Raw genomic sequence first — 129,109 nt, 5'->3', positions numbered from 1 at the left:
CTGCTGCTTAAAGTTTGTGTAACTCATAAATGATAAATGGTCCAAGTACAAGGCTTTGCAGATGGCAGTGTAGTATAAAATTGAAGTTCGCAGGCTGTTTCTAGGTTTGTGGAGCTCGTGCCTCAAGCTAAATAAAGTTGTCAACTTGAGCTAGGATTTGTGTAATTATATTAAAAGTCCTTTATTTAATCGACCTAGTCTGCATTGCTGGTATTTTTTTCTCTTTGTAGAACACAAAATTAAAACATTTTCTAAACCACAAGGACATTATGGTGAAAGGTTTTTCCTTTATTTTCCACATCAAACTTACATCAGGCTGCATTCATTGAAAGGGTTTTTATAAATCTTTCAAATTCATCTAAAAATGATTGAAACATCACTGCCATTTTTATCAGGACACATTTTCCTATCATCAACTTTGGAGACATTAAAAACAGTGCTTTCGCACCCATGTACGAGGCTTCCAGACGGCTCTCATTTTGAGAAAATCCAAAATTTTGTAATCAAATTACAGAAATCTTTAGCAGACAAAAGTCCATCTTTGAACATAACATCCCATGGAGTTATGCCATTTTAATAATCAAAAGGACAAGTCACTCATTCATTACAACTAACTCAAGAGGAGCTCATAATTGGACAAAGGAGCTTGCAAACTTAAAAAATAAAAGAGACACAAAACACTCTAAACCCATTAAAACAAAACATCAAAATCCAACAACTAAAATCCTTTTTAGAGAGGTTTATAGCCCATAAAACCCCAAATACAACACTCACACAACAACCAAGTACTTGAAATTTAAACAGGTGACCTGCGTGTATGTAAGTCCTTTGACGTGATTTGTATTAAAACAACTGACCAAACAGATTAATTAAAAAAAGAAAAGGAAAATAAAACCTGTTGAAACAGATACTATATACATATTGCCATACGAACATCAGATTAAAGGTATTACTCTGTAAAATACCTCAACAAAAGGTAGAAACTAACCTGTTTCCACAGCAAGACAAAGGTAGAAAGGTACTCTAGGGTACTGTTTAATCCAACAAAGCTGTTAAACCTGAACATGAGAAATTTCCAGCAATGGCATTTCTCTTAAGAACAAACAAATCTCGATTTTATCGTCTAAGATGTCAAAAATAGGTGACTTCTGCATAAAACGTGAGAAAGGGCAAACTGCTCACATAATTGAACTCTTTATTAAAAAACTACTTGGAGATTAAAATTCAATTTGCCAACCTACAGCTCGACTCCCGATCTTTGCTCAATTTACCTCACATTACATACATCACACTTTAAAATTCACGAGATCACATACCATCTGGTCTGCCTACATGAGCCTGATCTACCAGAAAAGCTTAATCAAGTGGAGACCATCCCATATAAAGAGTGTGACACAAGATCCTTGGCAGCGATTGGTTGATCCAAGAACAAAAGGGTTCACGGTTGGAGATGATTGGCTTGCTGCTCTGTGGTGGGCTGAGAATGAGACCTGGAGAGGTAGATGAGGAGCAGGAAACACTCTGCCTCCTCACAGAGGTCTTGGGGAGCTGGAGTTTGTGGATTTGCCATCTCCTCTCAGTGGTGAAAGCCTAGCGCTGTCTCGAACGGGCCGTCCAACAGCTTATTTACAATCGGGAAAACTCAAACCCGCGCCCACCCCAATTTACATGTTGGGAATTAACTTGGAATGGCTATAAATGAATTGTCAATAAACCCCTTTTTATATAGTGTAATATATAATGTATTTATAAAAGAAAACACTTAGCCTCTACAGTGATTTATCTATGGTTTACAAAGAGAAAAACAATCTGCAAGATCACGGTCTTTTTCAGGGTTGATCTACAGCTTGGATATTGTTTCTAAGAAGTCAAACAAAGGGTTAGTCGTCGTCTTCGTCGTCATCTTCGCCCTCATCCTCTGCGTCCCTCTTTCGTTTCTCTCCTCGAACGCCGGCCTCCTCTTCTGCACAGAACAAATTTCAGTCATTAGAGAACAGTTCGACACAAAAGCGGTAATTTCAAGATGTTTGGTAGCATAATTAATGCTTACCCTCTCCTTCCTCCTCTTCCTCTTCTACGTAGTCGTCATCATCTTCCTCGTCCTGTTACAGAAGGAATCAGTTGTTATTAAGAGGTAAAGTTTTCGGAAACTCATTGTGAATGTTAAAAACACGCGAAAGCTACATCACCTGGATGTCCTCTTTCATTAGATAGGACAGCCCAACTTCTCCACCCTCTGAGCCTTCCTCATCCTCCTCCTCTTCCTCATACTCCCCGAGCTGCCCTGCTCCTTCCTCGCCATCCTCATCATCATCTGTGTAATAGTTCAAGAAATAATGACTTGATTTAGCATACTTTTATGCATGGTTGAGCATAGTTATCTGTGTGATCAAACCCATGGTTCTTACCATCATCATCAGCCTCCGAGTCTGGAGCTTCATTGTCTTCTGCGTCAAAGCCATCCAGGTATGTGACCTGAGGCAGAAGCTCAAAGATGCTTTCCCTGTAGTCCTCCAACGTGGTGATCTCACAGTTGAACAGGTCCAAACTCTTCAGGTTCTTTAGGTTTTGCTGAGGGTTGAAGAGCAAATCATACATCAAATACTTAACTGAAGAGCTGATGAAAGCATCTCCAAAATATATTTATGATATTAATTTGGAAATATAGTGTTAATGCATCAGTGTTTTTACCAGGGCCTCCAGTGTGCTGAGTTCTTTAATCTTGTTGCCACTCAAATTTAAGTAAGTCAGGTTGGCGCATTTCTCTGCGAGTGTCTCCAGTGCCCCTGTGATGTTATTATCACTCAGCTCCAACTGTAAAAGAGAGAATTGCCCTTAAAATTAACTGGAAAGTTAAGAAATAAACATCTTGGCAAATTTTTTTTAATATAAAATACAATTAAAGCACAATGTAATGAGAAGCCACTGTTTGTTACAGTGTAATTACACAAGTATCGAGTAATAATAATCAACATATACTTAAAGTATAGACCCAATTATGTGCTTATAAGACCGTTTTACTATTCTAATCATGCAACATGTTTAACATTAATATTTTGCCACATTACACTACTAAAGTTTCCATTAGGCATTCTCCATCCATTTTTTTGCACACTTTAATAATACAACGTGTCTACATTAATATGTAAACTGTGTTACCGTATCGGTTTTCTGCATGGTTAGAACTTGAAACACAACAGATCTTCTTGTTAAAAGAACTTTGCGTGGTGTTTTCTGAAATTAATGCTTGATCTCTTGACTGACCTTCCTCAGTTTTGGCAGTGAGGGTAGTTTGGCCAGGGAGGTGAGTCCCACGTTGACCATGCTGAGAAACTCCAGCTCCTTAAACTCATCTGTCAGGCCTTCAATCTCACCGTCACTCGAGCGGCAGTTATCCACCACCAGCTCTGCTACCTGCAGGAGAGATGAACATGAACAGACCCTTGGTGAGCAAAGACATTGTTTCTTTCATACTACTGCAACATTTAATAACTGCTAATATTACAACTAAGCATTATTTAATGCTTAAATATGTAATAGTGTATTATAAGACTTTTATAAGGTTTGTTTAAAGGATTAGTTCAATTTCAAATTAAAATTTCTTGATTATTTACTCACCCCAATCTCATCCAAGATGTTTGTCTTTCTTTCTTCAGTTGAAAAGAAATTAAGGTTTTTGATGAAAACATTCCAGGATTTTTCTCAATATTGGACTTCAATGGAGCCCAAACAATTGAAGGTCAAAATTACAGTCTACAGCGATCCCAGACAAGAAATAAGGGTCTTATTTAGAGAAACCATCGGTCATTTTCTTAAAAAAAATAAATACAAATTTTATATGTTTTAACCATAAATTCTCATCTTGAACTAGCTCTCTTCTTCTCTATTTGAATTCCAGCAGTGTAGACACTGCTAAGTTTATTACTGCCCTCCACAGGTCAAAGTTTGAACTAAATTGTCATATACAATATGCTAGTGCAAGTATATAACAATTAGTTCAAACTTTAACCTGTGGAGGGCAGTAATACACTTAGCAGTGTCTACACTGCTGGAATTCTAATAGAGAAGAAGAAGAGAGCTAGTTCAAGATGAGCATTTATTGTTAAAATGTATAAAATTAAAAATAATTTTTAGAAAATGAGTGATGGTTTCTCTAGATAAGCCTCTTTTTTCTCGTCTAGGATCACGTACAGCGCTTTGAAGCTGCACTGAAACTGTAATTTGGACCTTCAACCGTTTGGAGTCCATTAAAGTCCACTATATGGAGAACAATCCTGGAATGTTTTCATCAAAAACCAAATTTCTTTTCGACTGAAGAAAGACATGAACATCTTGGTTGACATGGGGGTGAGTAAATTATCAGGAAATTTTAATTTGAAAGTGAACTAATCCTTTAACTCTCTAAACATTAAGACTAAACTGAAGTATGCACCACTAGTGTCACCAAATGGAACTGCAAAAACAATAAGTGTTTTCTAACAGGTTTCTCAAACACTCCCCCATTGCTACTGGTCGAACACACAAAGTCCCGGCCCCAATCTCACACCATTGGTTGGGCCAGTGTTGCTAGATCGGATTGCAGAAACAAATACCCCAACAGCTCCACTGTATTTACACTTTTTGAGGAAAATAAAATAAATGTCTTTTCATTTCATGACTAAAGTATTTTAACATGGGTGGGGAAAAATATTTTTTTAAGGGTATTGTGAGCATTAATGGATGTTTATCAAAAGTGAAACTTAAAATGGGTACCAACTGAATAGTTGTATATAAGTTTAACTTTATGAATATTTAAAATAAATAAAACTCTGATTATGGGCTTTATTTTGAGGAACATGCTCAACACATTCAAACGTGTACACACGCGCACGCGCACTGTCGTGCACTGCAGCCCTTATATATTTAAATATTCAATAACTTGTTGCCCTTATGGATTCTTCAGCACGTGATGTAACGTTAGTCTTGATAATGTTTACCCCCTTCATCATCACTCAGGATTTGGGTTGAATTTACTGCCAAGAAGATTTCAGAGCGCTCGCGATTATGCGCGCGGCGGTAATATTTTGCTAGTGACGCAAGATACACCCGAGTTAAAAGCCACGTATCATTTATACACGAGCATTAACTCAAGCTCGTGTAAAAGATCCCATCCCATTCAAAAGAAGCGTGCTCCTCTACTTCGGTTCAGGCAAGCCTACAATAATCTACTAAAATCGGAGGGGAGGAAGGGGGGCTCGCCCCTTCGCCATCTGCCACATTCCTTCAATTAATAAAACGGTGACGGATATCCCAAACGGCTTCAGAAAGCCGAATAAATACTGTTTAACTTCGGTAATAAATAATGTTACCGCAGGTTACATAATTACGCCATTAACGTAACCATGGAAGAAAATGGCAACGTGTTTTTTTTAAACTCTTCGTAACCGTCGAGCGACTATTTCAGGCTCTACGCGCCAATTATTCCGTTCCACACACCACGTAGGCATTGCGAATCAAAAATCGATTACTCTGATTAATAAAAACAGATTCAAAGCCACAAAACACCGGCATTTGCGTCTCAACTATTGATGCAACAAAATGACTTCCACTCCCCGCCCGTCAACACGGAGACTCGAGCAGCATTTCACACACACCATCCTCACCACACACACAGCGAGGCGCTGCAGAAGCCATGAACGCTTAATTATGCAGTTTGACCTGACATTCGCTCGATATGTGCTTGTGCTCTCAAACTCTGAACATAATGGCTTAGGAGGAAGACCGAAGGCAAGTGCCCCTGAATGTCTAATGTCGAAGAGATGGAGAGTAAGATGTCCGCCTTTGGAAGTCGAAACTGCTCGTTTTACGGTACGCGTCCGTGAAGCTAGCTTACAATAAACTTTTTATGTGAGCAGATAAGCCGTTCACTCGCGTGATGTTTTGCTCGATATTTTGCATAAATAGGCTATGAATGCTTATAACAACAATGACGTTTTGTTTTTTTAATTACTACTGTTTCCCGCTTGAAGCGATAACACTATCGTATCGAGGGCTATAATAACATCGTAACCGTCACTTGTTGAGTAATAAACATTTTTTTTCTGAACCATCGAATAAAAAAAGATCTCAATATTATTTTGAGGTACTAGTTGGGACGCCCACATCGATAAGTCTAATGTAATGGCGAAGGAGACCGAGTTCACAAGAGTTTTACGCGCTCAAATAACGATTTTATTTTAAATCAAATTGTATAGATCTAAATATGCATTGTGTGAAGCGTTCATCCATGACTATGAGTGTAATTCGCATCCTTGTGAGCGCCCATGTGGTCGCTGCCATTCAGCGGAGACTACTGAGTATTCCGTAAGTGCAGGATAGACAGGTTGCGAACTAACATCATTTCTTGTTTCCGTGGAAAAATAAATAATAAAAGCGCTCACCTCCGCTGGAGTTCTGTTCCTCAGCTCTAAACTGATCCTCTTCTTCATCTCCATTTTGTTGGTGTTTGCTGCACTGGGTTAGACCGCTTAAAGAAAAAAAATTGTCAGAAACTCCGGAGCGCGGACCAACGGCTCGGCTATCTTCAATGGCTGCCGTTCTCTAACTGATCCTCCATGATACCTCGCACCCAACCCCCTTTCTGAGATCCCGCCCTCACTGCGCTCTGATTGGATCGTTGTTATTTTTGAACCTGTGAGTGGCGGAGCAGCCTGTCACTCAAACGGATCACGCTTATCAACATAATCGGTCTTTGTAGACGTACGTGATTGGTTGGAAATACGCGCGCAGTAGATTTTAGACGGGACGGTCAGAACGTCAGTATGAAGCTTTCAAACTGTTAATCCGCCCATTCTTTGTTCTCATTGGCGCCTGGAAGCGATGTCCGTGTCCTTTAAAATAAATACTTCCAGTAATTATTCGAAATCAATTTGGAGACCAGGTTAAAATTGTGTCTTTTAAATAGCCTAAAGTGAACACTAACACATAAGTAATTTATTTTCCTCACATACAAATAAAAAAGTGTTTAAGCACAGATTAAACTCGTAATACTTTGAGTGTCTTCCATACAATAATTCTACAAAATGGCTGACCATAAACCCAGACAGTCATGGTGGCTTGAAGGCTGCACGCGCGCCACGCCATCTGTCCCATGTAACGTGCGGCTGATCGCTTCACCAGAGGACTCACAAAGGCCCATTGGTCGCAGTCATAGGTCGCAGTAGAGTACAAGCAAGCATATTGTAATAAGTTACTAAAAAAATCAATAAATTTTCCTTCAAAAATATCTTTATTTTAAAATAAGCTTAAAAACACCTATAAGACGGAAATAAGCTCTGATGTAAAATGAATGCTTTCAGCAATGTTCATTAGTGCAATACCCCAAGGTGACCACTAGGGCTGCATGGCACACTGACCCTGAAATGGAATGGACACCACAACTGATCTCCTAAGCTGATTTATCTAGGCTGCCAGAGAAGAAGTGAATAATCTTTTGTATAAAACAGTCATTAGGATAGACTACCTATTTGTTTGTTTGTCTGTCTCAAGAGATACGAGCATGTCTCAAATAGTATGAGAAATGTGCTTTTTATGCATTAATTTATAAGATAATTACATTTTAAGGTGCACTTTTTAGCTTAATGATTGCATCTTTGTCTAACTAATATATTTTTGCTCTTACATTTTTTAATACCTCAGGCATTTTTATTATTTTTGCAGTATTTTTTCCCGGAATTCTTTTTTTATTTTATTTTATTATTATTTTTTTTAACACAGCAGATGGTAAATCTAATGTATCAGGTTAATAGATAAGATGTATATCAACTGATATCATATATATAATATATTTTCTCTCAAAGTATTTGTTTTTTTAAAATACAAATCAGATTCAACAATCCCCCGACCCCCACCAACAAATCCTTGGGGATTACATCCATGCTCTAATGTCTTTTAATTAAAATATCCCCTTTTTTCGTTTGCGAACATATACTCATGGGAAACCCAGAATTTGAAATGTTGGGACACATTTAAAAACAACAGGCAGGAAACAGGAAATGCCTTAGCAAAGTGGAGAGGTGTGTAAAATGCAACAAAAAGTCTGCTCAGAATGACCCAAATCGTATTTGTGGATTAAAAGTATATTTTAGTTTGTAGGTTTTAATACATTATTTTGGACAACTTGAAACGTTTTATCATGCATTGCATGAGGCAAACTGGATAAACCCTGAACAACAATGTCATAAAAATCCACTAGATGGCAGACAGTGAAAGGACACGGTTGAAACCAGTTCGGACTGGTTAAGACTGCTTGTGTACCTTGTGGCTTTATAGGAAGCTGCCGCTAGATGGAGCACTAGAGCTTTACACAGACATTGCACTCATACACAAACGATTAGGCTAACATATATATATTTTTGAATGTACATAACATTTAAAACCATTTTTCCCATTATAACATGTAAACGGACCGTTTTTACACATGCACCTCAATTTTTGTAAGAAATTGGACAGGTGTAAGAATGATGTGTCGGACCAAGTTAACTAGCCTAATGACTGGTAATATTCATCATGCTTGAACTCTGGAACTTCTCTTGCTTGACCTTGATTGAGGGCCATTGTCACGTCTCAATGTTTCCTGCAGTCTTTTGTCCTCCGGCTGCATGGTGGCCCGCTGAGGGGGTCGACAGATGGGGGAGAGGGTTTCACGTTCAGGCAAGAATAATGGGAGACACACACTAGTGTATTCTCATGCAAAAAACACAATGGGCCAACGGCAATCAGACTGCCTTGGGAATCCCTAACAAGTGTTTAATACAGGAGTGATTGAGAGGAATACACCGGCAAGCACAAAAGACAGACCCAAGAGGCTCAAGACAGACGTTTTAGACTCTAAGTGTGAGGACTATTTAGAACAATTAGTCAGTCATTAAAATGGAGAACATTACTTTCTGCTCCAAATGTTGTCGTGTTATGAATTTAAATATGCAGATTAGAGATTGTAAATAGTGTAGAATTAGTCTGGATTACTTGAACTCAATCCAGACACATGAACAGCGTTGTCCTAGTAAAGCAAAACACAATAGAATGAAGTCCTGGACTTGGTTAGGAATAACAAGGAATGTGAGAGACATTTAATTGGATCCAGGTGTAGCTGCCAGCCCACATGAACAAGGTCAAGTGTGCGTGGGTTTGTGGGATTGTGGGATTGAGGCTGTAGCGGTTTGGGATATGGATACCAAATACTGGGAAAATGCTGTCTTCTTTAGGACAGTGCTGTGTAAATCACAAGCAGAAATGAGAAAAGTGACAAAAAGGGCACGTATAATGCAAACAGAAACTGTTTCAAAACTGCTTTTAGCATGACCAAAAAGGTGCTTAGAATAACTGTAAAAATGCACTTTGAGTAAATAAAAGCAATAAAAGCTTGAGTAATGTATCAGGCAATGGGTTGCATTAGTAAACAAGATGACATTATTAAGTTATTTTCAGACATAAAAGCAAGCCAGCTATATTTTTGTGAGTTGTTGGATCCGACACTGTTCATTCATCATTTGCTACAGCCAAAGAGGAAGACTTATTTCATGTGGCTGTGCAAGTCTTTGATGCTTTCTGAATGAACATATTGATCACACACAGGCAACGTCTGCACTGGAGCCTGTTTCTAAAGCACTGTGTTAACAAAGGGTTTATTTGTGCATATGTCTCAGTACATCACACCCTAACATGTAAAGGCTCGTGAGGGTGTGTTTGTGAGCGTGTCAGGGAGTGTGTTTAATCCTTCAAGGGAGGTTGAATATGCCAAAAAGGGTGTATAGCACAATGCCTGACACAGTCTGTATTTTGTTTTTGAAAGCTAACCCAAATAGCAAATTGGTATGCCGCAGAATTTAGGCTGGGAGTTTGGCCCAAATACCACATGGAATTACGGCCCGAGATTGGCCCAAAAGCTTGCCGAAAGTAAACCAGATCTATACTAGAAGCAGACCAAAACTCACCCACAACTTTTTGTTGTGTTTGGGTCATTTTGACCTAGCCTGGTAATACCAGACTCTGCTACTTCACTTTGCTTCGTAGACAGAGTCTGGAATGGCATAATAGAGAAGTGTTTTCTCTCTCGCTAGGGGACGCTTGTCTGAAGTTTAAAATCATTGGTTACCCGTAAGCCAATCAGATACGTTTAGTTATGACGTATGTTATCCGCCTGTACAGCCGCATCGAAGCACAGACATCATGCATCGAACTCAAATCTATGATTGAACTTCCACTGTAAACCTGTTGTAAACACATGATGATGTGAGCGAAATACCGGAGTGAACATGGCTGTAAACGACTTTTGCAGATTATGCGAAGTTAATGCATCCCGAAGTTTGCATCCCGTGTCTCGTTTCCCATTTCCGCGGTCGTTTCGGTTTTCGATTTCTCTAACCTACAATGTAAAACTCGGCGCTTAGCATCTACGTCACGGCTCTCAGCCCGCCCTCTGTTCGTTGATTGGCCCGGCTGTTTCCAGACCGGTGGCAAACACAAAGCTATGACGCTGTATCAGACTGAGTACAGAAGCGAAATGAAATTGAGCGGAAGTAGGAAGTCTGACGTAGTCAGGCTAATTTTGACCAGGAGAGGATTTTCTTTTTCCTGAAAGTGCTAAAGGGATAGTTTACTCAAAAATGAAAATTCTGTCATCATTTACTCACCCTCAAGTTGTTTCAAACCTGTATCAATTTCTTTGTTCTGCTGTACACAAAGATATTTGGAAGAATGTTTGTAACCAAGCAGATCCCGCCCCGCCCCGCGGTATATTTTTTTCCTACTATAGTCAATTGGGTAAACTCTTCCCTTAAATGTTATTGCATTGGACTAAACTTACTGACTTTGTTTACACAATACTTCCCAACATTTTTTGGACTTTTTTTGGGGAGTTTTTTCCCACCTGGTTACACTTGTGGTGTTCCTGGTCAAAAATGACTGATAGATTATAAATCTCTTGTTATGCTATTTTATCACCAAATACTGGATTCTTTTTGTCAACTTGTTTTCTTTTAATTAGGACAGGTTTTGTATTTATTTTTGAAACTTACTGATTATAGGCCTCATTGATCTGACCTGATATTGGTCAAAAATAACCAATGAAAATGAATGGCAGAGATCGGAAATAAGAGAAACATTTAGTGTTCAGGAGCGTGTTCATCATGTTCATGTTCACATATGTACATGTGCTTGGAAAGACAAAGGCCTCAGACCTGTGCATGTGTGGATACACACACACACACACACACACACACACACACACACACACACACACACATTGAGTCCAATATTTGGTGATAATATAGCATAACAAGCGATTTACATGAAATTTTTAAAAGGCCAGTTGGGTTTTCAACTTTGAAGAAAATCAATTTCTATTGGTCACTCAAGAATCACTATGAAAAAAATTTATTTCTTTTCACAAAAATAATAATGTGATTTGTTGTTGTTGTTGTTTGTAAACTGAATGTTTACTATTACTATTTTTGCCATTTGGAAATATAGAACATGTTTGGGACAAACTAACAAAACTTCATATTGCAGTTGTTCAAATTCTTTCACAACAGTAAAGCTTTACTCATAGTGTTGGAAAGGCAGATTCATTCTAGTGAATCAGTTCATTCAGACATTTCTTGTAATTGAACATTAACAATAAGATAAACCAATTCAAATCTCTGCATGGCATTTTTGTTATTTGTTAAAGGTGCCCTAGAACGTTCTTTCACAAGATGTAATATAAGTCTAAAGCCGGGGACACACCTAACGATTAGCTGAAACATTCTAAGACTGAACTGAACATACATACCGATTGATTCCTTCGACTGGAGCCGATTTATATACTCACACATGGAATTTGAACACCGACTGTAATCGCAGACTGAACGCAACTGGCTCTGACTGGACACGTTTGAGCGCGATCAGTCATAAGTATCAATTTACATTCATAATCGGCCTTACAATCGTTAAGTGTGTGCGCGGCTTAAGGTGTCCCCTGAATGTTTCTGTGAAGTTTCAGCTCAAAATACCCCATAGATTTTTTTTTATTAATTTTTTTTAACTGCCTATTTTGGGGCATCATTAACTATGCACCGATTCAGGCTGCTGCCCCTTTAAATCTCGCACTCCCCGCCCCCGAGCTCTCGACTATAATACAGTGCATAAACAAAGTTCACACAGCTAATATAACCCTCAAATGGATCTTTAAAAAATGTTCGTCATGCATACTTCATGCATGCTTCGGATCATGTGAGTATAGTATTTATTTGGATGTTTACATTTGATTCTGAATGAGTTTAATAGTGCTCCGTGGCTAAAGCTAACATTACACACTGTTGGAGAGATTTATAAAGAATGAAGTTGTGTTTATGAATTATACAGACTGCAAGTGTTTAAAAATGAAAATAGCGACAGCTCTTGTCTCCATGAATACAGTAAGAAACGATGATAACTTTAACCACATTTAACAGTACATTAGCAACATGCTAACGAAACATTTAGAAAGACAATTCACAAATATCACTAAAAATATCATGTTATCATGGATCATGTCAGTTATTATCGCTCCATCTGCCATTTTTCGCTGTTGTTCTTGCTTGCTTACCTAGTCTGATGATTCAGCTGTGCACATCCAGACATTAATACTGGCTGCCCTTGTGTAATACATTGAACATGAGCTGGCATATGCAAATATCGGGGTCGTACATATTAATGATCCCAACTGTTACGTAACAGTCGGTGTTATGTTGAGATTCGCCTGTTTTTCAGAGGTCTTTTAAACAAATGAGATTTACATAAGAAGGAGGAAACATAGGAGTTTGAGACTCACTGTATGTCATTTCTATGTACTGAACTCTTGTTATTCAACTATGCCAAGGTAAATTCAATTTTTGATTCTAGGGCACCTTTAAGGGAAATATTTAGTCCATCACTATGACTATGACACAGTTATATAAATGAAGAAGTATTTGAGTTGTTTTGTTGTATTCGTTTTATTTAGTGACAAATTATCAGATCAGTTTAATTGGGATTATTCGTTCATTCATTCATTCATTCATTCATTCAAAAAATAAATAAATAAAAAATAACTCACAATGATTTATACAAGGGTTCTGAGTAAATTGTTAATTATATAATTTGATAGTTTTTTTTTTTTTTTAAATCATAAAAGTAGCTTCAATGTAGTTTGATACTTTTGCCCTTGTATAGTGTGGTGAACCATATAAAGAGTAGCTTGACTGTTATTAAAATTAGGATTAGCTTGTAGCTTAAAAAGTTTCAAAGCGGCTTCACTCACACTGATCTTTATGAAAAACATGCCCACACTTGCATCATTGTCTTATTCAAAGGCATTTGAATGCCCTGTGGTCATATTAATGAGTCGAATCTGATGATGTAATCATCTTCCAGAAAATCCCCAATCTTGTTTAATAAGGCGTCTTTCAGTTACTATAATTGCCTTGAAGCCCTCAGCACAGAAAACACGAGACAGAGCAGCAGTGAACAGATACAGGCTGTTATCAATGACCGTCAGTTCAAACGGAAGAACTCAAGAGATGAACTGAGATATGCGTGAAGGAGATAAATTGACTAAGCCCAATTTACACGGATTAATGCTCCCCTTCCCCCTTTCCTGTTGCTTTTCAAAAATTCACTACTCTCCAAGTCCACAAACACCTTTTAGAAACTTTCCTACTACGAGCAAAAGGATTTGGAAAAAATGAAGACATCGTCAGTGGATGCACACTTGACCTAATTTAGACTAACTGGAGCTCCTTTTCTCTGGGAGCGTAAGGTGGAGGTCACTCACAAATCAGTCCCAGAGAAACCCAGCCTCTGTTTACTTAGGCTTCTCAGGATAGCCATTCTGAGCATAATCCATGACTGATTTACAAAGGAAAAAGGACATGGACCTGAACACTGTATAGGTCAAGGACAGAGGTCAATAACTCCTCCTGTGGGGACAAGAAGAATGCTGACTTGGGACTAAGCTTTTAACCATTCCTGAAATACATGAGAACTTATTCATTGTAAATCAGTGCATTTTTAATCCTTAGTAAGAGTAAAGCAAACCTTAGGTTAGGAAAACAGTTTGAGAAGACATTTGTAGCACAGTAACATTATTTCATATAATATCTATCTATCTATCTATCTATCTATCTATCTATCTATCTATCTATCTATCTATCTATCTGTCTATCGATCTATCGGTCTGTCTGTCTGAAAACATTCAGCTATTTCTCATTCCACATTTTTGTTTTCAAATCATGGCCACTTAACTGCACTGTTGGGGAATCATTATTTCTGCAAGTTTAACGAAACATGTGGATGTCGTGTAGCGTTGTGTTTATCACAGCTAACTGTCAATCATTTCTGCCTATGCTGTAGCCACAGACCGTTTTTCTTAGTGAGCTCATTTCCTGCATGTGCTTCCAGGAAGGGGAACGATGGGAACCAGAGATTTAGCAGGTATCCCAAACTTTGGCCTCTATCCCAAATGCTTTTTTCCTTATACCTCTCCTAAGACTCTGCTCTGTGGGTGGGTTTAAAAAAAAAATCCATAAACTCTAATTACTCAAAACATATCTATTTGAACCAGATTTATTCCTGGTAAAACGTATAAATCTGGTTCATATCTCTGGTTCCATTAAAGGGCGCCGTTGAGACTCAAAATAATCAAATCATGGCAATAAAAATTAAGTTTCTTGGTAACACTTCAGTATGGGGAACACATATTCACTATTAACTACAACCTTTGCCTGAATAAACTCTGGATATATTGCCTTTTAAAAGTTAGTAAGGTAGTTTTAGTAGCATTTAAGTTTAGATTAAGGGATGTAGAATAAGGTCATGCAGAAACAGGCAAGAGTATGTGCTTTGTAAGTACTAATAAACAGCCAATATTAGTATTATGCATGCTAATAGTAATATGCAAGCATAGAACCATTCCATTCCACAAAAGGTTCTTTATAGTAGAAAAGGGTTCTTTGGATTATTAAAATGTTCTTTACATATAAGAACAAAAAGAGTTCTTTAAAGAACTGGTTAGGAACCTTAAATGGATCTTGCTGTAAAAAAATCCTTTTGGAAACATTATTTTTAAGAGTGTAACATCCAGAAAGTTTAAGCTATTCCACTCTGGGCATCTTTCCTTTAAATACAATGTTGAAGGAAATTTAGAGTCATGCAGACATGCTGTGATTCATCAAAGTATTATATAACTGCTTTATGGTGCACAAGACATATACTTCATGGCACAGGGTTCAGTTCCTCCCAGCTGTGTCAACTGCATCTACTCATTTAAACATTTGTTGTCTTGTGGTTGTCCAGGGCTCATGCTGTGTAACAAAAAGACTATTCTTATCACTTGAGAACATCTCTCAGTGCCAGCATTAAATGAGCGATCTGCAGATGGGGGGATAAGTGTAAACAGCCTGTTGATTTCAGACTTTATTCTTGGCTTTCAGCAAGTGGTGCATTGAAAATAATAGGCCATGTTGTTTTACTCCATTATATCTGATTTCATATGTTAGAGCTTTAACATCATGGAAAGTTTTTTTTTTTTTTGAGTGTTTCAATGAATGCCAGAATTTTTCTTCTGTTGTACGGTTGGCTATTTTAATCTACGACCATGGACTGTGTGTTGCTGCATGTCATAACCATCTAGAAATGTAAATACAGCAAACCTGTCATGACTTACTGTATTGTTTCTGAGTTCAATACAAGTTAAACTCATTAAACAGCATTTTTGATGAAATGTTAATTGCAAAACACAGTCATTTTGACTTGTGCCTCTTTTTCTTTTCATCCTTTTTAAAAAAAAAAATCAATGAGGTACTTACATAAGGAAATGAATTCAGGACAATTTTCAAAGGATTCAAAAGCTGAAGTGTGAATCTTATAATTTTAAAAACGCAACATTTCACTCTTTCCCCGCCATTGTCGGAATTTTCCGGCTTTCCATGTTTTCACTATTATGCATCTTCTGAAAGAGTATAAAGTCATAATTGCATGCTGTATAACATGCAATTGCGAGTTATAAAGTCCGAATTGTGAGATATAAACTCGCAATTCTGAGAAAAAATGTCAGTCCCTCACAACTGCATTTATGTCTCGCAATTCTGACTTTATATCACGTAATTCTAACTTTATAATTCACAATTTTTACTTTATATCTCGCAATTCTGACTTTATATTGTGCAATTTTGACTTTATATTGTGCAATTCTGACTTTATAACTCACAATTGTGTTTATATCTTGCAATTTGGAGGGAAAAAAAGTCAGAATTGTGAGATAAGTCGCAATTCCATTTTTTTATTTTTTTTTATTTTAATGGCAGAAACAAGCTTCTATAATAAGGATCAGAAACAAGACACTCTAAAAAATGCTGGGTTAAAAACAATCCAAGTTGGGTTGAAAATGGACAAACCCAGCGATTGGGTTGTTTTAACCCAGCGGTTGGGTTAAATGTTTGCCCAACCTGCTGGGTAGTTTTATTTAAACCAACTATTGTTTAAAAATTGCTATATGGCTAGCTTAAAATGAACCCAAAATAGTTGGGAAATTAAAAACCAGATGCAATTAGAGGCAACAATAATAGACAAAAGGTGAATGTTTATTAATAAGCTTTAATATTTTATTAATATAAATTTAATAGTTTAATAGTTTATTAATATATATTTATTAATAAGCAATTTAATAAATGTTTATTGTTTAATAATTATTAATTGAACATTAATAAATGTTCATTTCCAACATACTTTGGGTTAATTTTAATTAAGCAATACAGTAATTTTTAAACAATAGTTGAGTTAAATAAAACTACCCAGCAGGTTGGGCAAACATTTAACCCTACCGCTGGGTTAAAACAACCCAATTGCTGGGTTTGTCCATTTTCAACCCAACTTGGGTTGTTTTTAACCCAGCATTGCTTATGCACGTTGTAATGCGATTTTCTCAGCTTTTTGTTCAAAATCTTGCTTTTTTTTTATAAAACTTACATTCAAGTTAATAAAAAATGCATGAAGCTAGAATAAAACTTTTGTTTATTTGTTTAAAAGAAGAGGCTCTGTTCTTTCTTTTGATATATTGCATGTTCAGACATTCATACAACAAAATATTCTGGGGGCCATGAAAATTTTACACAGAAAACTTTTCACAGAAAACAATTTTTTCCACACTTAAATCAAGTTAACAAGCAAATTGTTTACATCTTGTGGCTATTCTATTGATTTTTTTTTTTTTTAAGAAAATTCCAAATTTTTGTGGCAAACAAATGGTCAAACTTGTACTGAACCCAGAATATTCCTTTAATCTCCAATCATCAAAAGAAATGAATGCAGAAATAGAGTGAGTTTTGTGTGTAAGCAGTCCATGATGGAGAATTCCTCACAGGTCTGTTCTTACAGTGTGCATGGAAAACAGCTTCTGGACAAGAGCCCAGATTCCATGCAAATGCTCTTTGCTAAACACTCACAAATGTTTTCTCCCACCGTCTTGTCCATTGTGGGACCTCACAGCCGGAGCGGCAGATCCATCCCTGCTCCCCCTGGGGTCTCCGGCGACCCCCGAGACTCATCTTCTCTCTGTTCTCACGTACACACATCCCATTTGATACGCTGGTCAGTTGTGCCCACGCGGAGATATCAGTGGGAGTGTGGCTGACATCCTGCTCACATGTAAATCAGGAAAGAAGCCCAGTAATTCAACCCCATTTCTAAACACTCCTATTACGGCTCAAACCCTAAAAGCTCAATTCAGGATCCAAAAGTGATATTTTATGTTTCCCCCAAAACACTTAATCATGACTGCAATACAATTCATAAAATGTTTACAAAAGAAAGCAATGCATTAGATGAAGTCTGGTCTTTCATAGGGGTAGGGAGTGAAGATATCAATCTCTAATCCTTCTTGGTCCCCACTTAAGACAAGAGATTTGCACAAGAGAAATACTATCCTGTTTTTCCAGTCTCACCATGGTGGCTTAGATTCATTTCAAAAGAGCAATTTCTTATATAATTTACTAAGAAACTATTTTTATTGTTACATAAAATGTTTCAGAGAAAAACTCAAGTATGCTTTGGTTGCTATAGCAAGTGACTATTTTGCTGAATTTAATTACCGTTAACTGAAAACTATTAAAAAGAATTCTGTTAATTGAAATAAAGCTGAAAATAAAATAAAAATATAAGTTGAATAACTTAAGAAACAAAAGTTAGGAATGTTGCCATGGCAATAAACTGAAATAAGTTTAAGCACTAAAATGATTAACTCTTTCCCTGCCAGTTTTTTTTTTTTTTTTTTTTTTTTTTTTAAAGTCAGTCAGCCAGCCACCGTCACAAAAATTTCATGGCCTCCAGAATATTTTTTTGTATGAACACACAATATATCAAAAGAAAGAACAGAGCTCCTGCTTTTAAACAACAACAACAAAAAAATGTTTTATTCTAGCTTCCTGCATTCTTTTTAAACACTTGATTGTGGTTTAAAAAAGTAACATTTTGAACAAAAAGCTGAGAAAATCGCATTTTTGTCAAAGACCACAACATGCATAAGCAATGCTTTTATCGCTTGTTTCTGCTCCTTTCCCTGTGTTTTGATCTGGAGATTCTGTACAATTTCAGAAGATGTGTAATAGCGCCCCCTACCATATAACATTGAAAAAATGGAAAGCCGGGAAAATTCCGTCAATGGTGGGGAAAGAGTTAACTGGAAATAAACAAAAACTAAACGTGAAATTAAACTATATTAAAACTAAATAGCAATTAAAAAAACTAATAAAATGACAAAAGAACATAACTATGGAGCCCCTAAAGGGTCATGGTTATGGAAAAAATATGAGATGGGAGGAAAAATATATTTCAATGCTTTTGCATTTGTTTGCAAAGAATGCAGAAGTTTTGCGAGCGAACGTAAAGTTTCTTGGGAGTGAACGCAAAAGCATTAATATAATTTTTCCTCCCCTCTAATAAAGTATTTAATGCAAAAAAGCTATGTTGGAGGCACAATGAAAAAAACGAATTATTGTTTTCCATATATTTTCATTTTTCCACAAAAATATGTTGAGATCAAGTAATAATCAGTGAACCACCTGCAGTACTGCTCTAGTCCCCGGATTTTCCTGTTGAAAACCCCTGTCATAGAGGAAAAACTTCACATGAGGACATCAAAACAAGCAAAATATAATATATATAAAAAAATACACACAAAATGCATCCTATATTTTTTAAATGTCCTCTGTGCAGAGTCAGACAGCATCTTTACCCATGTCAGACCCAGCCTGAAAAATTACTCAAGTAAAAGAGCATGAATACAAAATGAATATACTAGACACCCAATACAGCATAAATCTTCTCCCCCAAACTCCACTGAAGAGCGATAATACACAGGGGTTGTTTGAGTTGGCACCTTACACAGTGTACTATATATCAACATGGCCATTTATGACCCATGTGGGCACTGACAGTCTCCTTGCAGTCAATCTGAGGTTTTGCTCTCTTTTTAATAGAAGGCATCTCAGATTTCAGCATAAGCTAAGGGTGTGTCCGCAGCCCACGGGCTCAGACTAGGATTGAAACAAGAGGACTAGGCTTTTTAAGGCAGGAAAATAGATCTTAACTGGTCGTAAGTGGGGCTTGTCTTGTCTCACATATGCGCAGCTCACCCACACAGTCCCACGGTCCAATTCACACAGCTGGGGGTTGTGAAGAGGGTTTGAAGAGAGCCAAGTCTGGCTGACTCAGAGCGAGGACTGGGGAACAGGCCACATCAGTGCTGTAAGACAGGAAAGAAAGGCTGAAAGACCCAGAATATTCATTCATTTACGTACAAACACCCCCTGCGCTCTGCTCTTTCCTCCTAACTGAAGTCCATCTCTATGTACCTTGAGCCTCTCCTCAAGCCCCTGCTGAGTAGAAAGGATGGGCAGGTCGAAACCCCCTGCCTCCGCACCGCAGAACTTAAAAACATCTGGCACTTGGCATAGCAGAGGGTTTCTACTACTGTGGGACCCGCATGCAAAGATATTCAGGCTTTTTTTTAAAAGATATTTGACACTTGAACATCTTTAAGTAGAACCAAAACAACTGTGTGTGAGTTTAAACTGCTCTGCGTCCTTGAGTTTCTGTAAGAGTTAAAGCCCTCATAATGATGTAGTGACAATGTTACTTGGATTTATAACTTGTTGCTGAATGATATTTATTGCATATACCATAGTATTTTAACTGTATTTCAAGCTGTTGTTCAAGGGGAAAATTTTGAGAGAAAAATATATAAAAAGTAGGCCTATTTTAACAGTAAGAAATAAAAAGCAAACATGAACATGGTCGACAATAACAACTAAATGTTATTTATTTAAAAATAATATTATAAATGTAAAAAAGAAATCTTTAAATGTTAAACAAATACATTGCTTTAAATAAAACTTTAAACTATTATATATAAATGTTAAAATTTTACAACATTAATCTTAATTTTAAAAAAAATATTATAAATAAAAAAAATCTTTAAATGTTAAAAAAATAAATAAGAAATGTGATTAACGATTAAATATTTAAATCATTAAACTATTATATAAAATAAATATTTAAATATTTGACAAATATTGTAATAAGGATTATTATAATTTTAAAAAATAATATTATAAATAAAAAATTCTTTAAATGTTTAAAAATTCAGAAAAAAAATTATTAATGATTAAATTATTTAAAACATTAAACTATTATATATAAAATAAATGTTTACATTTTTTACAAACATTTTAATGTTTATCATAATTTTAAATGTTTTTATTATAAATAAAAAATCTGTTAAAAAAAATGTTAAAAAAATAAATATAAAAATGTGATTAATGAATTAAATATTTAAACCATTAAACTATTATATAAAATAAATGTTTAAATATTTGAAGCATTATAAGGATTATTATAATTTTAAAAAATAATATTATAAATAAACATTCTTCAAATGTTAAAAAATTTAGATTTGTTTTATTAATGATTAAATTATTTAAAACAAACTATTATATATAAAATAAATGTTTAAATATTTTACAACATTTTAATGTTTATCATAATTTTAAAAAAATATATTATAAATAAAAAAAATCTTTAAATGTTAAAAAAATAAATAAAAAATGTGATTAATGATTAAATATTTAAACCATTAAACTATTATATAAAATAAATGTTTAAATTTTTTTTAAATATTACAATAAGGATTATAAAAATATCATCTGTAAATGTTAAAAATAAATTAAAAGTGTGATTAATGACTAAATATTTAAAATATTAAAATATTATATATAAAACAAATGTTTAAATATTTTACAAATATAATACGGATTATTATAATTTAAAAAATAATAGTATACATTTAAAAAAAATCTTTAAATGTTAAAAAAATTTAATTAATAATGTGATTAATGATTAAATATTTAAAACATTAACTTATTATATATAAAATAAATGTTTAAATATTTTACAAATATTATAATAAGGATTATTATCATATTTTAAATTTTAAAAAATCTTTAAATGTTAAAAAAATTAATAATGTGATTAAAGATTAAAGATTTAAAACATTATTATATATACAATAAATGTTTAAATATTTTGCTAATGTTATATTAAAGATTATTGACATCTCTTTTTACAGATTTTCTTTTTTCTTTAACTGGCTCACTAAATCTGGTTTGGAGCAATATTCAGGATGGTGGATCATCTAGGGGTCCTTGGCATTAAAAAACTTGGAAAACCTCTGCTGTAAGGTACTTAAAAGACTATTATTGTACAAAAAAAATCATGGTATTATCATGAAATCATGTGTGCATTGTAATGTAAGCATTTTCTGAAGTTTCTTGCTGGGCCACATATTAAATGCCTTTGTTAACTTATCATGAAACATCCTTTCCGAACCATTAACTGCTCAGCAGGCATCCAAGTTTATCACTAATCAAGATCAGTTGACAAACAGCAGATGCAACACCAGAGTCACACAGCTGCCTGGATAACATATAGATCTGCTGACCTATACGAACAACTTCACTGAGCTTTCTGTGCGCTCTGTGACCCACATCCCAACCCCGGGTCAGTCTTTTCATCTCTCGTCTATCTTAAAAAGCCATATTACTAAAAATAACCTGTTTAAATGAATGAGAGTCATATCTATAATCTCGAGCCATAATCTTAACCCATTTTCATTTGAGACAGTCACTAGTATTGTATGAAAGAGGTGCTAGTTAACAGATGAATGAGGGATCTAAAACTTTGGAGTTCCCACCCCCTCTAACTCCTTCCTCCCACCCCTTCTCCCAGCGGTTTCCTCTCCTCACACTCACTCACACGCTGCAGTCATTCAGAGGCACAGCGTGGAGGCTGCACACATACACACACCAACACGTTTAGAGCGACATGGCAAGACTACCTCACCGCTGTGTGATGATATCAGTGTGTTTGGCAGGAACTCTCCTTCTGCTGCCGCTCTGCTGGGGTGAGTGTGTGTGAGACTGATTACGACTTCAATGAGGGAACTTACTATGTGTGAATGTTTGACACAGATCTAGAGTGAGTGCATTTGAAAAGATGTTTGCATGTGTTGTTGTATTTGAGGCTAAGAATCCTGTTAAAAACCGGTAACTTGCAATTGTTTCCTTAAGGGGATAGTGCACCCCAAAAATTAATTTACCCTCATGTTGTTCCAAACACTTTCGTCCATATGAGAAACATGCACAAAAAATATTCTGAAGAATTTTTAAACTGATTTTGTCCATGCAAAACAACATTGGACAAACAACCCATTTTCAGAATATATCCTTTCTATTCAACCGAACAAAGAAAGCCATTATTTTTTGTTATTTGTTGGTGCAACTTAATGCATTTAAGTTGATTCAGGTTATATGTCACGGGTTCTTCAGGGTTTTTTCCTATTGTCAAATCAACTTAGATAATAAATGTGGTTCAGATAACATAATATCTTGAGTTTCTGTTGATTAAACCAATCGCCTTCATTGTATTAACTCAAATGTTTTAATTTTAATGAACTCAAAATTTTAAGGCAACCAGATAACTTACTTTTTAAAGTTAAACCAACCATGCTTTTTTACAGTGCAAACTTTTAATTGATCTCAAGACCCACCAAAATATTTGAGATGGTGGTCCAGAAAATGTAAGATTTCTATTTAATGCTGGTATATCATGCAGCCCTAAACTGTGCATGTGTGTGTGTGTGTGTGTGTGTGTGTCATTCACCCAAACATGCAGCTAAGTGACTTTGTGCGACCCACAGTTTGAAAGTTTGGGTTAATTTTTCTCACTGTATTGACATGTTTATGAGCATGCAGAAATCCACTGACAGGAAAAGTGTGTGTTGTGGGAATCTGGTTTTGATTTGTGTCGTTGGAGTGCACAAGACGACTTCTATATTTTCAGAAAGTTACCAAGCTTGGTTATATATCTGCAGCAGACACTGAAAATGTGTCAACGTGGTAGATGAATTTATTGACTTATTAAGCCAAAAATATTATTCCACCATAGTACATTAGGTTATTCCAAAAAATAATGAAAAAAGTCTCCCCAAATAAAAAGTAAATATTTTAAATAATAATGATTAAAAGACACTGAAGAAAACAAAAGAGGATGTATCGCCGAAAACATGTTTTGCATTTTGTCTGAGCAACGCATTGCGCAAAATTTTTAGGAAAAAAAGAAGAAAGAGCATTAGTCAGCATGGCACTTGTTAAATCAGACAGCGCAATTTGTAAACTTAGCTCTTAAAGTAACACTCGAGATACACTTGGTTTGGAAATTCCCAGGGAAAAGGACACAAAAGTGCATCCTTTTGGAGTTGTATGACAGTGCAATCCAGCGCAAACTCTTCGGCATGACAGACGGCCCCAGGGGGGTCATAACAATCACGAGGGCAAAGTAATCCCACCGCGTTCCCCGCACAGCTGTTTTCTGTCGACGCACACTCACAGCTCTGACTTCCTTCTCTTGTTCTGTTCATTGACTACCAGCAGAAACAAGCAGGAATTTGTTCTTTTGTCTTGAGGAAGTGAGAACATCCATGACATCATTGTGGTGCAGAGCTACAATGTGATAATATAAGGAAAAGTTAAGTGAATGATATCCTTAGCAAGGAATAAAACCTTCACAGCAAAGATTTACCCATTCAAACGTTGTGATTTGTTGTTCGCTTTTAGTGCATGAGAATTTACGCTGGAGAACTTGGCAGCTTACGCTGGGGAATGTACCCAACGGTATGTGCCAAGAGCCTGCTGATTTTATGAATTAATTACTGGAAAACAGAAGATAATCTGGGAATTAATAAAGCAGATGGCATGAGATGAGTACCATTCATGCTTGTGTTATACTGTTGGACTGAACCCACCCACCTCCTGAGGTTTGGGTAGAGCGATAAGAAGAAACGCTGGCCAAAAATCATTATGGGAGTGCAGTCTTACCTTAAGGATATTTGCGTAACTTTAAGTTCATGCTTGTTTTGACATTTCTTTAGGATAACATCTTGAAATCACAAGTTTTGGGGGCTTTTGAATGACTGATGGTGGTTGGTGGGAGTTGAAGGGTCAAGTTCCGCCTGACTAAATTTCCCAATGCCTCACAAGAAACTCAGTGACTGCTACGAAATGTCAATCTAAGCTTAAAACGCGATATTCTTAGTTTAAATGGTGTTTAAATGGTAGCTTTCATTCCTTTTTTTGGCTTTCGTGTTCTAACTCGTTTGCTGTGTGACCAGGTTGGTTTTATAGTCTGAGAGCATGAAGTTGGACAAAAGCCAGATAGTATGTTGAACCGCTAAACTCTGGAAGTTTACTCATATATCAGCTGCATTGAGTGAGAGGAATAAAAGCGGGGTAAAACATGCGTGTTTGAGCCGTAGGTTCGCAGCTCAGCTTCATTAACTTTCCTCGTCGAAGGAGAACTTGAAAGGAAAACTCATTCAGCGGGGCATGTGAATACCTTCACCCTAAAATCCACCATGTTAACTTGCAGACAAAACACACTGTTATTTTTGTTTCTTTATTTGGCAAAGCTGTCTGATTAAGGGGAGACGATAATGTTTGGATAAGAAACCGTAGCGTGAGTTGTGGACTGTAGCGTGGGACTCAATTCACAGTATTCAGATGGCACTTAATAGACAGTGACTGCTGTACCCTAGGGATGATGACTTTAAAATAAACAACACATCGCATGCTCACCACAGACCTGGCCAGACGTCCCGCGCGCTGATAGCGAAGAGCGTTTAGCCTCATGCTGTTTATGGTACCACTTGTTTATTGGTGTCGATCCAGGTATAAACTCGGCCCTGTTTCCCACGGATCTCAAGAGAAAGTGAAAAGATTATGGTTATTAGTCAGTAGACGACAGTCTCCAAAGAAGTATGACTGTATATAAGTTTGATTATGACTGATCTGAAAAGGTCGCTAAGAACATTGAGTACAAACCTGTCATGGATGATGAAGAAAAATGACGTCTTGTTCCTTCAGGGTTGATTGTAATGATAAAGCAAGGGAAGTCTGGGAAAAGGTTTGGAGATATATATGGTTCTGGCAAACAGCCATGAAGCAAACGCCGGTGTCATTTCTTGGTCGTGTGTGGCAAAACATTGGGAACGTTTTGGGTTCCATGATGCTGTCAATCAAACACTCATCTTGAGTATTGTTTGTTTGAATTGAAATTGTTTGTATTTGAGAAACTTTGTTTTATTTGACCCATTCGCCCTTTCAATTTTGTTTGCCTGGTTGTATATATTGTAAATACTGCTTATTTGGAAAAGTAGGGAGGCTGACGCCATTTTTGTTTATTGTAAGCTGTTTGATCTTTGTTTTTTGGTTAGGGAGTTAGGTTTGTATATTGTATTTTTATTTTATTTTATTTTGGCTTAGGGCTTAGGAAAGTTTAAAAACAAGGAGGTTTTGTTTGTTATTTTGGCCCAGTTTGCTCCTGATTCACAAGTCCAAAATTTAAAGTCAATAAATGTATCATTGTTCAGTTTCACTACATTTCTCAGAGTCTTTCATGTTGCACCCTTTCCCTTAGACGGGTCGTAACACCAAACAACAATGTAACAAAATAAGGTGTAAAGAGACTGACAATAATAGACGCCGGCAATTCAGCAACTCTCAATGCCTCAAGTCCATTACAATGTACAAACCTGGTGACAAGACAAACAATATTACAGTAATATTAATACTGAAGTGGATGTTTACTGCAATCGATTATTATGGAAGCCCATTTCCATATAAGAAAAAAAACATGCTTTGGTAAATCATAATTATAAATAAATAGTTGAAATTATGAGATAAAAAGTCATAATTATGACATAAAAAGTCATGAAATAAGTCATAATGTCAAAAGCAAAAAATCACTTTTTATCTCATAATTTCAACTATTATGTTATAATTATAATTTACCAAAGCATGCTTTTTTTCTTATGTGGCAGAAAAGTCATAATCGTGATTAAAAGAGATTAAAAAGCATAATTATGACACAAATTTTGACTTAAGTCATTACTTTTGACCACTTTTTAATCTCTTTTAATCCTATAATTTCAACTTTTTATGTCATAATTATGACTATTGTGATTTGCCAAAGCATGATTTATGGTAACACCTTAATTTAAGGTCCAATTCTCATAATTAACTTGTTTATTAGCATGCATATTACTAGGATATTGGCTATTTATTAGTAAAAATATGGATGCCTTATTCTGCATGACCATATTCTACATCCCATAACCCTACACAATACCTAAACTACCTATTAATAAGCAGTAATTAGGAGTTTATTGAGGCAAAAGTCATAGTTAAAAGTTAGTTAATAGTGAAAATTGGACCATAATCTGAAGTGTAACCTGATTTTTTTCTTCTGTGGTGGAAATGGGCTTGCATAGATTACTAATATCTTTGTGAGTGAATCATTGGTGTGATACGAGGAACATAAAAAGTAGCACCAACTTCATCAGTGTTGCCATGATGACAGAGAATATTGGGAAATATCTGAGCACTGGATATTGAAATTAACCAATAAGAATTGAGTATTCCAGAGAACAATATAATAAATTCATGAATACTTCAAAACCTCATTTCAAAACAAAATGAAAGGGTTAGATCAGCTCCTTAAGAAAACACTTGCAAGTTACCCATTTTTACAATGTGTCAGGGTGTAAATGACAATGGAAAAGAGCTTTTAACAAACCTTTTTCTGCTCTGACATCTGATATTTACCTTTCTCCCTAAAAAGTTCAAAGTAAATGGAGTCAGACAAATCCAGATAAGCCTAAGGCATATGAGGTGGGATTCTTGGGCTCAGCTCCCAGGTGTAGTCTGGATATCATTCACATTCCCTGAAGAGAAAACACTGACACTGATCACCTTGGTCTCACTAAACAGCTGTAGTAGTAAGATGTAAAAGGAAAAGCCAGACAGATTATTTTTTCAGCCAAAGGAAGAAGATTTTGGGGTCAGTTCCCATCCTCTGTACATTAAAACTGAGCTCTGAGGAGGATCAGCACTTAAGGGACTTCCAGGGGCCTTAAGTACCATAAATACAGCGACCCAAAGGTTTAGAAGATTTCCATATGATTCAGAGGAATTATCAAGAGACTTATGTTTTACAGTGCCAGCCAAGATCCTGAAACTCTGGGTTTACAAGGTGATGCTCCATGTTGTCTGATTACACATCCCATGATGCTTTGTCCCTTTGGGATTGAATTAGGAAACAACAGTTATGTTTTTAAAGCACTACACTAGAATAAAACACATTTTGAATCTTAATAATTTCCCTTTAAACTGTTATATGAATCCACAATACAGTTCAAAAGTTTGGGGTCTGTAAGATTTTGTTTTGTTTTTTAAAGAAATAATACTTTTATTCCACAAGGACATATTAAATTGATCAAAAGTGACATGTATAATGTTATAAAAGATTTCTATTTCAAATAGAAATGTTTTAACTTTCTATTCATCAAATAACCCTGAAAAAAAGTATCAGTTTCTTTCCACAAAAATATTAAGCAGCACAACTATTTTCAACATTGATAATAATAATAAATGATTCTCAAGCAGTAATGAGCATATCAGAATAATTTCTGAAGGATCATGTGACACTGAAGACTGGAGTAATGATGCTGAAAATTCAGCTTTGCATTGCAGGAATGCATTACATTTTTTACTATATTTAAAAAGCTATTTTATTACTGTTTTTACTCTATTTTTGCAGCCCAAATGCATGAGGCTTCTTTCAAAAACATTTTTAAAAATTTGTACCAACCCTAAACTTTTGAACTGTTATCAGATCTGAATAAATCACATGTAAATGTTGCAGAGAAAAAATAGCTGCTATGTCAAATGTCAATCTCTGGAGCCTGACAGAACTGGCTTCACAGATGTTACTGCAGACTCTTCATTCATTAACATCTCAGTCCCCAGTAATCCCACACATATATCAGGCAAAGACAGGATGCTTGGGAAGAAAGAATGTCATGGTGAATGGTCTCACATAACTGACAAATGGCAATAGTATGCGAGAAGCAATACAAAGATCTCCAATTACTGACACTGCTTCTTTTCAATGGGAAACAATGTCCTCTATGGTTCAGTGAGGTGTGCTGGCCAGTAAAGATGGCCAGATAATGTTCAAAGCATTAATTGTGTTTGTGAAATGAAGACAAGTCATAATTGATGGCTGACATGCTATGACGGTCACTGTCTGACTGGTGTCAATGTAAGTTTAACAAAAGGACAGGCCTGTTGAATGATCTGCCCAGATGTTTTTCCATGTAAAATCTAAAGTTTTTCACAAATAACAGCTAAATCAAGTCTCTTTTGACTTCGCAGGAGGAGAGTACCATTATGACTATGATTCCACTCAAACCCCGGATTACGACGACTACAATTCAACGTTCGGATTCTACAGTAGGTTTTCAATGGTTTCACATTCTTAGAAGAAAAGGTTCTATTTAGAGCTTTGAAAGGTTCTTTCAGGTGCTTCATATACAGTAGTGACTAAAAGTGATGTCCGGCCTAGGAAAACTGATCTCTTCAACTTTTGTGCTTGAAGTCAGTAGTTTTATTTGTAAAAAATGCAATGAAACATGCTAAATTGTGTGACATACATTTTGGTCAGGCTATCATACAAAGAAGCAAAATATTAATAACTGATTATGCTGTAGTCAGTGTATGCTTTTTCCTGTGAGCTTTTTGTTTTCTATGCATTATTTTTTGCATAAACCTGTAGCTGTAGTTTGCTTTTTTTGCCAAAAATTTGCGTCAGATAAATACCTAGGTCAACTTTAGTGTTTTGTTCTTCCCTCATATTTAAAATATTTATAAAATTAAATATTTTCCTCATATTTTAATGGTTTAATCGAACTTGTAGGGTCTTTAAAAACAAATATCCCTTTCCGGATATCACTTTTGGCCACTACCTCACCTTTTAAGTGTTCCCGTCATGGGATCATTTTATGAATATTACTTTTTTTCATTTGTTTTTAATTTTAATAAATTTTATTCAATCAAACAGCTCATGAATATACTTTATCCCTTGAAAAAATAACCTGTTAAACATGAAAGTATTATGCAATTATTTAAGACAAATCGGTAAAACTTTACTTTTCACTGAAACTACAGCTACATGTAAACTAGCGGTCAGAGTATCAGTAGACACACTTTATTCTGATGCTCCCAACAGATATTCTACTGACTATAAATAACTTTGCAACTACATGTCAACTTATTCTACTAACCCTAACCTAACAGTCTACAAATACTCTAATGACTGCTAGTTGACATGTAGTTGCAAAGTTAGTTAGTGGACCATCGAAGTAAATCCGAAAATCTCCTTATATAGAACCTTTTTGGCATAAAGAAGAACCCATAAGATTCCGTTTACCCCATTGAACCTTTATTTCTAAGAGCGCATGTTTTTATTATTTCATGTTTTATTACCAAACACACTTATAGTTTTTCACATTTATGTAGATTTTCCTCTATGCACCTGACTTAAGTTAAACCGGGTGTCCCAGACACCCACAATATTATCCAATATTATATATGCCACTCTGCCCACAAAGGTTGAAGCCTAAGTGTAACTACTCTGACCACATATGCTGCCTAAGAATTATAGTTACCTGACCGCAATCAGAACCCCGCCTATGTCTCGTCCCCTTTTGAACACTATCACTTGGGAATAAGGTCTTTACTGTTCCCTAACTTGCTGTGAAGCAAAAACCCAGACTATGCCTTAGAATATGCTTTAATCATGGACCTCAAATCAATCACAGAGAATCCCACCAGCAAAAAGAATACAACTGTTTATATAGGATAGGAGCATGACAAAGCATTCTACAATATGATTGGTTCTTCATATGTCAAACCCTTTTGTTACTAGGTAAAACAAGATCTGCCCAAATCATGTGTTTATTAGTTTGTTGGTTACTCAATATCATGGGCTATTATATTTAGATAGTTGCCTGGATGTCTTTAAGTTTCATTTCCCCTTTTTGTAAGATATGATTCAGACCCACACTGACTTTGGCCCAAGGTTTGGGGACATTTAGGTTTCAAAAGCATATAAATGTTAATCCTGCAAGGAAAAGAAATGTTAGTTATGATTAATTAAAAAATCAGACTAGTCAGTGTATGCAGTTTGAATACAGTGGGGCAGGAGGGGCAGAGTTCTAGTCACAGCCCCCCGTTTATCTCTAGAATCAGATCGAACCCAACCGCAGCCCAGAGTGTCATTCATTATTACAGCAAGAGGTCGACCTCCATGACACTGAACTGAGATTAATCTTAAAAAAATCTTAGTCATACACTAATTGTGCAATCATCTCTATGTGGAAAAGGATGAGAAAATTCCAAAAGATTTGTTACATTACATACATAAATAACCAATGATTTCATAAAATAAGCCATAAAAGTGTATACAGACTGACTGTAACTACAGTATAAAGGCCATATCAATATACTGTATATTGATCATCATGATATAAATGTCTTTTGTAGATAAATGTCATACTTTTATCAAGTTTTATAAATCAGCAACATGACACCTTGAAAACCATTGTCCAATGTACTGTTCAAATGTTTGGGGTCAGTAAGATTTTTATTATTTTTTTAAAGAAAAAAATTAATACTTTTATTCATGCATTATATTGATCACATAAAATCTGTACTTTTTATTCATCAAATGATACTGAAAAAAATTACAAAGATATTTGGCTGCACAACTGTTTTCAACATTGATGATAAGCATTTCTGAAGGATCACGTGACCAGTGTTGGGGGTAACGCATTACAAGTAACATTACAAGTGTTACGTAATCAGATTACTTTTTCATGTAACTAGTAAAGTAACGCATTACCTTTAAATTTACAACAAAATAAGTGTTACTTTTTCAAATAAGTAACGCAAGTTACTTTGACTTCCCATGTATTGACTGACAGCTTGTAACGCAAAAAGTAATGCAAAAGTAATGTAACACTACTTTCCATAAAAAGTAACTATGTAACACAATTAGTTACTTTTACATTGTAATATTGTAACATTACTTTTAAAAGTAACTTTGCCCAACACTATGTGACACTGAATACTGATAATTCAGCTTTGCATCACGGGAATTAATTACATTTGAAAATATATTCAAATATAAAACAGCTATTTTAAATTGTAATAATATTTCACAATATTACTGTATTTACTGTATTTTTTTAATCGGTTGCATTTTATTTTGATAGTGCCCTTTAGACATTCTTTTGATTATAACTTTGCACCTACATGTCAACTAACTCTCATTAGAGTATTAGCAGATTAGGGTTTGTAGAATAAGTTGACACGTACCTGCAAAGTTACTTATAGTATCAAAATGAAGTGCTCCCAAAAGATCTTACCAACCCAAACTTTTGAATGATACTGTATGTGTTTATGTACTTGCATGAAGCATAACCACTGCTCATTTAAGACCCACTGTATCTGTCTCATCAGGCAATGTCAGCCATGAAGTAATAGAGAAGATTTTAATGGACGGAGGGATTGACTCTGGAGGAGAAACAGAAACAGAAACAGATGGAAGTGTACATGAACAAAAGCCCACTGAGCCCACAATCAGGAATCAGGTATTTCTTGAACCACTTTTGTTATAAATCCAAATGCATTGTAATATGCTGAACACACAAAACACTCACATGTGCCAATTCATTATGAAAGTCCCGAGTAATGTGGTTTATCTCTCCTGACACACAAAGGCCTTGTGTCTTTGTGATGGGATTATGAAAGGGGGATTGCTTATTTTACCATTTTTGCGGGCGGACAGAACTCCTCCGCACAGAACTTTGAATCGCAGAGGTCAGACGTTCAGCATCTTAAACCCTGCCTTCGCAAAATGAAAAACAAATGATATATCTGCTCAATAACAGAGAAGTGTTATCTTCTGTGAAAAATGAGGAAATATATCACTCTTACATCCCAGGAAAAGAAACAAATGTTGTGAAATCCAGAGATGATTTCTGGATGATTTCAACACCACATTATCTCCATAAAACACGCTTATGCTACGTGTATGGCGATTAGAATTATTGCAGAAAATTAAAAACCAATATTTAATGCCAGCATTGTTTGCTGTGAAAATATCAGTGGATGAGGTAATATTCATGTTTAATGAGTGCAGTAAAACTCAGTTAGGTGAAATGTCATTTTTTATTAGATTAGCCGTGGTGTTTGACGAAGCATACGGACCTGCTGACGAAGCAAACTGGGAGTGAACATGAATGTAAACAGGTGTCCCTGTTATTTTAAGAACATGGATTCTTTTGAAAGCTCCATCTGCTTCTTATCCTCATGTGTTGGAAAGTTAAACAATGGATCTGCTCTGCATTAAAGGAAGGCATCTGTAAACAGAGGAAATGCGGAAGGAGAGGCAATGCCACGATCAACCTATTTAAGCATGCACATTTAATTAAACAAGCTACTAATTATAAAAAGCCATTTGAATTCCTGTGAGAAAGCAAATTTGCAACATCTGCTTTAAACACACACAATGGAAAAATCCCAGACAATAAAACACTTTGTCACACTGCTCCACATTGTGGAGAGAACTGTAAAACACACTAAATAGTTGGAAGAACTTAAGAGAAGCAAAAATCTAAATGGTGATAAAAGATAAAACTATATGTATAGGTAAGTTAAAAAAGTCATAAATAGGTAAGATGGGCACTACTGAATGGAAAGCATTAGGCTACAGAAGTGTGATCCAACTCACAAAAATTCTGTTTTCAGACTTGACTCAAGCTTTAAAAAAAAAAAAGATCCCATGATGGGAGCCCAAAAGGTTCTATATGAAGTGCCTGACGGAACCCTTTAAGGTTCCATATGCAGTAGCGTGTCTATGGCAACAATAGAATTTTATAACGGCAAAACCTGGGTCACTGTCGTGAAAGTAAGAGTGTTGTGAGAGTAAAGTGCAGAAGTGTTGTGTGTGTGAACATGATGGTTGTTGTAGTTCTCGACTAAATGTGAACATGCACGAAAACATTCAGTATTCCTCAAAATGAATAAAAACAGTAAAATGCAATCTCAGAATTTGCAAACCTGTAATAATTAACTATATTACATTACACATAAATATACTTTATGCACTCTAAAAAATGCTGGGTTAAAAACAACCTAAGTTGGGTTAAATATGGACAAACCCAGCAGGTTGGGTTAAAGGTCACCTATTATGCCCTCTTTCACAAGATGTAATATAAGTCTCTGGTCTGGTCAAGTTTCAGCTTAAAATACCCCACAAATTTGCCCCTATGTGGGGGTGAGCAAAAACATGCCTTTTACTATATTACTATATTGCTGGCTAAAAATAATCAATCCAAAATTGGTTGAAAAAGGTGGCTGGGTGAAAACAACCCAATCACAGGGTTTGTCCATATTTAACCCAGCATTTTTTAGAGTGTGTATTTAATCTCACTTTATTAACCAATGTCTTTGCGGCTGACCTTCAATTATTTAATTCAATCATACTAATAAGCAGAAAATACTTCCGATTAGATTTAGAAATAAGAGTGTTGAATTTCCTTCTCCTGTATCCTATTCTTATTTAATCAGCACAGCTGAAAGGTTTGTTTGAGCTGCGCCCTCTAATGTACAGGCGTAAATATGCATTTTCTTCAGCCTGAGCCTTATTCATTTCACTTTTGGTGTCAAAGGGCCTTAACATTTGCCAAAAATAAAACTTTTTTGTTATTTAAAAAACAAATAAGAAAGCCCAGCCCAGGTGAGAAAAAGTAATGCAAAAGTAATGTAATGCATTACTTTTCATAAAAAGTAACTAATGCAATTAGTTACTTTTTAGGGAGTAATGCAATATTGCAATGCATAACAACTTTTAAAAGTAACTTTCCCCAACACTGATTACAGGACAGTTTTGAGTGTCACGGAGTCATTATTTTGCTTTGCTTCAGCAATAATGTTCATGCATTTTGGGGGCGGAGCAGTGAAGCAAGGGGGCGTGTTTGTTTGGGCTGATTTCAAATATCAACAGTATTTCTCAGAAATCACTTACTGCACCTTTAATATATTCCCTTAGGTAAGGAGAAATCACACTTTAAATCTCATACTTAAGTTGATTTATGCAACTAGGCACAGATCTATAAATAATGAACATTAATACAATACATGAAACAGAATCTTGTTTTAATCCCTCACAAACTTCAACCATGAGCATCTACCAAATCCCAAGCCTGTTTGGCAGCAGTGTACTAACACAACTTTTTTTTTTATTATTTTAGGCATCTCGGTCATCGCCTGTATGTTTCCTTCTTACTTCGGTTCTGCTGGTTCATCAGCTGCTCAGACTACTATAGCAGCACATGACAGGACCCTGTTACACACTCTGAACAGGTGAGTATAAAATACCTGTATCTAACATAAAAGGTGCCATGCAGCGTTTGATTTCCATGTGGGAAATTCAGAGAATTTATTTATGGAATAAATGAATTAGGGATGCACTGATACTGAAATTCTGGCCCAGATAAATGACTGATATTATATAGCTACACTAAAAATGGATAGGCTAGTTAAAACACATTACAAGCTAAAATGTACAATCTGTTACTTGATACTAAAAGAGCTTTTAGTATATAAATGCAATTATTTTAATGGGCTTCTAATACTTTTGAACAGATTTCAGGTTGAAGAAACTTATCGTGTGATACTCTTTACAGCCTGCAGAGGGCACTGAAACATTGTTGGTGTTCATTATGTTTTGTGGGGCGTGTTGGTGTAACAGGATACATGAACCAACATAGAGCGCATCAGCAATTTACTGTGATTTGAAATGATTGTCTGGAAGCCTCTGAATCAGTTCTCAAACTTCTTGACACTCGTTATGTTGTGGTACACTGCTTTATCCTGCTCTCCACCGAATACAACTGCACTCATCATGAGATATACATCTAGCCAATAAACAAGTGATAACATCTTTTAATATTTTAGACTCAGTGGCTTTCTGTTTCTCCAATTATTCTAGAAGTCCAGGAGGAGGAAGAGCAGATGGACAGATAACCTGAACGGAAGACATTTGGACATCCAGTGCTCACACACACACACACACACACACACACACACACACACACACACACACACACACACACACACACTCAAAAAGATCAAACAAAAACTGCAGTGGATCCATGACAAACCATGACAACACGCTTGCAAGCTGTAAATGAAAAAACACATTGTTCATTATTCTTTGCCACCGCAAAACAAGTGCACAGAGGTCAGAGGTCTCATGGGCTGGATCAATGGATTGGAAAATGAATGTAAAATGGGGCTAAACTAAATGACAGGCTCTTTTGTGGATATTCTTTCAGAATGTGACTCAGAGGAGGTCATTTGAGGTGCCTGAATAACAAAGAATATGAGAAAAACAAGATCATTCCCTTCCCACTATCCACTGTTTTTTGTTGAAAATCAAAGGAATTTTAACACACTTGTCTCTTTTATTAGACTGTCTGTTTAAAAGCATAATTTTATCTATATTGTGCACATCCTTTGATTGCCATGGTGAGAATAAATGAGTCAGTCATGTAAGTTGAGAAACAAGCAAATCGGTGGTACAAAATGTAACACAATTTCATTTATAAGCAAAGCTTTATACAAACTGACCAGGAATCAGGTTATGTTTGGGGAAACTGTAGAAACACACTGAATTTCAATAATTAAATCAAGCTTTTCTACTCATTTAAAGGTCATAACCTCTAGCAGATATTACATGTAGGCACTTTTCTTCACAACTGCACTTCTAAGCCTCACTATTTCCTCAGTAATCCTAGATACAAGCACATTTTTTATTTTGTAATGGATTTATTATTATGAATTTTTTTCTTGGTTGCACTTTATTTTACAGTATGTGCACTTTCAATGTACTTACCCATGAAAATACTGAGTAAGGTTGGGTTTACAGGTAGGTTCAGGGTTAATACCTAGTTAGTGTCATTGTTACTACTATAAGTACATAGTATGTGCATGGAAACAGGACTGTAAAATAAAGTGCTACCAATTTTTATCTGCAAATATGAATGGTGATTTACACCATAATGCACATGAATATGTGAGCCAGTTGAGCATTTTTTATGTGTTGTTACAAATTTTTAATAAATATTTTTTCAAGTAATACCCTGCTGGCTTATCATCTGTGTGATCTCAATCATCGAATAAGCTGTCGCAATCACAAAAAACTAGTTATTATTTATTATTCAGGATATTATATCAGTTAAACTAATAAAAAGCACTTAGGTTGTTCTGTATTCAAAGCCATACGTTTCACGTCTTCATCAACAAGGAGACTGACACAATTGCGGGTCACGTCCTTAGAAATAGCCAGTGGTTAGTCAGCATTAGCCAATTAAAAGCCCTTGAAAACATGCAGAGATTGTGTCAGGAATAGCCTTTCCGTATCAACGGCCTCTGCACTTATTCATTTAACTGCTGTCAGTGGGTGCCAATCAGATAACTAACACAGGAGGAAAAATATGCTGCAACAATCAGTGAAATATTCATGATTTTTGGCTTTACTCTGCCATAAGAGACTTAGTCAATAGGTCAGTGGGGAAAACACAGACTGAGGCGTCTGAGAGTGTTCATAAACAAACAGAGTAAGGTCAGAAACATTATAACGCGGCTCAGCGCTCATGACGACAGGCGATATCTAAAATGGATCCTTATCAGAGCTCTTCAGACAGTTTATGTTCTGTAGTGCTCATTTTAAATGAGATGTGCTTCCGATAAAGGGAGCCTGTTCTGCTCCGGAAAATCTCACTGGTGGAATCTGACGTTTTAGTCAGACTGGCTCTTTAAGGATAAGGAATGAGGAATTGAACAGTCTGACTTTCAGACAGGCTTCCAGACTACAATTGTTCTTTTCCCTGCTGACTTGCTCACCAAACATAACTTTTTCAGGACATGTGCTCACAATTACCACTACAAAAAGTTGTAATAATATGATTAAAATTATATAAACTCGCATGAGATGAAAACCAGTCCAGACTCTGTCAGTCTTCAAGAAACAGGTTTTGTCGTCTGCTACTTTAAATGCTCACGCTCTAAAAGCAGGATGGATTCTGATTGGCTCTCAATGTTTTTTATTGTTCATCAACTGGAAAAAAAAAAATCTGTCTGAAGTGATTTTTCTCTGTTGTTGGCCAATAGTTGTTGTGTGGACTCTGCTCTTCTATATTCAGAACAATTTTAGAACTACATGTGCTGGTCATATAATTAGAATATCGTGAAAATGTTCATTTTTTTATTGTAAATTATTTTAAAAAATGAAACTTTCAATTATACTAGATTCTCTACATGTAAAGTAAAACATTTCAAAAGTTTTTTTTTTTTTTTTTTTTTTTTTTTTTTTTTTTAAATTTGTTGATTAGAGCATACAGCTAATGAAAGTCCAAAATCCAGTATCTCAAAATATTAGAATATTTACATTTGAGTTTCATTAAATGACCATCCCTACAGTATAAATTACGGGTATCTCTTGTTCTTTGAAACCACACTAATGGGGAAGACTGCTGACTTAGCAATGGTCCAGGAGACAATCATTGACACCCTCCACAAAGAGAGCAAGTCACAGATGGTCATTACTGAATGGGGTGGCTGTTTACAGAGTGATGTATCAAAGCATATTAAATGCAAAGTTGACTAGAAGGAAGAAATTGGGTAGGCAAAGGTGCACAAGCAACAGGGATGACCACAAGCTTGAGAATACTGTCAAGTAAAGCCGATTCAAACACTTGGGAGAGCTTCACAATGAGTCGAATGAAGCCGGAGTCAGCGCATCAAGAGCCACCACACTCAGACATCTTCAGGAAAAGGACTACCAAGCCACTTCTGAAACAGAAACAATGGCAGAAGCTTCTTACCTTGGCTAAGGAGAAAAAGAACTGGACAGTGAACAGTGGTCGAAAGTCCTCTTTTCAGATAAAAGTAAATTTTGCATTTCATGTTGAAATCATGGTCCCAGAGTCTGAAGGAAGACTGGAGAGGCACAGAATCCAAGCTGCTTGAAGTCTAGTGTGAAGTTTCTGGAGTCAGTAATGATTCGGGGGCCGTGACATCTGCTGGTGTTGGTCCATTGTGTTTTATCAAGTGCAAAGTCAATGCAGCCATCTTCCAGGAGATTTTGGAGCACTTTATGCTTCCATCTGCTGACAAGCTTTATGGAGATGCTGATTTCCTTTCCCAGCAGGACTTTAGCACCTGCCCACAGTACAAAAACCACTTCCAAGTGGTTTGCTGACCATGATATTACTGTGTTTTATTGGCCAGCCAACATGCCTGACCCCTGAATCTATGGGATATTTTCTAAAGAAAGATGAGAAACAGTCGATCCAAAAATATACAGATGATCTGAAGGCTCAATAGTGCCTCAGCAGTGCCACAGGCTGATCACTTCCATGCCACACTTCACTGATGCTGTAATTTGTGCTAGGAGAAAGTCATTTGCTGTAATATGTGCTGCCGACGAAGTATTGAGTGCACAAATGAACATACTTTAAAGAACTTGAACTTTTCTGTTTTGAAAATCCATTTTTTGATTGATCTTAGGAAATATTCTAATATTTTGAGATACTGGATTTTGGACTTTCATGAGCTGTACGCTCTAATCATCAAAATTTAAAAAAAAAAAAAAAATTTTTTTGAAATGTTTTACTTTACATGTAGGGAATCTAGAATATATGAAAGTTTCATTTTTAAAAATAATTTACAATAAAAAAACTTTTTCACGATATTCTAATTATATGACCAGCACCTGTATATCTTTAACGTCTTTGGTGTGAATGGTTCTTAACTCTTAAAAATAATAGCAACAAGAAAAACTTCATATAGTTTTTAAACTCAGTGATTTAAGTGCTTTACATAGCATAAACATAAAGTGCATCTAAACGAAGAAGAAAAAAAAATCAAACCAAATGACTTAGCTTTGATTTGAAGCAGTAGCCGTGTTTCTATTACAGATTTGCGCAAAACTTTTGCAATATTTTCTAAATCTTAAAAAAAAAAAAAAATTATTGCGAAATAACAGTGTTTCCAATTTCCATTGATGTTATGAGACTAAAACTTAATTTTTTCCTCTCGTGATAAGTCATTCCAAAAATCATGGCATTGGATGTTAATATGATGATTTGATGCTCAAGAAACATTTATGATTATTATCAATGTTGAAAACAGTTATTTACATTTTTATTTCATGATGCTATGATGAATAGAAAGTTCAAAAGAACAGCATTTGTCTGAAATCTAAATCTTTTGTAACATCAAATCATCATATTAGATTGATTTCTGAAGGATCATGTGACACTGAAGACTGGAGTAATGATGCTGAAAATTCAGCTTTGATCACAGGAATAAATTACACTTTACTGTATATTGACATAGAAAACAGCTGTTTTAAATTGGAATAATATTTCACAATATTACTGTTTTTGTTTGTATTTTTAATCAAATAAATGCAGGCTTGGTGAGCAGAAGATACTTCTTTTAAAACATTAAAAAATCTTACTGACCCCAAACTTTTGAACGGTAGTGTATATCGCCAGTGTTGCCAAGTCTGCAGTTTTCCTGCGGAATTAAGCTACTTAACACTGTTGCCGTGGGTTGTTTTTCATGTCCATGGGTTGAAGCGACCCCAAATAACATGATATTTAGCCCCTGGAATGTGAATTTTACCAGGAAAAACACCGCCAAATTTTTTTTTACATATTTTACCCCCCAGAAAGCGATTTCCTCCCCCCAATCTCGATAAAGATTGATAAAGCATTTCTTTGTTGTTTAGAATCCAGTATTCCCATAATTCTTTTGTCTTTTAGGTTTTTAATAAAGAACTCTGTCTCGTTGTCTGTCCAATCATCTTTAAAGAATGATCAACTTTTACATATGCCCGGTGACCTGTAAATGCAAAAAACGGAAAAAAAAAAAAAAAAAAAACAACTACAAAATATTCCTTTTTCGAATTCCCTGACAAACCACCGTATGCGAGCATAAAAACTTTTTTGCGATATATGGGAGTTTTGATGTTTGACGAAATTGACATTGGGAAATGCGTATTTTCAATTCGCCATTTTAATTTGTGCAATTTGAAGGGTAAGAAAAACGCAGCTGGTGTCAGTAGTAAATCAATTTCATGCATCCAGACCACTTGGTGTCAGTAAAGAGTTAAAAACAGAAAAAAGATCAAAAGAGTGCTGTCAGGATGAATAAGAACCAGATAAACAAATGCTAGGCCTACTTTTTGAGCTATTTTTGCCTGACTTGACTTTTGTTGGTGAAACCTAATGCTGCATTTAGTGGCGCGAGGGCGGGACAGCCTGTCACTCACATGAGATCGACCAATAGCAAACCACAATCAATTCGCCTTGGACAAAATCAAGTCCCGCCCTACATTTTTCTTTTTTGAGAAGCCTTCTCTTGCATAGACATCACAATAGGGAAAAAAAGACTATCACAACTTCTGTTTCATGCCAACTTTGAAAATGAAGTTACCTAAAAAGATTCAATAAAGTCTTGTTTTTTTTCTCTGTCGTGTCACTTTTTTAAATTTAATTTGTGAATCAGTGGGTTTATACAGCCAGTCTGGTGTTTCATCCAGCATATAACTGATCTTCCGCACTCATGGTCATGCTCCAGTAATGATTCATTTCAGTCATGTTCTCTGTTTTCCTGCCCCATTGTGTTTCCATATCAACACTTTCATATCAGTTTTGAGAATCATTGTAAGGAACAGCTGAGGATTGAGCGGAAAAGGAGAAATGTACGTTTTTTCTTCACCTCTCACAGCGCACAGTCAGACCACTTTCAGTTTTGTTCTAAACAGACAGAAGCCAACAGAATCAGAAACATGCTTAGCCATTGAAATTGATCAGTGCGAGGAAACAGCTGGAAGGTCTGGCCACGGTGATGATGTTACTATGCATTCTTCACATCCTGCCATTAAAAACTAGAATTTGTTCTGACTGTTTGAATTCATTTATTGGGTTCAGTGGTGTTTGCATTGTGATCGTATCATTTGATGCCAAATTCATTATACTGTGGTTTCTTTATTAGTGTCAGTTGCTCCACAATGTTCCAGTTTCTGAGAATGTGTTTAATAATTCTCTTTTGCAAATCTGTACAATCTTAGCAGTTTTAGAAATTATTAATTTCACTCAAAACTGCCATTCATTGAGTGTTAGTTAAATGTGTAGTCTTGATAGTTTTAGTCAAAGCTAATTTGAAGCTCTGTTCTGAAGGTTCTTTTTCGGATCCCATTAACTAAAAAAATTCAATGGAAGTCAATGAGAACTGGTTTAAGTTCCACAGAAGAAAGAAAGTCAATACAGTCAATCATTCAAGTCAATCATTTTTGGTTGGACTGTTGCGTTAAAGGCACATCTTTGTACCTTATTTACCCCTAAAAGGTACCTAAAGGGTGTATTACTACTCTAAACTACTAATATGCAGCTTTTAGGGGTTTATAAGAAACAAAGTTGTTCATCAGTGACAAAGCTGTTGAATCTCTAAAAGTAAGATTTTTGCCAATCTATTTTCTGACAAGGCAGTAAATTCATACCATATTTAACTTACTGACCTTGGAAAATATCTATATTGTTTCGTTAAAGAAATTTAAGAAATTTCATGTTTAGTTTGATTACCACAATTAAACAGCTTTGATAGAGGAGGTAGATTCAGTGATTTTGTATACAAGAAAATAGCTCTTGATGACCGAAGATCCACACACAAACTCAAGGATGAACATTTAAAGATCCTTCACATTATCTATGATTGTATCTGAATGGCAAATACAGCTTACACACACATGCACATGTCTGTGCGCAAGAGCGGCATTCACATTCACGGACTTTTGTGACGTTGGAGCACATGCGTCTTCTTAAGGTCTCCTATTTGATTCCAGATGCATCAGGTCATACATTTTGTATAAACCTGGCTCCTCCGTGTGCTGCACAAGGTTACTGTGCTAACCAGGTGAAGGGTTGAATAATGGTCTGACATTCCAGAGATGTGGATCTGCGGCAGATCCGGCGCTGCTGAATAATGCAAGGAGCAAACAATCAGCGCACACACATGTAACTCTCTCAGGTGAAGGACCACCCTACATTCTTAGAAGAAAAGGTTCTATAGAGAACTTTAAAGGGTTCCTTCAGGCACTTCATATGTGGAACCTTTAGGCGTTCCCATCATGGGATCATTTTTATGAATTTAGTTTTAATTAAAGGATTAGTTCACTTCAGAATTAAAGTTTCCTGATAATTTATTCACTCCCATGTCATCCAAGATGTTTATGTTTTTCTTTCTTCAGTCGAAAAGAAATTAAGGTTTTTGAGGAAAACATTCCAGGATTTTTCTCCATATAGTGGACTTCACTGGGGTTCAACGGATTGAAGGTCCAAACTGCAGTTTCAGTGCAGCTTCAAAGAGCTCTACATGATCCCAGATGAGGAATAAGGGTCTTATCTAGCAAAACGATCTGTCAGTTTTCTAAAAAAAATAATAAAAAAAAATTATATACTTTTTAACCACAAATACTTATCCTGCACTGCTCTGCGATGTGCCACGCATTACGTAATCATGTTGGAAAGGTCAAAGGTACCAATCCAGTGTTTACAAACTGAATGTGCAAAGACTAAGTCAAATGCCCTTTACAAAAAAAGGAAAAACAACGATGTCGGATGATTTTGAAGTTGGAGGAGAAAATGAGATGGAGTTTTTCGCCCTACCCCATACTTCCGCCTCCGTCACGCGTGAGTTTTCCAACGTGATTACGTAATGCAAGCTATTGCAAGATGAGCATTTGTGGTTAAAAAGCATATACATTTTTATTTTTTTAGAAAATGACCAATTGATTCCCTAGATAAGACCCTTATTCCTCATCTGGGATGGTGTAGAGCCCTTTGAAGCTGCACTGAAACTGACATTTGGACCTTCAACCCATTGAACCCCAGTGAGGTCCAATATATGGAGAAAAAACCTGGAATGTTTTCCTCTAAAACCTTAATTTCTTTTAAACTGAAGAAAGAAAGACAAACATCTTGGATGACATGGGGGTGAATAAATTATCAGGAAATTTTAATTCTGAAGTGAACTAATATTAAATTAATATTAATTAACTTTTGGCCCTTTAGCAGTTAAAAAACGAAACTGCATGCATTCTTGTGGAAGAACATTGTTTTTGTTGTGCTTCAGCTCTGCAGAATATGGTTATCCTACTGCTCACTACTAGGCTTAAAGAGATATAACCAGTTTAGTTGGAAAGGATCTCAAGCTGACTATAGCTGAAGACATTACTGTACCTTTACCCATTAATAGACAAGGTACTTACTTGAAAATAAATTCCAGTATAGAGCTACAACGACCACAATGAAATGACCCTTCACAATAGATAATGCTTTACTTTACAGTGAACTCTGTTAGAGAGCTATATGGCAATTTATCTGTTCAATAAAATACCTTACTCACCTGCTGAGTAATAAAAACGTTTTTACAACATACCAAATCCCTCAGTTCTCGTCATCTCCGAAAAGCCAAGCTTTGTTGATTCTCGTTTTTTTTTTTATCAAGCTCTGTTGAACTTCTTTTCTTGCCAAGAAGACTCTCCTTCGTTCATCATTAGTTTAAAATGGGTGATTCCCCGGAGGTCGAAGATCTAGTCAACATTTCTTTGACCAAGCCAAATTTTCTCGCTCGTTGTGACAACAAACCTATGCCTCTCCCACACCATACACGCGTCAAAGTAGTCGTAGGCCTATTTACGGATATGACAAGACACGCACGCATGGGCGAGTGACGTATGTAGGCAATATCCCGCGAAAACCACCCCGACCGGTCTAAAACATAAACATGTAGGCTATAATAGGCTTACCATAGTGAATCAGGTTAAGACAAAAACAGGTTTTGGAAGAACGATTGATAATGTATCGAGTGTACCTTTGATTTTGTTTTAATGCATTTTTATTTTAATTAAATGTATTAAGCAATCATTTAAGACATTTCTCCTTAAAAATGTGTTATTGAAATAAAGTTAATGTTTTAAAATATCAACTGTAATTTCCATTATTTAAAGGTGCCATAGAATGCTTTTTCACAATATGTAATATAAGTCTAAGGTGTCCTCTGAATGTGTCTGTGAAGTTTCAGCTCAAAATACCTCATAGATTTTTTTTTTTTATTCAGTTTTTTAACTGCCTATTTTGGGGCATCATTAAATATGCGCCGATTCAGCGCATGATTCCCCTTTAAATACTGGCGCTCCCCGCCCCAAGATCGCAGCTCTATAACTACATTACATAAACAAAGTTCACACAGCTAATATAACCCTCAAAATGGATCTTTACAAAGTGTTCGTCATGCAGCCTATCAGATTATGTAAATATGGTATTTATTTGGATGTTTACATTTGATTCTGAATGAGTTTGATAGTATGTTGTGGCTAACGGGGATAAAGCTAACATTACACACTGTTGGAGAGATTTATAAAAATGAAGTTGTGTTTATGAAATTATACAGACTGCAAGTGTTTAAAAATGAAAATAGCGACAGTCTTGTCTCTGTGAATATAGTAATAAACGATGGTAACTTTAACCACATTTAACACTACATTAGCAACATGCTAATGAAACATTTAGAAAGACAATTTGCAAACATCACTAAAAATATCATGATATATCATGGATCATGTCAGTTATTATTGCTCCATCTGCCATTTTTCGCTATTGTCCTTGCTTGCTTACCTGCATAAAGTCTGATGATTCAGCTGTGCAGATCCAGACGTTAATACTGGCTGCCCTTGTCTAATGCCTTGAACATGAGCTGGCATATGCAAAAGTCGGGGTCATACATATTAATGATCCCGACTGTTGCGTCACAGTCGGTGTTATGTTGAGATTCGCCTGTTCTTCAGAGGTCTTTTAAACAAATGAGATTTACATAAGAAGGAGGAAACAATGGTGTTTGAGACTCACTGTATGTCATTTCCATGTACTGAACTCTTGTTATTCAACTATGCCAAGGTAAATTCAATTTTCAATTCTATGGCAACCTTTAAAGTAAATATCAGATTTAACATGATGTAACGTTTTATTTTCAGTAAGACACTATTTTTAAGATAATATGATTAAATGTGGATTAGTTTTGTAACTTTAATAACCAGCTAGCAAGCGAATAGATTTCAGTGTATTACAAAGCCTTTTATATGCATACAAATGCCCTCATTTCTGTATAGGAAGTTAAACATGAAGCATAAAAGCAGTCTCAGCTCTGTTAATAAATGATAGTCAGAACTCGTGACTGAGTGAAGATGAATTCCCTATATGGACAAGTGGTAGATGTCTTGATCTGGTATGGATGATATGAGCCACTTATATGTTCTCAGATGAATACATTCATACCTTCACTGCTCGTTCTTCCGTTTTCACGAGTGTGTGAGCTTTGGCATTAGAAGAGCGGAGCTTTAATTACGAGCTGTTGGGAAGATGAGTGTCTCCCCCGGAGGAGAGAAATGAGACACGGTGAGGTGGTGAAATGTCAGAGATCTGACCGCACCTGATCAGAATGTAAGACATTGTCGAGAAGCTGTCTTCATCCTGTCATGGTCTGCTCAAGACATTATGGGAAAAACCTCCAGAGTCAAATAATGAGTATGAATTAGGAGAATTTGTAATTATTACAAATGAACTGTGTGATTAAAAATGACCTATAATTTCTGCGCCATATTTCTGTTTCTATGTAATTATTGGCTATGCTTGATTCTTTAGTTCATCTGTGTCAGGTATTTTACAAGATATACTTTCAATAAATGAATTACACGGTCAATTTAAGAGATAAAAGAATTAAATAAATGAATAAATATAAGATATATTCTGTAAATTGTGTTTCTTTTGACATCACATACTGTATATATATATTTAAGCTTGTGATTCTGTCATTCTTTTCAGCTCTAATCTGTAGTTTTCCATTGACGTTTTTCTGTCTGTTCATTTAAGATGCCAGTATACTCACATACTGCATCCCTGTTGTCTAACACAGAACATTTCACACACGTTTCAAGTAAAACTTGGCATACAAAGGTCAGAACAAGGCAGTGTTGGATGAAAATTGATCCATTTTTATCCTAAAGAGCACTGACAGAATGGATAGAGGTCATAGACATACAGCAGATATTCCATGACGAACAACATATGTGACCCTGGAGCACAAAACCAGTCATAAGGGTCAATTTTTGAAACTGAGATACATACATCATCTGAAAGCTGAATAAATAATCTTTCGATTGATGTACGGTTTGTTAGGACAATATTTGGCCGAGATAACAACTATTTGAAAATCTGGAATCTGAGGGTGCAAAAAAAAAAAAAAAAAAAAAAAATCTAAATATTGAGAAAATTACCTTTAAAGTTATCCAAATGAAATCCTTAGCAATGCATATCCACTCACAAAAATAAATTTTTTGATATATTTATGGTAGGAAATTTACAAAATATCTTCATGGAACATGATATTTACTTAATATCCTAATGATTTTTGGCATAAAAGAAAAATTGATAATTTTGACCCACACAGTGTATTTTTGGCTATTGCTACAAATATAAAGTTAAGAAATATTAATTTAATCTTCAGAATTTAGTTAATGTGTGTTAATATAAATATGAGTAATGTTTATGTTTATAACTGATACCAGTTACTCTGAAACAAGCTGATGAAATGAAGAGAATACATTTTTTATTTGCATTTCTTTCAATTTTTAAAAATTAAAAATATGATGATTAATTATTAATTATAATGAAATTGTCATTAATTTAAAAGAAGGTATAAAAGGCAAAATCCCCAAACTATCAGTATCGGCAGATATCACTCTGAATAATCGGCTATCGGTATCGGTGGAGAAATTTAGTATCGGTACATCTCTAATTTTTACATTTTTACTGGTTAACATAAGACATTTGGCATTATCTGGACCCACAAATATTGCATTACTATACCGTACATTATATCCATCATATAGTATTTTAATGTAGTACTGACACAAAAACTCTGTAAACTTGAATTTTTTTCTCACAGTAATTTTCATTTCGGGTGAACTATACACAACACATATTGTTACTATATTGTGACGATATATTGTTACACCCCCCAGTGACTTGATATATTTATCTTTATAGACAATTAAATAGTGAACATATTGGTTAACAGCAGTTGCCAATTAGTGGTGTGTAACCTTCCAGACGTCAGTGGAATTGACTGCCCACTCACAGTCACAGAGGTGATTCATAAAACCTTCCATTATAAGACCTGTCATTAATGCTCTTGTTTTTGACAATTTTACTGCATGCATTACTGTTGTAGACTCTTGAACTATTGCAATCACGACTTTTGATCAACAATGAACAGATGAAATGCTGAGACTGACTCTTACATGTGTATGAAATAATTGTTTATGGAGTAATTTTTGAGAGAGGAATGATTATAAAAACATACTGTACTTTCTAATGGTAATATTAATGTCACAAAGTTTCCCAGTTGATCAACATTCACTCTACACTCTTAAAAATAAAGTGTTTTCTCTGGTTCCATAGAATATTTCACATCCACTGAAACTTTCCAATGCACAAAAAGTTTCTTTATAGTGGAAAAAGGTTCTTTAGATAACTAAAGAAAGTTATTTTAAGAACTGTTCACTGAAACGTTAATTCATTCATTTAAAATGACATTATGCAACATTACGCCCACCGTTTTAGTCAATTTCAAACAATTGCATTTCAATAAACTAATTATACAAATTCTCTGCGGATGCACGGATCTATATTGAACGGATGTCAATGCGATGTCGTCTTTCATTCAGACTGACTCCCAGCTGGTTCTAGCCAACTGAACACGGATGTGGTGACGTTGCATGAATACATCAGGTAGCAGGAACACCGTATAAAAAGAGAAAGTTTCCAAGAAACCCAGTGAAGCAATAGCAAGCGGCAGCAAGAGCACAAGAGCCAGCGAAAACTTTCAACGCTGCTTTCGCTGATACAGAAAGTATTAAAGAAGATTTTTATATTTTAAATCCTCCTTTTTAACTTACTGACCAACGCATTCAGTACCATGGACAGCATCCGAGCGGCAGTTTACCTGAGCCTTTTCCTCTCGCTGCTTTGCGTCTGCAGGGGTCAGATGTCACTGGACAACCGGCTGACCACGCAAGAGGAGCAGTTCATCAAACGAGACCTGGTAAGAGGATAACTCGGCAAATACATTTTTAACCTGTTGATGTAAAAAAAAAAAAAAAGTTTTAGCATAATCCGAAAACCATTGCTTTTCACATTGATTTTCCCATTATACTAAAATTTTTACTATTTTACTACCTCAGAAATGCATCTTCACATTCTTCCCATTCTGCCAAAAACTTAATTCTGTCTTTGATGTTTTTCTGAGACAGCAATAACTTTTTAAAGTAGTGCATTTCCTTAAATTTTGCAAATTTCCTGACCAATAATTTGTGGTTAAGACAATTAAAAGCTTGTTGTTTTGCAATTTTGGGCTAAACAAGGTGTAAAAATGAAGTATAGTTTCTAGTTTCTAATCTATCTGTCTAATGCTTTCTCCCCGTTTGCGTTTAGGCTGAGGCGCTCGATGAACTTTTGGATGGAGATCAGGACAATCGGATATCTGTGGAGAAAAAAGCTAGCGTCATTCCAAGGGTAAACACATTACTCCACTTTTTTTCTTTTTCAGATTATCTTAGAAATAGCGTTTATGACCAAGTACGAGATGTTTAAAGTATCAAATGTGATGCACTTTTCCCTAGTGTGACGTGGGCGAGCGCTGCGCCATGAAACACGGACCGCGCATCGGGCGACTATGCGACTGTCTGCGAGGAACCGCCTGCAATACTTTCTTCTTGCGCTGCTACTGATGGAGCTCGAGCAACTCTCTTCTCTCTCAGGCTCTGTGCTTAGAAGCTCGTGACCGCAACCTCGTCTATTTAAGTTTTATTTTACGCGTGACATGACATGGGTGATGATGTACTGATACTGTTGTATTGTTCGTATTGACTATGTTTAAATGTCTTTATTTTCTGTTAATAAAATGTCTTTAAGGCTCATTCATTCTGAATATTGTCTAAATGAAAGGTGCGTCTATACATTCTCTGTGAATTTATTATTTAAATATATTTAATAAAACCGTAAAACACTGTTAGAACAAGGTCTGAGGAATATTATTACAGGGTTGCGTTATTCAATGATCAACAAGTGCCGTGATCAACAACTGAAATCCTGGTCATTAATTTGAATCATCATTAATCATTGGATAGCAGAGGTAATCCTTTAAAAGGCTTTCGGAGGTTCATCTCTTTGTTATGACGGTAATTTTCTGTTCGAGTTCTTCACGCGCAACCAAAAGTAGCCTATCTATGACGTGTTTATCACAGTTTGCCAACTTTCTTCTTAAAATTGAAAAGCGATAGCAAATCCACAGGCAAATGCGACTTTAGTTCGTAAGTGTCTTATGTGGTTACTGAAACGTTTGAAAATGCTGTTGAAACATAGGCTACATGATTGTAAAACGATTTTTTTTAAAATATTAAAACTACATTTTTGGAAGATCTGCGGTTGAAGAGCTTAGTCTTATATTCAGAAAAAGAACAACACGCTCTGTCTCATTAAATCCTCTTTGAAACAAAGAGGATTACTGCGAGATTTGTCCACGGGTTGGTCGTCATTATGAATTCAAGGAAATGTCGCAAACACGACGGGTCAGTTGCAAGTGAAATCTATCAACATTTAGCTAGCTTACTTGCCGCGATAAATCCTATAAAATCTCTTCAAACCGCTCTGTTCTATCAGTCGATCACAAGGTATGATCAGCCATAGATATGAATAGATAGATCATGCCACATTCGACGGCTCCAGACACGTCGGTACGTCCGCCATCTTGGAACGGTCAGGGTGTCGTCGTTGCTTGCTGCCCATGAGGCAATGACTTTGCACACAAAGGTTGTTACCTCACAAAACGGATTTCAGACAGACTTATATGAGGCAGCGTGATGGTTTGCTACAAATATATATATTTGCTACAAAAATATGATCTACAGCAAAAAAGAGAGAGCTTTGGTGAAAACTAAGCAACTATACTAAAATAATTTCTCACTAGAAATGAATATAAAACAATGGTCAAAAACTTTACAGACAAACTGACCACCAACTGCAACTTTCAGATGCCGTCTTTCTTTTTTAGCTTAACTGTCATGGAATGGAATGCACAATGATTGTGGGATATCAAAGGCAGTGACGGATAGGCCTACATCTATACTGCCTTTGAAAATCGATCAGATGATGGGATCTCAGGAGACAGGAAGCAAAGCTAATGTTGAATTTGCACATGCCCTGATGCATACCTTGCAATGCATTCTCTGAAGGTGGCATTTTTAAGATGCAGCCTAACACTGTGTCTAAACGATGCAACTGTTCATGCACACCAACAGCTAGAAGCTGTCAACACTGGACGTGACAAAGCGACCGTTGCAAATCCATTTTTGTCCTTCTTATGAGAAGTATCACACATGCTTGGAGTATGTCATAAATAGAACAAGGCATCAGTTTACTGTCAGGGATTTGTTGTGTCGCATCGCATCCAGTGTAGACAACATCACTGATTGATTATAATGGGTTCTATTATCTTTTGTCGTGTTGTAGACACGGTGTAAGAATCAATCATGCCACAACATTGCGCAGCTTCTGGTTGTGAATCTGCCGAGATTTAAATTTACAAAGAAATAGGATAACCTTTCACAGGTGAAAATGTGTTGGCTTGTGTTTTTAAATGTAGCCTACAGGTTTTTAAACTACTGTAACTTTTGTTACTGTTAGCTAACGCCTTCATCTTATTGTATTGTGTTGTTTTAGCAAATTATCTGCTGAAGTTTATTGCAAATCATGCGTCTCTAACTACGGTTTCAGAGGCAGAGTCATCCGGTTTTGACCGTTCCAATATGGCGGATGGCTTTCGTATCGCGGCCAATAGAAGCAGCCACTAATAAGGCATCTATGTATAAATAAATCTATGTGATTAACCACCTTATGCGACGTAGGAGCAGGTCAGAACCTTTAAGTCCAACGAGCCTCTGCGTGAAAACTCGAGCCGGACCCCTGGCGACAAGAGCAAACACTCCTACGTGACTCTAACAAAAAAAAAAAAATACAATGACAAATTTATCTGTACTTCTCGTAGCACTTCAGTGTGTTATATACATTTATTCTAAAATCAGTGGCGTGGATTCAAGACCGCCAGACTACGAACCGACTGGACCGTTCATTGACGACGCGACTGATGCAGTGAGTTGAAGTAAATTGCGCGCGTGTGTTTTTGGCTTCGAATTGTTAGATAATCGGAAAACGTGCTATCTATTTCAGACAAGAGATGTCAAAGAACATAAAGAATATCTTCAAAGAGAGTCGTGCCCATTTTGAAGAAAAAGTTCAACCGTCTTCCAGGCGTATGCAGACGTCTGAAAAGGAGGAGGATAACAATTCTGGTATTTATCTCGTTTATTATTATAAGTGACAAATACGATTGTCGTGTATATTCTGCAGGAAAGTCACATTACGCATGCACAATTTAGTATTTAAGATAGACATTCCCAAACTTTTTTTTTTTTTTTCCCAACACAAAGCTTTGACAGATATTTATTTTTTACTTTACTTAATTCATGAGATTTACAGTAATATTTTCGGTTGTCATTTTTTATTCTTGTTTTATTTTAATCAAATTCCATCCCAAGTTGGGAAACACTTGCTTCAAATCAATGTGCAGACAAAAATTTTGGTGCAGTTGAGAAGAATGTACCTCTTATTATTTGTCCATTTCTTCCTCTCCACAGTGTAACACAGAAAAGTTCTGTTCTGCATTGACACACTCTCAGCATGGACAAATCTGCTCCTGCCCAAAAGGATCGAAGTGCACTCATTTCTTTTTATGGAGTTTGTGATCTGTTTTTACTATCATTACAAAACACATTATATTCCATCATGGCAGAATCACTTGACAAACAAACTTAGGCACACAATTGCTTATTCCCATTTATTCCTCAGTTCCGTATCAAGGACAGGAAGTGTCACACATCTTTCATGAAAATACCCTTTACATTTTAGGTAGATCATTAAAATTGTCTACGGCACAAAGCCTGACAAAATTCACATGGTTTCCTTCTTAAATTGTGGAGTTTAAAAAAAACACCAATCAGCCTTAACAAAAAGGCATTACTCTGTCAAACCAATCAGAATTATAAATAAATTAATGGGGAAAAGTGCTATACCCAAAACCATGATGGCACAAAATCTCTTAAGTTCACTGCAATATCACCTTCAGTGACAAGTCATTGACACTATGTTGATAATTTTCTGTGAAGAGCTTTTAAAAGAAAGAGTAAGGTTCAACTGAATAAATCTTATTTTCATCCCAAGTCAGGTAGCTTCAAAATACACTATAACGCAGTCTTGCATCGAGTACAGAGCTGGTATTTTTGAAACCTGGCATTATGAACCAAGACATTTGTTCACATAACTGTATATAAAATATCTGTTTTCACTCAAGAGGGCAAAGACTGGAAGTAAAACACAATGACCGAAAAAAAAATTAAAACTTTAATACAGAGCACCTAGAAGTCTCTATAAAGGAATATACTGAAAACAAGGATTTAACAAATGACAACTGCACATATAAGATTAATTAAACTACTTTAGGTTTCTAGAAGAAACATGTCAATGTTAATGAATGGATGAGTGTCAGTTTGGAGGAAGTCAGGAAGTGTAGCACGTTCCAAAATTAACACAAAACAAAACTTTGATATCTACAGAAACTCACCCTGTCTAACATTAAACCCATAGCCATGAAACACAAAATGATGCCTTCTTTCAGGACTTTCACTATACAGTTCATTCTCAGTAACAAAATACTTGATGTGCTTTAGGAGTATTTAAAACATGCAACACACACCGCCATATTCTGTCTACACACACCACCTTCACAGCATTTGAAAGAACAGGTATATGCAGAGCTGTACATCTTCTGTTACAAAATCGGGACTCCTGTCTTGCATACTGTTTGTTGATTTGAATGGATGTTCTTGAGATTCACATCTAGTCCACTTAAGTTAAATCCTGCGCAGAAGCAGCATCCACCGGTAATGTCAGTTGTCCGTTCAGAGCTTTGTCTTTGTGCGTCCAGTAAGAATAAACCAGCGATAAAGTCTGGAAGCCTCCATGAACTTTTAGGTTCTTTGCTGAGAGTTTATAACACCCTTAACTTTAAGCACAGTCCGGTCAACTAAATAGATTCTATCTGTCTCCGAACCTTGTCAGAGGCTTTGCGGTCAAGTGAGCGTTGCCTCGCCACCACCACTATTGCAAACACAACAGTGAGAGCCAGCATTGTGCCCTCAAATTTCCAAAAGAGAAGATCCTCCATTTTGGTTGAGCGACAGCTGAATGGAAAACAATGAGAAAAGGGGAATTAAATTAGTACGATTTTTTCTGGAATACTGAAGGATGAAATATTTTGTCACTGTCAGGCGGAAACCTTGTATCTCCATTTTTCACCATTTTCATTATCTATTTTTTAATTTTTTTCATAAATCATTACGATTGGGCTATCTGTGGGTTTAGCAAATATTTAGCCAATGAAAAGTTTTGAAAAGAGCTCGTGACTAAAACTCCTAACTCCATTGGATCCTCAAACTGTCAGTCAAACCTCATGACTCCACCCACCTTTATTAAGAATGAACTTGTTTGCAATGCAAGGGTGAATAAAGAACTATTTGTTTGAATAAGTACAGTTCTTTACTCAAGAAACACTAAATATATAAAGACTGATGTTTTAAGTATCTGCGGAGCAGAGAAGAGTGGCTTAGTCTAGCAGTTGTCATCGAGTCACAGCCAATATTATCTTAAATAGCCTCTGTGTAGCACTTCATATTTTATGCATGAGATTTTGGCCAAATAACAGAAAAAAAACTGAGTGTCCACAAAGCTACAAAAGTAAGCAAATAATGCAAGTGTCTGACCATATATAAAGCCACAATATCAACTTTGATGACAACAGTGTTTAATTATTATTATTTATTTTTTTAAAGTGTTTTTTTCCCCTCATTTCCTAACAAAGTTGCGGTTTTGGAATACAAAGTTTCTGCCCAGCAGTGACGATGTCCTATGTTGCCATCCGAATTGCAAACTTAAACTTGCATGAAAAAAAAGGAATGTCGCAAAAATGATTGACAAATAAAGCAGTTACAAAAACATCACTTTCATGTAATTTAGCGCATTTAAGTTGTAGCTTTTGGTGAAGCCACTGTGATTTGAGATTTAGAATGCACAGACAAAACAAAGATACAATATCCCCAAAAATAACCAGGTATTGACCATATGCACGGTTACTTCCTGATTTTCATTAAGCCAGCTTGGGCATTTCCGGTGAACTGTCATTCTGTACTCGCTGTATATCAACACAAAACCATCACTTGCCAATAAACCAATTTTACTGACAACAATAACGATGAAGCTGATAGAACGTTTGATTAAGAAACGCAGTGTCTGTAATTAGACACGCAAACGCAACATTTTTCCAGAACTTCAAATGTTATTTTTAATCTGAGGACCAAAAACATTATTTGTTCATCCTTCTTAAGATTGTACCCATTTGTAAAACCGAACGTTTCAAGATGAAGGAAATCCAACATTTGATAAAAAAAAAAAACACTTTTATTAAAAAATAAAAAAGAATAACCAGCAGAGCATTTATTTGCACATATATTAGCCATTTTGCTGTAATAGTTTTTCACTCAGTTTTGCTTTTGAATAAATCTTAAATACTATAAAATCACTAGGTTTAAAAATACATTTTGTCAATGTGAAGTACTCACAAAATCTCATGAAAAACAATAACTTTTCTTGTGAATGAATGACACGCGCCGCACTTTCCCTTTGTAATCACAGCAGCTGTCAGTCAGAGCAGCGCAAGATCATGATTTCAGCACACTTGTGAAAACTCATTTTATTCAATGACTCTAACTAAAGTGCACAATAAATATTTTATTTACAGTGTTGATGCTATTTTTTTTTTTTTTTTTTCACACAAAAGTGTGAAAACTGATGGTCAAATTGAATTTTGCCGAGGAGGAACACTGAGGTATGTCTTCATTTTATTTTGTTTTATGACATCTTGGGTTTGAATAACTAAATTAATGCTATGCATAAATATTTAAGTGACTATATTCTGATTATAAACTACGTATTACACTATTTATGCTCAACACACCAGGAAGTGACACACCAGATGTTTTCCAGCTGGCTTATATTACTGCATTAGTTCTACAGAACGCTCCGTGCATATAGTCCATTGTTAACCGAGCTAGGGTGCATTTCCAAAAATCATCGTTAGCCAACTATAGTCGCAAGTTCCAGTGAATTGTGTTGGTAATGACAGAACTTGCTGCGACCATAGCTGGCTTTGGGAAATGGACCCCAGAATATGATATATATCATGTGCGGAGAGCCACTCACCTCTTGTATTCTTCTCTGTTAGACTTAGTGCAGTTGATCGTTTCTACAAATCCTGTTTGGCTGCAGGCTGGTATTGATTTCTGTAAAGAGCATTTGCAATGCAAGCAAAGGAAACTTTTCAATTCTCAAAACAAAAAATGCTATGCTCTTCTGCTGGAATGATCACAATTCACCATCTTTCAACACATACATACATGCATGCATAAACAGAATACTTTTATCCAACAAGGATGCATTAAATTTTATATTTTAATATTTCAAAGTGTTTTTGCTGTATTTTTGATCAATAAGTTCAGCCTTAGTGAGCTGTCAAAAGCATTAAATAAATCTTACTGACCCTAAACTTCTTAATTTGTGCATGAGTGTACATATCCCAGAAACTCACTGAATGGAAACCTTCGCATGCACTGCACTCTTTAGCCACCACAAACTCCTCCAGCTGCCAACATGGTGCTGACACTGCCTTTGTCACTGCAACTGCAAAAGAAAACATATGAACTTGGTATGCTCTAGCATTAGTCTTTGATGAAATCCTGATTTTTGTACAAGTACCTGTCGCCTTCTCATCGCTAAGAAGAGCTGCTCCAAACACTCTAGGAAAAAAAAGTGGAATGAGTAAACATGATCAAAGCTTTTGCTTTGCATTGGGAGAAAATTAATGTGAAACATTTCTCACCTGAGAGACACTAAGCCCCAAAATAAAGCATGCAGGGCCAGAATCCGGGGTCTCAGACACGACATGGGGATCCTACAGTCACTCTCCATCGCTCTGGTGCACATGCGCTTAGAAAGTAACACAACTGACGTTCACTGGCGGGTCATAGCTCAAAGTTGCTTTTCCTCAGAGCAGTGAAGTATCTACAAAGACACGTGAAAACACTGATAAAGACACACTGACAGGCGTTTTGAAGATTGACAATCTCATTACCTGGGCTATCACGTGATGAATCAAAAGCGACGTGTTCAAGAAAACAGAGTAATATAAACAAGTGTACGACTTATATTACAATGTTAGTAGAATAACTGAAAACCCTGAGGATGTTACTTTAAGCTACACATTATGTAAAACCTTAATAGCATAACAGTTGTTAGCTACACTACAGTTAACAAAAAGTAGCAAGCTACTCTAAAGCTAACTTGTTTTTTTAATTATACAACTACTAAAACAGTGTTTATCAATCAAAGCAGTGTTTACATAATCTTCGCTGAAAAATACCTACCGTTAAACAAACATAAACTCAGTGTTCGATACAAAGACGAAGAAACAACAACTTCCGCCGCATAACAAGCTAACTCTCATTCTGAACACATATAGACAGAAGTACGAGCGCTGATGAGCTCACGAGTTTCGTAAACACAGAAAGTGTGTTAAAGCTCCAACCAAACACGGTCCACATCATCATCAGGGAACGCGCAGTTACTCACCCGACATCATATTACCCGAACACCGTCTCTCCCGTGAGAGGATCAACGAAACACTTAACACTCATCGAGCACTATATAAACACACACACGACTGTTAGCTCTGAATACACCGTATTAATACCTTTATTTACAGAGACCTCTAGATAAGGGCCTGCCTGCCATAGTGAAACGGAGAGGATTACGTCACACCAGAATGTGGGTTTCAAATCAGATTAAAGTGTATCGCCCTCTAGTGGAGCGGCTCTCAATTTTCATTAAACTGTTAGTTCACCCAAAAATGAAAATAATGTCATTTATTACTCACCCTCATGCCGTTCCACACCTCTTCAGAACACAAATTAAGATATTTTTGTTGAAATCCGATGGCTCCGTGAGGCCTTCATAGGGAGCAATGACACTTCCTCTCTCAAGATCCATTAATGTACTAAAACATATTTAAATCAGTTCATGTGAGTACAGTGGTTCAATATTAATATTATAAAGCGACGAGAATATTTTTGGTGCGCCAAAAAAACAAAATACCGACTTATAAAGTGATGGCCGATTTCAAAACACTGCTTCAGGAAGATTCGGAGCGTTATGAATCATTTGAGCGCCAAAGTCACGTGATTTCAGCAGTTTGGCTGTTTGACACGATCAAGATTCGATACGCTGATTCATAACGATCCAGGCCTCACTGAGCCATTGGATTTCAACAAAAATATCTTAATTTGTGTTCTGAAGATGAACGAAGGTCTTACGGGTGTGGAACGACATGAGGGTGAGTAATTAATGACATTATTTTCATTTTTGGGTGAACTAACCCTTTAAATGACATCTGCAAACAAATGATGTTTGCATTTTTTTTGTCTAATTCTTGAACATTGCACTTATTGTTTTATAAGCCACTTAGTTTGATATTTAGTTTCGTAATAAAATGACAGCCCAAATACTTTTTGGTGGCGACTGTACTTCAGAGTTTTTACTGACACACCTAAACCCTTGCAGATTTGCTTATGGGTGATCATTAGACCCTATTCATTGTTATAATAATAATTATAATATATTTTATCTTACCATACCATATAAGTGCAGGCTTTATTATAGGCTAATTATGCAAAGACTTTTATATTGTTGCAGAAATTCTCTATTTCAAATAAATGCTGGTCTTTTGAACTGTTTTTAATATTGCTAATAATCAGAAATTTTCCTGAGCAGCAAATATTAGAATGATTTCTGAAGGATCATGTGACACTGAAGACTGGAGTAATGATGCTGAAAATTCAGATTTGATCACAGGAATAAGTTACATTTTAAAATATATTAAAACAGAAAACAGTCATGCTAAAATATAATAATATTTTACAACATTACTGTTGTTTTGCTGTATTTTTGATCAAATAAATGCAGTATTGGTGAGCAGAAGAGACTTATTTCAAAAACATTAAAACTTTGTATCAACCCCAAACTTATAGTGTATTTACAGTTATAGTTAAGTTTATTCCAGTTTGACAGTACGGTCCATATTTAAAGATAAAACACTCTCACAAACTCAAAAAATGATCAAAATATATATAAAAGAGCATTAAATAACTGTAAATTATTTATAGGGATCTGTTACACCTGTTTTTCATAAACAAAATCTGGATTTATTCATTTTTTACAATCACGTCAGAGTTAAACATACATGTTATAGATCAAGTTACCTCTCACATTAGCAGTTACCAATCATGTCAATGAGGAAAAAAAGTATTACTTAATGCCTGAAAGGTTCAGTGTTCTGTTTAAAGGGACAGAAAAGTTAGAGAAAGTGTGTAGGAAACAAGAACTACTGAAAACAAGTGTTTTTTTCTTCTTCAAATACATTCCAGTAGAAACAAATGTGGATAAAGGAGGATGAGATATGAAAAAAAGCATATATTTGAATCCGTGAAGATGCAAGACAAAAGTAAATGTAGAAAATTCTGCTTAAATTGTGAACTCCAGTTCTGTCCATTAGAATGATGAATTAATGCTATGACAAGTGGCCTAAACAATCTCTTAGGTCCACCGTTGTACCGTAAACACATGGTCAGTGTGCTCTAGCTATGTCAGTAAGGCAGAGGAGTGCTGTATTCCCTACAACCCCCTCCATGCTGTCTGTTACCTGAACTGCATGTCATATAAAGCTAGATCCTGTCCCATAACTGCATGCATAGATACTAATGTCAAGATCATGCATCAATGCTCATCTCAATGACTTCTCCCAGTTTACTCAATTCTTCAAAATAGTGGCGAGTCTGTACATGGCTGAGGTTAAGGTCACGTGTGAGACGACACTGATCGAATGATCAGACGAGAAAAATAATGCATGATAAGTGTTTAATCGTGCCAGAAGGACCTTTGACCTATTGATCTCTATGACCTCACATCTATCTGATGTGAGGTCATAATATGGTGAAAGATCATAGCCTTAAAGGGATTGTTCACCCAAAAAAAGACAATTCTGACATCATTTTCTCACCCTCATGTTGTTTCAAATGTGTATGGCTTTAATAGGGTCCATGACTTTCATTGTATGGATCACTGAGAAATATCAATCGTGTTCCACAGAAGAAAATTAGAGCAACAAAAATGACAGAATTTTAAAGAGGACCTATTATGCCTTGATTTTGTTTTTGGGCTGTACTAGAATATGTTTTCATGCTTGAATGTTAAAAAAAAACATTATTTTTGATGTACTTGACATTGTTGCAGCTCCTCTCTTCCCAGTCTGTCAGTAACGCTCTGTTTAGCTACTGTCTCCATGAAGCCCCTCCTTCTGAAAAGCACAATGTGCTCTGATTGGTTGGAGCTGGACCAGTGTGTTGTGATTGGTCAACCGTTTCGAGTTGTTTGGGAAACGTCACACCACTTACCATAACTGCGAGTTTCAGCACACTACTAACTCACTCAATCAGGCCCCGCCCCTTTATTTTCCATATGCCTTGACCGGGAATTATTTAAATGAGGAATAATGTGACATGTTCATTCCCGGAAGGAAACTCAAGACTACAATGGAGGCATTTCAGGGAGTTCAGTGCGCAGTGATATAAAGAATAACTCCCTTTGGACTGACATGGTGCTTATTTAAGGGGTGGTTGATTATGATTTCACTTTTTTAACTTTAGTTAGTGTGTAATGTTGCTGTTTGAGCATAAAGTTACAATATTTTCTTTTAAAGAATTCCCTGTTTAAGGACTACAACAAACTTCTTCCCAGGTTAGTGACATTTACATAACCGTAAAATTTACATAAACCCCGCCCCCGAGAACATGCAACAAAGTGGGTGGGGCCACGTTGGGCTGCTTTAGAGAAGAGGAAGAGTTGTGGTAGCAGAGAGTTGTTACCATGCCGTCATTTTACGCCGGACTGCTTCATAAACGAGGGTCAATTCAACGCTGGATTTGCACAAAAGATTAACATGACGGCACATGCTAGTGGATGAGTTGAATCAACTCCACAGCAACTACATAAATGTATCCACTAACCATTCAGAAACGTCCAGTTTCATTCTAAAAGTTGTACCTTCTTCCTGAGTCTCTCCATCAGTGTCGACTCCGGTTTGAACAACGTAAGGCTGAACACCGTTACTGACAATCCTCATTTTGGCTGCGTGAGATTCTCCAGCTTTGTTGTTGTTGAGCAACCGAAGCGCAAGCTGTTAAAGCTCCGCCCTCTTCTGGAAAGGGGGCCGGGAGCAGCAGCTCATTTGCATTTAAAGGGACACACACAAAAACGACGTGTTTTTGCTCACACCCAAATAGGGGCAAATTTGACAAGCTATAATAAATGACTGTGGGGTATTTTGAGCTGAAACTTCACAGACACATTCTGGGGACACCAGAGACATTTCAAACAGCAACATTACACACTAAAGAAAGTTGAAAATGTAAATAAGCATAATAGGTCCTCTTTAATTTTTGAGTGAATTATCCCTTTAAATCTCAACTAATCGAGAGTCATATTTGGGGAGAAGACAGACTTCTTTTGACCCACTTATTGAACTGATGCACATGCAGAATGAGGAGATGGGCTGCAAGGCAGAGAGGCTGAGGATCAGAGAGAAGGCAATAAGATCAGCCTCTATAACTAAACTTGCCTGAACTATTCAAACTATTAACATGCACTTTAATGCTGGCTATTTAATCAAAGAATATTTTTATTTATTTGATGTTCTTGGCTTTTTTTTGCATGGTGGGCTTCTGAGAGACGATGCAGTGGCAGGGTGCTGTCGCAGAAGAAGAGAGGGGGCCTGAAGGCCTCACATTTTGAAGTTCCTTCCTTCCTGAAATGCCAAGAGAAACCATGCAAGATAAAAATGACAGGAGATGATGCTTTGGTGGAAATACTGTCCGTCGGTCCGTCATGCCGTTCTTTACAGCAATCTGTGACGCCGTTTTCTCAGAGGATATGTCAATGATAAATAAAGGAAGAGTACTGGATGCAGTACATTCATTGTGGCACAAGGAGTCTATTGCATCGGGCCAAAGTTTAAGGCCGAGAAAGAGAGTCCGAAAATCAAGTTCAGTTCACAATGCCCTGATTTCTTAGAAAAAAAGACAGAGAGAAAAATAGAACTGCTCTGGGGGCCTATTGATTATCAAAAACTCAACAAAACCAAGAAACAATATTGGCACAGAGACTTCCAAAAAGAAACACCATCAATGAAAAGGTAAAAGGAGCAGTCAAGTGATTCGTCCCCTCCTATTTTGGAAGACTGATAAAAAGCGATGGTCTCAGCTAAAACTCTGCCATCGAGTTCAAATGTTCAACACAGAACCTCAATAATGTCTTCACCACGTGAGGATGTTTCTCTAAAACTTTCCTGAATCAGTTGAAATAAAAAGAAGAAAGATTCTACAGGCACGTTAAAATAAAAACACTGCGGACATTGTGAAATATAAGAGCATAGTTTGCAAGGCGTAGTCTAGAAAAGTAGGCCAGAAGCCACCATCCACTGTGCAAAGGATGAACCCATGCAAGGATACAGCAGTTGTTTAGAGGAACTGTGCTAGATTAGTGTAGGGAGGTATTTAGACTTTGGATGATTTGTCTGCTGCTGGCTGGGTCTCTGGGGGTCATTCCATGTTGCCACTGTCTGAGTGGGAGATATTAAGCGTGTTTGCAGATGGGAACAGGTCGCGTTGATCGGTCGGACTGTGGTAGTCAGAGGTCAAGTCCGGCTCCAGCAGGGACGACAGGGTGAAGTGGGACGAGCCCTTTTTCAGGCACTGGGTGTAGAAGTTTAGTAGCAGGTCCAGCTTGTTTTCGATGGACTGCACCTGAGGGGGGAAAAAGGGATTGTGGTCAACTTATAACAAGATCTAATGCTATTTTATGATGATTTAATAATGAGTCTGGAATATTATTGTATCTCAGCAGTTTTCAAAACCGCAATGGGCTACAGACAAGGAAGAAAAACACTTCACACTGCAAGCCTTAGTGTTCAATTCTGATTTATTGCTCAGATCTGATTGTGTTTTTGTTTGGCTGTTCACATTATTTTTTAAAATGTGGACAATATCAGATTTGAGGGTGAACTGATCACGGTCTCCAACTGGCTTGTACAGTACAGTCCAAAAGTTTGGAACCACTAAGATTTTTAATGTTTTTAAAAGAAGTTTCGTCTGCTCACCAAGGCTACATTTATTTAATTAAAAATACAGTAAAAAACTGTAATATTGTGAAATATTATTACAATTTAAAATAACTGTGTACTATTTAAATATATTTGACAAAGTAATTTATTCCTGTGATGCAAAGCTGAATTTTCAGCATCGTTACTCCAGTCTTCAGTGTCACATGATCCTTCAGAAATCATTCTAATATGCTGATTTGCTGCTCAATAAACATTTATGATTATTTTCAATGTTGAAAACAGTTGTGTACTTTTTTTTTTTTCAGGATTCCTTGATGAATAGAAAGTTCAAAAGAACAGCATTTATCTGAAATACAAAGCTTCTGTAGCATTATACACTACCGTTCAAAAGTTTGGGGACAGTAAGAATTTTTATTTTTATTTTTTTGAAAAGAAATTAAAGAAATGAATACTTTTATTCAGCAAGGATGCATTAAATCAATCAAAAGTGGCAGTAAAGACATTTATAATGTTACAAAAGATTAGATTTCAGATAAACACTGTTCTTTTGAACTTTCTATTCATCAAATAATCCTGAAAAAAATATTGTACACAAATATTTTGTATAATTGTACACATTAAATGTTTCTTGAGCAGCAGATCAGCATATTAGAATGATTTCTGAAGGATCATGTGACACTGAAGACTGGAGTAATGATGCTGAAAATTCAGCTTTGCATCACAGGAATAAATTACTTTGTCAAATATATTTAAATAGTACACAGTTATTTTAAATTGTAATAATATTTCACAATATTACTGTTTTTACTGTATTTTTAATTAAATAAATGTAACCTTGGTGAGCAGACGAAACTTCTTTTAAAAACATTAAAAATCGTAGTGGTTCCAAACTTTTGGACTGTACTGTATGTACAAAAAAACAATAACAAGACGGCAAGCAGCATGCTGTCATAAGGACGTAAACATAAAATCAGCCTTTAACGCATTCATTTATAAGCTGTTGTGCCGCAGAAGTCTGCAAATTTGTGCACAAGCTAGTGATGGGAGAAATGAAGCTTTTCAAAGCTTTGAATCAATTGAACCAGTTGCATAGCAAAATGATTCACTGTTTCGAATCGTTTGAAACACCACACGCTGGTGACACCTGCTGGTCAGAACGGTGTAAATACAACAAAAACTGCCTAAAAACAGCCTTACCCATTGCAAATGTTTTACTGAAATTATTGATAATACTTTAACAATGCTGATAATAAGAAGAAATGTTTCCTCAGCATAATAGAAAGATTTCTGAAAGATCACGTGACACTGAAGACTGGTGAAAATTCAGGTTTGCCATTACAGAAATAAATTTTAAATTTTAAAAATATATTAAATTAGAAAACAGCTTTTTAAAATTGTAATAAAAATGTAATTGTATTTAAAAAAAAATAAAGTAAAAGCAGTAATATTCAGAAAAAATATAAAATGCTATAAAGATAAGAGGCTTCATTCAAAAGATAGATACGTTACCTGTTTCTCCACTTTCATCACTCGTCCCATCATGCTCAATTCATCCATCTGATCCAGTTCAGGGGGAGTTTTCTCTCCTTTTTCAGGCCTCACCTTTTTATCTGATGGAATGGATCCACGGCCTATGATCTGATCCACCCTATAAAGAAAAACACTCTTCAGGAAATGTTTTCGTGTCAAGATTAAAAGCTGTTTGTGGGAATGATGAGAGTTGACTGATCACACCTCATCTGCAGGCTTTTGATTCTGCCCAGCATATCGAGGTGTCCTGCTGAATACTGCTCAATCACATCTTTCACATCATATGGCCGCAGGGTTTCTTTAAACTTCCTCTTGGCCACCAGGAATTTCAGAATCCTACATTCACATGAAACACAGAAGCACGTTAGAATGACCCAGAATGTAGGCAGAATGACACAGAAGCCTCCATGGCATTACAGGAAAGATAAAACAGGAATACTGCAAACAAAAGCAAACAGCTGTGAAACGAATCACAAGATTAATAAGTGTAACAAGATTAATTACAGAAAGGAGCCTTATCAATTACATGAGTGACTCATGAACAGTCAGCGCAGCTCATCCCCCTCCTCACGGCTGGTAATTATTCTGACGATGACTCTCTCGTTACGGAGAGGGAAAGCGTGGGCATTATCTATTGTGTGATGTAACCTCTATAGGAACCAGGGAAAAGGGATTTTTCCCCCCACGTCATTATACTGTAGCGTAAGCATAAGACAAATGACAATGTTAAAAACTAGATTTATGCACTAATGTATTTAAGCTGCAGTAGACAATCATTTGAAAAATGAAGAAAAAACATTCGGAAAAAACTACTGCATTTGTCCCCCACAAATTTTCAAATTATGCTTTTTTTCACCTCACGTCAAGCTAATTTTCTTTTTTATTGTCTCCTCTGAAACTCTGATATCATAAAAATCTCAGGTTTAAAATAAAATAAAAAATTGGCTTTGCACACTAATTTTCATATGCATTAGGAGCAATTGCATTAAGTAGTAATTTATTTAAATAAGTGTTTTTAAGAAATATCACCTTTCACAATAAAAACATGGATATTTTTTCATTTATATATAATTTATTTCCTGTTTTATTACACAATTTTAAAATGAGTATTCCCAATCTGATATATACTTTCTAATTGTGTTTTTGAGGCAACTTGTAAAACAAAAAATAGAGAGGTTTTTTTATATTTTCCTTTAAAAGCTATTTCTAAGGTATATCTCATATTTCAAAATATTTTTGTATTTTTTTTTTTACCATGTTCACCTCTAGTCTCTCAGCAAAAGGCTGAAACACAAGCTGCGATGTCCCTACAGAGGACATGCATAAAAATAAAAGTCTTTTTACACTCAGTTGCACAGTTATACTCAGAAAAGTCACTGAACTTTTCCTAAAATACAATACAGAACCCTTTAAGATTCTATTTAGAACTTTTTCTTCTTTCTCCTATTTTAACAATCTAAGGGCACGGTAAGAAGCGCATGGCGCAGATGCACTTAGGGCATGTCCAAATCCTGCTAGTTTAATGACGGAAAAAATGGTTGGTGCACTAAGCGCATGGTCTAAAAGGGTTGCACCTAGTCTCTTAATGAGTCATGGGTGTGTTTTGGCCTAACGTGCAATAAACCAATCAGAGTGTCATCTCCCATTCTCTTTAAAAGCCATAATATCTATTGTGTGATGTAACCTCTATAGGAACCAGGGAAAAGGGATTTTCATCTCCCATTCTCTTTAAAAGCCAGGTAACACTTGCACCATGGCAGATTCGCTATTTACATTGCAGAATATAGACACGCTCAACCTGACGAGTCAGTTTAAATACATGTGTGTATTGCCACGATTGGTCAAATAATTAGCCAATTTCATTCGCCAATACTGCAAATAGGTAATTCTGATACATGCAATGACTATCCATTATATCTTTACGCACACAATAATGATCTTTTACATTGTAATCCTTTTATTTTTAATATTTAATATGTTTGTGAGCTGCTGCACGTCCCTGTGTGTGTAACAAGCAAGATTGTATGCGAGTTGTGCACCCGCCTATAGGCGCATATTACTAACGGATAGGGGTGGGACCGATATGGCTTTATCCTTCTCTGTGCGAACGAGAATAACGCTGCGCCAACAACAATATAGATTTCAAAGCGTCCTAAAGGCGGTGCTCGACTGAATGAGGGAAACGGCATTGAAGAAAAAGAGGTTATTAACTGGCGGACAGCAGAGTTAAAATAGATGCCAGGTTTTAGTTGGTCAGTGGCCTCATCTTTGACGTTCTTCACCGAGCGCTTAATAGGGAGCATTTGAAAGCATATATTAGGGATCCTCTGAAGACGCCTGCTTTCGAACGCTCCCGTGTATATCTAAGCACGTCAAAGGGTCTGCCCTGGTGAACAATGCGCGTGAAAAGACTGAACACATTTGAGACGGATTTAAATCTCGTCAAACCACTTCAGGAGATCAGACCAGACGCCCATCTAAATGGGTTGTTGAAACTATAAATTTTACTTCTCCCCAAAATACTAAAACTGAACAGATGGGCGCATCACACATCGAGTCTCTTCAGCATGACGCGCAAACTGCCGCATGAAAGTGAAAGTAAGTCGCAGACGCATAACACACAATTTAAAAAGTAATGAGACAACGTGCTGTTGCCGCTCTCTCCTACGCTGGACGTAAAAATTATATTTCTTGCTTTCGGTGACTGTTCTATTAAATGTTGGGCTGAAACTAGCAAAAGACCAATATCGCGATGTATCATTATAGGATTGTCTAGCGAACACAGAATCGCTGACTCGCGATATTATCGTTATCGTTGCCTGGCATCACATTACACCGCGTGTATGATTGGGCCCTAAGAGTGTGTGAAAATCTCTAAAAACCCAGTCAGACACATTTATGCAACGGATATGATCAATTTTGGTCTTATTCAGACACCAAAAATTGAAGCGAATCTTTGACACTGTTTTTTATAAGCAGGATACCAGCTGAAAATACACTAGACATCACTGTATCCACTCGAGCATGAGCGGAGATGCCCTTGACCGCCACAGTGCTTCATTTTTCACCCAAAGTGTTTTTCCCTCAGTTGTTAGTCAGAGACAGGTTAACCCTCTCTAAATCGGCATTGATCCCTCTTATCATTGCCTCAGTGCACTATCAGCCCTGCTGGCTCAACAGAAAACTGAACATGTGCAAACATGTCCGCTCAAACTCCATCACAGCAGAGGATATCCTGTCTTTAGTATAGAGGCAGTTCATGTTTAATAAGTATCCACTCTCAGAATACAACTTTAGATTCATTATCAACCAGCAGGGGGGGAACCGAGCTTGGACAAAAGTATTTTACTCGTGCAGGTAAATTCTACACACTGAGGAGGACTTTATTTTTTTATTTAATTTTTAAAAAAGAGCTATTGTTTTGCAGGAACAGCTTGCGTGTGCAACAGCAAATGTTGAGCTGTGCATCTCTGCCCGGGTGATGGTGCAATTTCAGTCGGAGCTCAGAAGAAGTCCGCAGCTGGTCCACAGCACACGTCAAGCTCCCCCACAGAACAAACAAGTTTCTTGATGACTCTAGAGTTTAGGCTTTTTGCTGTCTGTATGTATTTTTTTCCTGTATTTTAATTTAGCAGGTAGCTGCATATTTTGTCAGGGCGGGTCTCAGGTGTGGATAAAAGAGAAGGTAAGGAAAAAGAGAAGGAGAGGCAAAGGAAAAAAAGAAATCCCATTTATTTCCATCCTCCAAGGGTTTCCTTAAAATGCTGACTCGCTCCCTCGATGGCAGCGCACGGTATGGGTGTATCATCATTATATGGTCAGCTTTAGAATACCCCGGTCCACAGATGCATTTGAGATGGAATCTCTAAGAATAGCTGCATGAACAAATATCAGCCTTCATACGTTATCTGAGGTAGGGATTAATGCAAGAGAACATCCAAACATGCAGGAATCTTCAAAAGAAATGTTTTGAGAATAGAAAATGTTTTTAGTGATCAAGCAGACCTAGTTCAGGGCAGTCCTTTAAAAGCTTTGCAAGGTGTGATCTTCCAGAACCAGGAGAAAAATAAAATAAAATAAAATAATTATTATTATATTTCAAACTGTGCAGGGTTTATTTGAGGGAAATCATTTTTTTTTAGAGCAGATTGTTCTGTCCTAAGCCTGAATAGCACACCCTACACAGCAGAACACTGATAAACTGTGGGCCTTCCACAAAAGTGAAACCTCAGCATTGTGGTGAAGCTAAAATTTGCCTGTTCCTTAAGGACATCAATCTTATCGAGGGGCTCTTATGTAAAACACAGAATCTTCTCGCCCAGATAACAGGAAATGATGCACCTGTGAGTATGTACACACCTGGAGCTCTGCCTTGAGAATCTGTTCAGCCAATGTGACCCAATCACCCATGCTGTACTGGTCAGGATGAAGGCTTGAAGATAAGAGTTTTCTCAGTACGGGTGACATTCACAGGTGCAATATGTGCAAGGTGCAAAAAATGTACTTTCATGCACATCTACATATGGGTGATTCTTCAAATAGATACATTCTTCTCTGTTTTCTTGAAATCCTGAAAAATTAAACTTCTTCAAATTTTGTTTGTATTATGCTAAAAAGACCTAATCATGGCCTCAATCAGCCGTTAACTATTTTGGCATAATGTGTGACTATGTTTGTGATGCTGATGACATGTAATGACATTTTTACTGTTGACATGTACATTTATGCATTTGGTGGTTTTATCCAAAGTGACTTGCATTGCATTCAGTGCAATTGCTGTTTCTGGCGCCATGCTCTACTATCCCAGCTACAGGAGCTACATGAAAATGTGAATTATTATTATTATTAGGCAAGAGTGCACCATAAAAAATGCTGGGATAAAAGCTACCCAAGTTGGGTTGAAAATGTTTTATTTAACCCAACTATTGTTTAAAAATTACTATATGGCTGACTTTAAATGAACCCAAAATAGGTTGGAAATTAAAAATCAGACATAATCACTAGAGGCAACAATAATTTATAGATAAGCATACATGTTTATTATTTATTATTCATTTATTTCATTTATTAAACAACAATAAATGTTCATTTCCAACATATTTTGGGTTCATTTTAAGCAAGCAATAAATTGCAAAGTTTTAAACAATAGTTGAGTTAAATAAAACTACCCGGCTGGTTGGGCAAACATTTAACCCAACCGCTGGGTTTGTCCATTTTCAACCCAACTTTGGTTGTTTTTAATCCAGCGAACTCAAGCCCCATCCTGCATTTTTTCTTGTTCGAGAAGCGTTTCACATATAGCTCACAATGGGGGAGAAAAGACAATCGCAACTTTCATTTCATTTCATGTAAACAACTCTAATAGGTATTTTAATAGGCAAATATAATATACATACATATATATTATAATAATAATACTCTTAAAATTAAAAAAATAGTCAAAAAGCTTGAAGCTATTTTATTCTAACTTTTCAAACCAGAATGATTGTTTATTTTTATATTTTTTAAGCTATTTTTATTTAAAATCATCCTAGTGAATGTCCCCTATTTGAAGAATCACCCAATTCACATCCTTTACTGACTGAAGAAGGTTGCTCTTGCTGCACTGACCAATCAGCTTCTCAGTAAGAACTTGACAATATTTTTAGAACATCTTGTATTACTTTCTGCTTGTTTAAGCAAGAAGTAGGAACCACAACTGAAGGTTGCCCTGCCCTCTATGAGTCTAACCCCGCTTTGTCTCCATAACGGTCAACTGATGTAATTGCACCGTGAAAAGGTCATGGCTGACGGAGCAGATTTTATACTGAGGTCCCTTTTGCAAAAGACCAACCGTTCATTCAAACTGAACGGCATGCATGGTGACATTATCTGAGAGTACTTGGTCTTTAAGTGAACTATAGCGGTCTGTAGAGCCGTGTGGTGGTGTATTCAACTCCAGACTCACCTAACGGCTCGAATTAGGGTCTTCACTGCTGGAATCACATCATCCATGGCGACGTCACAGTAAGATTTGTCCTCTGTGTGCTCTTCTCCTACTCCCTCCACTATGAGAGATCAATCAGTAATGAGAGGAGGAAAATGTACACTACCGTTCAATGGTTTGGGAGCAAAGGTTTTTTTTAAAGAAATTATATCTTTTATTATGAAAGGATGCATTTGATTGATCAAAAGTGTCACTGAAGTGCCAGTAAAAACATTTAGAATGTTACTAAAAAATTCTTTTTTGTTCTTTTGAACTTTCGGTTCATCAAAGAATACTAAAACATTATATTTTAGATTTTTTTATTATGGCATTTATTATTTTTTATGCTTTATGTTTTTAATTAATTTATGAAGCCACTGTTAACTTTATCATTACTATATTGCTACAGTATATTATAATGCTATTATATTTTGTGCAGGCAGTTTTTTGTTGTAAATAAAAATCCTGACAATGTGACTGCTAAATACCTACAAGTATTGTGGTATTCCGCCATGTTTCCGAACTTTCCACTCATATTTACGACTTTGTGGTGGAGTTCATGTGCGTTCAATTCGTAAATACGATCTTTCTGATTTGACTTGTAGAAGCACTCACATATCAGTGTTAATTCATTTTTTTGTAATTTACTGCCAATAACACAAAGTATAGCATTACAAAAGAATATCCAATTTTTTGAAAATGACAATATGAAAAACTACTAGATTTGCGATGTTGATCACTCTGGTGGAAATGCATCATGACAGTCTGTGAAAAGGGTCCATAAATTTAGCCTTGGTGAGCATAAAAGAAGGTTTAGTTCCCCCAAAAATGAAAATTCTGTCATCATTTACTCACCCTCATGTCGTTCCAAACCTGTAAGCCTTTTGTTCATCTTCGGAACTCAAATGATGATATTTTTAATGAAATCTGAGAGCTTTCTGTCACTCCATTGACAGCTACGCAACTACCACTCTGAATCTTCAAAAGCTTCATAAAGTGATCGTAAAATGAATCCATATGCATTGAGCAGTTTAGTCCAAATTTTCTGAAGAGACTCGATCGCTTTATATGATGAACAGATTGAATTTAGGCTTTTATTCACACTACATTCATAAACTCACATATCAGTTGTGGTAAACAGAAGCTCAATCATGCTTGCTTGACGTGCGAAAACCAATGAGGTTCATTCTTATGTGTTACTCAGTATGTTTGAGCTTCAGGAAGAACCAATGGTTTGTTCTCACGCATCAAGCAGGTTCGGTTGAGCTTCTGTTTATATTCGGTGATCAATGTTTACATGTGAATAAAGGCCTAAATTTAATCTATTCATCTTATAAAGCCACTTCAGAAAATTTGGACTAAACTGCTCTATTCATACGGATTAGTTTATGATCTCTTTATGAACTTTTTGGCGTTTCAAAGTGGTAGTTATATAGCTGTCTATGGAGGAACAGAAAGCTCTCAGATTTGTGTTCAGAAGATGAACGAAAGTCTTACAGGTTTGGAACGACATGAGGCTGAGTAATTAATGACAGAATTTTCATTTTTGGGTGGACTAACTCTTTAAAAAAAATCTTACCAACCCCAAACTTTTGAACAGCAGTTTATGTAGATACAGTATATATGTGTCTGTATAAAGGTAAACATTTCGACTGAGATATCTACCATCTGCAGCGGGCCGTGGTTTTAGGCGGAGAGAGGTCCGGAATCGAGTCCGATCATTGAAGCTCCAGCTTTTCTGGACCTTGCCGGGGCTGGTGGCTTCTGGAACGTTCTCCGTGCTGGGCGAGCACCGCACATTACCTGGGGGCAAAGGAGAAGCCTTGCCCCGGATAGCCTGAGAGGAGCGTGAATTGTTCATCCTAATGCGGTCACGGAAGCCCATCTTCCCACTGGCGAGAGAATTAGAGGAATGATCTGAGTTGGTGACAAACAAGGAAATTAATCAATCTCCTCATTAGCACTGCCTTGATTTTCTATATAAGACTTTTTCCTACATGTTCCATAATGTAAAATTGTTTCAGAGACTGTGTTTGCTTATGTAAGAGGACAGAGACAAACAGACAAAAGAGTTAAGAAACATACATCGATCTATCTACAGGTGGGTAGTTTAATTTACATGATAACGCTGACACCACAAAGAAGGAAAATGGTTAGTCAAAGACATATGATGCCCTGTGTGAGCATCACATAATTGTATAGACATTTGGATTAATATTTAAATAGTTAAGAAAGCATTAGTAGATACTGGGCTTAATTTCTTAAACCGAATGGGGCGTGACAGTGTATTAATCTGTAGCGTGCCATCAAAAGGAGCAACCGTAGAAATGCAAGAGCACTCTCTGAATCCATGGAACCACGCACATGCATGCTAAAGTAATTATTTTTGCCGAAACATTGCGTGTAATCAAATAAAATCCACTTAACTTAATTCAACGTGCCACAAAGTAAAATTCTCTACAGTCCTAATTGCAGTCATCATTGAAATACTGTTTCAATCATGCACGTAGAGGTCACAAACCTCATGCACACTGTCAAAGAGCATAATTTTGTAACTCAATCTACATCCGATTACTTTTAGCATGCTAATACATGCTTAAACACACTTAAATATATGAAGATCTCAGTCTAAACATGACTTGTACATGCATACCTCCCCTACAAAATGTTTAATAGCTCTGACCCAAGAATTCTTGATATTCCTGCATTCAAATGCAACAACATGCCGTAACTGATTTAGCCTCTGAAGAATAACCGTAAAGTAAAACTGACATGCATATCAGAGTAAACCATGATGAAAATTGATTGAGGTTTTAGTAACACCCAATTGCATGGTTTATCTTTGCCCTGTGAGCACATGCAAGCCTCATCTGTGTGCATTCAGCAGAGATATACAGTATACTCTGTTCTCTGATCAGCCTCTCACAGATTAAGGCCTTGTTCACACTAATACTTTTTCGTTTGAAAACACATCTTTTTCTCTCCATCCACACTGAGACAGCATTTTTGTTCTGTGAAAACTGACGACTGACACTAACGGTCTTTATCATCATTGTTAGCACGCCCGGCTCCCATGCTGGAGATCAGGGTTCGAATCCTGCTCGGAGCGGGGTGAGTAGGACTGGTTACATTTGGTGCCGTGACCCGGATAGGAGTGAGGTTTAGGGGGGTGAGTGTAACGGACGTAGGCCAGTAAGAGCTGTGCGTATAAACCTCACACCCCTGTCCTCAAGAGGTGCGCTAGCGGCTGCGGTCTTTAGAGTCCTTGTTAATACGCCGTGCCGGCAACCCGGGTTCGAATCCTGCTCGTAGTGGGGCAGGTAGGAGTGGTTATATTTGGTGCCGGGACCCAGATGGGAGTGAGTGTAACGGACATAGGCCAGTAAGAGCTGTGCGTGTTAGAATCCTTGTTAACATGCCCGCGTCCTACTCCTACTCCTCCCATCCTGGCAACCAGTTTAAATGCCGGATTTGGTGCCGTGACCCGGATAGGAGTGAGGTTTAGGGGGGTGAGTGTAAAGGACATAGGCCAGTTAGAGCTGTGCGTTTTAGAGTCCTTGTTAACATGCCCGCGTCCTACTCCTACTTACACGCCCGCCTCCCATCCTGGCAACCAGGGTTTAAATCCCGCTCGGAGCGGGGCAGGTACGAGTGGTTATATTTGGTGCCGTGACCCAGATCGTAGGACTGGTTACATTTGGTGCCATGACCCGGATAGGAGTGAGGTTTAGGGGGGTGAGTGTAACGGACGTAGGCCAGTAAGAGCTGTGCGTATAAACCTCACACCCCTGTCCTCAAGAGGTGCGCTAGCGGCTGCGGTCTTTAGAGTCCTTGTTAATACGCCGTGCCGGCAACCCGGGTTCAAATCCTGCTCGTAGCGGGGCAGGTAGGAGTGGTTATATTTGGTGCCGGGACCCAGATGGGAGTGAGTGTAACGGACATAGGCCAGTAAGAGCTGTGCATGTTAGAGTCCTTGTTAACATGCCCGCGTCCTACTCCAACTCCTCCCATCCTGGCAACCAGAGTTTAAATGCTGGATTTGGTGCCGTGACCCGGATAGGAGTGAGGTTTAGGGGGGTGAGTGTAAAGGACATAGGCCAGTTAGAGCTGTGCGTTTTAGAGTCCTTGTTAACATGCCAACATGATAACTCCTTAACGAAGACTTTTTAAAAATCAATCTTCATATCACAGTCCTGCAAAGATAACAGAAAATTTACTCGCAATTGCTGTCCTGCAGCAAAACATGAGGGCAATTGCGTTTTAGACTAAATAATGGTGATTGAGTGTGAACTGGACTATATCATCTCAGTGAGCTTTCATGAGGTTTAATGCATGCGCAGTAAGGTGAACTTAGCAGTTTCCGATGTTTTAGTGTGGATGAGAAACTTTTAGAAAACACTTTGGAATGCTAGTGTGGACGGAGAGTGTTTTGAAACGAAAACACTTTTTTAAATGTATCTGGATCAATGTAGACATAGCCTAAAAGGCAGCATATTACTGAGATTATTGAGCTAGTGCAGCCTCCATTTCAGGAATATACTGAATCCAGTCATGATGAATGCATCCTCACAGAAGGCATTTCCGAATCTCGCTGAATGGGTCGAGCTGCACTGGATCAGTAAATCTCAGAGTGTTTCAGGCATCGGGGCGGGACGGATCGTGCCCAGTGTGCACAGGCACATCACACATGGATACCTCTGCTTACTGCCAGTATGAATCCGGAAGAAACCCCTCTTTTTAGATACGAGCTGACTGAAGAGACACACAAGGCAGAGGGAGGGATTCGTGAAGGGTTGTGAGGGTTAGTCGGCTGTGCCAGGACACACGTGTTACACTTGTTTTTAGTGTGCATTTTTGGGCAAACGTTAAAATTTCATATGCAAGTAGTATATAATACAATCCGCATGAATGTTGTTGGATCCAACTCTCTCAGTTTGTGTAACTTAAAGGTACACTAAGTAACTTTTGGGGCACTGGCTGTTAATCAACAAAACTGCATGCATCTTGCAGAAGAACATTGTAACTGGAGCTACTTCTCTCTGTTTAAGTCTATGACGAGTCACGCAGGTACTGGGCTACTCCGCAGCGGTTATTGTCCCGCTTATTATAGGCATACCGTAGTGATTCAGGATACAACAAAAACAGAGTTTAGAAGATGGATTCATGATGTACTCGCTCATTAAATATAAATTTTGAACAAAAATAAAAGTTACATAGTGTACCTTTAATGTAATAGGCCTAACTTAAATGCAAATTTTCAATTTTTAAAGGAATAGTTCATCCAAAAATGCAAATTTGATCCTCATGTATTCAAAACTAGAATGACTTTCTTTCTTCCATGGAACACAAAAGGAGATGTTTTGAAGAATGTCCTGGTGGCTTTTTTCCTTACAGTGAAAGTCAATGGGGACTGGGGTGATCAAGCTCTTAAAATGAAAGTAGTAAAAATAAAAGTAGTCAAGCTTTAACGGGAAGGGGAAAAAATTTAAGCTGCTGTTTGCTTACTGCATTCACACCATGTCGTAATGACCCTAATTACGAGATGACAATTAACATTCTACTCGGAGCTGTTCAGATGGTCATGTGGTACAAGCTCTCAGAAAATTTTAAGTTTACAAGTTATAATTACGAGTTCTATGATGACATGAACACTTTTTACAATTCGGAATCTCGTAATTACGGTATATTTCCGACATGGCATTAAAATCCCTTCGCCATTGCTTTCAAATCACATAATGACTTACATTTTAGTCTATTTCTAAAATAAATCTATCATAAGGCTCCAGAACAGTTTGAATATAGTGCACAAGTTGTATGAACCACTGTTTTAGTGCTTTCTTTATGTTTTGTTTTGGTCATTTTTAACAGCTCAAGTTCACTTTTATTGGAAATATTTCTAAATATCTCTTTCTGTGTTCCACTGATGAATGAAAATAATACAAGTTTAGCGCAACATCAGGCTCGCTATTCCTTTTGGGCAATAATGTGCACTTCAAAACAAAGTGTAACTTAGTAACAAGTGGAGAAATAAGTGTTTCTGAAGCAAGGGTCAGTGAGCTCACACACACATTAAGGATCAGCACTTGCAGCCTTTCAGCACATCTCTGATTTTTTTTTTGCACTGAAATGAACTGCCTCAGGATCAGTTGAAAGGGATACAACATGTGCAACTTATAGGGGTGAAAGGTAATTTGGAGAAAGTAGAGTGAGGCAGACAGGGACGGGGTGGCATGCGGATACCGGCATGTGAAGAGGTCACTAGAGGTCAATCGATTAGATTTCAATGCATCTGAATGCAGCCAAACCATCATCGCGTCTTAGACGCGGGTTATTTTATCATCGTCACTCGAAACAAAAAGCACCTCAAACTGTAAACACAGCACGGCCAACGACAGTTCCCATTGGGCGAAATAGTCGTCTCAAAAGCCTACCACAAACCTGCATGGAACGTCAGTCCTCCTGAAAACGTGAATGGATGGAGTGATGGCAGGGAGGAAAGGAGGAGAATGGAGAAGTTGAATGAAGGGCTATGAAGATGGGGTGTGAGACACTGAAATGTCAAAGGGTAAAGAGATAATGCTTACACACAAATGTGCATAGGCATTAACACACACAAAGGCCACTGAACCAAAGAACGGCATCAGATATGTGATCACTTATGGAGATTTTCTATTATATAGGCTACACAAGCATAAACTACTAAAAGGCTATCCTCAAAATTCCAACTCATCTACCACAAATTAAAGTGTAGAACATCACATATCTGATGCATCTTTCAATGTCCTAGTACAGATGTATAGTATTAGTATCAGCACAAAAAACAAGACAGAAAACACAAGCAAACACAGAAAGGCACGCAGAAAACACAAACAAGTAAAACTGCTGCAACTGATTTAACTGCAGCTTATTGGAGTGTCAGATGTTGAACTTCCTGTAAACCATGTACATAATGATGAATGTATTAAGGTGCCCCTATTATGCTTTTTTTGGATATTACCTTTTATGTAGTGTGTGATATAGCGGTTTGTGAATGTAAAAGTCTCCAAAGTTGCTCAATAAATGGAGTGTCTTCTGACTTCCAGCATGCACCTATTAGATTTGTAATGAATTTGCATAGTGGTCCCCATTGGCTGCCTACTTTGCCCTGCCCTCAAACACAGTAGTTGAAGCTGAGGCCTGGAAGAGTTTGGTTCATGTTGATTGTTTTCTGCGATGCGAAAGCAAATGCACTTCCAAAGGATGAGGACTCAAGCTCGAAATTGATACGGTTAAAGAGACACCATCACTGTGTATACAAGTGCTGAGGAAGAGCTGAAATTCAGTTATGTAATGGGCCTTTCATCTCTGATACGTGCTGTAAGGGGTAGACCAATCACAACAGATTGGGCCATCTGACCAATCAGAGCAGAGAAGTCTCTCGGAAGGCGGGATTTAGAGAGACCGAATCCTTTATTGAACCGTTTCAGAAACTGTGAGAAAAGAGCTGATGCTGCAATATATATTATGAGAAAATTAAAGTGTTATTTTTTACCTTGGATGCATGTAAATATTTGGTATGAGACCTCCAAAACAAAAAAATAAAATAGCATAATAGGGGCAATTTAAGTAATGACCTGAAACTTTACTACACTACAGTATGCTAGTATTATTGTGAATTTAATTTTATAACTGAAATTGCAGGGAAGAGTTAGTGTCCTCTAGGAAGATTAAACTGGACAGTGGCGTACCTGTCCCCCGACAGGTAGGGGGAGCTGTACGGCCGGAGCCCCGACAGCAGGGTGTGGTAGGAGTTGTGGAGAACCTTCTTGGCGCTACGCTGCCGTTGGAGGTGACTGAACAGTAATGTCAGTTCTCTGACCCACAAGCAAAAAATGAAAATAATCAAACATGATAAACGAAACAAAACAAAAAAGGATAAAAGAAGCAAACACAAAGCTAAAAACAAAATGGTAAATTAACCATCAAAATACTTTAAAAAGACAGGGGTAATTCAGTTTATAAAAACATCTACTGTTTAAAAATGCTATTTGTGTACTGAAATACACACTTCCCTGTCATTTTAAATGAATGTTAATTAGTCAAATTAATTCAACCAAAGACGAATGCATGTGGGATAAATAATATTAAGGTAGAAATAGAAATATATCATTAAGAATCAAAAATGTGGCAAATGTGTGTAAAATGTTGAAACTGAGAAACTTCATAAAAGGAATTAAATCATATATAGGAAATTGTGAAAAAATGTTTATAATTTATTTGTTGGTTTCAAGAATATTTATGGGATCTGTCAAATGACATCTTATTGAGTTTTTAATTAGTGGTACATTTACAAATATTATGTTTAATATTTAATATAAGATATTAAAACTTGTTTTCAGGGAAGTTAACAGTTTATCTTGTTTCAAGAATTTTATTTCATTAATTTTTAAATGCATTATCTAGCTTAAAACATGAGTCACATTAGGGTTTTTTAATAATAAATAATTTCTATTTCTCCACATTTTTCATCCCACATTAACTGGTAATAAAATTAAATCTTATGCAACTCATGAAAACTCATGTCATAATCTTTGCGTTCAGTACATGCAAAAATTAATGTTGCAGATGAATAAAGCAAAACAATAAAAGGAACTCCAAAACTATCAATTAAATCATGATTTCTGGGTCAAAGTACCATTTTTAATTAAAGTGAAATACATTTTGTGTGTCTGTGTAGGGAGGATAATAAAATAAAACATCGTTTTCTCAGAAACATGATTATAAATCTGACTAATGCTGAAGTATTTGGGATATTTTGAACCCCTTCTTTTTGAAATCATGATCTCAAAAGCCACCTGTCAGTCATATCAGTTACACACAAGGCCAGTTCAACTTGCACAGCACAGATAAGCATGTCCGCCGAGGGCTCCGTTACAGGTCATACTTACCTGAAGGACGGCAGCATACTGTCATAGAAATACCAGGTGGCTGTGAGATATGAGTGCTGAGCATCTGTAGAGTAGAGACGCCATGCAGCCTGGGGAGACAACACGATACAGCACGGCACAAGATGACACACCCAGACATACATGCACACAACGCACACATATTTGGATGTGGAAATAGAAATCTTGAGTGTATTTGCGGCAGGTGTGTTGCTCACCTGTATGAGGTTGGCAGCGGGAGTCCTCCTCTTCTCAAAGTGTTTCTGCCGGTGCTGCTCCTGCACTTTCAGAGCAAATCCCGAACCCAGGATGCCCTTACAGAAAGACAGAGGGCCATTAGCCGGTTTGGGATCGAAATGTCAACGGCCTTAAAATCGACGGCGGTACTTACAGCGGGCAGGGCAAAGAAGGACACTCCCAGCAGGGCAAAGCAAGCCGCTAAAAGCCGACCTTGCCAGGTGCGTGGCGTCTTGTCCCCGTAGCCGATCGTAGTCAGGGTTATCTGGGTGAAAACAGTGGAGGTAAGAATATCAAAATGGCCAGGGGAGCCGTGCACTTTTGTTCACCTAACTTCAAAACCTGCCATTTTACATATAGACCTTAGTAGCGTCCATAGACATCCAGGATGTTTATGTCTTTCTTTCTTCAGTCGAAAAGAAATTAAGGCTTTTGAGGAAAACATTCCAGGATTTTTCTCCATATAGCGGACTTCACTGGAGTTCAACATTTTGAAGGTCCAAATTGCAGTTTCAGTGCAGCTTCAAAGAGCTCTACATGATCCCAGACGAGGAATAAGAGTCTTATCTAGTGAAACGATCAGTCATTTTTCTAAAATTCAGAAAAAAAAAATTCTAAAATAAAATCTTTTTAACGACAAATGCTTGTCTTGCACTGCTCTGCGATGCGGCCACACGTTACATAAGGTCACATGTGACGTAGGCGGAAGTACCGATCCAGTGTCTACAAAGCGAACGTGCAAAGACTAACTCAAACGGTCTTTGCAAAAAAAGGTAAAACAACGATGTCGGATAATTTTGAAGTTGGAGGAGAAACTGAGATACCACTGCGGTACTTCCGCCTATATCACGCGTGACCTTTCCAACGTGATTATGTAATGCGTGGCGCATTGGAGAGCAGTGCAAGACGAGCATTTGTGGTAAAAAAAAAAAAGGTATATAATTTTTATTTATTTTTTGGAAAATGACAGATTGTTTCACTAGATAAGACCCTTATTCCTTGTCTGGGAGCCCTTTGAAGCTGAAACTTCAATTTGGTATGTCAATCTCTCACAGCCTCATTTTCATCCCTGTTAACTTCAATATGGCATCTAACCTGACTAAAGTCTATGGTTAACCAGTTTGTTCAGTGAAATGCATTGGAAGGTTGGGAAAAACAACAAAGATTTACAGCTCAAGGCAGTGGTAGTTTTAAAAAATGAAAATGAAATCTAAATAAAAATATTTTCTTCAACTAAAATGAAAAAAAAAAAAAAAAAAAAACTAACAACGGAAAAACAGGAAAAAAAAAATTACATTTAAAATGTATGACTCCTAACTAACTAAAATACAATAAAATGGGCAAATTAATTTAAGTTTTCACTTTTTATATAAAGTAGATTGTAAACCCACCCGCAATAAACATAAAAATGCTACTAGATATAGATATATATATATGCACATTAACTTAAAATGCTTAAATAAAAACTAAAACTGAAACAAAAATGTCCTCTTAAATAAGATATTTATATATATATATATATATATATATATATATATATATATATATATATATATATATATATATAAAAAATAAAAAATCTAATAATAACTGTGGTTTGAGATCCCTTGGACTCACTGTACACTTGACGCTTATGAAATCGACCATACTGTTTCTACCTCTGCAGATTCAGTATATTATGCAACAATAAATGTATTGGAGGCAGAACTATATTCCCAGTAGAAATTAAACTAAATTTCTGCAACATCAATTCCCACAAAAAATTGAGCCAGGGAACTGACAGCGGCACAGGACAAGTTATTAGTTCAGTCGAGGGCAGTACTTACTGTTCCCCACCAGAGGGAGTCAGCATAAGTGGAAAACTCTTGGTTATCTTCCTTCTCAGCCAAATAGACCAAGAAGGAGGCAAAGATCAGTACCAGGAAGCCAATGTACCAGGCTGTGATCAGCTCCTGAAACACAGAGAAAGGAAAGTTAAGAGCAATGGAAAGTTATAAGAAGAGTATTTCATTAATGAAAACACTAAACTGGAGAACTAATGAAGATGGTCAACCAAGTATATTTATTTCTATTTCTAGTCCTATACTGTCTTAATATGCTAAGAGATATAAATTTGTTGGTTGATTTTCCTGAAAGGCGTAAACAGTGTGGCTCTGTTTGAGCATCACACCCAACCTGACACATCAACATTGGCTTAAAGTCCCCATGAAATCAAAATTCTTTTTCTTTTTTAATGGAATATTGCAGTATTTATTATAAATGATTTATCCGTGCACATCATTATCTTTTTTATTTCGTGTGCTCTGGACATTTTTAATCAAAATGACTTCCCCTCCCTCGTCATCTCTTCTTTTCTCTGATGACGTGTTTACTGGCATGAGGGCGGGGCAACCTGTCACTCACATGAGATCCACCAATAGCAAACCACAGCCTTCCAATCAATAACTCATGGACAAAAGCAGCCGTTTGGGTATAGAGTACAGATGTGTATAGAGTTTGGAAGCATACTTGAAAAGAATTGTTAATTTTGCAGTACTTTTTGGTTCTTCAGATTTAAGGTGTGGATATGCACAAAACAAAACTTAAAAGTTGCATTATGTGTATGTTTCATAGGTTTTCATGAAGCATGTACAGTGACATAGTTTCGAAGCGAACGTCCTCTGATGGATGAGTGCATGTGCTGCTGTCACCTTGCTGTGAGCGTACACCACAGAGCCCAGCAGCTTCCAGGTTCCTCCCCGGCGGTCCATACGCACCATGCGCAAGATCTGCAGAAAACGCATGCTGCGCAGAGCAGATGTGGCGAAGATGTTTCCCTGCGTGCCTGCTGCTATCACTGCCAGCGACGCCACGAAGACAATGAAGTCTACGTAATGAGATGAACATGATGACAAGAACAGAAAAAAGAAACAAAGAAAAGAGAAACCAATCTTTTTAGATGGGGTGGCACATACCTTCATCTTTTGAAGGGGGCACCATGTTTTGAAAATGTAAGACGTCTATTGATGTAATTTATATTGTTTATAGTCCAGTGTATTGAAATCTCAACCAATTGTACATTGATATCCATAACGTTCAAAAAGAAGTCATATAAGTTTTGAGTAACATGAGGGTGGGCAGATGATGAGGAGAAGACATGTGAATGGTGTTTTCTGCCACAGATCTTTATACAAACACATTTGTGCCCCTCATGATGCTTCTGATCTCAGACTCCAGGTCTTTACCTATGACGCAGAAGGGCTTTCTGGCAAACCGTAGCCGACCCTGCCATCCTCTGTACCGGCAGCAGCATCCGGCTGCCCAGACCCTCACAAAGTACTCCAGCCCGAAAACCACGATCATCACAAACTCCTGCAAGTAAAACCACATGAAATCATTTTCAAAATCAATCCTCTTAATAAAGCCTGCCTTGTACTTTGAATATGGCAATAAATATATCAAAATAACACTAAAAAACTAATGACTGATGGTCTGCCAGTTATCTATACATATAAACATACACACCTGGCAGTAAAGGTTAAAGTACTAGACAGTCAATTTACCTCTAATTCATAAAAAAATGAAGATTGCTTTGCTGTATACAATAGAGTGTCACAGGGATGACATATTTTTGTAGGCCAAAACCCAGAAACAAGTTGCATTTTAACACTTCTGGTTCCATCATAATGAAGTCGATAGGTTTTTATAATTGGTTAAATGCCTGAAATAAGGTCTGTGGTGAACACAAGATCAAGATATTTTAAAGTTTTATTCTACGACATAAAATACATCAGTAACCCTCTTTCTGTGGTGAAAATCAAGTTTTTAATGTTGTATATATGTCTATGTGGTGTTTTTAATGTGCTTTAAGACAGGGGTGCCCAATCTACTTCCTGCAGAATTCAGCTCCAGCCCTGCTCAACACACCTGTCTATAATTAACAAGTGCTCCTGGAGATCTTAATTAGCTGATTCAGGTGTGCTTTATCAGGGTTGGAGCTAAACTTTGCTGATAGGTAGATCTCCAGGAACCCCTGCTTTAACCCTTAAATGCATACCTCGGGTCTTTAGTGACCCGGGACGTCATTCATTACCCTCCTCCTCGTTCATTTTTTAAAGTTAGACATCAACCTTCTTGGTATTCCTCAATTTATAATTCATTATAAAGAATATAACAAGAAAAAAATCATAAAATTATAAAAGAATGCCTATTTTTGTATTCATTTGGGTTTTGTATAGGGTCGCTAACGACCCGAGCTGTGTATGAGTGTACGTATTTTTTTTCTGCACAACAATAATTCAATCTTAGATGACGGAATAAGTGCAATTCACATTTATTCCACAAGGTGGCAATGTCTGATACACAATGCTAAAGTGACGACTCATTCAGACAGAAAACGAAATAATAAGAAAAACATGAAATGGCTCAGCGATTTACTGCAGAGCAAGTACTGAACGCAATCAAATATGACTGTAACTGTCACTGGATGGATCTGGTGAAGCTGTTAGCAATCGAAATATTGATTTTGAAGATGTTGAAAATTATATAGTTTTGAGAATACATTTGAGATCGTGAATGGGCTCATATTCGTGACCTCAAACATAAAACTAGCCTATTATTTGCTGAATTTACTGGGAAATGAGCTCTGACGAGGACAGTGGTGATGGCATAGAACATCTGCTCAAACGGAGCCCTTTCAAGCTCCAAAAGGTAACAAAATATGCTTTATTTTATTCTTCTGTAATTGTTACTCTAATATCAGAGGAGTTTTATATTATTGCGACAAGTAGAGATCCTTCTGTGTTAGATATAGATCCGGGTCGATAAAGACCCGAATATGTAAGAATGATTGGCGAAACAGTCATGCATTTAAGGGTTTAAAACATAAGTCAACACTATTGCTGAGTATTTTCCGTTATATGTCCGATGTTGTAAAGAGCGATACCATTGTGCAGCGTTTACCTCAGTAAGTTGACCGAGTGGATCTCTGAGCTTGTGCGAATGAGTGGAGACGGGGCTAATTAGCATATTTATAGATCTGTGCATACTAAATGAAGCAAGGGTTTAGAGTTACATTCAAGCTATTTTAAGCTTTTTGTCAGGGACATTAACTCTTTCCCTGCCATTGATGGAATTTTCCGGCTTTACATGTTTTCACTGTTATGGTAGGGGGTGCTATTATGCATCTTCTGAAAGAGTAGAGAATCTCTGGATCAAAACACAGGCAAAAAAGGATTGCTTATGCATTTTGTAGTCTTTGAAAAAAATAAGATTTTTGTTCAAAATGGTGCTTTTTTTATTAAACTTACCCACATTCAGGTGTTGATAAAAAAAGAAAGCATGAAGCTTGTTTGTTGTTTGTTTGTTTAAAAACAACTTTTTAAAAAAAAAAAACGCTGGCAGGGAAAGAGTTAAACATCATCACAACAGCTAGTCCACTATCACAGCCTTGTTGTGTCTATAATCATGCTCTTGCAAACTATTCTAACTCAAACTTTCAGGGAAAATGTTTTTACACAAAGACTAAAAGAGCTGTCGGAAGCTTAAAGGATTAGTTCACTTCAGAATTAAAATTTCCTGATAATTTACTCACCCCCATGTCATCCAAGATGTTTATGACTTTCTTTCTTCAGTCAAAAAAGAAATTAAGGTTTCTGAGGAAAACATTCCAGGATTTTTCTCCATATAGTGGACTTCACTGGGGTTCAACGGGTTGAAGGTCCAAATTACAGTTTCAGTGCAGCTTCAAAGATCTCTACATGATCCCAGACGAGGAATAAGAGTCTTATCTAGCAAAACGATTGGTCATTTTCTAAAAAAAATAAACATTTATATACTTTTTAACCACAAATGCTTGTCTTACACTGCTCTACAATCTGCCACTCATGACATAATCAGGTTACAAAGGTCACGAAAGGTGAAAAGTACAGATCCAGTGTCTACAAACCAAATGTGCAAAGATCAAGTCAAATAGCCTTTACAAAAAAATAAGGTAAAACAACGATATCGGACGATTTTGAAGTTGGAGGAGAAAATGAGATGGAGTTAGGGTACTTCCACCTACGTCACGCGTGACCTTTCTAACGTGATTACATCATGCGTGGCGGATCGCAGAGCAGTGCAAGACGAGCATTTGTGGCTAAAAAGTACATACATTTTTTTTTTTTTTTTTTTTTTAAATGACCAATCGTTTCACTAGATAAGAGCCTTATTCCTCGTCTGGGATCATGAAGCTGCACTGAAACTGACATTTGGACCTTCAACCCGTTGAACCCTGGTGAAGTCCACTATATGGAGAAAAATCCTGGAATGTTTTCCTCAAAAACCCTAATTTCGTTTTGACTAAAGAAAGAAAGACACAAACATCTTGGATGACATGAGGGTGAGTAAATTATCAGGAAATTTTCATTCTGAAGTGAACTAATCCTTTATTAATGATGGTGATGTTGAAGTGTGAGTTAACCGTGGTGGAGTTTATGCCTACGTTATTTAGGCTTCAAATATCTTAAAAGTTGTGTTCATTTGCGAAGATTATCATGACAAACAAAACGTGTAAGAATAAACTTTTCCTAGTCGCAGAACTTATTTTCTGCAATGGAAAAATCCTATTGGGTTTTTGTGGAGGGAACCAGAGTGATGCTGACCTCCGAGCTGGCCTACAAAAATACATCATCACTGCAGCGCTCTATTGGGAAATTAATCCGCAAGTCCTCATTTACGCTAAATCATATGACTGCTTCAGATGCCACAGACAGTCTGGATTCACAGAGGTCTGCGCTAAATGCTTGTATTGATTTCAGCTCCTGTAGTGGCACCTGCATTCTCAATGTGAACAAACACATTACAGACTGATCGTACAGTCAATACCAGAACTTGCATGGTAGACAACATAGTCCTTTCCTGCAGGAGACCATTAAATGCAAAAAAAAGTGGGAGAGAAAGTCAGTGTGAGAGGGGAAGCACTTCATAGTGAATGAGTGATTATAGAATTGCAGCTGAGATTATTGGATGGAGTCGGCTACTTCTTGCATACTCGACAACACCTGAATCCTGCCGTGTGCTTACACTGCCATTTCCCAGAGCAAAGATCCCAGCGGAAAACAAAATGCACACTTAACGCAGCCACAGGGAGACATGAGACAGTACAAGAATGCTTACAGTGTGCCAATCAGATGAGAAATGAACCTGGCCTGAGATGCTGCTAAAACGGTAATGAAAATTAGGCCTAATAATTTTCAAAATGTGTTATAAAGAGAGCAAACGCCCCTAATGTGTTATATTGAAGCCTTATACTGAACACTGACGATAAAGTTTGGGATGCAGAAACATGCTTTAACAAAAAAGCCTTATTAATAATAATTAATAGTTACAATCCTACAGCATAAATGTACATGCTTATGCTTACAAAAGAATTCAGAACAATGCCTGCTGAAGATAAACCGCTTAGTAACACAACGGACAGCAAAACAGGCTTGCATACACGGCACATTTGATCCATAATGCTTGCAAACACAAAAAAAAAAATCACCAAATTGACCTTTTTTAAAGACACACCTCCAAAAACACCTGAAAAAACATATATAGAATGTGATTGGACGGACTAACGGCCACAGAGAAAGCAGTGTGTGATTAATTATTCAGATGATGGGCTATTATCAATGAATTTAGAGACGGCACAGACAAGGTGAATGCTGTTTAGTGAAGGTACTTAGATCAGACAGTCTGTGGCTGCCAACTTTCAACTACGTTTTTGGATATAACACACGGGAAGGAAGTCAAAGCATTTGCTCTACAGGTAAGAGAGAGTGAGTGGATTCATTTCAATGCAATTTAATAGATAAACTGCATACTGTGTCAGATTTAAAGCTGTTTGGATACGAGGCTGTGATTTAGTCATTATGAACTAACTAGTGTTTTTTCTATTTATCTTAAAAATATTTGTTGGACGCATGCACAGCTAACTTACGAGTAGGCCCTGCTTCTTCTTTAGTGCATTTTTAGTGCGTTTCAGTATTGGAAATATGGTAAAATGTCTTAAATGGAGAGTACTACACTTTTATTGGGAGCTGAAAGCATGATCAAATTTGCCAAAATATTAAATAAATAAACATGAGCAGCTGCATTTGTACTTTTAAAAAAAATAATAATAATTTGGAGGTTTCTGTCCCTGTTGGTTGATGTTGCAATTACAACATCTAGACATAAAAAGCCTTTCTATTGATGACCGTTCAATTATATTCTGAACATAATAATTTTACAAGAAACATATAAATTGCTAATATTTCTACCCAGCTAACAGGGAACGTTCTCAGAACCGTGGCATGGTTCTCTTAAACTTATGAACAAACGTTCTTTGAGTAGCATTATTAGAGCAGTTTTCTGGTCTTTAAACGTTGGTTCTCAAAACCTTATTTATACATTGTTCACTGAATGTTTTTTCTGAAACATTTTAGTTGGGCATTTGTGTAACATTTTTGTTACTATGTTACTATGTGTGCCAGAATGTTTAGTAAACATTCAAAAGTAACATTCCCATAATGTTTGCAAAATTAAATGTTCCCTTAACAATTGCATGACCAAAAAACATTTTAAAAAACAACAATCAGAAGAACATTTGGAAATAATGTTTTCATAACATAATGGGAATGTTAGCAAAATCGTTCTAAGAACATATTTTTGTTTGCTGGGTATACATTACAATAGATGTTTTACCAGTGTCCGATGTTTTTTTGGGAGAGTCTTAAAAGCATGAAACAGTCTCCTGCCTGCTGCCTTTGACGCCACTGTTAAAGGATTAGTTCACTTTCAGAATTAAAATTTCCTGATAATTTACTCACCCCCATGTCATCCAAGATGTTCATGTCTTTCTTTCTTCAGTCGAAAAGAAATTAAGGTTTTTGAGGAAAACATTCCAGTTTTTTTCTCCATATAGTGGACTTTAACGGGTTGAAATGTCAGTTTCAGTGCAGCTTCAAAGAGCTCTACATGATCCCAGACGAGGAATAAGGGTCTAATCTGGTGAAACGATCAGTCATTTTCTAAAAATAAAAATAAAAATTCTATACTTTTTAACCACAAATGCTTGTCTTGTACTGCTCTGTGATGTGCCATGTTTTACATTGGAAAGGTCACACGTGATGTAGGTGGAAGTACCGAGCAAGTGTTTACAAAGTGAATGTGCAAAGACTAAGTCAAACGGCCTTTACAAAAAAAAAGGTAAAACGACAATGTCGGACGATTTTGAAGTTGAAGGAGTAAATGAAAATTTTTCGCCCTACCGCAGTACTTCCACCTACGTCACGCGTGACCTTTCCAACGTGATTACATAATGCATGGTGCATTACAAAGCAGTGCAAGACGAGCATTTGTGGTTAAAAAGTATATACATTTTTACTTTTTCTAGAAAATTACCAATCAAATAAGACCCTTATTCCTCGTCTGGGATCATGTAGAGCTCTTTGAAACTGCAGTTTGGACCTTCAACCCATTGAACCCCAATGAAGTCCACTATATGGAGAAAAATCCTGGAATGTTTTCATCAAAAACTTATTTCTTTCTTCAGTTGAAATTTATTTTCAACTGAAGAAAGAAAGACATAAACATTTTGGATGACATGGGGGTGAGTAAATTATCAGGAAATTTTCATTCTGAAGTGAACTAATCCTTTAAGATAATCGCTACTGAAGGGTTTGGGATGGTGCATGTTCTCATGGTGTCATCATCAGCATTATTATGACTTCACTCTCCTCCAGAGTGATTAGTACTGTTAGCCTGTTTAAGGTATAGTTTGTGTAATTTTAACCCCTTACCAGGATGAAGAGCGCTTCGTTGGCAAATTTATGATGGTCTGGAATGGTGGAGAAAACAGAAAGCACCAGACAGCTGAACACTAGGAGAAAACTGAAACACAAACAAACACACACAAACTAACAGATCAAAATACAAAACACAACTGGGGTGAGTGTTCTAGTCTTTATCAAGCAATACGTCATCATGTAAAACACTGTTAACCTAATGCAGATTTTATAATTGTTATTTTATTTTATTTTTTTGTAGTCTATACCTTGATACCTCAGGAAACAATAGAAAAAAATAACAACAACAAAAACACACACCTACTTTTCAAAAGTTTGGGTCAATAAGATTAATAAGCTAGGAAGAATTTATTAAAAGTGACACTATAAAGACATTAATAATGTTACAAAAGATTTCTATTTAAAATAAATGATGAACTTTCTATTCAACAAATAATCCTAAAAAAGTGTATTACAGTTTCTACTAATATATGAAGAAGCACTGTTGCTTGCTGTTTTCAGCATTGACAATAAATAATAAGAAATATTTCATGAGGAGCAAATTAGTATGATTTCTGAAGGATCATGTGACACTGAAGACTGGAGTAATGATGCTGAATCATTTTACTGTATTTTTCATCATATAAATGCAGCCTTAGTGAGACTTCTTTCAAAAACAGTAAAAAATCTTGCTGACCCCAAACTTTTGAACGGTAGTGTGTATCACAGTGACACAGCAAAGACTGGCCAAAAACCCAAACACAAACATGTGATCTACACAAACAGATGGATATTGGCCTCTGGTGGACCGAGAAACTTGGGCGCCATGGCACTGACACCCCATAATTCAAGTTGGCACTTATCTCATACACACAGATGCTCTTAATCACTGCTGTCACAGACCCCGCTCGGAAAGACCAGCACGCCCGCTCAAAATGGAGTGGATAAAAGCAGAGATTACAGCCCTACTTCCTGACATTTCTTGGGAGCACTCAGACTCTTTGGGAAAAGGGGCCCTTTCGCAAGAACTGGGGCACCCGGATGACTCCAGGTGCTCCCAGCTGAAGCGCCGCAAAACAAAAGCTGGATTCGCCCCACGGTTCTCAGAGAAGCTGGAGTCCGATCGGCTCCGTGCAAGCAGCTGCTGCTGGGGAAGATGCCAAATCCCACAAGGACCCAAACCCGACACATCTGGCCCGCTGGCTCGTACCGTCCCTCGCTGCGTTACTTCTCAGTTTTGCAATCTAACTGCAGGAAGAGAGAGTGTAAATTGTTCAACTATGCGTAATGAGATGGTTAAGAGCAACGGTATCCTTCTTCAGGGTTGTGAGGAAATGTGAAATGATTCGAATAGTCACAACAACAGAACCTTGTTGCTTAATGAGGCCCTTAAGGACGTCTGAAATACAACTCATGAGGCTCTCTCAGAGGTCAGTTATTGATATAAACGGGGTAGACGCTAATAGCACAAACTTTAAGGAATGAAGAATGTTACGAGGCTGTCAGATCGTAATGAGCGGCTGTCGCTCAGAAAAGAGGAAGGAGACAAAGATAGGCAGACAACCAGTTAACGTCTTCCTCAAAATACAGTACTGTTAGAGGGTTATCACCTGACATCAGAAGAGCCTGGACACACCTAGAAAAGGCCAAGGATAGTAATACATTTCCCAAAGTTTACTGTGTCCCAAAGAACGTGTCAAGAAAAAAGCAGCGGATAAACCTGTAATCCATGCCTTCGTGTGTTGGATGGGAAAAAACAAATCTATTTTACAAATCATGGGTGAGTGGGTGAGTGGAAACACCTGTTGTTTAAAGGATTAATAATACATGGATTTTAGTGCTAATTTAACATGCACAAACACTTTTCGAATGCATTTAATGGACTTGGTTTCTGGAGGCATTTTCCAAAGTTTTACATTTAAACAGTTTCTGAAAGGTTGAGATTTTCCCAACTGCAGTATCTGGTACACAAGAATTTAATGGAGTCCAGAGTGCAAGAAAAAAATATGACTTAGAGCAAACAAGATCATATGCAATTAATCTGGACAATTAACCAACATATCATGTAATTAATCTGAATTAAATTTTGAATAGATTGACAGGCTTTATAAAAAATATATCACAGATTATGGCAACTATTAGGCCACTGATCTGAAGATGTCAGTCAATTAGTTTTAAACATGCATAAATAATATTTTGGAAAACATCAGAAGGCTAAAAGGTCATTTCATCCCTGAACCGTTTCTGCTGAGTATGATTCATTAGAGCCAAACTAATGTACTGTAGGTAAAACGATCCCTCATAAAACAAACTAAAAAAAAGGCAAAAGCACTGAAAGCCAAGGCCCAGTTTCCCAGTCCTGAATCATCAACAATCTGACTGGATGGACAGAGGAAGAAAATACACAGAAACTGCTTAGCTGCCCCCAATAGGTTTCCATCAAAAAACGATGAATGCAGTAAAAAAAAGATACATTAGAGCATGCAAAGACCATGTGCGGCTAGCATTTCAGCTGAGAAGCAAGTTTTGAACCCAACCTCCAAGCCTAAAGTCAATCTGCCAAAAGCAGAAATCAAATCCTCAAATCAGCAAAAATGACAGTCTCATGAGGTGAAAACAATGCAGTTCCACGAGTGTTTGTATTTCCTGGTAAGCACATGATTTTGCTGTAAATCATGTCGATGCCACTCTCTGATGGAATGCCTTTGCTGACAATTGGTCCAGGTTGAATTTTGGAGAAAAAAATAATTCAGAAGCATATCTCATATATAACCTTTTGAAACCAATAAATCCACAGAAAACAAATGGACCTTGTAAATGCACAATTGTGAACTCACAATTGCCAGTTATAAAGACAGACTTTTTTCTCACAATTCTAACTTCTTTTCTTAGAATTGTGACTTTATAACTCACAATTGGGTGAACGCAAGTCAAAATTGCAAGATATAAACAATTCTGAGAAAAGAAGTTTATATCTCACAATTCTGACTTCATATCACACAATTCTGACTTTATAACTCGCAATTGCGAGTTTATATAATGCAGTTCTGAGAAAAAGTCAGAATTGTGAGATATAAACTCGTAATTGTGAGAAAAAAAGTCAGAATTATGAGATAAAAAGTCACAATTAACTTTTTTATTTTTTATTCAGCGGTGGAAACAAGTTTCCATAGCAAACAGCCTAATCACAATGTGAAAATTTAGATCTTTAAGTTGTGATTTAAAGACTTTCACTTACTTTTGTACTCTCTTTTTTATAGCAAGTACTTATTGATATTAAATATGGATAAATGTCAGTTCAAATCATGACAACTCTGAGTAGTTTTAGCAGGTTATTAAATATGACAATGTCTTGGCAGCCTAGATATGCTACGCTGCTTCTGCTGCTGTTAAATATAGCTGCTGCTGCAGAGTAAGTATGGACTTGCTACTGCTAATAGATACACAGACACACTGCTGTGAGCATGTAAGATACGCTGCTGCTGTACAAATAGACATGCATAAATCCTGTAGCAGACCTAGGCAGGTGGAGCTGGGGAGGTGGAGGGGTTCAGAGGAACTCTGATATTGTGCTGCAGGACTACCCTACAGCAAACGCGGAACCAGACTATTTAAATGTTGAGCAAGCAATCTCATTGGCTGCAGGATCAGCAGAGGCCACTCAGCTTGTGCATTGTGGTGTTTTTTTTTTTGAAGATTGCATGTAAAGGACCATCAGCCTGCGCCCTTTAGAGTTTCATGGCTGAACTAGATATTTATATGGAATGGCATTCATGCTAATTATGCAATACAACATATTTAATTAAATAATTAAGAATAATTAGAAGAAAAATTCAACATCAGACCAAGATATTGTGTTATTATTACTATTAATACTATTAGTTTGAGAAAATTTATTGGATTTTTCATTTTCATTAGTAAATGATGACAGAATTGTAATTTTTTTCCGTGAACTATCTTTTAAATTCTAGAGCTGCCCACTATAACCAACAATGTATTCAGCATCAGACATTTCGTACAGAATCCAAACAATCCATCCATCCAGGTTTGGCAAAAGGAAATTTAAGTGACAAGTAAATCTTCAAAGGCTTTGTCTTTTTAGTACCATATTTTCTTTTACAAAATTGAATGTGGGTTATGAAATGAACCTTGCAATAACGTTGCATGACCCGCTTCGTTCTTCTCAATCTCTAGTACAATACATTAAGATGAAGTATGCTGTAATGGAACCTGCTGTGGTCCTCATTAGACTAAATCTTCACTTATTCATCACTTGGACTGTTAATATGCCATAAAAGCCACAGCGAGATGAAAGCATGAGGACACAGATATGGGCCATGTGGGTAAACAGAAGGGATGATGAATAGTGAGGGCTTTACACATTGCTGAGCTGGACTCTGTAGACTGTGCACCACAAAACATCTGCACATAATGGCAGAGTCTCTGACCCTAATTCAATCACGGCAGGATGATGGTCCAGGTATCAGTTACGCAGAGAGAGAGAGAGATAAACATTAACCTACGCTAAGGGTTGAAGAAGGATAAATGCTTAAAAAAATGGAAAAGTGGAAGGTGTCATGTGATTTACTAGAGCTGCACGATTCTGGACAAATTGAGAATCATCATTTTTTGTTTAAAATAGAGATCATGATTCTCCCATGATTCCGAATAGACAACTAAATAGAAAAAAAAAAAAAACGTAATAGAAAACAAAATAACAATTTACTAGAGGTTCTGACAAAATGTCAATTGCTGCAGTCTAAAAAAAAAAAAAATGAAATGAATTTAATTTAAATACTTTAAAAAAAAATCAGTTTGAATGAATGATTCAATGAATCACTCATAAAGGCTTAACTCATTTTATTATTAAATGAATCAGCGTTTTAAATAAATTTCTTGAATGAATGATTCAATAACACATTTTTTTAACAGTCACTTGTCGCCACCTACTGGTGTAACAATGTAATTGATAAAATCTTTATTTGAAGCATCAAGTTACTAGTTCAAAAGGTGATCTACTCTATTCAAAAGTGGATTTACTTTATTTTGATCTCTACAGTAGACATCAGTGTTTATATCTGAATATAAACTTTTATACCAGTACTTCTGTGATAATTTGAGTGCTGAAAACGTACGGGTGAGATTTTGGTTAAAGAATGTAGTCGTCACTCCAGTAAATAACCGAACTGTGTGTGAACGTAACCAGATTAAGTACTCAAATACAGGAAAGACAATCGTATTCTGCTGCTGTGTAAACGTGGTCTAATATTTCTTTATGGAAATACACAAAAACAAACAGTACAGCAAATCAGAGAAAGACGAGAAAAAGATTGTACCTCTAAGCAGAGGACAAAGGTGGCAGCAGTGGAAAGCTCTATAAATATCCACGTGCCTTGAATTGTGACAGCCTGCAAATTTGTCCATGTACACACAACCACATTGTTAATGCTGCGAGGTGTCTGTGGGGAATATAAGAAAAGGAAAGAAAGGCTGAAGATGCAAAAAAGATGACTGCCTTGATACTGCACATGGCTTTATATAGTGCAATTACGTGTGTATGGTAACCTGAACAAAAGAGAGAACAGCTAAACATCTGCTCACAATATACTGATAACAATTATTCTTACATCAAGCAAATAATACTGATAAAATACCAATAATTTCCTGTTTTGTCTTGCTTATTCATATGAAGTTCTAATAATGTACAGCTTTCATCTTAATGCAGCTTTTCTATTAAGATAAACTGTGATTTTAAATGGATTGTTAACATTGGCATACATTGAAAAACTGATTTTGCAGTTCACTCCCATTCACCCCTTCCCAGCATACATTGGGGCATAAATAATTAATACATTTGCATTGTTTGACCATTTCTCATGACAATACTTAGGACAAATTGTTTGTAAAATGGATAGATGTTTTATTTAGGCTACTTTTGTGTGTGTGTGTGTGTGTGTGTGTGTGTGTGTGTGTGTGTGTGTGTGTGTGTGTGTGTGTGTGTGTGTGTGTGTGTGTGTGTGTGTGTGTGTATTGTGTATTTATTGGTGATTTTGTAATGCATTTGTCTGCATTCAATCAAACCAAATATTGTTCAGATATTTTTGATATATTTTTACTAGTGGGTGCAGTACACTATAGTTCATTTATGTAAGTGAGGATAGTAAAATAAAGTAAACTGTGACATATTACACCCAAAAATTCTTCATACAGTGGACTACCAGTAAAAATGATAAAAATTTGGAACCAAAAATTATTCAGACACTTTGACCTGACCATGTTTAAGTGTTATATGACATAATTAAGATTTTTTTTCTGACACAGTTTAACTCTGAGATCTAGTCATATTTTATTAAAATTTTTTTTTAAAACTATAGTGAATAAACTGTATTAATGAATGAAATGTTCAAGTTGTCTGAATACACTTTGGTTTGACTTTATAGCACTTTGCATTAAATATCAATTAAATATGTAGGATGGGACTTGATTTTGTTCGTGGGGAATTGATTGGATGGTTGTGGTTTGCTATTGGTTGATCTCATGTGAGTGACAGGTTGCCCCGCCCTCACACCAGTAAACACGATATCAGAGAAGAGATGTTGCTGCAAGAGGGAGGGAGTTATTTTGATTAAAGATTATGAAAGCACATTAATTAAAAAAATAATAATGTGCATGGATAAATCATATTTTTTTATATAATAAATACTGCAATATTCCATAAAAAACAAGAATTGAGCATTTTGATTTCATGGTAAAAGTCAAAGAGTTAAAGGTGCTAAAGAGGATGTTTTATTTTATGCATTTTTGCAATATTACTTGAAACTGTCTTTACTAACTGATAAAAGACTATTTATTAGGTGCACTGAAAGGAATAATATTAATATACATCATCTGTGCACGAGGTAGGGCCTTAAAAACATCAGCCAATCGTTCACCGCATAAATGATTGGCCCTCTGGCTTGTCAATCACTGCCATGACGTTCCTTGTGAGAGACGAGCGCGGCTGCGCGCTCCAGTAACTTTCCACACTCCACAGGCGCCGCATGCAATGTTTTTGTCAGGAGACAGGAGTAACAACTGCAGATTATGAGTTACCTGCGGTGAGTCCGACATAATGAATCCACTAACACGACACAGCGAATGCCGGTGGTAAACACTCGTGTTCCAATACTCCTGCACGAGTTTTGGGAGGCGTTCCCTCGAAATTCTTACGCATGCGCTCATTTCAAAAACTCAGTAACAGTCTTTGGTTTCTCAGTTGACGAAAAGATCCTCTTTAGCACCTTTAAACAAAAAAAAAAAAAAAGCCATGCAAACTGTTGCCTTCATTTTTTAAATACAAACACCATTGCTGAAAAAAATAATTGATGGTATTACTGCAAAAATATGGTGGGTTATGGGGTCGTCTTCACATTCCAAGAACTGAAAATTGGAAATACAACTTGTCTAATGAGGGAAAACATCTTGCTGAGGCTTAACAAGAAAAGACACTGTTTGGCAATACAAGCTCTGCTGGGAAACAAAACCAAACAATCCATCCATAACACAAATCTGTTACAAATCAGTCTACAGAGCTGCCTGGTCAGTTCAGTATTTATTTAATTGTAAAGTGTAATTGGAAGTCAGTGTTTAATACACTGTACACAGTTATGAAAGACGTCAAAAAGAAGAAGCAGTAGTAGCAGACAACACAGGAGCGGGAAGTAAAACGCTTCCATTGCAGTAACCAGTCTGGAAAGCAGCATAAATCCTTAATGTCAGCGAAACAGGGTTAACACTGATACCTATCTTACAAACAGAAATACTATCAGTGAAAATGAGCACAGACACTTCCCAGAAGAAAGCACAGACTCCAGCTACTGAATCATAAAAAATCTGCCTGCATGTGGAATGAGGTTATCATGAGGTCATTTAAATATTGTTAAAAGGACACTTCAGATCTGGAAAGGAAACACTAGTTATTGCTCAAGTTCTCAAAGTTGCTTGGTTTAATTTTATGTTTTGTTGGCTTAAAGCAATAATTGGATCCTCATGACGTTCCAAAACTGTATGCTATTATTTTATTAGAGGAACACAGAAGTCAAATTCTTTGAATCATTATGTATTGCTACACATTGACAGTTCACAGCGACCATAGGATGTCAAACTACAAAAAGGAAGAAGAACACTAAAAAAAACAAGACAGCTTTAAGGAACAACCCAGAATTTTTTTTATTTACCTTTGCTGATGCTCACATCTAGAAACATGCCATACAGCTACTATTATGACATTTTTATGCTGTTTTTAGTGCAAATTCAGCTGTGAGAATAGCATCTCTTGTATGTAACAGAGAGATAAATTGCTTCATTTTAATCAGATCACTGATATACAGTACTGTTGCGCCAACTGCAAATGGCATCCATCAGTGTTTCTCCACTATTCATTCACGTCACCAACACAACACACACAAGCATACAGTCACCCTGTAACACACTCAGCTATCTGGAGACTCTCATTCACTCTGTAGTTTGAAAGGGCACAATCACAGGCCACTGAGTCGCTGTATTGTGAGTGGGATATATGCTGAGCTTGCTGAGTGGAAAGGCAGAAGAGCAGTGAGAGATGTTAATTGGACGGCTGAAGGATGATGAGAGGCTTGACATTTACAGAGAATACTGTTACCTTGAGCAGACAATTAGAGAATCCTCTCCATATCCTGAACAAACAGGATATCATATATAAAGACTTCAATCCTTCCATGTTACTACATCTGCAATTTTACATTAGAACATCTATCTATCTATCTATCTATCTATCTATCTATCTATCTATCTATCTATCTATCTATCTATCTATCTATCTATCTTTTTTCAGCATTTTCTAATTTTCAGCATCACTACTCCAGTCTTCAGTGTCACATGATCCTTCAGAAATCATTCTAATATGCTGATTTGCTGCTTAAGAAACATTTCTTATTATATTATCAATATTGAAAACAGCTTAAAGCTGCTTAATATTTGTGAAAACATTCAGCAGAATTTATTTGAAAAAACAGGATTTATTTGAGATAAAGTCTTTACTGTTATATTTAATCAATTTAATGCATTCTTGTTGAATAAAAGCATAACTATTTAAAAAAAATCTTACTGAATGCAACATTTTGAATGATAGTGCAGATAAATAAATAATCTAACAGTAAAGATAAACAGTAAAATATTAAATCAATCATAAAAATATCACAGAATTGTTAATAAATATTTAAAATAAGTATTTAAATAGTTATTTTATGCAAATATCACATTTTTACTGAAATATTGTTTTAAAAATTTCACACCAAAAAGGTTTTGGCCAGCCAAAAGTGCCCAACACACTAAATTCAATTTCACACAACTAGACACAAATATACACAATTGCACAGTCGCAAAAGATTTGAAGCAGTACTTTCAAAACACACACACACACACACCACTTGCACTCTTTCAGGAGCACAGTTCATTGCCTAGATTTACAGTATTTATGTGCTGACATTTCACTGCTCAATGCACTGCTTACGTCACTCCTAAAAGCCCAAACCTTTGCAAAATATAATGCCTTTATTTACACACGAGGTGAAGAGAAGCCGGTGCATGTGGGCGGCTGACAGCTCTGTAAAAAAAAAGCTTTGATTTAAATCAGAATTGTTTCTAAATGTGTACTCTTTTTCTCCATGTCATTATTGCAGCGCTGGGCAATATTGGCTATATTTCAGCAACATCCACTTACCTGCACACTTTCATGTTCTGTGAATGAATGTAAAACAGTCCTAATGATCAAAATAAATAGCTCTCGCACCTTTTCATGCTCAAACAGCAACATTACACACTGAAGAAAGGTGAAAATGTAAAAAAGCATAATAAGCATGTCTTATCAGTCTTGTTCTTTGGAAAAGGAATTATACCACTCTCTTTTACAATCATGAGATGTGGTTGGATTCAATTAAAACATACAAATAATACTTTTCCTCGAAAAGACTGAATATGAAGGTCAATAATCTCAAAAATGGATTGCATTATGCATTATACATTTAAAAATATTATTTCAGTATAAACACTATGCTCTGTGGGAGAGCCAAATATTTCCATTTATTTCTGAGCATTTTTCATTACTCTAATCCACTTTGTATGGATAAGAACCACCAAATTTCTTTTGATTAAGAGAAACACGTTTGGATGATTGTTTAATACGTGCGCGGTCAAGTCGAGGTCTTTGTTCAGTTAGAGAAGTGAAACTGCAACTAAATTTTCAGAAAGTGACAGAACTTCTGTTCATTTAGTGAGAATTTCCTTTAGTGGATTATGAGATTAATGGGAACTGGCCAGTGAATTGAACAACAACAAAAGAAAGAAGTGGCTTTAACATTTAACCTGTGACTGACTGGATTAAGATGTTAAGGAATTCCAGGGTGTGAGAAAAAGGAAAAGGTTACACATCTTTGGTGGTCAGCGGCAAAGCCTTTATGTGGCTGGTGGGTAATAACTTTAACCCATTTGATGCATAAATGTATTCAATTAAAAAATCTTTTTAATTCAAGACAAAAATATGACTCAAAATGATGAAATATGAAAGGGTTATATGTCTAAACATTGGTGTTCATCAGGGCTCCGTCTTGGGCCCTCTCTTATTTATTATTTATCTATCTGAAATTTGGCATTCAATTTTAATTGCCTTTATGTGGATGGTGGGTAATAACTATAACCCATTTGATGCATAAATGTATTCAATTAAAAAAATCTCTTTAATTCAAGACAAGAATATGACTCAAAATGATGAAATATGAGAGGGTTATATGTCTGAACACTGGTGTTCCTCAGGGCTCCGTCTTGGGCCCTCTCTTACTTATTATTATTTATCTATCTGAAATTTGGCATTCAATTTTAATTGCCTTTATGTGGATGGTGGGTAATAACTATAACCCATTTGATGCATAAATGTATTCAATTAAAAAATCTTTTTAATTCAAGACAAAAATATGGCTCAAAATGATGAAATATGAGAGGGTTATATGTCTAAACATTGGTGTTCATCAGGGCTCCGTCTTGGGCCCTCTCTTACTTATTATTTATCTATCTGAAATTTGGCATTCAATTTTAATTGCCTTTATGTGGATGGTGGGTAATAACTTTAACCCATTTGATGCATAAATGTATTCAATTTAAAAAAATCTCTTTAATTCAAGATAAGAATATGACTCAAAATGATGAAATATGAGAGGGTTATATGTCTAAACACTGTTGGTGTTCATCAGGGCTCCGTCTTGGGCCCTCTCTTACTTATTATTTATCTATCTGAAATTTGGCATTCAATTTTAATTGCCTTTATGTGGATGGTGGGTAATAACTTTAACCCATTTGATGCATAAATGTATTCAATTAAAAAAAATCTCTTTAATTCAAGACAAGAATATGACTCAAAATGATGAAATATGAGAAGGGTTATATGTCTAAACATTGGTGTTCATCAGGGCTCCGTCTTGGGCCCTCTCTTACTTATTATTTATCTATCTGAAATTTGGCATTCAATTTTAATTGCCTTTATGTGGATGGTGGGTAATAACTTTAACCCATTTGATGCATAAATGTATTCAATTAAAAAAAATCTCTTTAATTCAAGACAAGAATATGACTCAAAATGATGAAATATGAGAGGGTTATATGTCTAAACATTGGTGTTCATCAGGGCTCCGTCTTGGGCCCTCTCTTACTTATTATTTATCTATCTGAAATTTGGCATTCAATTTTAATTGCCTTTATGTGGATGGTGGGTAATAACTTTAACCCATTTGATGCATAAATGTAAAAGTTCCTTTCTTTGCTGGTTTAAAAGGTTAAACAGAAAATCACAACATATGTTGGACCCGATCCTTATGCTATGAAGAGGAGAGCTTTTCCGCTGAATTAAAAGACTTTCCTGCCATCGAGAGGCAGATATAGAGGATGTGAAGCTGCCGTCACGCCGCGTTCAGTTCCAGTCTGGGTTTGTTTATATTGCGCTGCCTTATGAAGTTAGAGCAGTATTTTGATTTTCTGTCGTGATTGGGAAAAATGTCGCCATTGTAGGTCATTTATGTGAATCGAGAATGAATAGGAACTCACGATATCGTTCGTGGAAAAAAAAATGGACGGTAATACAATTTTCGCCTTGGTTGAGAAGGTGAAGGAAGAGGACTAGCAAATGTAATAATGTCTAAATAAAGCCACTGCCTTTCACTCGAAATAATCACATACTTTGGGTTTTGTATTTGGTTTTTGTGTAATAATTAACATTATGTTTTAGAGTATGATCCTCGGCTTGTTAATGATTATAACTTGCACACAGCCACTTAGAACTTTCACGAGCTTCTATGGGTTTGATTTTGGTTGTCTTTGTTGATAAATACAAAATACAGCGTGTCTGTGTCCTGAACGTGACCCTCCGATTCTCCTCCGGCATTGGGAAAGTGAATATTTACAAAAAACAACATTAAAACTTAATTTACACGCCCAACAAATAAATGGATCTATTCTGTGCTTGTTCAACACATTTATTTTATTTGGACATTTTCTACCATATGGGTAAGCAGCAGCACGTAACTGTTCTCATGGTAACCAGATCAACATTTGAACACAATACTACAAAACTGAAGTGAAAATACATAAATTAAATAGTATTCTTCTCCTCCCTGCAAACGATAGCATTAAAAAATTTAACCAAGTCAAAAAGGTAAGCTTTAATTCAAGATAAGAAAAACGCTATAAAAGGTGACAACTTTTAAAGTTAAATAAATAAGTAATAAAAAATAAGTTAAATATGAGAAAAAACGGTACAAGTTATGTAAATGATATGAACACTTCTGGTTCTCGATTTTATCGATTTGAGCAAGCATAAACAGCAAAACATGGAATTTTGAGTTTTTGATAGGATTCCTATATAGAAACATCTCCCTGGGCCCTCTCTTACTTATTCGCGCTGCTGCTTGATCTATCTGAAATTTGGCATTCAATTTTAATTGCCTTTATGTGGATGGTGGGTAATAACTATAACCCATTTGATGCATAAATGTATTCAATTTAAAAAAATCTCTTTAATTCAAGATAAGAATATGACTCAAAATGATGAAATATGAGAGGGTTATATGTCTGAACACTGGTGTTCATCAGGGCTCCGTCTTGGGCCCTCTCTTATTTATTATTTATCTATCTGAAATTTGGCATTCAATTTCATTGCTATGCCAATGACACCCAACTTTACCTGTCCTCCAAACCAACTTCTACTTTTCCTCCACCTATCCTCTCAGATTGCTTAGCTGAGATTAAAACTTGGTTTACATCCAATCTTCTCAAACTTAACAGCAGTAAAACTGAAATCCTTCAAAAACCAATCTGGCTAAATCTAACTGTTCATTTGTAAACATTGATAATTTTCCAGTGTCTGTGTCTAAAACACTGTGTCTTCATTAGCCCCTACTCGCATTTTAAGTTTGTTAGACACTTGGAAGATTTATTATTTTCAGTGGCTTGAAAGTATACCATTCAAAGATTTAGGGTTTATTTTTGTTTGTTTGTTTTTTTAAGAAATTAATACTTTTATTTAGTGGCCGATGCAGAAAGTGAATGATAGGTGTGCCTCTAAAAGTGTGGGTGGGCCGGAATAATTCGAATCACCCCATGTTTTTCAATCGGCTTAATTTGAGAGAAAAAAACTGCCGGACCAGTCGCTGCGTGGCACTATAAACTCCCATGACTTTAGCACTGTAAGGTTATGCAACAGAGAGGACCCAGAAGTGCAATGGTTTATTATTCGACTCAAACTGTTGGTGGTTCTGGCTCGGGAATCGGCGGCCCGACTGTTTGATCCTAAAAATGAAAAATCATAGAAATAATCGCCACTTGAATCATATAAAACAATTTATCTGATCAAAGTTGCACAAGCTTGATCATAAGACGAGAGTCAATGTCTCTGTTCAGCTGAGATGCCACAGATCCGCCCCTCTGACCCTCTGGTGGGAACTTTCTTTTGAAGACAGCCTTATTAAAGACAAGTGATGGGAGCATCTGGCAGCAACGAAGAGACGTTTATAGATCACGCCAAATGCTATCTCACCATTACGCTTATCATCCGCAGTACTATTTACAAGATCAGCGGGCTACCATCTTTGACCAAGACTTCAAACATGGAGCTTCTGGTTCATCTAAAGTCTGCTGTGGCACGCGAGAGTGTAATCAAGGGTGCAGCACCTTGTCAACGCTGCTGAAACTGACACAAAACACAGTACAGAGACTCGAGCACTGATGAGGTTTAACCTGCATGAGCCTCTCATACAGTAACAGTTTAGACAGCAAACATGTTAGGCCAAAAATCTAATCTAACAGAGATGTCTGAAGAAACAATTTTACACTACTGTTCAAAAGTTTTTGCTGAGAATTTTTTCTACTTTTCTAAAATACTTTTATTCAGCAAGGATGCATTAAACTTTAAACTGTCAGTAAATTGACAATAAATACTTTTAAATTGTTAGAAAAGAATTCTAATTAAAATAAATGCTGTTCTTTCGAACGTTCTATTCATCAAAGACTTGAATGTAAAAAATGTATCATGGTTTCCACAATAATATTAAGCAACTCTTTTCAACATTGATAATAATAAGAAATGTTTCTTGAGCAGCAAATTATCATATTAGAATGATTTCTGAAGGATCATGTGACACTGAAGACTGGAGAAAATTCAGATTTGATCACAGGAATAAATTACATTTTATAATATAATAAAATAGAAAACAGATATTACAAATTGTAATAATATTTCACAATAATGCTGTTTTTACTGTATTTGTGATCAAATAAATGCAGCCTTTATGAGCATGAGACTTTTCAAAAACATTTTAAAAAAGCGTACCGACCTTGTGAATGGTAGTTTATATTGGAGAATGTTGCTGATTTGTCAAGAGGTTTGCAAACTCCCAGGATGCATTGCAGCATGAATAAATGATGCATTAGTGCCATAGGATGATTATTTTGCTCTTTGCAAAGATTGAAAAGTTTATGTGATGTTAATTTTTTAGAACAAAAATGTTTACGTTGTCCTGACAAGAATTTATTTTGTTTAGTGAGTGAATAAATGAAATGAATGAATACAGTATTGGTCTAAAAAAACTGATATCTTCAAGTTTTATTCAAATATTATTAAAAATGTGTTAAAGATTTTGAAAGCATATTGCTAGTTGTGCTTGGAGTCAATTGTTTTATTTGTGATAACACAATGAAACATGCCAAATTGTGTGACATAAGTTTTGGCCAGGCTGTCATACAAAGAAATTATGAACACATGCAAAAACAAGAGAGAACCAACTAAATATTAATAATTGATTATGTTGTAGTCAGTGTACGCTTTTTCCTGTGAGCTTTTTGTTTTTCTCTGCATTTATTTTTGCATAGTAAAATAAAACCTGTAGCTGTAGTTTACCTTTTTCACCAAATAATTTTGTCTGATGAATACCTTAGTCAAATTTAGTGTTTTGTTCTTCCCTCATATTTAAAAAGATGTAGAACCTTGAGCACTTGAGTCACTGTCCATTGTGAATTCATTCTCCGTGGAATCACTAGGCCCGAAATCGTAAGGGGAACCAGTCTCTCTCGAATGCTTACGAAAGCGTGATGTAGTTCTAGATGATCCACGAACTTGGCTAATCTCATGAGAAGCACCGTTACTGGTGTTAGAGATGGTAGCAATTAACAGTTAAATAAGATATATAAAGAAGAAGCAAGGTTATGGAGAAAGCGTGAGGCTGAACTCTAATGCTGCTCTGAATCAGCTGTACTTCTGCCTGTCTTAGTAAAACTACTGAGCAATGAGAGAAACACAAGAAGACACGCTAAGATCATCTGTGAATTCTTCTCATTCATCATTTGACATCTTGTAGGAAACAGAGCCAAGATAACACCATCCAGGCCAACAGAGCGCTAGGAAGCTTTTGTAGATTCACAAAGAAAAACACGCACATGTGCACAGTATCACACATACACAGATAAACACACACACGCATGTACTGTACACACACCTACTTGGATATGTCAGGCCTTATAAATAACTTGTAAAAATGTTATGTCATTGTTACGTATCCAAGTATACAGTATACTGAGTGCAGCAGTATCCATAACTAGCACAGGGAAAATACATAAGCAATATTCTAAAATAAAAAATTATCTGTAATTTAAATAAAAAAACACTAATAATCATAATAATATTGCAATGCATTGAATAAATACGCCTGTGAATAAATATATACACACTCATTCCCTCATATTAGCAACATATGTAACGTTAATCTTATTTTGCAATTTACTTGAATTAACGTGAGCGTCTTCAGCTGCAACTCATAGATAATGTGCGTGAGTGCAAAGATACAGTCAATATGACCAAAAAGTTGGAGGTTAATGGGGGCAGACTGTCAGTATTCAGAAATTCAATAAAAACATCACTTTTTCACTAAAAGCATTTTTAGTATTTTTAATAGGATGTTGGTACTAGCAACAAAGTTTGTGGTTATTAGTTCACTGTTTATTCACAACAAATACATTTCACTTTGTGAGAGTCCCCGGGACACTAGCCCTTATAAATACCTCTCTATATTATGAATTTGTTTTAGTTCTGTTGCTATGGTGAGGTTTCCCGACATGTTTATAGAACCTGCCATTATAAATTAAAGAGCCTTAACAACACTTAAGGGGACTTACAAGAGACATCAGCTGCCGACCGGCAACCAGCAGGGAGGAGGCGGAGGTGGGAGTGGGATGTGAGCCGTGTTCACAGGGGTTCCCTATTTACTGAAATCTCCATTTATAACCATTATATGCAAATATATTACACAGCATAACAGTGATATAGCAACACCACTGAATTGAGCAATTAATTAAGAATTATAAGAGCAGATATGAACACTATATTATTGTAGAAGAACAAATCTGAGAGATTGTCACATATATTGGGGAGTTTTCACTTGGCCAATATCTCATTAAAACAATTAAACATTTGTTTCTCCAGCAGTGATTTTGTATGTTGATTTTGAACACTGAGTTCCTCCAAAATTCATCGCAATTGAAGCATGTTGTCACAAAAGGTCAAAGTGTGTTCAATGCACTATATCTTATTCCTGGACACTAGACCTTTGCCAAGCTAGACTGAAATTAAAATGGATGAAAACAAGACTGTGAGAAATAGACACTAGATCATGTAATTTTCAACTCACAACTATTCAAAACTCTTTTTTTCCACAAAAACACGTTTCATCAGCTGAACATTTTACTTCCATCTCCGTGTCTTAACCAGACATGCGATAAAAGGTATCTTTTCCATCTTAATCTGAGTTTTTGTCCTAACGGTTTCTATTTCTCCGTGATGTCGCGGCTGAAACAGCAACACAAAGTATAGCAATGATAATATCAGATACTGTTTATGTACTTTATTTAATGTTAAAAGCGTCCAATGTGAGTTTCAATATCATTCTGTGTCCCAGCTTTTTAGCTGTAATGAAAACAACACTGGCTAATTCACCTCATATTTTGAAAATAAATAAATGGGCACAAGAACGTTCAAACTGTCAACTCAATGCGCACAAACAAGTGTATTCTATGACAAAGATTGGTTCAGTTACTCATGTTTAATTGGTGTAATATTTATGAATTTTACTATGTACTTGCCCATTTCATTGTGTCTGCTGTGCTCTTGCCAAGAGAGCCCGCCCACACTCTCTTCTGATTGGCTGTGGTTTTTGATTGATTTTATCGCTTCTCATTAGTGTGGACAGTCAAATCGCTCGTCGCTGTAATCTTATCGCATCGCATCTGATGTGTTCATATTTTTACTCGTGGATGTCTGACCTCGAGGGACTGAACAAAAGAAATTAACCAGAGAAGATTTACACGTCAAAGAAGGCGGAGCTTCAGAACCACACCTACCTATTACATCATCACCATCAGACCAATGGTAGTTCGATGATGTTTACCAGCCAGAGCGCCGACTTTTCTGACACAAACTCTAAGCAGTAGACCAATCACAACAGACTCGGGACGACTGACCAATCAGAGCAATCTGCTCTTTTCAGAAGGCAGATTTTAAAGAAACAGAAATTAAATGAACGTTATATCATGTAAACCTATTCTAGTGGACCTCCTGAACAAAATTATGAAACTGCAAATGAGCATAATAAGGGCCATTTAACATTAATATTTAATATAATTAGGGATGCACCGATATGAAAGTTTTGGCTGATACCGATAATTCGTTATATTTGAAAGCCGATAACCGATATATTGGCCGATAAATCAAAATAAAAAATGTTATATAATTTTTGAAAGCCTGATTATAAAAACAAAAGTCTCACCATTAAAAGCCATGTCCCAAGCACACAATTATAATGTTCTCATTATAATATTACGTAGCCTATATTACAGACTTGCACTGTATTTTCCTTTTTGAAGTGATTTCAATCATATTTCAAGCAATTCAAAACCATAATGGCGGACAGTGCGCATCTGAAGTGTCTCAGCTGAAGGAAATAATCCATTATTTATCAACTTTAATATATCAGCCAAATTTTCTTATCCGGCCAATACTGATATGGTGGCCGATATATCATGCATCCCTATAATATAAATATATTTTTAATATTAATACTTACATTGGTTAACATTTTAATTTAAATGCATTGCTACTTGTGAGTGGTCACTTGAAAAACACACTTTTATAACCCAATGGTGTAGTTACAACATCTACCAGAAGGGGCTATACCTTAAACCCTTGTGACGTTTTTAACTTTTGGTTTGGATGGCAGAAAATGACTTCAGAAAAAGCCAGTGCAAAAGAGGAGTGGCTAAGCTTATTTCAACCCCCAAAGTAAATTCAGGATCACAACATAAACCTCTCAACAATGAAAGCTTCAAGCGACTGACACTCACTGTTAAGGTGTTTATGAAAGCAGGATCAAATGCCAGAAATGTCCCTCAACCATACTTTCAAAAGACAATGTTCTAAAGGCTGAAGCATTTGAGGCATCCCTATCATGCTTCAATCTCTGGTGATGAACTATAGCTCTGAATATGTTGTCACTTCACATGTGTGTGTTTGTAAAAACCGCCTGAGTGCAGTATGATGGTTACGTCCACTTAAAATAAGCCTCGAACAAAGGCCTGCACCAGAAACGTCAGACTCCGAGTCTAGCCTGGCAAAAATAACATTACATAAACAGAGATTACAGCAGATTATCAACACTGGTGTGGATCACGTTACACGCTATGCACTTTTGGGCCTTTGGTCTTCCCGTCTCTCTCTGCTTTTAAACGCAGGTCACCGTCTGATCTCTACGGGAGGGGATGTTGTGACTCGCAGAATCAGATGGATACTGAATTACGTCAATAAATCTAAAGTGTTACTGCATTCCTCACTTGATAAACACGACGAAGGTTGCACAAATAAAGATTTTTGAGAGTTTTCACACATGGTTGCTTTACTATTTACTCGCTCCAGGAAATCTGTTAAGCAAGGCCGACTGTGCGAAAGCAGTGATTTGACTGGCATTTATTCACTTGCTAGATTAACATGGTAATTAATCACTATGATTCATTGGGAAAACGAACACTAACAAAGCACAAAATGCACACAATCTTAACCCTGAGTCAGCGTTTGTACAGTGCGAACACTAGACTATCAGCTGAAGAACCGTACAAGCTCCTGTTCGTCATTATCCTGGAAACTTAAAACCCGCTGCGCCACATCCTGGGAGAGACAGGTCGTCCCGCGGGAAACATTTCTGCCCCGAAAGGAGAAATGAATACACAGCATCAGGACTTCTTCTCCGGCGCTCTGTCACAAGGACGAACCACCGCATCACAATACCTTTTACTGCAACGGCTCTTGCACCTATTTAACTGATTTTCATATTTAAAAATAACCCAAGTTGGGTTGAAAATGGACAAACCCAGCGATTGGGTTGTTTTAACCCAGTGGTTGGGTTAAATGTTTGACCAAACTGCTGGGTAGTTTTATTTAACTCAACTATTGTTTAAAAATTACTATATGGCTGACTCAAAATGAACTCAAAATATGTTGGAAATTAAAAATCAGACACATAGAGGCAATAATAATAATCAAAAGGTGAACATTTATTAATAAGCAATGTAATAAATATTTTTCATTAAACTTATTAATAAATGTCCATTTATTAAACATATAAATAAATGTTAATTTCCAACATACTTTGGGTACATTTTAAGCAAGAAATACAGTAATTTTAAAAAATAGTTGAGTTAGTAGCACGTTGGGCAAACATTTAACCCAACCGCTGGGTTTGCCATTTTCAACCCAACTTGGGTTGTTTTTAACACAGCTTTTTTTAGTGTACACATGAATGAAATTTGAAATTGAAGTTGTATGTACTATTTTTTTTACTATTTTTTCTCACTTTCATTGAATGGAGAAAAGCAATGTAAACTTGTGTTTGATAGAAGAAAGAAAATTGAAGGATCATGTGACTGAAGACTACACCCTAAAAAATGCTGGGTTCAAAACAACCAAAGTTGGGTTAAATGTTTGATCCAACTTGCTGGTTTTGCAGTTTTATTTATCTAAACTATTGTTTAAAATGACTATATGGCTGGCATAAAATGAACCTAAAATAGGACGGAAATTAAAAATCAGACACATAATTACTAGAGGTAATCAACTGTAATCAAAAGGTGAACATTTATTGTGATTTAATAAATGTTTATTTATTTATTAAACTTATTAATAAATGTTTAATTTATGAAACATTTAATAAATGTTAATTTCCAACCTATTTTGGGTTCATTTTTAGCAAGCAATATAGTAATTTTTAAACAATAGTTGAGTTAAATAAAACTACCCAGCAGGTTGGGTCAAACATTTAATCCAACTGCTGGGTTTAAACAACCCAATCGCTCTTGTTTGTCCTTTTTTAACCCATCTTGGGTTGTTTTTCACCCATCATTTTTAGAGATGCTGAAAATTCAGCTTTGCATTACAGGAATAAATGACATATTAAAATATATCAAAATAGAAAACAATTGTTTTAAATTGTAATAATAATCGCACAATATTACTGTTTTTGCTGCTATTTTTTATTTTTATATTTGGTTATGCTTAATTTCGATAGTCCATATTAGACATTCTACTAACTGTAGTAAATATAATACAGTAAGTGTAGTAGTAAGAAACTTTATGTAACCCGTGCGGCTCGCTTATGCCCAGCGTGATGTGCGGCCAGTGACACCGGGTATTAAAACTTGGTCTGTGTTGTGTTACGTTGTGTGGATGTAGAAACAGACACGGGACAGCAGGCAGCAGATTCACTGGATCATTTACTGTGTAATAGAGACATAAGAGACTACTTTCAAAAACTTTTGAATGGTATTTTATGTATAAATTAACATAACTATATTTGTATTATATTTTATGATGATAAAAAGTAATTGTTCATTATTATTTCATGTTAACTATTGCATGTTAACTGATGTTACCATATATAATCTTACTGATTAATATTCTGAGATCAAATTAGTTTGGTCTGTTAGTCAATCACCCTTAAAAATTGGGTGTTGTCAGCTGCCATAGCATGAATACACAAAATACAAAAAACATCTCTCTCTCTCTCTCTCTCACACACATACATTACATTAGCAATGAATAACCTTCCCCTGGTATAAATTTATCAGAAATCTGAGTAAAGCCGGTAGTGCCAACTGGACACGTCGCCATGTACAGAATGTGGCAGGGCACTGAAAGAGACATCAGTTTAGTGCCAGCTTCCCGTCATGCAAGCATTCCCAAAGATGTGAGGAGTGACTGGGGAAGGATCATGCAACATTCACTGGACAAAATTCAGAACAAAACTCCCCACTTTTGGTCTTGAGAGGAAAAGGCAAACTCCCTCTCACATTTCCTGAGTGTGTACCGGACTACAGTGGCCCGCCACCCAGACATCTAAAGGCTGTGAGTGTGACTCCTGCATAATCACCTCCTCCGTTCTAATAAAATCTAATTAGTGTGATGATAATCTCATTTTTGCTGGAAAAAAATAAAACTGAGAAATAAGCACATCTTTCATAGGAGCAGTAATCTCCAGCCTCCTCTGGATGTAGTTCCTCTGAGGATGAGACATAATGAAGTCACTCAAAGCCTTAATAAACAGTGTGAACTAATGCAGATAAAGAGAGCATTCCCTGCACACACCTCATTTAACTCAATCTGCTGAGCAACAGCCTTCGGTCCTTGAAGGAGAAAATAACGACACCATCGTAAAGAGCCTTGGAGTCAAATGTTTTGTAAGAAGATGAAATGGAACTAACATAAAACTTAAGAAACAATTAAAACATGACAAAACCAAAAATTTAAACGCAACTGACTGAAACAAACAAAAAAATGTAACTAGGAAAAATGAAACAAAACTAAAGAAATCAAAGCAAAACAACCAATTTAACGAAACAAACAAACAAAAAAAATCTAATGCACTTAAAGGGTTAGTTAATCCAAAAATGAAAATTCTGTCATTTATTATTCATCCTCACGCCGTTCCACACCCGTAAGACCTTCGTTAATCTTCAGAACACAAATTAAGATATTTTAGTTGAAATCCGATGGCTCAGTGAGGCCTGCATAGCCGGCAATGACATTTCCTCTCTCAATATCCATTAATGTACTAAAAACATATTTAAATCAGTTCATGTGAGTACAGTGGTTCAATATTAATATTATAAAGCGACGAGAATATTTTTTTGTGCACCAAAATAACGACTTAAATAGTGATGTCTGATTTCAAAACACTGCTTCAGGAAGCTTTAGAGCAAAAATGAATCAGTGTATCGAATCATGATTCAGATCGCGTGTCCAACTGCCAACGGCTGAAATCACGTGACTTTGGCGCTCCGAACAGCTGATTCGATACACTGATTCATTTGTGCTCCGATGCTTCCTGAAGCACACATAATTACTAGAGGCAACAGTAATCAGTTTTATTGTGATTTAATAAATGTTTATTTATTTATTATTTATTAAACTTATTAATAAATGTTTAGTTTATGAAACATACAATAAATGTTAATTTCCAACCTATTTTGGGTTCATTTTTAGCAAGCAATATAGTAATTTTTAAACAATAGTTGAGTTAAATAAAACTACCCAGCAGGTTGGGTCAAACATTTAATCCAACTGCTGGTTTTAAACAACCCAATCGCTGTGTTTGTCCTTTTTTAACCCATCTTGGGTTGTTTTTCACCCATCATTTTTAGAGATGCTGAAAATTCAGCTTTGCATTACAGGAATAAATGACATTTGGTGCTCCGAACAGCTGATTCGATACACTGATTCATTTGTGCTCCGATGCTTCCTAAAGCAGTGTTTTGAAATCGGCCATCACTAAATAAGTCGTTATTTTGGGGGTTTCTTGGCGCTCCAAAAATATTCTCGTCGCTTTATAATATTAATATTGAACCACTGTACTCACATGAACTGATTTAAATATGTTTTTAGTACATTAATGGATCTTGAGAGAGGAAATGTCATTGCTGGCTATGCAGGCCTCACTGAGCCATCGGATTTCAACAAAAATATCTTAATTTGTGTTCTGAAGATGAACGAAGGTCTTATGGGTGTGGAACGGCAAGAGGGTGAGTAATAAATGACAGAATTTTCATTTTTGGGTGAACTAACCCTTTAAGTGAAACAAACAAAAACAAAAATAATTAAACTAGATGAAAGTTGACAAAATAAAACATTAAACAAAACTAACTGAAAGAAACCAAAACAAGCAATTAAATGAAACAAAACATGACAAAACAAAACATTTAACTAATCAAAACAATTTAACAAAACATGACAAAACAAAAAGTAAAAGGCACTTAATTGAAACAAACCAAAACAACAAAATTTTACTAGACGAAACTTGACAAAACAAAAAATTGAAAAACTAACTGAAAGAAATCAAAACAAACATTAAATGAAACAAAAATGAAACTAATCAAAAGCAAATCCAAAACAATTCAACAAAACAGGACAAACCAAAAAATGAAATTAATAAAAAAAAATAAACAGGACAAAACAAAAAATGAAACGAAACAAAATAAATCAACACATTTCAACAAAACAAAAAATGAAACGAAACAAAATCAACACATTTCAACAAAACATGACAAAACAAAAACAAACAAACAAGTCATTGTGAAACACCTAACTAAAACCACAGAACAAATGGCAATACAAAACTGGAAATCTGATTCAAAGCCAAACAGATACATCTCTGTTTCATCCTGGAAGGATTGGACTATCCTAAGTATTGAGATTTAAGTGAGGGCAAAGGCTTGAAGCCATAGTCCACTCACAAGCACTTCATAATCAATCATAATGTGCCCTCAACTAGCACTTGGCAGAAAGACTCAAAAGGCATTTCCTCCTCTTCCACCTAATTCACCTTATTACCGCTAGTCAAATGAGTGGATAGGTACGGTGGCCCAGTAGTGCACAACACAACGAAATTAAAAAAGCAAACATAAGTTCACAACACAAAGAAATCGAGACACAACACAACAGAATCGAGCCACAACACAACGGAATAAAGCCACAACATAACGAAATCGAGCCACAACACAACGGAATCAAGCCACAACACAACGGAAATGCTCCCGACCACTAGGGGGCTCTCAGAGCTCGGTAAAGTTAGTTTTCCTTGCCACTGTTCTATAGAGTCGGCAGTAATATCAATACCACGATTAGTTTAAACAGTATGTAACCACTGCATATCGACATGAAATATTAATTCAATATCACCTACGTGCAAAATAGCTTCATATTTTGGCCTATACTTGTGAATGATTTGACGCGCTACCACGGCGCATGATGAGGGAACGTCTGCCATCCCACTAAGTGGTTAAAACGTATAATTTGTATTCATTAAAATTACTTTTAACATTTAAAAACAGACATATTCAAATTCCAAAGCTTGTCAGTCTTACCAACAGGAACTAACAACCTTTGGAATTTGAACATGTCTGTTTTTAAATGTTAAAAGTAATTTTAATGAATACAAATTATACGTTTTAACCACTTGGTGGAATTGGTGGATGTTCCCTTTATCATGCGCCGTGGTATCGCGTCAAATCATTCACAAGTATAAATATGAAGCTATTGTGAACGTAGTTGATTTTTAATTAATATACCATGTCGATATACAATGCTTACATACTTAAAACTAATCATGGTATTGATATCTTTGTAAAACTGTCGACTTTATAGAACAGTGGCAAGGAATAGTAATATTACCTAGCTCTGAGAGCCCCCAAGTGGTCGGGAGCATTTCCGTTGTGTTGTGGCTTGATTCCGTTGTGTTGTGGTTTAATTCCGTTGTGTTGTGGCTTTATTTCGTTGTGTTGTGGCTTGATTCCGTTGTGTTGTGGCATTCCGTTGTTTGTGGTTTAATTCCGTTGTGTTGTGGTTTAATTCCGTTGTGTTGTGGCTTGATTCCGCATATTTCGTTGTGTTGTGGTTTAATTCCATTGTGTTGTGGCTTATTCCGTTGTGTTGTGGCTTTATTTCGTTGTGTTGTGGCTTGTTTCCATTGTGTTGTGAACTTATGTTTGCTTTTTTAATTTCGTTGTGTTGTGCACTACTGGGCCACCGTAGATAGGTACTGCGATGGAGTAGTATGGGCATGAGAGGGAGTGCCGTAGCTTGAGCGTAAATTAAAGGTGGTGTGAGAAAAAGAGATAATACACTGCTGAAGCATATTATGGAATGGAGAGTGATAAATAAATATTGGGTATTTCTAATGAGGCAGAATTTACACTCCACTGACGCTAAACAATAAAGCTGGCTAATGCGAAACAAGCAACACTGCAGTCATGAGCAGGTTAAATGAATATGCTGAGCAGAAAGTTATATTCAATAAACAATTCTGGTACTGTGATGGATCACCACATGATTTAACAATATAAAATATGGGTCCTGAAGAAACGCTAGCATTCATTCCAATAGCCTAACTTCCAGTCTGGACGACATTCATCTCAGGCAGATTGTAGTTCATGCGATTTGTATAAAGGAACTGTACTGTGAAAGTTGAATCCATCTCAATCCTTCATCTATAAATAATGAGGATTTAAACGTATATGTTCTCATTAGCTCATGCTTTAAAAGTCTGAAAGATGACTGATAGTTATTTTCTGGAATCAGGACACATGTACAGTCTAAAAAATCCTGGGTTAAAAACAACCCAAGTTGGGTTGAAAAGGCACTCTAAAAAATCTTGGGTTATTTTAAGTCCTGGGTTGAGCCTTTTGGGTCATTTTTGGGGTTATTTTCCCAGTGTTTGGGTAGTTTTTGTGTTCCTCGGCTCCTGGGTGAGACATAACAACCCAGGGGTTGAGTTATTTATCGAGGACTTTTTGCGAGAGAGCAGTGCAGCTCCGTCAAATTGGTAAAATACAGGTTTGTGTTCATTTTATTTGATCTAAAAATTCATTATTGTTCTGTATATCGTTTATGCAAAGCAACGTACAGGGGCGTGACGTGAGTCACCTAAACGAGTGTCGCATCGGTCTTTTCACGTGATGGAAACGCCTGATGCCTTGCATAAAATTGTATGATTTTATTCAAAAAGATACAGAATATAAATACTTAGGATGTTAAAATATTTTCTTAGAATTGTACACTGATTATTTATGGACAGGTTATGGAGTCAGTCACAGCATTTTTCGGCTTCGAGAGAAATGCAGGCAGTGGCCTGAAGTTAGCAGTTCCTCAGTCGAACACGAGTTATCTCCGGCACAAGATCCAGCACCAGCAGCGTTACAGTGGAAACAGGACAACAGAGACTGGTCCATTACACTTGAATTACTTCTAAATGCTTCATTTTTACTTCTAACTTCTAATATTTGTTAAACAAGCTTAAATGTAAGCAATACATATTAAAAACGATATAAAATATGCTATACTGTAAAATATGATCAAAAATAAAGGAATTATCCTGCATACGTGCAAAAAAAAAAGCTAGTATTATACACTCTAAAAAATCCTGGGTTAAAAACAACCCAAGTTGGGTTGAAAATGGACAAACCCTGTGATTGGGTTGTTTTAACCCAGCGGTTGGGTTAAATGTTTGCCCAACCTGCTGGGTAGTTTTATTTAAACCAACTATTGTTTAAAAATGTCTATATGGCTAGCTTAAAATGAACCCAAAATAGTTGGGAAATTAAAAACCAGATACAATTAGAGGCAACAGTAATAGACAAAAGGTGAATGTTTATTAATAAGCTTTAATATTTTATTAATATAAATTTAATAGTTTAATAGTTTATTAATATAAATTTATTAATAAGCAATTTAATAAATGTTTATTGTTTAATAATTATTCATTGAACATTAATAAATGTTCATTTCCAACATACTTTGGGTTAATTTTAATTAAGCAATACAGTAATTTTTAAACAATAGTTGAGTTAAATAAAACTACACAGCAGGTTGGGCAAACATTTAACCCTACCGCTGGGTTAAAACAACCCAATTGCTGGGTTTGTCCATTTTCAACCCAACTTGGGTTGTTTTTAACCCAGCATTTTTTAGAGTGTAGTTGAATTGAATCACCCCATTATGTTGAGTTAAATAAACAGCCCAAATTTGCTTGGTAAAATTAACCCAACATGTGTTTTGTTCTATATTTACCCAGCCGTTGGGTTGAAAACAACCCAAATTGGGTTGTTTTTAACCCAGTGTTTTTTTTAGAGTGTTGACAAACACAGCGATTGGGTTGTTTTAACACAGCGATTGGGTTGTTTTAACCCAGCGGTTTGGGTTAAATGTTTGCCCAACCTGCTGGGAAGTTTTAATTAACTAAACTATTGTTTCAAAATGACTATTGCTTGCTTAAAATGAGACCAAAATATGTTGGAAATTAACATTATTTAATAAGTTTAATGAATAATAATTAAACAATAAATATATAATAAATGATCACTTTTTAATTATTATTGTTGCCTCTAGTAATCATGTGTCTGATTTTTAATTTCCAACATATTTTGGGTTCATTTTAAGTCAGCCATATAGTAAATTTTAAACAATAGTTGGGTTAAATAAAACTGCCCAGCATGTTGGCCAAACATTTAACCCAACCACTGGGTTAAAACAACCCATTCGCTGGGTTTGTCCATTTTAAACCCAACTTGGGTTATTTTTAACCCAGCATTTTTTAGAGTGTAGAAACTGTAAAAAGCCATGGTGAGGAAAATACAAAACTATAGATAGAAAACTATTAAATCACTAAAAAAGAAAACACTAAAAAAAACTCAAACTCGAAACTAAAAATACAATGCAAGGTATCACTCAGCACCCTGCTGTCTTTGTTTAAAAGCCTGCTAACGCATGTGTATTAAATCATTGCCTTGTCATCCAGAGTTGGGCAGAACAAATTATCTGTAGCTTGTCTGTGGCCGTTTACTACAAATCTGGCATCCTTAATGCTGCGCATCCCAAAAATCTTGGTGGCCCCTCCGGTCAGCAGCTAGACTTGACAAGGTCACGGCCACCACGGAAAAAAAATCAACGACCTTCCCGGGAGAGGAGGGTCTTATCCCTGTTGGATTTATGATTGCTGCGTAATTTCTTTAAAAGCACAAAAATGCATTATTGAACAGCATAACAGCACTATGAGCACAAAAGCATTTCTTACACACGCAATTCCACTGTGCGAGGCTATGAGTTTGTGCCGAGGGAGCGCAATTTTTATTATATATTTACTTACTCAAACTCAAGCGTGCAGCACTTTGAGAGACCGAGCACCACTTCTGGACAAGCTGTTATTTCTGGCTGACTACTTAAAGTTAAAGAATAGGTAAAACTGCAAAACATACTGAATCCTAAAAATGCAGGCCTGTTCACTTTTCCCACAGCTTCATATTTTCCTTCTCTTTTGGCTATGTACATTTTTGTACTAAAACAGCCAACACCATTGCATCCTTATTATATTAAACTGCAAAGCTGTTTCCATTAATCCACATGAAAAATACAAAACATAATCAAGACAGACAGAAAGCCATTGATATAAATGGGAAGTCATCTAACAAAATGAGAGCTCAATTATTGCCTCATTTCTAGGGTGAGGTTGAAGTGTTGAAGTGTATGAAGATGTTTTCGTCTGTAACCACTGCTGTTCACCTCTTCAATTCAAGACTGTTTAACAACTCCTGGCACCGCTGCCCCAATTTACAGTCCGAGACTCTGAAAAGCCCTTGTGTTTGCTCGGGGCATGTTGAAAACAGCATGTGATTTTCTATATGTGGTGCTATGGAAAACGGATGCAACCAAAGGTCAGCTTCAGCCTGCTAAAACTCCAGCTGCATCCCAGGCATCCGCCCGTGTACATTATGTACGTTCACCTCTGACCCCCATCTCTAACACTCTGATAGCTTGTAAGTTTAACCTCTGACAAGACATCTTCATTTGGGGCGAGTGCGAGAGTGATAAAAAAAGAAGCCTGTCCCATGCATAAACATTTTACAGGCTACCAGCCATTCGTGTAGGACTAACAGTGTTCCTCTCGTGTCCTAGCAATGGCTCAGTGTCACAAGAGGAATTTGTTTCAGCAACAGCAGCAGGTGTCCTCTCTGTCTGATTTGTGTGTAATAGCTCCATTTTCAAGGACAGAACAATGCATTTTTGTCCCTCAGTATTCCCTGAGGAAAGTTAGGTAAATTTGTTCTTCACTAATGTAATTTGTGATTTTAGTCCTGACCAAATCTTTGTTTTTCTCAGGAAACCACAGTAAAAGTTACAGAGTAAATTTCCTATATTTTTTCCAACTAATCTCATCAAATTTTTGATAGAAAAATAAAATGCATGTTTGAGCTGTTTTCACTGAAAGCAACTTGCACTGACTTATCTTAAAATATGTCAGTGCAATTTTTTTGTCTCAAGATGCACACCAGTAATGTTTTTTTTTTTTATGTTTTAAAAAGCTACTTAAATGTCCTAATCTGTTCTAAGGCCTAATCCTGGCATAATCTAAGCCCTGTCTGTGAAGCAAGGCCCTAGTTAGAAAACTTTTCCAATATTTTGAGCTTTAAATACATCAAATATTGTATCTAAAGCTTTGCTTTTTATTGTGTCGTCTGGCGAACCTTCAACTTTCTGTGTAAAATAGGAGTTGGTGGTTCAAGTAGAAAAAAACAAACAAAAACAAAACAACAACAGATGCTCACAGCTGTCATTGTAGTAATATTAATCTTAATTCATTATTATATAATGTTGTTATATTATCTGATAATATAATATAATATAATATAATATAATATAATATAATATAATATAATGTCAGGCAGAAAGCTTTTATGTCCAAAACCGCTATTTTTCAGGAAATTAAAAAATATGTTGATATTGTGGCTTTATATATGGTTGGACACTTGCATGTGCATTGCATTACCTTTTCATCAACTTACAGGTTATAAAGTTTTTTGTAGCTATGTGGAAGCTCAGTTTTTTTCTGTCATTTGGCCAAAATCTCATGTTATAAAAGATGAAGTGCTTCGCACAGGCTATTTAAAGGTGCCCTAGAATTAAAAATTGAATTTATCTTGGCATAGTTAAATAACAAGAGTTCAGTACAAGGAAATGACATACAGTGAGTCTCAAACTCCATTGTTTCCTCCTTCTTATGTAAATCTCATTTGTTTAAAAGACCTCCAAAGAACAGGCGAATCTCAACATAACACCGACTGTTACGTAACAGTCAGGATCATTAATATGTACGCCCCCAATATTTGCATATGCCAGCCCATGTTCAAGGCATTACACAAGGGCAGCCAGTATTAACGTCTGGATGTGCACAGCTGAATCATCAGACTAGGTAAGCAAGCAAGAACAATAGCGAAAAATGGCAGATGGAGCGATAATAACTGACATGATCCATGATTACATTATATTTTTAGTGATATTTGTAAATTGTCTTTCTAAATGTTTCGTTAGCATGTTGCTAATGTACTGTTAAATGTGGTTAAAGTTACCATCGTTTCTTACTGTATTCACGGAGACAAGAGCCGTCACTATTTTCATTTTTAAACACTTGCAGTCTGTATAATGCATAAACACAACTTCATTCTTTATAAATCTCTCCAACAGTGTGTAATGTTAGCTTTAGCCACGGAGCACTATCAAACTCATTCAGAATCAAATGTAAACATCCAAATAAATACTATACTTACGCGATTAGACATGTTGCACGACGAACACTTTGTAAAGATCCATTTTGAGGGTTATATTAGCTGTGTGAACTTTATGCTGTTTAAGGCAAGCGTGAGCTCCGTGGGCGGAGAGTGCAAGATTTAAAGGGGCCGCAGCCTGAATCGGTGCATAGTTAATGATGCCCCAAAATAGGCAGTTAAAAAAATTAATAAAAAAAAATCTATGGAGTATTTTGAGCTGAAACTTCACAGACACATTCAGGGGACACCTTAGACTTATATTACATCTTGTAAAAAAACATTTGATGGCACCTTTAAGACAGTATTGGCTGTGACCCGAAGACAAATGCTAGACTAAAACACTCTGCTCCTCAAATACATAAAACATCAGCCATAACATCATTCAAACAAATAGTTCTTTATTTACTCCAAAATTAGAGTTATGAGGTTTGACTGACAGCTTGAAGATCCAATGAAGTTTCTATGGATCCAATGGAGAATCCAATGGAAATTTAGTCACAAGTTCTTACTTGCTTTTCATTGGTTAAATATTTGCAAAACCCACAGACAGATAAGAAAGAAAGTAAAGGGTGACCAATAGTAATGATTTATGAAAAAATAAATAAATAAAAAAGACGAAATATGGAGACACAAGGTTTCTGCTCGACAGCGACGATATAATATAATTACTGAAATATCTTGTTTATTTTTATTCACACATTTACTTTCCATAATGGCCACTTTAAGATAAAAGACACTCCCAAGTCAAATGTCAGTTAGAAAGCTAATCTAATCATCCCATCCCAATTGTCCTTTAGACACAACTTTTCCACTGCTGAGGCTTTATTCAAAATCTTGACCATCTCATGTCATTCCCAAGCATTTAATTTAGAGGGCATGTTTAAAAATCTAACTGCTATGCTTTAGAGAGAGAGTGTTGAGCGTGAAATCAGAACAAAAAAGCTTCTTTGAGCAGCTCTTCACAACAGTTGTGCCAAAAACAAGGTACCATGAGAAACACATTGCCTCCAGCAGCCTCACAGAGCAGAGCTAATTAAGCGATCAAGACATTACACCCCTTGCTTAATTGCAGTCTCAATTTAATGATCAATGCGATACTTCATTTCCCTGAGCCATGCAGTATGCTTCTAATCTACAGTTCAAGTTCCACGTTAATACAGGGAATATTCACAGGATAATTCAGACATTTAAGAGACTCCGACTGACCAACAATTATCTTGAATTTGTCATAGGACTGTATATGTAACGGAGGCCAGTTAGTAAGAGCTGAGCATGTAAAGCTCACTCACTGGCTTCAAGAGGCGAGCTAGCGAATGATTCTAGGGCACCCGCCTCCCATGCTGGACTGGTTAAATTTGGTGCCGTGACCCGGATGGGAGAGATGTTTAGGGGGGTGAGTGTAACGGAGGCAAACTAGTAAGAGCTGTGCATGTAATCCTCACTCCTCTGATCTCAAGAGGCGTGCTAGCAATGGACGCTAGAGGCTGCACGCTTTACTGTCCTTGTTATAGCACTCGCCTTCCATGCCGGAGACCCTGGTTCGGATCCCGCTCGGAACGGGTCGAGTAGGACCAGTTACATATAGACTGTATAATTACTCAGATTTGTCTAAAAGACATTTAAAATTTTGTTGATCACATCTGGTCTGACAACATCTAGTTAGATGGATGCCCATGTCATGTCTGTTCTCGGATGGCATACTGTATACGAGTTAAATCGAGAAACTAATGCTGTACATTGGTAGAATTTACATAATCCACATGCCACATGCCCAGACTCTAATAGAAACTGCTCAGAGAATCAGACACTAGGTGTCTGAAACATGAGAGTCGTAACCTTGACACGTCAGGTACTGTTAATAGCTCCTCACTGTATTTCACTCATTGCAAAGAGAGACAATTATTATTATAAGAATGCACATCTACGTTTTTACCGTTTCACAACAAAGTATTCAGTTTCAAGATATCTTATATGCAGATGACCTCTGAGTGCTACAATCTTTTCCTAAACCTATAAATTCATGCAATAATCATTTGTTTGTCAACTAATCTGGCCTAAAAGCAAATAAAGTAACTATGGCAAAACCCCCCAAAAAAGTATGAATTTATCCATTTTCACTCTCAATTTTCTCTGAATCTAAGCATAGTTGAGCCAAACCTGTCTGAGTCAGGATAGATCATAGTATAAGGACGTTTTTTGCAATATTTTGGTTTCCATTGACCCCCAACTAAAGGCTGCTATATATTTTCATTTATAAACAACTATTTATACAGAGAAAAATTGTAAATTGACACCTTATAGAAAGTAAACTCCCAACATTAAGAGTATTATTTGATGTAAAAACCTGAAGAAATACAAAAAATATGGCCATCAAGAATAATTGGGATTAATCCCATGATTCCTGACCAGCATTATGAACAGGCAAAAATGTCAAATTTGTTAAATTTACCTTACTGTATATTAAAGGAGACCTATTATGCCTTTTTACAAAGTCTTGATTTTGTTTTTGGGCTCTACTAGAATAGGCTTTCATGCTTAAATGTTCAAAAAAACACATTTTTCACATTGTTGCAGGACCTCTCTTTTTAGTCTGTCAGTAACGCTCTGTTTAGTTCCTATCTTTATGAAGCCCTTCCTTCTGAAAAGCACATTGTGCTCTGATTGGTCGGCTGGACCAGTGTGTTGTGATTGGTTAACCACTTTGAGTGTGTTTGGGAAATGTCCCGCCCCTTTACCATAACTGTGCGTTTCAACACACTACTAACTAACTCAAGCATGCCTTGTATTTTTTTTTTTTTTTTTTTTTTTTGCATATGCCTTGGGACTTTGTGCTTTGCAACTTTGCAGAACTTTTTCATGCTCAAACAGCAACATTACACACTAAAGAAAGTTGAATATGTAAAAAAGTATAATAGGACCCTTTAAAATTACCCTATATATTTGCCCTTTGAGTGAGTGAGTGTGAGAGAGAGAGAGATAGAGAGAGAGAGGAAGAGGGAGAGAGTGCTCAGCATAGATGGTGTAAACAAATGGTGGCAGTGGCTCACAGACAGCTATACTTGTTTAAACTACACTGGGGTGAAACACGCCAGACCAGACAGCTTCTCTTCATGGAGAAAGGGTCTTCTATCAGGTTGATCAAAACAGAGACTCAACACATTCAAAGGATATGATATGAATAGGTATAAAGATACTTGATGTAACTCTTACAGAAGCAGTTGTTGAGGCTAGACTTAGTAGGGGAACTTTAGTGATCTTGAACTTTCAAACCAAAACTCAACATGAAATCAGAATTGACCATATTTATGTACTTAGAACATTTCTGGGGCTGGATTCAAGAAACATTCTTAAGAATAAAATCATTCTTAACTGCTAATTCTTCTTATTTTAAAACTTTAATAAAAACTTTTTGTTCACAAAAATACTTGAGACAGAACTGAAAAAAAAAATCTTTTAAGACATTTAATAAATTTTGAGGGCTGTTTCAAATATTAAGCTTTACAAAAGATCACTAGTCACATATAAAACATATTACTACTACAAGATTTTCCTTTTATTATCTAAATTCTCCTATGGAAATTAATGTCATTTCACTATCACACATCAGTGATTGTCAGGTACAGAAAAAGGGGTTAATAGATGGATAAATATGTGCTAAGATTTACTAGTGTAAAGTTAAGTAGTGATTTTGTTGTATTAGACAAGTCAGCCTCATGAGTAGGATTATATACAATCATACAACATTGAATCCTTTCATATTATTCTTAAGAAAAAGATGTTCTTGAGAAAATATTCTGTAACACATTACAGTAAGGTTCATTAGTTATTGTATTAACTAACATGAACTAACCTACATTTGTTAATGTATTTACTAATCTTCGTTAACTTTAGTTAATGAAAATACAGTTGTTCACTGTTTCTTCATGTTAGTTAACAGTGCATTAACTAATGTTAACAAGATTTTAATAACGTATTAGTAAATGTTGAAATCAGAATAAATTCTATAAAAGTGCAGTTCATTATTAGTTCATGTTAATTAATGTAGTTAACTAATGAACCATATTGTAAAGTGTTACCAAATATTCAAGAATATTTTTCAAAAACTGCACCTAGGAATATTCTTACAAACTTCTCACAATTTATCTTATGAACTTTCTTCACTGTCTTCTCAAAAAGATTTGACCCCTGGTCTTACAGTGTATGACATTGCATATAATTGTTTACTCTCAACAGTACTGTAATAACTTCTTCTAAAATAAGTTTCCTTTTCTGCTGACCTCACTTAGGGTGCACTATTTGTCCATTAAGCATTGTTTTAGGAAAATCACATTCTGTCTCGTTCTGGTATTCAACGCCCACTTTCCACGTGCTAATCACGGTGGATAAAATCAAATCCCACCCTACATTTTTTTCTCACTGAATATCCTGTTTTATCTGAAAATGCGTCATGTTTTAATAGTAAATGTGAGAAGAAAAAAGTAGCAGCAAATCATATTGCCTATAAAGGGATAGTTCATGCAAAAATGAAAATTCTGTCATCATTTACTCACCCTCAAGTTGTTCCAAACCTGCATTAATTTCTTTCTTGTGCTGAACACAGAAGAAGATATTTTGAAGGATATGGGTAACCAAACATTTGATGGACCCCACTGACTTCCATAGTATTTTCTTCCATATTATGGAAGTCAATGGCTACCATCAACTTTTTGGTTACCAACATTCCTCAAAATATCTTCTTCTGTGAGTAAATGATGACAAAATGTTCATTTTTGAGTGAAGTATCCCATTAAAGTGCAATAATGTGCAATATAGGGTGAATTCAGGTTGATTGGGACACTTTTTTCAATTAATCTCAATGGAAAAAGCAAAAAGTGTCCCAATCACCCAGAATTCACCCTATATATATATATATATATATATATATATATATATATACACACAGTCTTACCAAAATGTATTCAGACACCTTTTTCACTCATTAACACAGTTTATTCACTATAGTTTAAAAAATGGTAATAAAATCTCAGAGTTAAACTGTGTCAGAAAAAAAAAATCTTGATTATGTCAGATAACACTTGGCAAAACATAGTCAGGTCAAAGTGTCTGAATAATTTTTTGTTCCAAATTTTTATCAATTTTACTGGTAGTCCACTGTATGAAGAATTTTTGGGTATAACATGTCACAGTTTACTTTATTTTGCTTTCCTCACTTACATAAATGAACTATAGTGTCCTGAACCCACTAGTAAAAATATAACAAAAATATCAAAAACGTCTCAATAATTTTTGTTTTGACTGTATATATATATGTGTTTATGTGTATGTGTGTGTGTGTGTGTAACTAAGCTTGAATTGTTTTCCCTGAATCTGTGCAATTACTAGTTATTTTGGAATTTCCAATTAGATTTGGGCTTGAGTACAAAAAGCTCTCATTAGGAGATCAGTGAATTAATTGTGATTTGGCCTGTGTTGTGCTTTTGAGTGAGGGAGAGTGAGGAGAGACAGGCGGAGGTATGAGAGACTCTGATAAGCTCCCTTCTGCTCTCAAACTGTAGAGAATAAAGCTGATGTCTATCTCTCTGCTTTAATTTAATAATCATTGAGAGGATAAAAAACAATGTACCGTAGTGCCCAAAAATGCCTTCTTAAAAAGGACTCACACTACAGGAAAGAAATGCATCTGAATATCAAAGATACACACTAAACATCACACACCTGTCTTTTTTGAAACATCCATTTTTTTTTGCACAGACATCCATAAACAACCTATCTGACATGCAGCGAACAGCTTCTGACCAGTCAAATACAATGATATAGCTGATTATTTCAGGATGGGGACCAGCCGGGACCCTCAACCAAAGAGAAGTGGGCTAATAACTAACTCTTAATACACAAATGTCAAAGTTGAGCACTTGCTTTATACACTCAGCCCTTTAAGTTGGCAAGACAATCAGCAACAATGAATAAAACATTTAATAATGTGCTGTATTAGAGCATCCCAAGGCATTTTACAGTTTCAACCAAGTTAAAGCCATATACAACGCATCTGTAAATGTCAAATGGCGCTCTTCCATTCAAGCAAACTTGATTTGTTTGGCATGGGAATTTAATCCAATTGTGAGAGATGAAAATCAATCTTGGCTGATGTTGAAATGATATGGTCTATTGGAAGGGTCACCTAATAGGAAAATATCCCAACTCAGCTTGTTCAGAATTAGAGACCGACCGTCATTGGCTCCAGGTGAGTGCGTGGCAGGTGGGCCGTTTGTGTGAGCAAATTACCTTGGAGTCATTAACACTCATTTATCAACATGCTTCTTGCTTAGATTAAGACTTTGTACAACAAAAAATGGATACAGTTTGATAGTGGGTGACTTACATGAAGGCGTGGTAGATGAATGCCCACCCTCTGGGTCTCTCGAGCACGTTGTACAGGCAGTTCTGTAACTTTCTGTAGCGTTTGCTGGAGGCAGAAGGGGTCGCCCTCGGGCCCGGTGGCACCGGCAGCGGCGTGCCCAGTAAGCCGGTGCGGTGAGACGGGTGTCCTCGCTCCGGGGTGGACGGCTCGCTTGTTTCAGTGTGAACAGCCGTGAGAGCCACAAACTCGACCCGCCTGTCATCGTTGGGTGCAGGGGGCGCCAGCATCCTAATGCCTCCGTTATTTGAAGGGCTACCCACCATTATTGTGTTTACACAAGCAAACTAGTGCACCATATACCGATACAGTTTGTTTTTATGACCGATAATGATTATTTGTATTACGTTTCCTACAGCCAATTTTTCATTTCTGATTTCTATTACAATAATAGCTAAATAATTATCATACTACAATAATAAAAACGCATTAATGCATTATTAATGATTGAATTTAATAATAATGTTTCTTAAATAACCTGTTTAGTTGCATTAAAATCGCTAATCTTGACGAACGATAATTATAAACATAGCACTTAAGAATTAATGTCTATTACATACAAATTTATTGAATAATTTATGTAAGTAACAATAAAAAAAATTAATTAATTTACCTGTGGACACTTTTGTTTCCTGTTCCCGATAATGTCTTTGTTGAACGCTATTTCTAGAAGTTATCGCGAGACCCGATGCTAAACAACCGATAACCGATTAAGCAGAAAAGCGTTTAAAAGCTCTATCAAATATTTTTCTAAACAAAAGTGATTGTTGTAATCAGAAAAAAATAATACAATACTAATAAATTAGTATTAGGGCATGTAACACAATTAAACGTAAAAACATGTCATCCCTTTAAAAGGCAGAAAGCTCATTCTTACAACCTTCAAGTGAACAAAAGTAGCTTGTTTCAGGTGATACAGTTGAAAAGCCTCATTACCGCTATCACTAATCACAAAGATACGTCCATACAGCCCTGACTCCACATGGATATGAATATTTCAGCTGAATTTTCATCTTAAATCGTAACTGGACATTGAGCACTTCATGGTGAGACGCTAACGTGCGCATTAATTACTCAAAAGTTTTGAGAAACAGCCTGCGGGACAAAAAAAAGCCAAACGCATCCCATAACTCAAGTTTTCCTGACAAATACTGTCTAAGCTCACAGCAGAAACGTTTAGAAGTAAACGACATGCCCGGTTTTCCCCCTCCGGCGCGCGACGCTTATTTCGGTTCTTTAGGGAGGAGCGGAGCGGGTCCGTGTGAGATGAATTCAAAGTCGTGACTATAGTTCGGTCATTTCAAGATTGTCCCAAAAGTCCGTGACATATTATAGAGTCCAAGACGCTCAACGGTGTGGACTGAGAGAGTGCGTAACCGGCACGTGCTGCGCGGAGCGCGAGGATGATGAAAGTGAGAGCGGGATAGACGCGAGGAGAGGGAGGGATGGCTGGCAGGCACCAAATTTAGCTGAACGGATTCAGTTTTCTGTTTTACCTCAACAAACAAATTTCACCCTTAAAATAATAACAACAGAAAATAAAAAACCTCCCTGAAGTTGAGTCGCACATTATGGAATCATTAAACATTTATATACAACTTCATACTGGATCAATGTACTTCATGCACTCAGTCATATCAAAAGAATCAATCAAAAGGCCATATTGTTGATGTCAAGGCCAAGATTAACCCTCTTGAACAGGTGCTGGGGATGTGCTGTACAGTACTCTAAGCTCTGGACATGTGCCTCACTAAATGCCAATATTGCCTGCATGTGTCACCTACCCATTAGGACAATATAAAATAAGAATAGTAATAGTCTCACATCACTCTCTTATATTGCACGAAACTTTGCGTGCAAAAGTTTGAGAATTAATGCTTAAGTTATGTGGTGTT

The 129,109-nt window shown here is 36.4% G+C and overlaps 5 protein-coding genes and 1 long non-coding RNA gene across 10 annotated transcripts; 3 read left to right on the top strand and 3 right to left on the bottom strand.

Moving 5' to 3' along the window:
• Nucleotides 1-267: 267 nt before the first annotated feature.
• Nucleotides 268-6,602, bottom strand: anp32e (acidic (leucine-rich) nuclear phosphoprotein 32 family, member E). Its single transcript, XM_048201624.1, has 7 exons — nt 6,420-6,602; nt 3,265-3,414; nt 2,692-2,814; nt 2,409-2,571; nt 2,190-2,314; nt 2,051-2,102; nt 268-1,963 (listed from the first exon to the last, which is right to left on the bottom strand). The coding sequence occupies exons 1-7, from the start codon at nt 6,471-6,473 to the stop codon at nt 1,881-1,883; spliced, it is 750 nt and encodes a 249-aa protein (XP_048057581.1). The 5' UTR covers nt 6,474-6,602; the 3' UTR covers nt 268-1,880.
• A 15,728-nt stretch (nt 6,603-22,330) lies between these two features.
• si:ch211-191i18.2 (uncharacterized protein LOC564095 homolog) lies at nt 22,331-36,690 on the top strand. 2 transcript variants are annotated; one of them, XR_007186367.1, is made up of 6 exons: nt 22,331-22,492; nt 28,860-28,937; nt 32,007-32,137; nt 34,802-34,913; nt 35,542-35,608; nt 35,653-36,690. XR_007186367.1 is itself a non-coding variant. In XM_048201623.1 (5 exons), exons 1-4 carry the CDS (start codon nt 22,414-22,416, stop codon nt 34,874-34,876), a joined length of 363 nt encoding a protein of 120 aa, XP_048057580.1. In that variant the 5' UTR covers nt 22,331-22,413; the 3' UTR covers nt 34,877-34,913; nt 35,542-36,690. The 2 variants fall into 2 exon arrangements, 1 of the variants encoding a protein (XP_048057580.1); XM_048201623.1 differs by having other exon boundaries at nt 35,542-36,690.
• Nucleotides 36,691-48,340: 11,650 nt separating this feature from the next.
• cart4 (cocaine- and amphetamine-regulated transcript 4) lies at nt 48,341-49,656 on the top strand. Its single transcript, XM_048200949.1, has 3 exons — nt 48,341-48,782; nt 49,172-49,252; nt 49,360-49,656. Exons 1-3 carry the CDS (start codon nt 48,657-48,659, stop codon nt 49,465-49,467), a joined length of 315 nt encoding a protein of 104 aa, XP_048056906.1. The 5' UTR covers nt 48,341-48,656; the 3' UTR covers nt 49,468-49,656.
• Nucleotides 49,657-51,760: 2,104 nt separating this feature from the next.
• On the top strand, nt 51,761-52,769 carry LOC125275010. The gene is made up of 3 exons (XR_007186366.1): nt 51,761-51,886; nt 51,965-52,086; nt 52,432-52,769. It is a non-coding gene; the product is annotated as an uncharacterized LOC125275010 (long non-coding RNA).
• Nucleotides 52,617-57,809, bottom strand: jtb (jumping translocation breakpoint). Of its 4 annotated transcripts, none has more exons than XM_048201620.1 (6): nt 57,654-57,809; nt 56,784-56,965; nt 56,660-56,700; nt 56,445-56,584; nt 56,108-56,187; nt 52,617-54,033 (listed from the first exon to the last, which is right to left on the bottom strand). In XM_048201620.1, the coding sequence occupies exons 2-6, from the start codon at nt 56,885-56,887 to the stop codon at nt 53,877-53,879; spliced, it is 522 nt and encodes a 173-aa protein (XP_048057577.1). In that variant the 5' UTR covers nt 56,888-56,965; nt 57,654-57,809; the 3' UTR covers nt 52,617-53,876. The 4 variants fall into 4 exon arrangements, with proteins under 4 accessions (XP_048057577.1, XP_048057576.1, XP_048057579.1 ...); XM_048201619.1 differs by having other exon boundaries at nt 57,533-57,727; XM_048201622.1 differs by having other exon boundaries at nt 56,493-56,584; nt 57,533-57,724.
• A 3,858-nt stretch (nt 57,810-61,667) lies between these two features.
• LOC125275008 (potassium voltage-gated channel subfamily KQT member 4) lies at nt 61,668-128,666 on the bottom strand. The gene is made up of 14 exons (XM_048201618.1): nt 127,179-128,666; nt 89,576-89,666; nt 83,012-83,138; nt 82,478-82,653; nt 81,614-81,739; nt 79,942-80,052; nt 79,769-79,864; nt 79,554-79,642; nt 78,354-78,479; nt 72,292-72,518; nt 70,609-70,708; nt 64,866-64,997; nt 64,641-64,779; nt 61,668-62,814 (listed from the first exon to the last, which is right to left on the bottom strand). Exons 1-14 carry the CDS (start codon nt 127,478-127,480, stop codon nt 62,611-62,613), a joined length of 2,046 nt encoding a protein of 681 aa, XP_048057575.1. The 5' UTR covers nt 127,481-128,666; the 3' UTR covers nt 61,668-62,610.
• Nucleotides 128,667-129,109: the final 443 nt, after the last annotated feature.

The sequence above is a fragment of the Megalobrama amblycephala genome, linkage group LG9 (assembly GCF_018812025.1).
Source record: "Megalobrama amblycephala isolate DHTTF-2021 linkage group LG9, ASM1881202v1, whole genome shotgun sequence".
Lineage (NCBI taxonomy): Eukaryota > Metazoa > Chordata > Actinopteri > Cypriniformes > Xenocyprididae > Megalobrama > Megalobrama amblycephala.
Note: the sequence above shows the minus strand (reverse complement) of the source record. Positions and strands in the feature narration are given on the sequence as shown.

Coding starts and splice junctions, on each gene's coding strand:
- LOC125275008 (XM_048201618.1), bottom strand. CDS start 127,480: ATGGTGGGTAGCCCTTCAAATAACGGAGGCATTAGGATGCTGGCGCCC. Junction 81,740..82,477: donor TGGTGTACGCTCACAGCAAG/GTGACAGCAGCA, acceptor TCTGTGTTTCAG/GAGCTGATCACAGCCTGGTA. Junction 79,643..79,768: donor CCGCTGCCAACCTCATACAG/GTGAGCAACACA, acceptor TTGTCTCCCCAG/GCTGCATGGCGTCTCTACTC.
- jtb (XM_048201620.1), bottom strand. CDS start 56,887: ATGTGCACCAGAGCGATGGAGAGTGACTGTAGGATCCCCATGTCGTGT. Junction 56,701..56,783: donor TGGGGCTTAGTGTCTCTCAG/GTGAGAAATGTT, acceptor TTTTTTTCCTAG/AGTGTTTGGAGCAGCTCTTC. Junction 56,188..56,444: donor CACAAATTAAGAAGTTTAGG/GTCAGTAAGATT, acceptor TGCTCTTTACAG/AAATCAATACCAGCCTGCAG.
- si:ch211-191i18.2 (XM_048201623.1), top strand. CDS start 22,414: ATGGCAAGACTACCTCACCGCTGTGTGATGATATCAGTGTGTTTGGCA. Junction 28,938..32,006: donor TTCAACGTTCGGATTCTACA/GTAGGTTTTCAA, acceptor CTGTCTCATCAG/GCAATGTCAGCCATGAAGTA. Junction 32,138..34,801: donor AGCCCACAATCAGGAATCAG/GTATTTCTTGAA, acceptor TTATTATTTTAG/GCATCTCGGTCATCGCCTGT.
- cart4 (XM_048200949.1), top strand. CDS start 48,657: ATGGACAGCATCCGAGCGGCAGTTTACCTGAGCCTTTTCCTCTCGCTG. Junction 48,783..49,171: donor AGTTCATCAAACGAGACCTG/GTAAGAGGATAA, acceptor GTTTGCGTTTAG/GCTGAGGCGCTCGATGAACT. Junction 49,253..49,359: donor AAGCTAGCGTCATTCCAAGG/GTAAACACATTA, acceptor ACTTTTCCCTAG/TGTGACGTGGGCGAGCGCTG.
- anp32e (XM_048201624.1), bottom strand. CDS start 6,473: ATGGAGATGAAGAAGAGGATCAGTTTAGAGCTGAGGAACAGAACTCCA. Junction 2,572..2,691: donor TCAGCACACTGGAGGCCCTG/GTAAAAACACTG, acceptor TTCAACCCTCAG/CAAAACCTAAAGAACCTGAA. Junction 2,103..2,189: donor TAATGAAAGAGGACATCCAG/GTGATGTAGCTT, acceptor CTTCTGTAACAG/GACGAGGAAGATGATGACGA.